This window comes from Mixophyes fleayi, chromosome 2, assembly GCF_038048845.1.
Source record: "Mixophyes fleayi isolate aMixFle1 chromosome 2, aMixFle1.hap1, whole genome shotgun sequence".
Taxonomy (NCBI): domain Eukaryota; kingdom Metazoa; phylum Chordata; class Amphibia; order Anura; family Limnodynastidae; genus Mixophyes; species Mixophyes fleayi.
Genome location: NC_134403.1, coordinates 256,049,918 through 256,194,096, shown reverse-complemented (window position 1 = coordinate 256,194,096; position 144,179 = coordinate 256,049,918). Strand labels below are relative to the sequence as shown.

At 41.1% G+C, this 144,179-nt stretch overlaps 1 protein-coding gene across 2 annotated transcripts; it reads left to right on the top strand.

Annotated features, from left to right (window-relative positions):
* Positions 1-34,187: 34,187 nt before the first annotated feature.
* Positions 34,188-102,337, top strand: KCNC4 (potassium voltage-gated channel subfamily C member 4). 2 transcript variants are annotated; one of them, XM_075195921.1, is made up of 3 exons: positions 34,188-35,824; positions 36,538-37,468; positions 101,865-102,337. In XM_075195921.1, exons 1-3 carry the CDS (start codon positions 35,216-35,218, stop codon positions 102,113-102,115), a joined length of 1,791 nt encoding a protein of 596 aa, XP_075052022.1. In that variant the 5' UTR covers positions 34,188-35,215; the 3' UTR covers positions 102,116-102,337. The 2 variants fall into 2 exon arrangements, with proteins under 2 accessions (XP_075052022.1, XP_075052021.1); XM_075195920.1 differs by having other exon boundaries at positions 101,847-102,337.
* The last annotated feature ends 41,842 nt before the right edge of the window (positions 102,338-144,179 follow it).

Genomic DNA, 144,179 nt, shown 5'->3' with positions numbered 1-144,179 from the left:
CTACCAAATGCCATTGTACCCACTGTACACTTAACCACAGATATGTGGACAACGGAACTGGGCAAACAAAAGATTATATGATTGTGACAGTCCTCTGGGTTGGTGATTCGCCTTCACCAGCAGGGACAGCAGCAGCATGTACCCAAGAACGTCACATTTTTCAGAGGCAGCTACTCTGTGTATCATCTGCTTCACTAAGAGGCATATTATTATTATTATTGCTACTGTAGATTTGTAAGGCACCACAGTGCTACACAGTGCCGTACAGTAGGGAAGGCAAGGACATACATAAAACAAGACATACGTAAAACAAAAGCAGACAAGTCAGACAAACTGAATGGAGATATGAAAGCAAAGGGTATGGAGGATCCTGCTCATTACAGAGCTTACATTTTAATGGGAAGAGGGCACAGCTGAAACAAGAGGAGCAAGTGTGGCTCAGAGTGAAGATTGGGATAGTTTTGAGGGTCCATTAGTGTGCAAAGTGTTAATCGATGTTAAGGTCACCACTAAAAAAGAGATGGGTTTTCAAAGAGCATCTAAAGATTTGAAGGCTGTGGGAAAGTCTGATTGAGCGTTGTAGGGAATTCCATGAGTGGGGAGCAGCATGAAGGCTTGTGCGAGAGGTGGTTATCAGAGTCAAGACAAGGCACAGGTCAGAGGTAATACCGCTGACAATCTGTTTGAAAACTAAGTGATGTCATTGTAACATGGTTTATCCTGCTTGGACTCCTGAGGATATGTGATTTCTGATAATACCACCAATATTGTTAGAGCATTACAGCGAGGGGAATTCCATCACATTCCCTGTTTTGCAAACACAATCAACTTGGTGGTACAGAACTTTTTATAAAATGACAATGACATGCAGGAGATGCTGTCTGTGTCCCAAAATATTTAGGGTCATTTTGAGGATTCTACAACAGCATGTTGGAGAATGCAGCAGCTGCAAGAAGAATAGAATTTAGATGGAATGTACTTTAGTTCAGCGCAGTGGAGAATACTTTCCGTGTTGTACAAGGTGCTGAAACCACTCAAAGTAGTCACTTGTGAAGAGAGTGCAGACACAGTTAGCTTGAGTCAAGTGATTCCCCTAATTAGACTTTTTGAAAAGCAACCAGAGAAATTGAAGGAGGAATGAAACAAAGCAATTTCGCTAATTTTGTTGGACTTGTAGGTAAAGTACTTTATTCGCTTCGCCAGGATCCAAGAGTTATCAACAGTTTGAAATCGGATCATTACATTTTGGCAACTGTGCTTGATCCTACTTTTAAGAGCTATATCTTTTCTTTCTTTCCAACTGACCCAGATCACAAGAGATGCAATGAGCTCCTGGTCAGCAGGCTGACAGCTCCAATGGTACATGACACAATGACATCTACTCCTTCAGTTTCTCTGGAAATGGCTGCAAGGAAAAAACTTAGCTTTCCCAAGCCAGCCAGTGGTGATGCAGATGAATCTGCACAACATTTTGACATTTGGTCTGGTCTAAAAGAATTGCCCAAAAATCGTGACAGCTCTTCCGTAAAATGAACTACAATTTCCATGAGAAAGGCCATTACCGGCAATTACATCATTGTACACAGACTTCTGTAATGGTGAATTCCAGCAGGGATTAAAAATTAGTATTATTTAAGGATGATGTAAACACTGATGAGGGTGAATATGATGACAGTGTAGATTGCAGGTGCTGAGATCTAGCTGAGAGAAGGGAGCTATCTAAAGCTGGTAAGCTTGGTAATATTTTGGGTAGATTGGCATGTTGGCAAGGTTATGTTTTTCTACAGTAAACTTTCCCCTTTATTAGAGAGATTTTTCTTGACAAAGGTACAAATTTTGTGTTTACATTTTTGTTTCCCTGACTTAAAACCACTATGCACTTGAACATAGACTTTAGCACATGAGGTAGAGGGATTAGTATCATCATGGGGTAAATGTATTAATCTCCGGATTCTTGAAGTCCCGCGAGTTCGGCGTCTTCAGCGCTTTAATTTAAAGCAGCGCTGCCTTGTAAAGGGCGAGTTCAAGAATCCGGAGATTAATACATTTACCCCCATGACTGAGGCTGGAAACAATGAACAATGCCAAGAACAATGCCACCCCTCCTGTTTCTGTATGAGCTATGGCACAATACAATGTCACTGGAGACTTTTAAGAACACTGACAGTCCTATTATTACAATTTCTGTTTCAACACTGAACTCTGCCACTTCTCCTGTTTCTGAGTGAGCTATGGTACAGTAAAATGTAACTGCAGAGTTAGACCAAGACTGCCAGCCCTATTATTTCTATTTCAGCAATGGAACAATGGAGCTCTCCTGAATGTCACTGGAGACTTTGAAGAACACTGCTACCCCTGCTCTTTCTTTTCTACCCATGACGCTGCCCAACTGCACTAGAGACTACCACTGTGCTACCCCTTCTGTGTCCCTCTGTGAAATGGAGCTGGATCACCATGGAGGGCATTACTTATAGAATTCAAACCTTGCAAGATCTGAGATCCGACGTAACAATGAAGTTTTGCTTCGTTTTCAATTCAGAGGGCGCGCGAAACTACCGAGCCAAGCTGGGTACTCGGATCTGCAAAGTTCGGGTGTGTTCAGTTCTCAGGGAACCAAGTCTGAGCATCTCTAGTTATAACGAAACCTTATTATGACCAGGAGTAAACTGAACCTAGTAAAAACCTGAGAAAAATCATAATTTTTGCTAGAAAACATAATCACCTCATGACTGGAGTTTCCCCTCTTCATGACCTAGCCAATTTTCAGGCTTCAGGTACAACTATTTTGTCAAGAAAAACATTTTTTTTTTTTTTTTTTACCAAAATGACTTTAATATTGTTTTCTCAATATACATATCTTCCAGCATTTTCCGTCCCTAAAATGGGACACAGTCATACCTCTTCCAAAAAAAGATAGTATGGCTGCATCACATTAAGGGCGTGGCAACATCACAATGATATTACAGTAGGTTACAGCTTGAGATGGTAAGCAGGGACATACTTCCCAACTGTATGTGAGTCTGGACAAATAGAGAGAGGATATTGAGGGAAGATTTTTTGGTGGACATAACATTTGCTCCGTAATGTTATGTGCATAGACAGAAAACTAGGAGAATGGTGGATCCAAAGTTGCTTTTGAAATTTGCAGCGAACAATTTGCATTTTGCAAATTGTCGTGAACAGAGAGAACTTACAGTTATTTTAAAGGGATAACCCATCAAATAATTGTGGGGGATAAGGCCTAAAAACATAACTGCAGTGTAAATATGTTATATCAAATGAATCCATTGATAAATTGATCTATTAAAGTGGAAAATGTGAAGTCAGAAAGTCTGATTTGATGGCTTTGCACACTCCAGTGTGAGAAGATAGGAGTGTCACCTGTGGCAGTTTCAAAGATCCCCTGCTGAGAGATGTAGCCTGGCCTAGGATGGAGTTTGACATCTGAATAGACTTTTAGGGACCGTTCAGCATTGTGTCTTGATCACAGAGCCCATCTGCTAACTTGGCTATACTTTATATAGATAAATATAATTCAGTTTTAAAATATGCCACTTAAAATCAATAAAAGTAGTGATCCACCACATATTTCTTCATAGCAAGATAAAGGGCAGCTCATATGTCAAATTCAGAATTTTGTCCCACAGAGAAGTTAAGGAAATTAGTGTAAGTTCTACAATTACACTGTATCTGGGTGTGTTTGATTTCAAAAGATGGACCAGTTCATAGGGGATTTATTAATGATAAAATTGGATCTGTGTAACCCTCCACAGAAAAATTAGGTCACATAGTAGAATTTGTTAGTAAATCAGGCAACATGCAAATGGTGATTGAAAAAAGTGTCACAGGCCACAATCCCCTGGGAGTAGGAATAGGTGTGGAAGTGTCTTTAAAAGGCTAAGACCAGGGGGTAAATATATCAAGGTCCGATTTTGCAAATCCAGCAATTTTCTCGGGAGAGTTGATACTCGCAGATGTATGAAGCTGAGATTTCATGTACAATGAGTTGTGCTTCTGTCAAAATCGCTGTTTCCAAATCGATAGAGATCAAACTCCCGACTGTTTGCCACTTCAGCTATAGAAGTCTCAAATGTATGAAGCTGCCATTAAGCAAACTCAGGAGAGTTTGCTTTAAAACACGCCAGATAGAACACGCTGCTAGCAAGCAGCGTGTTGTAGAAACACATCAGTTTTACACTGCCTGTCATACTGCCAGAGCTTCGGCAGCTGTAAAAAGTGTTAAAAGTAGATCAAAGTTTTTTTTTAAAAAAAGCGTGGGGTCCCCCCTCTATTCAGTCTTAACCCTAGTGCTGCCAGCCTACTGCTGGTTACGTGAAAATCGGGGGAAAATTTGCGTGGGGTCCCCCCTATTTTCACGAAACCAGCACTAGGCAAACCAGCCGGGGTTGGTGGCACTATAGCAGGAGGACATGCGGCAGGGGTCCCCCTGCCATAATGACAACCAAACCCAGGCTATTCAGCGCTGGGCTGGATTCCCTAGGGAGTTGGGTCCGCCGAACAAAACGAGCAGGACCCCATCTAGGGACACCCAGCCCAGTGCTGATAGCACTAGGGCTCTTCCTACACCCTTGGGCAGTGGATGTAGGGTAATAACGGCGATTATAGGTGAAAAAAAAGAAACAGACGCCATTTTGTCTTGTGGAACTACAAGTCCCAGCCAGCCAGGGTGCCATAGATAGTGTGGGCATGCTGATAATTGTATAACTACAAGCACCAGCATACCCATGGCAGCCAGGGTATGTTGGCACTTGGAGAACCACAAGTGCCAACATGCCCTGACACCCACGGCTGGCTTGGACCTGTAATTCCACAAAAGAAAATGTTTACAAAGCCACAACACCCTCATTAAAACCACTAACATTTAATAAAAATAAAAAATCCACAATAAAGACAGTAAACACCCTCATTTACACCATATATTTTTATTAAAAATAATACATTCCCTATGCTCACCACTGAAGTTTTCTTCCGTCGTCAACAGCTTTTAATTCTAAAATGGCGGTCAACCAAGTCCAAAATAAATTTGTATCCAAAGTCCAGCTTGAAATGTCCAAAATAAATTTGTAGATCCAAAAGTCCTGCTTTAAATGTCACCAAAGTAGTTGTAGATCCAAAAGTCCCTGCTTGAAATCTCTTCTGATCTTCTTGGGCACAAAGCCCTGCTTGTTGATTGCACTCTTCAGCCAGGAGGGCCCCCTTGTTGATTGAAGTCTTCTTTGCTTCAGCCAGGAGAGCCCCATATTTGTAACATCTACGATTCTTCTTGCTTGCTTGCAGAAAAAAACCCCAGCTATGACAGATAGTTTATTTAGAATCCAAGCTATTTGAAAAACTAATTTTTTCACAAGGCACAAAATTTAAATTGTCAGTGTTGTTTTGGAGCTTTTTAAAATGGGGTGGAGTAGTCATTGCAGTAAATTTGCTGGAAATACCTAAAAAAAGGAAGGCATCTGAAATCTAGAATGATGTTTAGGTTTGTCTTTACAAAAGCAAATGAAATAAAAAATGAAGCAGGTTTCACGATTGTTAATGTCAATGATAGATTTAGTCAGGTATTATCTCTCTTTTGTAAATGTTTTTCTTCATAATTTAGCATGCCATCTTGTATTTGCTATTATTTCTCTGGACGTAAACCAAAGCTCAGGCAAAAAATCTTGCTTTGTTTTACTGCACCCCTTCTTATTCATTTGCATTGCAGCTCCGCTATGAGCAGTCATGAGTCGCCCACCAAAGTGTTTTATTTTTAATCCCTTAGATTATTTCAGGAAAGGAATGATCCCTAAACAGGGGCAGGGGGGCATCTGCTCCGCGGGCCAGTACCAAAGTGTGCTTCCTCGGTATAGGTCACTGGGCCACCTGCACTTTTTTCCTTTAAAATGTTCTTAATAGGTTGCTGAGTCGAGTTTTGCCCCCTGGCGAAAAATTTGCAAACCAGCCCCTGTCCGTAAAGATTAAAGTGTGCAGTAAAGGTGAGAACAAGAGGTTTTTAATTGGTTTTTTTTTTTTAATAAAGTATTTTTCTATGGTGTAATGTTACTGTTTATTTACTGTGTGGAACTACAGCTTTCAGCAGGCACTGGCCTTCAAGGCATGCTGGTAGTTGTAGTTCTACAACAAGCAAGCTGGCAGCCACTGGTAGCCAGGGACAAGCTGGCATACCTCCCAACCTTGATCTCTTCAGCAGCGGAATGGGATGCCACAAAACGATGATGATGTGGCTCCACCCATGCCTTATGCTTTTAAAGCTCTTCGATGCCCCATACTGTCCTCTCTTCCCCTCCAAAACCCTTCATTGCTGTGCGCATGAACCATTCACTCCATCTCTGCCATGCACAAGAGCAGTGGACAGAATCTCCTCCAACTTTCCCACCGACTGAGATGGCGTTGTGATACATTTGCAAATCACAGGTATATTACTGTATGCACTCATTCAGAAAACTATAGTTCCCAGAGTGCCTCTGGGAAGTTAAATGCAAATTGTTTCGACCATTTTTGGGTGGACAGATGGCAAACTACAGCCGGGGCTGCTCTCTAAAGCCCAAGAGTTTACTAAAAGGCTTCAGGGAGATTCATGGGAACAAGGGGAGGAGCCAAAAACAAACTGGCTAGAAAAGTGATGCGAGTGGCTGCTGGCTGAACTAATGAAGGATCTTCCCATAAAGAGCCACTGAATCTATAACTGAATTGTTGTCCTGAGGGATGTTTGCAGTCAGCCCAGAAAAAAGCACCTTTGCAGTATTGGAAAAGACCTAACTTGCCACTGCCCATGAGATGTCAGCAGGACTCATATGAAGACAGATAAGTTTCTTTTGCTTTGCTATGTTCAAGTTATTTAAGTGAAACATCAAACTGTGTTATTAAAACCTCTGACCAGGGCTGTAATATTGCTATTGAGAGATGTTATAGCACTGGCTAATAGAAGAATTTGTTCCAGACAAATCTGCTGTATTTAAAGTTATCTACAAGCTGACTGAAACTGCCTAAAATGGATGCTGATGAGAGAATTGCAAGTTGTTTAGCCCTACAGTTGCTGGGAGAGAGTTGCTTATTCCATTAGACGGATTGCTAAGTGGACTACTGATTTCAACTTGTAGAAGTAAATAAGCTTCATGTGTCAGCTGAAACTTTGCTTAAACCTGTGGATTATAATGTACCCCATTGGGTTCTGTATATCATAGAGTGAACTAGAAAGTATCTAACCTGAACAAGCTGGATTAATCCTTGTTGCATCTGCTGATTTTTGTCTGACAAGTATAATCAGTATAATTGCACTAAAAGTATTGTGTTGATTTATGTATACATATTGTTGAACCAAAATTCCTAAAATGTGATTTTTTTTTGTAACATGTTGAATAACATTACATGTTAATGGTATTGTGCTATTACTTCTCTACACTACCGCTACTGATCTGCTGCTGTGGTAAAGCCTTATGCCACAAGCAAAGAGAATAAACCCACAAGTTTATGCAGTTTTAGCCCTATGTTCCCTGTTTTATTTCAACACTACTGGGGGGACCTTTGTCTCTCTACCATACCACCGGGCCTGTAGAATCCTTCCTTACACTACTTTTGGGGTGCCAACCATCTGCACCATTACAGCGTGACACAACCCTCAAATCGGTGATGTCCCGCCTAAATTGGGACAGTTGGAAGCTTGCACTTGTGGTTCTACCAGCATGTCCAAGCATTTAATGGCAGCCAGAGTCCCACACACTAAACTATTGCTTTACTAACTTTAACTTATTTACCAACCCCCACCAGTTATGGCTATTCAACACAGGGATTGGTGGGAGTGTTTTAATTTTTTTTGCATCTGTATTGTGAGCAGCGCAAATTTTGAGATACATGCAGCTCAAAATACTTGTTAAGCTGCAATTTTGCAGATGTGAAACCCTACTGGTGCTGCAGGAACACTTACTTGGAGTGCTACGATGTACTGTGTTGAACCACTCGCTGTTGCCCTCCTCTTCAGCTGCGGCTATGATGTGCATGCGGCATCTGGGACCTTAGGGTCCCCTGAATCCTCAAGTGTTTAACAAAAGTAGAGTGGAGTGCACACTATGGACACTAGTGGTGGTGCATTGCAATATCACAAAAGAAATGTTAGGCACTAGACCATCTCATGATAAGCAACAAAACTTTTATTCTAAGTGCCTTTTCATCCAGCACATAAGCAGTTGCAATAAAATTTTGTTCTAGAGGGGTTTGGTCTGAAACTGAAGCCGAGGAAGTATCAGCTCCTAAAGCACAGCTAAGAGTACTCGGGCCACCTCGTGTCTGGGGAAGGAGTGCACTCTACACAGACAAGGTAACAGCGGTCCAAGACTGGAAAACACCCACTACCATCACAGAGTTGCAGTCCTTCTTTGGACTAGTGGGCTACTATCGGTGGCTTATGATGACTTTGAGAAACCATTTGTTCTCTACACCGATGGAAGCCTCCGCGAACTAGGGGCTGTCCTCACCCAAGTGCAAGACGGGAGGGAGTGGGTGATCGTCTATGCCAGCAGAAGCTTGTGGGAGTCCGAGCGGAATCCAGAGAACTACAGTTCCTTTAAGTTGGAGCTGTTGGCGGTGGTCTGGGCTGTGACAGAGAAATTTGCAGAATACTTTACAGGGGCCACATTTGAGATTCGCTACCATCACGGTGAGCAGAATGGAAATGCTGATGCCCTTTCCCGTTTCCCAGTGGAGGCCCCAGCGGGGAGCGGGAACGAAGAACGGGAGGAGGTTGAAATCCCAAATCTCACCTGAGTAAAGCCCATGTCTCATACCCTTTCGGAGGAGTCTGCCAACACAGTACATGCCATCACAGCGAGGAAGACTGTCCCGGAGTGGGCTCAAGAGCAGGGGAAAGATGACAATATCCAGATCATCAGACAGTGGAAGCTGGATGGACATTGGCTTTCTACGACTGAGCGGAGTCGCCTGATTACAATGGGCTGGAGACTGTTGTACAACTGTGATCAGTTCCAAGTGCAGGAAGGAGTATTATACTGGTGTGCATATCTAGAACAGGAGTGCCGCCCGTGTGGGAAATTGTGGTCCCAGGAGAGCGCAGCGAAACAGCTGGTTGTGGAGGCCCACACGCAAGGAGCACATCTGGGCGTAAGCAAGACATACCACTGGCTCCAGAGCCAATTATTTATGCCTGGATTGCAGGATGTGCTAGACGAAGTCTACAGGCACAGCGGAAAAGCGCCCGGAACAACGAGCACCCATGCAGACCATTACCAACCCCTGGATATTCTGATGATAGATTATGTATTAATAGTGGAGTCCATCAGCAGTCACCAATATGCCCTGGTAAAGACAGACCACTTCACAAGGTACACGGTGGTAGTGCACACTTGCTATCAGACTGTGGAGTCCGCTGCCAAAGACATCACGGAGCAGTTCCTCAGGCGGTAGGTGTGCCCAGAGCGGATCTACTCCGATCAAGGCATCTGCTTCCAAGGGCGGATGATAAAGGAGCTATGCCGGATTTATGGCATCAAACAGTCTCGGACTACCCCGTATCATCCCCAAGGGAATGGAGCATGCGAGAGGCTTAACCGGACCCTGCTGCAGATGTTGTGGACCTTGGAAGTGGATCAGCGACACCGGTGGCCAGACTTCGTACAAGAGATGGTGTGGATTTACAACAACCGCGTGCACCATACCACCAGGTTCACTCCCTTCTTCTTACTATTCGGTCTCCCAGGCAGGGAGATGCAGGACCTGTCACTCACTTCCCCGGAATATGAAGAAGGATGGAACCCGGCCAGCTGGGTGGAAGAGCAGTACAGCAATTGGGGGTAGCCCACAATGTGGTTAAGAAGCAGATGCAGTCACTTTTCCCCCAAGTTCAGGCTGCCACCACGACAGGACCACTCCACATGGGCCAGAGAGTGCTGGTCCGGATGAAGAGGCCAGGCAACAAGATGAGTAAGCGCTGGGAGGTGATGCCGCATGTAGTCCAGAGGCGCGTGTATACTGTTGGACCAGTGTACAAGGTGGGGCCCGAACATGGAGATGGACGGGTGAGGGAAAATGCTGCGACCCTGTTTATTCAAGGAACCGTACTTGGTGGTACCAGCAGCGGAGGGCCGGCCCGACCCACCCCTTGTGATGGCGGAATTCTGGTTCATTCCCCCACCCGTCGATGACCTACCGATTCCTCTCCCTGCCGAGAATGCGGTCACCCGGGCCTCTCAGTGACCAGGAAGAAAGAGGTAAGTGCTCATTGTCTATGTGTGTGTGCCCCAGTGTAGTTTCAGGCCTCCACCCCCCGCTCCAATCCCTGGCCTCTTAACCCTTAGACCGGCCATCCCTAGACCTTAACCTTTAGATCTCTCCTCTCCCTTAAGCTTAATCCTAGGCCACAGCCACTGCTCTCAGGCCTGATTCACAGCCACTGTTCACAGGCCTGATTCACAGCCATAGGCCACAACCACTGCTCACAGGCCTGATTTACAGCCACAGGCCCCCACCACTACCCCTAGGCCTCAACCTCAGCCCCTTGGCCTCCCTAGGTCCCTCGGTCTGTACCCCCAACCCAAGAACACCTTAGTAGGCCACCTCTAGCCTAACGCCCATAGTGAGTGTGTTTTATTGCATCGCCTAGTGTTTATACGCTGTATTGTAACTGCATACTGTAACCTCTCCCTCTATCCCTATTGTCCTCTTGGTTGTATCATTGCTGTGTTGTGTATCTTGTTGAGGATTGTGCATGCCAGATAGTTGTCAGTATTTGGTGCGTGAGCGAGTTTAGAAACATAGCAGCAGTTAGAATAGGGACAGCCTAGGTAGGGAATCTGTGTTCTGTTTACAGGCATCGGTCAGCAGACAAGGACACTGTAAGACCCCAGCCAGTGAGATCCCCCTGGAGTAGCAGGGACAGAAGGAGTCACCCTAGTGGACCAGCTTCCATGAGTATAGTCTGGCAAGGGCTGATCCCCGTGGTGCACTCACCTTGCAAAACTGGCCTCCCCGCATTTCACCCAACCCCTTTACAGCAAAACGAATGTCCGAGTACCTCCTGTTTCGTTTTAATACTCGGACATCCCCCCCTCTTCCGCGCAGACGCCGTCGAGGAGAAGGGAGGCTTTCCCGAGGATGACCAGAGATTGGCGCGGTGTGTAGTGTAATTGTGAGTTCCTTTCCCATCCCATCCATAACCCCACCTTACAGTTCCATTAATGCCAACTCCTCCAGCACACACTTAGCAGATGTAAATCTTATTTAACAATTCACAAACCTGGTGTTTCTGAAAGTACTTCTTGAAACTGCAGAACACAAAAGAATAAATAAACAGAAATAAGAAAACAATGGGGGGTCTGTGCAAGTGGTGGTTTCTACAATGGGATCTGTATAACGTAGCTGGGAATGTGAAATTGCACTTAGAGATTCTCTACATGATAAATGCAAGACCAGTGTCTACCATCTATTCTGCCCAATTTTGTCTGTAAGTGGCCTTAACCAGAACTCCTGGGGTTCAGTTCCGGGATCTAATTGATTACTGACTTGTAGCTAATTAGAAGCAGACAGCGTGCTGGGGCATATAACTAACTATTATTGCAGGCATGTTACTGAGCATGGCATATAAATACCACTGCTGTAAAAGTACAAGGCCTTATTGCTGCCATTTGGCTATCTTTTACCGGCATATAACTACTACCGATGACCTATTCCAGCATCCCTGCTGAAGTATTGCTATGCAACTACTATTGACATACAACCACTGCTGGCATATCATACCACACAACATTACTACTAGTGGTGGCATATTACTGGGTATTTTTACTACTGTGCCTTTTTCTTACTAAATTGTGAGCCCTCTCATGAGCAGGGCCCTCCTTACTCCTTGTGTTTACGTGTGCATTTATTTTGCTTTATATATAAAACTACCACTGTCTGCATATCAATTCCTTACTACTACTACTGGTAGCATATTACTAATTAGTGTTGTTGTGTGAGAGCCGTGGCGTCTGGACATGTTGCCAGGTAGGGGAGCCAATCAGCGATCCCCGACCGGCCATTTAAACTTTGGCGCCACCGCAAGCAAATCGGGGTTGCGGCTGCATCGTGCGGCATGTCACAGCGACGCACTGACGTTATCGGGCATTGCCAGCGTCTATATAAGATGCCCGCACCAGTGCCCCAGAAGTCAGTCGGCTGTGGTGAACGAGGAGAGAGGACAGCGTGGGACCGCAGCAGAAGAGAGAAGACTGACCGTCAGTGCTAAGAGCTACTCTGTCTAGTGAAAGCCCGGCGGCGACCAGGAGAACAGAAGAGTCCCGGCGGAAGTTCCTGGAGGACAGCAGCGGCCAGAAGAAGACCTACGTAGAGGTAACGAGAGGTCTCCCTGGAGCTGAGCACCCACCTCTCCTGCGCCCGCACTCTTTAACACTATCTTTGCTGGGCACTGATCTTTCACCGGGCACAAGGCCCGAGCAGCACCCCAGGCACCAGGGCTGCGCACCAGTTAGGGGGGGCCACTGTAAGCTATTGTTGGGCGTTAGGCCCATAGCCAGGTAGGGGTCTCAACCCCACACGCAGGGCACAAGGCCCTTTGCTAGTTAGGCCCATAGCCAGGTTGGGGGCTCAGCCCCACAAGCAGGGCACAAGGCCCTTAGGTAGTTAGGACTGTGCACTAGGCCCATAACCAGGTAGGAGGCTCAAACCTGGAGAGCAAGGCACAAGGCCTTAGTTAGCTAGGCTTTTGTCATCTGGGGCACTAGGCCTGGAAGTTCTTCCAATTCAAACAGCAGACTCTGTGCAGGGTAGGATGAGTTACTGTGCATTGTTGTACTGTATTACTGTGTACTGTGTGGGTTGTGGGGGTTGTGTTTCCTTTCCAAGAGCAAGACGTCAGCGTCCCATTTGAAGGTAGGCTCTGGTGCCCGGTCCATTCTCTGGCTACACTCGAGGCCCAGAAGGGGCAAAGGAGAACGGGTAAAGCGCCACGCCCAAGGAAAAGCCAAACGGTATCCTTCCTGCCTGGTAAGTCCCTGGGGTACCCGTAAGGTTCCAGAGGTAGTGGTTAGGCTCCTCGTTGGCATTGCAGCACAGCCCTTTTGAGTTCTGGGGGTGTTACCCGCAGTTCCATGTGGATGTCTGTTTCTGAGTTCTGGCAGGTTAGCCTAACGGTTCAGTTAGTGTACCGTTGGCTAGGGCATGGTTCACCTGAGTTCTGGCAGGGCTGTTGATGGTTCCAGGTGGGAACCGCCAGACTCGGCGGCGCTTTGCTGGCAAGTGAAGCCCTGTCACCTAAACTAATGGGTGGCCCTCACTACTGGTGAGAAGAGCATTTGGGGCGAGAACGTTCTCTGTCCCAAATACTCGCAGCCCCTGTGTCCAGGCCAGAGTAAGGCGGGGTGACGGCAAGCAGAATCGAGCGAGTGCCTCTGTTCCTGGTCGTAGCCCTGGACAGCCACTTCCCCCTCCCCGGCAGTGAGGCTAAGTGCTCCCTGCCTTAAATACTTTGATGTGCCAATCAGAAAAGAGGAGGACAGGGCTGACAATCAGCTTCAGGAGGCTGCTAATTAATTACTAGCTTAGAACTGGCATAGATAATAACATAAACCAGGAACATGTATACATATATAAATGAACCAGTTTAAATCATACGAGAGCTCCCCCTGGAGTTGGAAGGAGGGGGAACACCCTCCTACTCTAAGCCACAAAGATGAGCCCAAGGAAGAATAACAGTGCATTGAAACTAATGCATGCGCCCGGCTGTTAGAGCATGCCAGGATGAGGCATACCGCCGCGGCTCGTGACACTTCAGTGTAGACCAGGGAAACCGCCCTGGCAGATATGCGGGGTAGCGACCCCGACAGCTGCATGAGATTTGAGGGTTGAAACTTTACACAGCTAGCAAAAAAGCTATAATTGCCCTTATGTGGAGGTTGCAAGCAGAAGTAGGGGGCAAACCACTGCTTCACTCTCTTCACTTGGCCTTGCTCTCCAATCTGACAGCAGTAAATGTAAGGAGACAGGGGGTCAGGTACAAGCAATATGGTGTGACTTTGGAAGTTTTGGCGGCTATGCCTGGTACCTCTGATGTCATAAGTAAGCATTTGGGTTTGCAGGCCAAGTTCTCAATTCTGATCACTGAAACTATTTCTGCAATGTCACTGGTTCTGTGTTAGGAATCAGGGATGGTCAGTCACCAACCCATTAAATGCACCTCCACCTTCACCCCATGCAGTTTAACTACAAATATTTCTCTCTTAGCAGGAAGAGATGGTCTGGAGCTCCTAACTACTTTCGCTTCGGGGTAGCAGCATGCCTCTGAGAACTAGAAAAAGTGTTAGCTTCACTATTTGCTATCAAGCAGAAGCAGTCATAGCCAGGCACCATGGCGTGACACCAGCTGTCATTGTATTTCTGGCAACAGAGATGTTCCAATCTGTGTGATAGAGCATCTTAAGGAGGCAGATTCACTATACATGGTCCCATTATTAAACTTCTCCCTCACTAACTGCTGAGAGCATTTTTAATTAATTATTTTTTTAAATATACACAGAACAAAGCTGTAACGATCTGCTTACAGCTTGCTGCTTGTATTGGCAGCTCCTGTCTCCTGGAGTTTTGGACTGTATTATTGTGTTTCATTTATGTGTTAGCAACATTACCTCTGATAACCAGAGGTGCTGCAATTGTGCCTGCTTTTGTGTTTTAGGAGTTAACCTTTCTGTTCACTCATTATCCCATGCACCTGGGTGTGTTCCATTTAAACCTGTCTCTCCCAGCAGTCATTGCTGGTTATTCTTGTCATATCCTGATACTCTGTGGTCACTTCCTCCTGGATTCATGCTGCCTGGAATCTTTCCTCACCTCCCATTTACCTGCAACTGCTTTACATCTGGTAATTTCTGCAATTTCATTATTTGATCACCTGTTTATTCTCTCCAGCAATAAACATTGTTGTTTTTTCACCTTATCCATGGCTCCTTAGCTGTATTTCTACATTGATCCGTGACAAAAGCCTTATGGAGGGTAGTTATTAGCGTTCTGGTCTACATGCACACCACATTTAGTTCCCAGTTCTTTAGGATAATTATAGTCTACTGACTGTTTTTTTTTCTTTTAAAAGCTCCTGAACTAAAAGTATGTTGGGTAGTTTTGATTATTAATAGTTATAGTATTCTTTGTTAAACCCTGCACCTGCTATGAGAAGGATTTGTGGCATATATTCCTTGAGATTCAGGGGGTGAATGTGGTCTCCATGTAAACAAGGGGGTTTATTTACTAAACTGCGGGTTTGAAAAAGTGTAGATGTTGCCTATAGCAACCAATCAGATTCTGTCATTTTGTAGAATGTACTAAATAAATGACAGGTAGAATGTGATTGGTTGCTATAGGCAACATCTACACTTTTTCAAACCCGCAGTTTATTATATATACCCCAAAGACTTGAATATCCTTCACAATTTACTAGTCACAACCAGGTAATGTCCGTATTAGTTATTTACCAATGAAGGGGGGGGTTTAATTTTATAGTAAAATTAAATGTAAGTTTTAATTAAATTCCCTCTGACATTTGTAATGTTCCCACTATTAAATTTTTTTTAAAAAAGTTACAATTTTTTGAACCTATAAAATCCTAAAACATGAATTGAAAAAATTGGGGATTAGTGATAATGATGGCCACATTTTTGCAACAGACGTATCTATTCTATAAAGTAGATTTGAAGTTATGTTTATATTTAGATACAGTTTGACAGGGCATATTTATATATGTGTCAGAATATTCCCTTGGTGCACATCTCTCTCTCTCTCTCCCCCTCTCTCTCCCACTCGCTTTCTCTCTCTCTCTCTCTCTCTCTCTCTCTCTCTCTCTCTCTCTCTCTCTCTCTCTCTCTCTCTCCCCCTCTCTCTCTCTCTTCCTCTCTTCCTTCCCCTCCATTTTTGGTGTGGACTTCTGCAGAAAAGAAGATTTATAAAAGTAAACGACCGATGTGTGAGTGTCATACTTTTTAATAACAAGACATTCTTCTCTTTTATGTATATCTCACTTCATTTAAGTATATGGTGTAGAAATAGGTTAATTTAAAGCAATGTTGGACGTAAGTATACACAGTTATGCGCATAATGTAGAAGTACTGCCGTCAGGGGCTGGCTGTCCCGGGGGGCAGGGGGGGCATATGCCCCCCGGGCCGGAAAGCAGAATAGTATTTTGTGCCGCCTGGTGGTCCAGTGGTAATGCGATGGAGACAGCCTTTGCGGTCTGTGTAGGGGCTATCACATCGCAGAGTACTCACTGCGGGGGAATCATTCATTCACAGAATATTGTACTACAGCTTGTAGTACAATATTCTGTGAAGGAATGATGCCACCGCAGTGAGTACTATGTGATGTGACAGCCCCTGCACAGACAGCAAAGGCTGTCTCCATCGCATCTCGGTAGCAGCTTCTCATCTCCGGGTCATGTGACCGCAGTGGTCACATGGTACACAGTATAGGTCGCTGATGGAATTCTGTGCAGGAGCTGCAGAATTTCTTTGTGTTCCTGGAGTCACTTGTGTAGAAAAAGGTAAGAGGAAGGGGTACTGTGATGGGGTAGCTAGTGTGTGTGAAGGGGGGGGGGGAATGTGAGGCTATAGGTGCTGGGGGCAGAGGGGGGGCATATGTGGTTAAAGGTGCTGGGGCAGAGGGGGGGCATGTGTGGCTAATGGTGCTGAAGGCAGAGGGGGGACATGTGTGGCTAAAGTTGCTGGTGGCAGATGGGGGCATGTGTGGCTAATGGTGCTGGAGGCAGAGGGGGGACATGTGTGGCTAAAGGTGTTATGGAAGAGGGGGACATGTGTGGCTAAAGGTGCTGGGGGCAGAGGGGGGAGGGCATGTGTGGCCAAAGCATGTGGGCATAAAGGGGGGGCCTAATTATAAAACGTGGGTGATATATTGATTTAATGCCGGGATTGTTGAAGTTTTCTAGATTTCATGTACCCATTTTTTGTTTACCAAATAGGGCCTCCAAGGACCCAGACAACCAGCAACTGAGCTAAAGACACCAGCAGCCACAAGTGGTGACAGTGACAAGAACAGGTAGGAGAGAGCAGGACAGTCTTCCAACTGTCCTGAATCTGGTGGGACAGTCCCAAATTTGGGTGACTGTTTCGCTTGGGACGGACAGTTGAGAGGTATGTCCGCTTCACCGTGTACTGCTCGTGGAGGCAGAACTGTGTGCACCTAACAGTAGTGCACACAGTATTGCCTGTGTATTTGTCTAAAATGATAACCATGCTACATCATAGGGGGTTACCCTATCTAAAGTGCCCAGGCCCCCCAGAGCCTTAATCCAGCTCTGGGCCTGGGCATAAAAATATAAATATGGATTAAGCAAAACTAAAATAGTCTATTTTTATATAGATAAATATATATTTACCAAAAACCACCCTTTAAGTATGGGCCAGTGATGTGTGCTTGCCCCCCGGGCTAAAATCTGCCAGCCCTCTCCTGACTGCCGTGTTTTGAGTTGACACACATGCAACACAAAATACGCATGCAACACTGCAACTGTTTAGACCAAATTTTTATGTTTTTATCTATGTATATGGAGGCATCTCCAGAAAGTGAAATGTAAGTGTGAACCCAGATGTACGCTAAGCAGTGTGCATCAAGTGAGCTTAGTAAATGACCTTTTCTGGTTATGGCTCCGCATACAGAGATAATAACTGTCTCATTACCACTTCCTCAGGATACCAATTGAAGCCCTAGACAATTGACTCAATGCAATGTAGCAGTAAGGCAATATATCAAATAAGTAATTAGTGCAGTTCAAATGTAATTATTGCTGGGTCCTATGTTTCCTACAAATCTTAATTGAAAGCAAAGTTAAGGTTTTGTCCAAACATAAAAAAATCACATGACAAATTACATAATTTATGATTTCATTGATATCATCACATAGAGCATTTCAAAGATTATTACATCACAGATCAATGACATAAAAAAAACACAATAACTGGAACACTGCAGCCCCCAAAACTCAGGGTACTCAGCCAGTGTTATTCCCAATATCACTCTTACTTTCACTGCTCATTTTTTACTGAGAGAGAGCAAAGCGTGTTCCCTCATATAGGGGACTATGTGTAGTTTTATTTTATTTTTCACTGTGTGGAGAGCATAGAATGGTCTAGCACTGCAACTTTCCTCACATTGACATTATATACAGGGCGCTGCTCCCATAGATTTTAATGTTAACTGTTTACACTAATCTCAAAAGTGAGTAAAACAATTAAAATAATTTTTTTAAAAGAAGCCCACACTGCCAGGTTTTATAGATAACTTTTCAAGCAGTTCCTTCTTGTTTAAATAAATTATCAAAAATGGACGCTCCAATGACAGATTGTATAAATAGTTATGTGATTCAATTCTAACTAGTCAGCTTCTAGTATATAATTTTTAACACAAAAGGGGGAAAATGAAAAAAGCGCTTGGCATTAGTCTATAAAATAATATTTCACTTACTGATGTCCAAGAATGTTGGGGCCTGTTTGGAAAATTTATAGGTACATGAAATATGGAAAGCCAAGTCAGAAGTGAACGCAGTACATAACACCAATGACACAATATATAATACATTATAATATAAAGTTCAAAAAGAACTGCATAACATCTCCATAATAATAATAATGGGTGCCAGGTTAAATAAATTCTACATGTCCTTCATCCAAGTAAAGCCTGGAGACAAGCAGTCCACATAGAAAAAGGTTTTTTTATTGCATGTAAAATCCAAATCAGAAATATTCTATTGTAACATCCATAAGAGCAAGTCAATTAAGACAAATTAGCAGCATTTCTATAGTATACTCATCTTGAGATCCTGTGACACCTTTCTCAAGGGCTGCCAGGCAGATAAGGGGGTGACAAAGAGAGACAGATTGGGAGATAGAGGTAGGCATATAAAATTAGAGACAGAAGCACAAAGAGGGGGACAGAGGCACGCATGAAGACAGAGAGACTGGCACATACAGAGGAAGGATAGAGACACTGGCACAGGCAGGGGAAGGGCAGAGAAGCTAAGCTGGCACTGATGACAATGGCAGAGAGACTGGTGCAGGTGGGAAGGACAAAGAGGCTGACGCAGACAGGAAGGGCCGAGATGCTGGCGCAGACAGGAGAAGGGCAGAGAGACTAGCACAGACAGGGGAAGGGAAGAGAGGTTGGTGCAGACAAGCAAAGGGCAGAGAGGCTGACGCAAACAGGAAGGGCAGAGAGGCTGATGCAAACAGGAAGGGCAGAGAAGCTGGTTTAGACAGGAGAAGGACAGAGAGACTGGCACAGACAGTGGCAGGGCAGAAAGGTTGGTACAGACAGTGGAAGGGCAGAGACGCTGGCACAGACAGGGGAAGAGAAGAGAGGTTGGTGTAGGTGGGAAGGGCAGATAGGCTGGCACAGACAGGAGAAGGGCAGAGTGGCTGGCGCCGACAGTGGAAGGGCAGAGAGTCTGGTACAGACAGGTCAAGGGCAGAGAGGCTGGCACATGCAGGGGAAGGGCAGAGAGGCTGGCACAGGCAGGGGAAGAAGAGAGACTGGCCCAGACAGTGGACAGAGATAAACTGGCAATCACAGAGGGAAGGGCAGAGAGAATGGCACAAACAGGAAAGAATGATACCAGATAAAAGAGTGACAGGAATCTACACATGCTTACCTTATTTACCTTCAGTCCAGGGGACTCACAGGAAATGGTAAATTTGACCCCCGTGCCCTCCAGATGAAGAGTGCCAGAAATATGGCGCAGGTGCGGAAATAGGTAAAGCCACAACAGTGCCTAAGCAACTAAAAAAGCAAACTTGATCCCGGGCCTAATAATTTGTACCTGCCCCCCTCCCGCTTGGTGCACCTGATGCCATCTTAATCTCTATCAAAATGGGAGCGGCTGTGCTGTCTATATGGAAGATGATGACATTTGTATGATACTCTACCAGAAATGCTCTATTTTGATTATTTTTCTAAAGTGTGATATGCAAACAGATAATGGAGCAAATAAATATGGGGTGAACATTTAAAGACATATGGCAGTTAGTAAGCAACATCTATATAGTAAACAGGGTTGTGCTGATGTTCAATAAAGGGTCATATAGTCTATTTCTCCCTCCTTCACATATGAGGGAATTTTTTTCACCAATTTACGGGCTCATTTATAAAAGTATGAACTCAATTTTCAGAATTTGATGTATTATGTGTCATAAATCTTTATTGTTCTTTATTTTAGTGACATTTTCTATTTCTACATGTTGGAGCAACCCAATTAAAAGTGTATGTTTCACCAGTTTATCGAAGATCAAGAAACATAAAAGTTATGCTATGATGTTGATTTTGAAAGATTTGCTGAATAAAAATTTTGCCAACTCTGGCTAGGCAAAAATTACATAGGAATCGTCTTCCCTAGCACTGGTCCTGCTTTAGTAAACATGATCAACGCTGTTAAAAAATAATAAATGGGGAAAAAAATAAAGGTGGTGTGGGTCCAGTCAGAGTGCTTACCAGCCAGGGGGTATTTCTCATCATAGCAGAGAAACCATTAGTGTGGGTTCTCCTGATTGTAAAGGAAACAGCTCTTTGGCCGGTGAACTTAGGATTGATGTCTCTATAATAGGTGGAAAAGATAAAAAAAAAGATCATACTCCTCCTTGCCCTTGAAAAACAGCCAGATTCTCTGAGTAGTCAGGATCTGTGTAATGAATGATGTTGAACTAGGGGCAAGCTGGGCTGGGGGGCAGGGCGGCATCTGCCCCCTGGGTCTGTCCCTTAGTGGGCTATCTTGAGCTGTGTCACGGGGCCACCTGTTTTCCCTTTAAAATAGGCTGCTAAGTCAAGCCCTCCCCTGTGTAGAACCCAGTTTTGGCAACCTTGGCCCCCTTGGCCATTATACCTAAAAAGCATAAAATAAAGGACACATGCAGTTTACAAAAAATCCCACTGAATGAAGTAATACTTCTTAGACCAACATAGTCCAAGGAAGGTAGCTGTAAAAACAGCAAGAAAACAAAACCCCAAAAACCTTTAAAAATAACTCTTCTTAGCTCCTATGTTACAAGTTATACAAAAGTGGTCTTTGTTAAGGGGTATTCGGATTGGAATAGAATGTGTTAAGATCACTGCCTTTGCTGACGATATCTTGTTACATATATCTAACCTAGAATCCTCTTTGATCCCATTGATAAGGAAAATTGTAATATTTTAATATTTGGTTCATTGTCGGGTTTTGTGGTGAACTTCGAAAAATCAACAGCTCTATATTTAGGGAAAGACCATATGAAACCCACATGGGCCCATGCAATATCATTACAATGTGTTAATAAACCTATATCCTATCTGGGAGTCTTTTCTAATAGAATTGGCGGGTTGGGAACTCCTTAATCTCTCTTATTTGGGCAGTATGAACCTTCTGAAGATGATATCCTTCCCTAGATTATTTTACGCCTTTCAAACATTGTCCTTACTACTGACAAAAAAGGATGTACAATCTATAAATTACCTTTTACACACATTTATATGGAGGAAAAAAACTACCCCGTATTACTACTTAAGCTCCAACAACCTAAAGATAATGGGGGCATTAACTTTCCTGATGTCGTCCAATACAGTCATGCGGCACAGCTGTGCTGCTTGAGAGACTGGTATTCACACCAATTTGGCAGCAGAAAATCATTTTCTTACAAACTTAAATATTAAAGCCTTTCTCCATCTTCATGACCAGGAAGTACCTACTCCACTATTGGATAACCCATTTTTAATTTCTGTTAGGAAAATTTGGTATATATTAAGACATAAATTCCATCGCAATCCTTACAAATCCATTCACTTTTCTTTTGTTGAAAATCCTGACTTCCAGAATGGCATGGCGGCTCGTCCCTTCACTCTGTGGAAAATGGGGTGCTTGCACTCGGTTGGCCAGCTCTTAGATAAAACACGTATATAACCACTCCGATATTCTCAGGGAACTGAATTATTACCTTTTCTGTGGCCTTGCCTTCATCCAGTCCCAACACTATATTAGTAGTATTATTTCATTCTTTGCCGAAATTGACCCGGATAGCCCCCTTTACACTATTTTGTTATCTGCTCCCCCTCAAAGGAAAGCGATATTCTCACACTACACGTTTTTGAGGACTCTATTAGAACATACCACTGCTAAATCTGATCTGAGTCAATGGTTAAGATATTTTTCCAACTGAATGTAGTCATCCTACTCAAAAGTTTAGACACCTCAATTAAACTTCTCCCTGCCTCCACTTATGTGGATATGTTTTTCAACAACTTCCACAGTGGTTACCTTTCGCCCCACTGCAGAAATATTATAGGCCATTCTAATGACTCCAATTGCCCCAAATGTAGTGAACCTCAGGCTGATTTGTTCCACTGCTTTTGGGCTTGCCCCATTATTAGAGGCCTCTGAGTCCATGTGTAGAGGTTCCCATTGGTGGAATTGTTCGTTTACACATGAATAGGCAATTTTGGGTCTTTTGCCTTAAACCATGAAAGGGGCAAAAAGCTTCTAATGGCAATTCAGGCAGCAGCTAGGAAGTGTGGCCTTCACATGTGGATCCAGGGCTCTCATCTTACAAGTGACCTTTTCAAAGAAAAAATGTTTTTTATCATACGCATGGACTGGTTGGAGGCGTCCCTCCAGAAAGAAAAACTTACTACAAATTCTTTGAGACGTGGAAAAGCTATGTAAATACGTTGTTCACATCCTTGAAAGAACAGCTTCGGGACTGCTTTCGCCAAACGATTTGGTATGAAATATTTCTACCATTTCACCCGATTTGTCTCTAATGTTGGTGAATTTCCTTCCCTTCTTGTCTCCCTGAGTCTCAGGCATTTAATTGCAATTTATTGGATGTCTTTATTCTTTATTGATTTTGTTATATTGCTGATGATTCTATTCATATGTATGTGTATTGTCTTTGTTTTTCAATAATCTGAACCTCTTCCATAAAAACATTTGTTTCAGAAATGACTCTTGCTTACACTGTTTGTCTCATAATTTCCTGTCTGAATTTCCTCTCTGAACCGCTCTCTTCCGCTAGCAGAACCGTGTGCATCCATTCCTAACCTGTAATTCTTGAAAAGCTCACTCTCTCCAGCATTGGTAATGTTGCAATGGATTGTCCTGCACTGATTTAGACTTTTCCGTGGTATCACAAGAATTGAGCATTACTGGCACAGGCAAAACAGCAGTGCTACAAGAAATGGACATAAGTACATTTTTTTTATTTAATATGCAAGTATTGTGAAAGGGAAAATTTACCACATTTTCAAAGCCATAGACATGATGACATTTGAAATATTTTACATTTTTAATTCTATAAGAACAAGTTAAGTACTAGTGATACTATATTCCATAGACCATTATATGATACAGTTTACACTACACAGATTCTGTAAATGTCAGAACGTTAGAAAAAACACTTTAATTTCACTTAGTGCTACTTACATAGTATAATGTGGTTGCTAATAACCACTCCAAAGCTTGTAAAGGGAGTATATTGCTTTGATTACTTCAGAAAGAACAACATAAAGTAGATTTGATCATGCTTTTTCTTGTTTATTACACAATTCAAATTGGAGACTTTCTTTTACATACCCAACATGCTCAAGATGACCGCAGTCTGGATCCTGTCATGGATCTCACCTTACACTAGTACTAAGAATACTACTTTTTGTGTATTCTGCCCAGGAGAGACTGGGAACTAATAGTGCACATGCACCCTGCAATTAGAATGGCCTGTTAAGAAATTTTAGACCTAACTGTCCACAAATAACCACATTGGTGGACACAAAATTACTGCAGATCCCAATTAACATCTGATCAGGAATGTTAGTATGTTGATTGACAGGGTTGAAAATAGGGATCAGTCAACGATCGATATCTCATCATATGTTTATCATCCACATATATATGTGGAAGCTAAAGTCAAGTCCATAAATATTGGGACATAGACACAATTCTCATATTTTGGGCTCTAAACTAACAAGATGTGCTTTAACTGCAGACTTTCAGCTTTAATTTGAGGGTATTTACATCCAAATCAGGTGAACAGTGTAGGAATTACAACGGTTTCTATATGTGCCTCCCATTTTTTAAGAGACCAAAAGTAATGAGACAAACTAAATAATCCTACATCAAACTTTCACTTTTTAATACTTTGTTGCAAATCCTTTGCAGTCAATTACAGTCTGAAGTCTGGAACGCATAGACATCACCAGACTCTGGGTTTCATCCCTGGTGATGCTCCCAGGCCTCTACTGCAAATGTCTTCAGTTCCTGCTTGTTCTTGGGGCAGTTTTGTCTTCATCTAGTGAAATGCATGCTCAGTCGGATTCAGGTCAGGTGATTGACTTGGCCATTGCATAACATTCCACTTTTTAGCCTTAAAAAACTGTTTGGTTGCTTTTGCAGTATGCTTCGGGTCATGGTCCATGTGCACTGTGAAGCGCTGTCCAATGGGTTCTGAAGCATTTGACTGAATATGAGCAGATAATATTGCCCGAAACACTTCAGAATTCATCCTGCTGCTTGTGTCAGCAGTCACATCATCAATAAATACAAGGGAACCAGTTCCATTGGCAGCCATACATGCCCACGTCATGACACTACCACCACCATGCTTCACTAATGAGGTGGTATGTTTTGGATCATGAGCAGTTCCTTTCCTTCTCCATACTCTTCTCTTTCCATCACTCTGGTACAAGTTGATCTTTTTTTAATCTGTCCATAGGATGTTGTTCCAGAACTGTAATGGCTTTTTTAGATGTTGTTTGCCAAACTCTAATTTGGTCTTCCTGTTTTTGTGGCTCACAAATGGTTTACATCTTGTGGTGAACCCTCTATATTCACTCTTGTGAAGTCTTCTCTTGATTGTTGACTTTGACACATATACACCTACCTCCTGGAGAGTGTTCTTGATTTGGCCAACTGTTGTGAAGAGGTTTTTCTTCACCAGGAAAAAAATTCTTCTGTCATCCGACACAGTGGTTTTCCATGTTCTTCCATGTCTTTTGGTGTTGCTGAGCTCTCCGGTATGTTCTTTCTTTTTAAGAATGTTCCAAACAGTTGATTTGGCCACACCTAATGTTTTTGCTATCTCTCTGATGGGTTTGTTTTGATTTTTCAGCCTAATGATGGCTTGCTTCACTGGTGACAGCTCTTTGGATCTCATATTGAGAGTCGACAGCAACAGATTCCAAATGCAAATGTCACACCTAGAATCCACTCCAGACCTTTTATTTGCTTAATTGATGATGAAATAACGAGGGAATAGCCCACACATGTCCATGAAATAGCTTTTGAGTCGATTGTCCCATTACTTTTGGTCCCTTAAAAAATGGGAGGCATATATAGAAACCGTTGTAATTCCTACACCATTCACCTGATTTGGATGTAAATGCCCTCAAATTAAAGCTGAAAGTCTGCAGTTAAAGCACATCTTGTTAGTTTCATTTAAAATCCATTGTGGTGGTGTATAGAGCCCAAAATATGAGAATTGTGTTGATGTCCCAATATTTATGGACTTGACTGTATGTGTGGCATTTTAGCCTTTGGGAACCTTGAGACTGTTTCCTTAGTTCAGGATTTTCATGGTTCCAAAAAAGTATTTTTCTCTTTCCATTACTGCTGGACTCCACCTGTGGCTATTAAACTGTGAGAACTAATTTTAGCCCCATTGCCTCACCTCCATATTTTTCATGAAAGTCACCTGTCATTTGCCATAGCCTCCAGTACTTTCAGGATGAATAAGTACGTCGTTTCGTTGGATACAGGAGCCAAACAGAAGTTTATGCAGATCTGAGAGCTATAATTTCTTTTCCAACTTATATGCTCCCCCAGGTTCTCTTGTAGCCCTCTCCTTTACAATAATATAAGTCTCATTTAGAGTTGATTGTAAAAATGTGCTTTGAGCTACTGTACATGCACCAAAACTTGCAGAGAGGTGGTCAGGAGCTGTTTGTGTGCAAGTAGAGTACATTAAGGGCATGCACATGCAGGTTAAGCATGGCTCTTAGAGATGCAAACAAAACTACATATCTATTTGGGTTTAACAAACAGCTTAGCCTGAGGGAGAAGTTGATAATGATGACTGACTGTCAGAATCACTCTGTGGAATTGATGATACCTGCCAGCAGTTGGTGCTACTGAGTATTGAGGCGCGGAGTCTAACACGCCCCTGGTTTTTACCAGGAACCCCCGCAAGGAGGTATGGACTTCGCTGCAAGGGACGCGCAGGTCGCGGCCCTCAGTATCAGTCAGCTGGCGAGGTAACAATTGAGGCAGCGGTGACAGCCCACCAGGATGCAGGATGGAAGAGTAGTCAACGAGCCGGGTCACAACCAGAGGAACGGATATAGCCAAATCAGAAGCAGGAGAATGGTCAGGAAGCCGGGTCAATACCAAATATCAGCCTAAGCCAGAATCAGGAACCGAAGGAGAAGTCAGGAACAAGCCGGGGTCAGAATCCAAGTAACAGCAACACAGGAACAAATGCTGGAGCAAGGCTGAAGACCAAATACTCTGGCACTAGACATGTGTCAGAGGCTGCTTTATATACCCTAAGGTGCCTCCTGATAAGGTTAGGGAGATTTTGGCGGTAACACATGCTGGCTGCAGACAGGTGAGCAGAGATAGCGTCCTGCTGCTAGGCAACAGGACGTGGTTGCTTGGAAGGTGCAGGCGTCCGTCTCCTGCACAAAGTGTCAGTGCGGAGACAGCGCCTGACACTGACTTATCTTCATCAATGCACTCATTGTACATTTCTTAAGATACATATGACAGTAAAAGCTAAGTTAATTGGATAATTAATAGTCATTTTACATGAAATACACTATTTCTTTATAACTTCATTCTTCCACCTCTTGTGATGTCGTTTAACTTTAAGGTTGAAATCTAAACATATTACATATAACTTAATGTTATGAAAAAGCCATAAAAGGTTGCAGTGCACCAAAGAACCTGTAGTAGTGAACAGGCACTGCTATAAGGGCATATCCACAAGTGAGCACAAGGAACCACGAGTGCTCACACATGCAGATTCAATACTGAAACATATGCATGTGCATAGGCTATTTAAGGCCACAAACTGCTCTTATTCGGTGCTTGGATGTCTTCAGCATTTCAGATGCACAGGGTGTGTTTATTCCCTGGATTCCTGTTTATGAACTGATTTTTCTCCGACCTCTCTACTTACCTACTGGCCTCTGGTACTTTGTTGGCTGCCTTTCACTGTTCCTACTCCAGGTCCTGACCCTTGGCTTGCCTCTGAGTCTATTTATCTGTTGTGTTCTCTGACTTATATCCTGCTTATCTATAGAAATATAAGATTACTTATAAATGACAGGTCAAAGTCCGATTTACTATCTTGATAGGACGATCCCCTTCATTAATGTCAACTTATACATTTTCTCCTAAAATTAATGTTTTAAATTAATCAGAGGGTGAGGAAGGATACATTTATGACATGTGCTACTTTTGTGTGTTTGAATGTTTTTATTGCATTGTTTGAAATGCGCAACCAACTGCAAGAGACTAGGGGAAAATGTGTCTTATTAACGTATAAATTGAGACCTAGTTTATATTGCCTCTGAGCAAGAATACAATTCAGGTCCTTTGTGGGGAGAAAAATGCTTTGCACCCACCTGTGAACTGGGAATGTCCCCTCCATACCCTAAATGTACGTTCCCTATAATCCTAATCTGCAAAACAAAATTCCACATGGGTAGAAATTTAGGAGCATTTGTACATATTATCCGCATTTAACAAGCTACGCTCCAATATACTCCTCCTACAGGCAAGTTCGCACCCTCGCAGGTACTGCCATATTAACCCATATATCCATGCAGATTTTACCCTTATTGTCTTATATTGTTATAGAGTAAAGTAACTTCTACTGTTGTTCTTAATTTGTAATAGGGTGCATTTTATCCAATATATGTATATTGCACCACCATAAACAGTTATGTTTTGTAAGGAGCAGCTGTGACTATAAGCCCCAGCACCTAAAAGAACACTTTTGTATCCTTATAGAGAATGGTGTTGGGAGCACTTATGAGTTGAATTTCTAATGAATTTAAAATGGTCTTACTCAATGATAATCTTTTTCACTAAAATTTATTGTCATATTGGACTGCACACAAAATGTAATGCAATGCACTCAACCAAGCATTAATATTTTATGAAATTTTAATATTTCCCTATTAACAAAAGCTGCAATTCCACCAGCAACCATTTTAAGGCTGAATATATAGATGGAGACTGTGGCAAATGGCACAGAGGATGAAAAACCATATCTACTTGTGTAACTGCTATTGAGAACTGCATACAAATTGCATTTTGTATATGTGCACACAAACCAACACATACAAACATTGCAATGCATAAGTAAAATATGTACATACAATACACATGCAAAATCCAGATGCATATACAAAAACAGGACCTACTGACATACAGTCCTGATTTATTAGTTGCCCCAGGATGCTGGTGCATAAAACTCTAGTGAACACATACACATTAAGAGGCTCCCCCTGTCAGCACAGTCTGTTTATGAACAGCATTGGAAGTTATTGTGATGGTCACTCCATTAGGGCTATTCTGTTAGACTGAAGAATCCTCCCACCTTAACGTATCCACCTCCATGTTTGGAAACATAGTAAACTGATTCCACCTTCTGATTGATTCTTTTGATTTCTCTAAGCATTTAAAAAGATAAGCTACTGGACCCTTATTTATTGTGCGTGACAATCACAGTGTCTCTCTGCTGTGTACAGTTGACCAGATACCCACTGCAGCAGTGACCTCTGCCTTACAGTTTTCTGCAGGGACATGCCTGAAGTGCAAATACTCTGCAGGTGAAGGACTAAGGGGCACATTTATCATCACTCGCAAAATATGAAAAATAGTTTTCAATCCTTATCGCATTGATAAGGATTGAACTATTTCTCATATTTATTAAAAAAAGCAACACAGGAACAGCAGTTCCGAAAAACTGCTGTTCCTGTGAAGTAGAAATCATACTTACCACAGCTGCTTCGTTCCCGAAGCAGTATGTGGTCAACGGGGGTCCTGTTCTTATTCAAGTGCGCATGCGCCGAGTGAAACCCTTGGGCATGCACACAAACATCTCTGTTCTCTATCGGCAATTATAGTTTGCAGAGAGTGTGAGTGACAGGGAGGGATCATGTGATCCCTCCACACATGCGCTGTCCAGCTCTGCTCATCGGAGCAGAGCTGACAGCACTGTAACTTTTCATTAATGATAATGTACGTCAGCTTCCATTATCAAGACAAGTTCCCGAAAAAAATCTATTTTTCGGAACTTGTTAGATTGCAAGAGGGAGCAGTCACCATACTATTGAATGGTGACTACTCCCCAAAATGAAGCAGAATGCAAAGCAGCAGATATCCACGATATCTGCTGCAATGCATCTTTAATAAATATGCGGGTGACACATCGGGGCATGGATTCTATGTTAAGTGCACGTTAGTGCACCATCACAATTTGTTAAATATACCCCTAAGTGATGTGCAGGAATCCATGGATGGATGTGGGGATACATCTATTGTAAAAGTATTCTGGATATCTCTTTTGCATCATAACCTAACATTAATATAAGATCAGTGTAGGGATTTTAGAGTAGGAATAATGTATGCTAATAAATAAATATTTGTTTTATTTTGGCTTGTAAAACACAGATCATAAAATGTTTATAGTTTACAATACAAAGTAAAAACAACTATTGTTTTCCAGAACATTCAATACAAACTTAAAGAAGCATTACACTCTAAATTAAGATAGGCATCATCATACAAAACAGAATCATAGCATTCGAATGGCAAATCAGGAACAATTAGCCCATCTAGTCTAATTAACAGGGATGTCCACAAGTAAGAGATTATTAAACTACTCAATGAAACTGAAAGCAACATAACATCTAAGAATGCACAGAATCCAGATTATGATTTGGCTAAATACCAATATTTTCACAAACGATTTTGCCAAATACTGAATCAAAACTGAACCTTAATTAAAGTAAATTTCAGTTACATCTACTGAATATGTGTTCCAAGGTTCTAGTAAAAAGTAATTTTATCCATTTTAGGCTGTTGTAATAATGTACAATGCTGAATATTCTAATATTTAGGGATACTTTCAAGAAAAGATTTTTTTTTTCTTGGGGTCTCAGGTCGTTTACAGCAGGACAACATCATGTAAAGTTTATGCAGTCCCACCTTAGGTACTCCTGTAGAAATTCTGGGCAGTGGGATCAATTTGTTATGAGAAGACCCACCTGGGCATGTGTGACATGTGGGTGTTAGACACTTGGTCTGTCTAATGAATAAAATTCCCCTGAAATATATCTCACACACACTATTAAACACATCACTGCAACCACTAAGATTTAGTTCAAGATGGGATGCTATTAGGAAGTTTTCAGTTATTCCCAAAATGATCCAAACAATGAATCACAACCTAATATAATCAGAGTTACTGATAATCAAAGCATTCTCTGCACAAATATAGGTCTATAGAAACAAATCCTATGTGACAAAGGAATTCCTTAGGAATACAAAGACTGAACTTTATTAAAAGGAATTTTATTGAGAAAATTCACAATGTGTATTGAATAAAAGTAGCGATAACAAATTGACATTCAAAAATATCAATGCAAAATTCTTTCTTTAAAATAAAAAATAAGTAATACACAGAAACAGAAGAATTACACTCACATACTTTTCAGGTAATGTACCAACAGGGAGAAGGCTAGAAGTTAGGCAGTAGCAGTCTGAACCCCCAAAAATCTTACAATTTCTAAAATCACATTACTTTTAAACATTCTTCCTTGCTCAAACTCCCTCCTCTGTGACATCATGGCAAGAGGTGTGCAAATCTGTTTTATAACCATTTTATCGCAATTTGACCAGGAACAAATCCATTAATGGGGTCTACAAATGTATTATAGCTTTCTTCTGGAACATAGCAGTGACAATTCAACGAAACAAGGTTTGATTTTTCACACTTATATGTATGAATCATGATTACATTTATATACCCATAAGTCCCTTCTGGAGCATAGCAGAGATATGAAATGAATTATACTAAACAATGTATGATTTTTTTTTTGCCCATATATATATATGAAAAATGATTATATTATATTGATTCCTTGTGAGATACAGTATACCCATAGGTTCCTTATGGGTCCTTTATATGTTAACAATACATTAAGTGCAATGTGTTAACATACATATAATAAATCAAATACTTGTATTTGTGATGAAGATCTGTCTTCTTCTCTTGTATTATTGTTCATTCAAGATGTTTCTTTCATAGTGATATAACATCTGTAAAAAGAAAAAAATATAAACATAGCATCATACACTACAATGTTACACTCTAAACTGTGTAATTATTGTGATGAATATTCCAATGTTTCTTTGTCTTCTTCCCTTTATAGGGAATGCACTTACAAAAACAATATATTTTTGTGCTTTATCATACACCTTGTTTTTCAATAAATGGGGTTTCTACCTTCACCTCCAAACTCCCATTGTGTGTAAACTTAAATTTTACAATATCACACTAGATATACATCCTTTTTTATGCTTGATCACCTATTGGTGAGATACTCACCATCAAACAACTGATTTGCTGAACACTTTAGATACAACACTCTCAATGGTGCTTCTTTCTGTAAGTTTACACACAATGGGCGTTTGGATGTGAAGGATAATAAAAAGTGAATTCTGGGTGATCATACTTTCTACCAGCTTTTGAAACTTAAAAGTTAAGCTAGAACAGACATAATAAACTTTTGCAGAGAGGATTACATCCGTCAACCTATTTTGCTCTTTATTTTTACTTTGCCACATGATAGAAAATTTGTGTGCATACACGTAAGTTGAACTGAAAAGAGCATGCTGGTGCACAACAGAGCCTAACTACACATTTCTTACCTGTTGTATCTGCTTTATGACCTGCTGAGCTTCTCCTGCTGCCTCTGCTTTTATTAAATAAGAGCCGTGGGCCCTTGAAAATTACTTTACCAGCATTCCTCCAGCTCATACACCTATAGCTAGCTGTTGGGATGCTCGTAATCTAGTTATCAGGAGAATTCTGATATCCAATGCTTTCAAACTAAAAACAGAGACATAGATCAATCTTCACAGACTATTCACACACCTCTATGGACTCGATATTTATCTAATACAAACTTTCCTCCTTAACTGCCATTTATCAGCCATAAGTGCCCAAGGCTATCTCTGTCACCCTTACTCTTCCACCTTTCCCTAGAACCATTTGGAAAGTTCACCAGACAGCAACCCACATAGAAGCTACAACCACCACTCAGGTGTCGCCTCCATCACAAGCTGGCTTTTTTCTCTGACAATGTCACCTTGGTGATGAGCTTGTTCCAGAACTCTCTCAAACCTAAGGCATGCTCTTGAGCATCCATATGATCGCAAGTTAAAACACCAATTTAGCTCAAAATTCCAATCCTTGAACCTAACTTAAGCTCTTCAAATTCTGATGGCAAACCAAAGCTCCCACCTACAAATTGCACATTCCTTCATATATTTCAAAAACTATGTCCACAGCCTGGACAACTCAAGAACTGACCTTTGAAAACATTCAACCTACCTTAGTTTTGTAGAATTGCAGCAGTCAGAGTGACCCTATTACCTTGTATCTTATTACTCTTTTGTACACTACTGATTCTGTTTCCTAGTAGAATGATGAGAGATTTTAAAAGAGATGTTATGTTTTTCCAGGTATACAAGAATCATGCAGGATCTATTATTAATATAAGAATACTGGGAGGCATGAGGGCTGACATGTACTATGTAGTGAGTCAGCTGATTGCTGTGGTTTCTTATCACAAATATAAGGAATGAATTACAGTGCCTATTTATTAAAATCTTCACTAGGAACAACAGTCACGAAAAACTGCTGTTCCTGCAAAGACCTGTCTGCTATGTCCTCTATGATCACTATTGCAAAGTGGCCACCTTTGTGATAGTGACCAGATGGGAGAGCAGGTAAGCTGCGGTCAGGGATCCAAAGATCCTTCTACTGCAATGATCTTCCTATAGCCTTCAATGACTAACGCCAGCTTCAGCTTGTGTTAGCCATCGGCCACTTGTTACGTAAATCTTTGATTTTTGGAACTTGTTAAATTGTGCAAAACAGCAGTCCCCATAGACATGGAAGAAAAAGGCAAAGCAACATATTTCTACGATATTTGCTGCAATGCCCTATTAATAAATTTTAACTTTACTTAAAGATGGCAGTTTTCTGGGGATTTTCATGTAAAAACAGATTGATAACTATTCCCCAAAATGTGTATAGATTTAACACATTAAATTGATAAGAAATCATATGCTTTGTTTATATAATGTGAAAGAAAACATGATAAGTTTTTGGAGAAATAATATAAGCAGACCTGATACACTTGCACATTTCAACACTCTTTGTTAAGGTTATTGGTTTGCTTAGTATTTGTTTACTAATAGAAGTAAAATAATAAATTATATTAAGTGTTTCTATCATATCATGTCATACAGTAGAATATTTGAAATAAAAAAACCTATGGGAAGGATTATTTATTTTGCCATTGTGTTTCATAACCATTGCTAAAATCAATTTTATTTTATTGTGTAATTAGGGTATGAAATATATACTATACGTATATATCTAATCAGCAGACAATCCATGCCATTACATTTTATCATCAAGTCCAATAGATGGATTCATGCAGAATGACTAATAGTTTAGCCATAAGTCAAAGAGCTTTCACTCTGGTATTGTAATTTAGTACTGAAGAACCATTTGATTTTGTTAATACATGGGTCGTTACATAAATAGTTCCTTTCACTGCTGATGTTACTATATAATTTCATGGGCACTTTGTCTTAACATCCTGCACATGATTACTCTAAAAAGTTAAGGAGCTCGAATTTTCTATTTTAAATATTCACTTATGAAGACATGAAACTTTTCTATAACAGTAATGCATCGATTTCCCCATATTGATTGTCTTTGCAGAAATCTTTTGGTCCTCCCATCGCCAAGGGAACAGGTTGTGTTTATATAAATGACAGCCAGCAATTCTGGAAGCATGAGAGAGATGTAGGATATGAGACAAGAAAGCATCACACGTTTATAGAGGGTGAAAGGGTTACAGAGAGAAGAGACTGCCTCCACCTGCTGGATTGTGAGCTGAGCTAGCAAGGACAAGCAGTATCGCTCCCCTAATTCAGGGAGTGACGCCTATTCATTAGCTCCCAGCTCAAATTACCCAGGAAGGGTGACATTGACAGGACGACTTAAGAACCATTGCTACTGGGGAAAGACCGACATGCACAACAGCAGTTGTTGCTGGGTTATGCGATGAAACACACATTTGCAGCTGAAGAGTGATTCCATAACTTCAGCAAAAAACAGCTAAATCCGTCGCTTATCACGGCTATCATGCGCCAGAAATAGCAGACTTCAGCTGTTTGGTGTAGGGATAAACCTCAAATCAGATTGTATACATCATTTAGCGTTCTGAGACATATTTCTCATTGCACGTACTAGAAGACCAATTGTTGATCCAGCAGTGACAAGGAAATGTGTGTTTCCAACCTATGCAACTTCGACCCTGTGCAATACCTGTGAAGAGAGGGCCTACGCACTGCTTGGAAGGAGACAGGTCCTAATATTTGTGTGGGAAGATTTCTTAAACTGCCTAGAAGAGAAAGGGTTTGCTTCCATATCTTTCTATTGCTTAGTACATAAAGGATAAAGGCATTGCTCACTAGAAATCTGAAGATTCTTGCCAGTTGCTTTAGTATTGGTACGTGTGGAGTAGACTGCTCAGCATCAGTACCTGTGAATGTATTCTGTACTACAGTATTAGCATTGGAAAGGTGCCTTACTCGGCAATAGTACCTGGACAGGGAAAAGTGTTTCTACAGCTGTCTTGTTTGTTTTCGTTGGCACTGGTGGCCCTGATTGCTAAGCGAATTCTCCAATTGCTGAAGACAGTTCGTCCTCATCGTCACAGTCACTCCCCTCCACAGCGCTGTGCTGTCTCTGCCTCTCTCTCCTCCGTTGTCACCTGTTGGAAGGTCGCTTTGGGGTCCTTGCTATCTCGTACCCCGGACAGTCTCTCTGGAAAATCCTGAGACTGTCTAAAGGGGTCTAACCCGGAGAAATCTATGATTAGTTCGGTGTGTGTATCATCTTACCGTGGACGAAAGTCTGGGAACAAACCACCCTCAAAAACATGTCTGAAGGAAGAGATGGCAAAAGGGGAAGACTCTGGCAAGATCACTATCAATGTGGGGGGTACCCGGCATGAAACCTATAAGAGTACCCTAAGAACGCTGCCTGGCACCCGCCTGGCATGGTTGGCGGACCCTGACACCTCCAGTCACTTGGATTTGGACACGCAGCAAAACGAATATTTCTTTGACAGACATCCAGGTATCTTTTCCTATGTGCTCAATTACTACCGCACAGGTAAGCTCCACTGTCCAGCGGACATCTGCGGACCTCTGTTTGAGGAGGAGTTGGCATTTTGGGGCATCGATGAGACAGATGTGGAGCCATGCTGCTGGATGACATACCGCCAACATCGGGACGCAGAAGAGGCTCTGGATATTTTTGAAAACGTAGAGCCAGAAGATGGGGATGAGGAAAAAGACTCCACTCCAGAGTTACTTTGCATAGATGAGAGGCCAGACAGGTCCAGAGGTCGCTGGAAACGATGGCAATCTCGGATTTGGGCGCTCTTTGAGGACCCATATTCATCTAGAGCTGCTCGGGTAAGTATCCTTCATTAACCCTTTAATAATGGACTTGCTTTTTGAACTTCCCCCCAGTATTGCAATCATAGGTATGCATAAACAATACTCCATAGGTTTATTTTACTTTCAGTACAAATGAGGGCAAAAGTACAGGTAGATTGTTCCAGGTCCACTTCTTTTAAGGGGCCCAGTTTACAGTTTGTACAAAAAAATAATTGAGTTTCAGTTTGTAACCTATTGTCAGACTATTACCCTATTCCAATTACTGTACCCATTTATAGATACATAATTACATCTTTGCAAAGCAGCTCATAATTACTAGCATGGACTAGCTCTCAAGCTCATTTAACTTTGATTCCTTAGATCTTGCATATCTGCAATACTTAATTGAGACCCATTCCCATACATATTTTGTTTTACAGAAATAGTCCCTCCCATTGTCACATACCTGAGAGCGTAGTGTGGGTTAATTGATGTAAAGTAACTAGTGCTGAAATAGTTTCTATATAGACAAAAGTAAGTAATAGTCTAGGTATTTCACTTTGCCTTGACTGGATGCCCAGTAACCTGAATGAGCTAAAAAGTGTTCAAGAATATGGAGGACCATAATGGAAATGGAAAAAGATTATTTTAGCAGTAAATAGCGTACAAGTTATTCACATACATCTCATGCAAATAAATTGTTTTGTCACATAAATATATATCTCACAAAAAAAAATCTTATTTTGCAGTTAGTGGCTTTTGCATCTCTCTTCTTCATCCTGATGTCCATTACAACTTTCTGTTTGGAAACCCATGAGGCTTTTATTGTGGACGTAAATGTAACAGAGATGGTCATCGTGGGAAATGTGACAGAGATCCTAGTGGTCAAGGAAGTGGAGACAGTGCTAGTTCTGACATATATAGAGGGGGTCTGTGTTTTTTGGTTCACACTGGAGTTCTTGGTCCGAATTACCTGCTGCCCTGACAAATTAGTCTTTGTGAAGAACATGCTGAACATCATAGATTTTGTGGCTATCCTACCATTTTATGTGGAAGTTGGTCTAAGTGGGCTGTCATCCAAGGCTGCAAGAGATGTCCTGGGATTTCTGCGTGTAGTACGCTTTGTCAGAATTTTACGTATCTTCAAGCTAACAAGACATTTTGTTGGGTTGAGGGTTTTGGGGCACACACTTCGGGCCAGCACTAATGAATTTCTGCTTTTAATCATCTTTTTGGCTTTAGGGGTTCTCATTTTTGCCACCATGATCTATTATGCTGAGCGGATAGGTGCTAGCTCATCAGACCCAACTGGAAGCAACCACACACATTTCAAGAACATCCCCATAGGGTTCTGGTGGGCAGTGGTAACCATGACCACACTTGGGTATGGAGACATGTATCCACAGACCTGGTCTGGCATGCTGGTGGGTGCCTTGTGTGCCCTAGCTGGAGTGCTTACCATTGCCATGCCTGTTCCTGTCATTGTGAATAATTTTGGAATGTATTATTCTCTTGCTATGGCCAAACAAAAGCTTCCAAAGAAGAAAAAGAAACATGTCCCTAAACCCACTCAGTTGGACTCCCCAACTACTGTTAAATCTGGGGATACCTCACATCGCAACAGCACTCAAAGTGAATCCTGCCCATTGGCTGTAGAGGATGTAACAGAGAAGAGGACAGGTAAGATGCACAACAGGCATGGGCAATGAAATAGGTGAAGTTTTCCCTCGTCACATCATGCCTTTTGCTTATATAGATATGTATATATAAAGAAGATATATTCTGTACATGGGTTTTGGTTAAGTGAAATGGTAAAGGGGAAAGCACAGTTGTCATAGTTTAGAAATACTGTATAGTTCAACTTTAAAATGTAGCTAATTGGTCCAACTCTTATTATATGTAATCCAAAGTATTAATATTACTTGTTCATTTCTGCTTCATTCAGAAATCCCATTGCAATAATTTAATTTTTAATACATCCAAAAACTATAAGATTTTTTTTTCTTACTTTGAAATGTTATTAATCACTATAAACTAATGTAAATTCTATAAATCACTGTTGCCTATAGCCTGCACCTCTTGCTTGTATTATTTTTATTCTGACTAATTAATCTGCTTGCAAGTTATGCAACATTGTGTGGCCTAGACCATACTTGGTCAGTTTACAAAGCCAATATTAACACTCCAACTATGACCTATTTTTCCCCTTAGTGTAATATTGCTTTTGGGCTACAAGATGATGCTTTCTGCATGAGAAACAACACATAGAGCCTGCGAAATATGTATGCAACCCCCACCCCTCCTCACAAGTATTAGAACTGTAAAGGTCCCTGACAATTCAGGAGATACTCACACCTCCAGTGCCTTAGCTCTCTAAGTTTTCCAGGTATATTATACAGGTATATTCCAGCTTATACAGCTTTGAAAAAAAAGTGGTGCTTAATGTGGGGGAAAACCCCAGTTGAAGTTTATTGGACATTTGCTGCAGCCATCCAATTAGCTTTATTTGGCACCATGGGACTGACGCAAAGTTGGTTACACAATGGGAGTAAATTACATATGCAGAGTTGTGCAGACCTCAAGATGCAACCTCTGCATGTGAAGGCGTCATCATCACTATATGCACAACCCCATAGCAGGTGCAAAAGATGCCTTTATTATTACAAGCCTTTATTGTACTTACCCAGTGTTAGGAGACTCCTTTGCTCCCCTTTCCCATCTCTCCAGATGCAGGTGGGCATAAGTGCCGGAACGCTGTGAGTCTAAAAACGGCGCATATGCATGTGTCCACTTTCTGGTTCTGCTCAAAATGATTTTCTGCAAGATACGGTAGGAGTATGTCCCACCATGTATCAGACCCCATGGGGTATATTTACTAAACTGCACGATTGAAAAAGTGGAGATGTTGCCTATAGCAACCAATCAGATTCTAGTTATCATTTATTTAGTAGATTCTACAAAATGACAGCTAGAATCTCCACTTTTTCAAACCCACAATTTAGTAAATATACCCCCATGTCTATAGACTGCAGACCTGAACTTGTCTCTTGGATCTTTAACTAAGATAAGATTAAGCTTTAGCAATGTATTTCAAAACTAAATTTTCAAATTAAAAATAACCTCTAGATTTTTAATTACTATCCCATCATTATAAAATAATATGATGTTTTGCCAACGATTGTAGTTATCTTTCTGCTGGTTTCTTGTAAAAATAGCATGTGCAAATGTTGTTTGTGGCCAGCCATTAGGTAACCTGAGATGTTTCAAGTGAAATCGAAAAGATACTGTTACTCTCATTTGTTTATACTTGGAAGGCAGTCACTGTTTTGTTCTTACTTTCTTGCAATAATTTTTCTATACAATGTACAACAGACAACTCTTAGTGCTACAGAGACACTGGTAAATTAATATTTTGTTTTTAAACTGTAAGACAGCAGAAAAAAATCAATAACAGTATTTGCAAATCAACTTATTATTGGTTGAGCAATACAAGTTGAGAAGGAAAACACATCTGCTTTAAAGCCATGTTTTTGCTCACTTGTTTAATGGCTGCAGAATAGGGGTGTGAGTGGGAGGACCACTGAGAAGCCACAATTGGGGGGGGGGTATTCAATTGTCAGAGAGTTTTTTTTTTCCCTGCAGCGTAAAAAAAATAATCTGGGTTTTTGACGGTAATAGCGACCGTTTTTAGTTAGCGCAGCGGAAAAACTCGTGCAATTTAATTGAAAAAGAGGGAACGCTGGCCCCGCGCTTTAAACATTATGCTTGCGAGTTTTTAGGGGAGTGAAGGGGAGTTTTAAAGCGGTCATGTATAACACATAAAAAAGGTTTTGCATACATTTGCATATAATAGATATCATTACACATCGATAAACATAAGTTTAACTTTTTTCCCACATTATTATATGATTTCAAATACTTTTCAGAGGTTTTGTATTTTTAACACACCCCAAAGAGGTGCGAGATAAAACAGCATATTTTCCTGTTTTTAACGCGCCGCGTTAAAAAATGAATAGCTTTTAACTTGGATGCCTCTCGCACACCCTATACTTTCAATAGACCTTCTACTGGAGCATGAGAGGACTGTTTTATGAAAAAAAACTGAGCGTTAAAAATGAAATTGAAACGCAGGTAAAGTTAACCAGCTCAAAATGATAAAAAAACAGCTTTAAAATGACTTAACACGGTCAAAAAAAAAACTCACTGACAATTGAATACCCCTCAATGTCTGCGATTGTGACTTTTCATTGTCTCCAAGGAATGAGAGATCAATAATGATGTGCTTCATCCTTAGGTGCTAGTGCAACTTTAAGGTCTTCCACAAAGAATACCTTGATTTTGGAGAATACATCCACTACCAGAATATCTATACTATACACATCATAGTTCTTTATTCCTTATGTATAATCACAGTGTCGGACTGGGGCATGAAGGGCCCACCGGGGAACTGCAATGCTAGGGGCCCACCAGAGGGGGTGTGGCCAGTCATCATAGAGGCGAGACTAGACGCTAGAGGGGGAGTGGTCAGCCCACGAAGGACAGCTAGCACCATAGTGTAGTATATAAAGAATGCAGTGTGTGTATAAAGAGTACACAGTCTGACCTGCCCCTTAGATTGGGCAGAACAGTCACCATAAATCGGTATTGTCCCACTAGACCAGGCTTGGCTAACCTGTGGCACTCCAGGTGTTGTGAAACTACAAGCCCCAGCATGCTTTGCCAATATATAGCAGCTTATTGCTGGAAGGGTGTGCTGAGACTTGTAGTTTCACAACACCTGGAGTGCCACAGGTTAGCCAAGCCTGCACTAGACTCAGAATTTTTGACAGACTGTCCTACCTGTTGTTGTCACTTTTACCACCTGCAGCTGCTGGTTTCTTTAGTTGCTGCTTGTCTGGATCTTGGAATGTTGAGGGCCCTATTTGGAAAAAATAATGGGTACATTTAGAAGATTCCAACCAGCCCTGGCATTAAATCAATAGGACCAACAATTAATACTTAGGCCTTCCTCCAGCCACAACATTAAAGTTATAGTATTCCCATTTAATAAACCTATTTCCCTCCCCCCAGACAGCCCCTGCAATAAATCGCATTTATGTATAATACGTATAATAAATATACCTATTTCCCGCAACCGTCACTGCCATTAAATAATACATATTCACATTTAATTAAAAGCCCCCAAACCACCCCATCTTAAATTAAATTGTCCCACCTTCACCCTACAAAGAAAATAGCACCCATTATTTAGCTACCACCTACCACACACACATTACATTGCCACAAGCCCGCTGTGCCATCACACACACATTACTGTGCCCCTTAATCACCATGCTGGGCCTCCTTATGATCAGACTGCGCCCTCCATGCTGTTTTTGCCCCCCCTTCATCACCCTGTGTCATGCTGCTTTTGTTTCCCCCTTCTCCTGGCCCCCCTTAACTCTGCCATCATGCTCCCCCTTCACTCTGCCTTCATGCTCCCCCTCCACTCTGCCTTCATGCTCCCCCTCCACTCTGCCTTCATGCTCCCCCTCCACTCTGCCTTCATGCTCCCCCTCCACTCTGCCTTCATGCTCCCCCTCCACTCTGCCATCATGCTCCCCCTCCACTCTGCCATCATGCTCCCCCTTCATGCTCCCCCTTCACGCTCCCCCTCCACTCTGCCATCATGCTCCCCCTTCACTCTGCCTTCATGCTCTCCCATCATGCTCCCCCTTCATGCTCTGCCATCATGCTCCCCCTCCACTCTGCCATCATGCTCCCCCTTCACTCTGCCATCATGCTCTCCCATCATGCTCCCCCTTCATGCTCTGCCATCATGCTCCCCCTCCACTCTGCCTTCATGCTCTGCCTTCATGCTCCCCCTCCACTCTGCTATCATACTCTGCCTTCATGCTCCCCCTTCATGCTCCCCCTTCATGCTCCCCCTTCATGCTACCCCTCCACTCTGTCTTCATGCTCTGCCTTCATGCTCCCCCTTCATTCTGCCTTCATACTCTGCCATCATGCTCCCCCTCCACTCTGCCTTCATGCTCCCCCTTCATGCTCTGCCATCATGCTCCCCCTTCATGCTCTGCCATCATGCTCCCCCTTCATGCTCTGCCATCATGCTCCCCCTTCATGCTCTGCCATCATGCTCCCCCTTCATGCTCTGCCATCATGCTCCCCCTTCATGCTCCCCCTTCATGCTCCCCCTTCATGCTCTGCCATCATGCTCCCCCTTCATGCTCTGCCATCATGCTCCCCCTTCATGCTCCCCCTTCATGCTCCCCCTTCACGCTCTGCCTTCATGCTCTGCCTTCATGCTCTCTTCTTTCTTCCATTCCCTCACTTACCTTTTCTATCTGATTCTTTATTCTCTTCTGTCTTCTGTCTTCTGTCTGCGGCGCTCCTCACTGAATGTCGGGCGTGATGACGTCACGCCCGGCATTCAGTGCGCACGGAGCCAGCGCCGCAGACACGCAAGGTTTTTTTTGTTTTTTTTTGTCTTCAGTTACTCGCTCCCCCACCAACGAAGAGGGGAGCGATCAGGGTCGGGGCCTACCGGGGGATAGACCGGTCCCCCGGCGGGCCAGTCCGACCCTGTATAATCATATTTTAACCATAATCTGAAACCTTATAGCAATGCAAAAACCTACACATAAGATTGTGGTCTTTAAAACAGACAATTTTCAATATCATGTCCTTTAAAAGAGTGATCAATAAAACTGCTTGTTAATGACTCTTAAGGAATGTCACTTTGTAATATCCAGTTGCTATATGTTTTTATAATAGTATTTGGATTTTATAAAAAAACAAAACATAATGATCGGTCTCAATTTATGTTTTTTCAGTTTACACGTCTCTAATACTAAACTGTGGATGTATTGCGACAATACACCATTTTTACCGACAATAATGTAAGCTATATATATGTGTCTAAGTAAACCCCTGTCATATAAGTTAGTGAACACATGAATGAATTTTCAGCATGGCTCCTGCATTAAGTTATATACTGGAATTTACTTTAAATTAAAGTTTTATATTTCTATGTTCTATGTTATGTATAGTAGGGGGCATTATTGGAAATACCAACATCTACTACTGACACTTATTTGAAAATAAAAACACACACACACACACACACACACACACACACACAAATCATGCAAACATGTGCACATTAAATAAAATATATTATGGTAGACAAATTGTATTACATACAGCATTGTATGCTCCTTACACACTGGTGTTGTGTTAATTGCCATTGACATTGTATGTTAAAGGCCTTTGACTGTGGTTAACAAGCACTTGCGGTTGTGGTGAATGCAAGTAAATTGAGTAGGCAGTGTTGGAAAAACTGCACCGTAACACAAATGCTCCCAAAAGCAAGTGCAAATACTAGTGGATATGAGGGACCAATAGGTTATATCCCTGTACTTTTCTGCATGCTTTTATTAGTGTTAACAAATAAAAATAAAAAAAGTTGTCAGCATAAAGAGCTGCACAGATTATAAAAAGTCATATTACCAAACAATTATGATCTTTGTATTTGACATTCAAATGTACGGATAATCCTGTTTGTTTCCCACATTACAGTATAATAATAATAATATAATATATTATATGCTATAGAATTTCCATATACAGTAGACACACTGTAGTATAATATTATGGCGTTACATATGACAAAGAGCACCCGCTGCTAAGCATACAATCGACCTTCATTTCAATTCTATACAGTTTTTTCCATCTTTGGTTTCTCCTAGTTTTACCTTTACATGGCAACGGAGTACTGTAGCACTGCATTCTTTTCTTGTGAGTATGTTATTATGACAGGCATCTAACTAATGTTTAGTAATTAGGTGGCATGAGGAGAAGGTGTGTCCTGGCAAGAGGTTCTGATCTTCTTTAAAATGTCTTGCTACGGACAATATGTTATGTACTTCAAAAACTAAAAAGGGAATTAAATAATACTTGCTATATGAAGACGCATCAAGGAAAGGGGGGTGGCGATGATAGATGGTGCTCCATACTGCGTGCTTATGGTCCCATCAGATCTGGATTGTTAAATGGAGAAAGCAAATGTGCAGCAAGTGTGAAACAAACAGGTTTATTTACAATTTATAAAGAAAAAGACAGTAAAATAATAAAAACGTGAATGTTTCATTGTGTGTTCATCAAGTGTCTTTGTTATTGTGTGAGTGTACATGCATATGTGCAATTGTGTGCATGCTTTTAGGTATATCTTTGCTTAAATATATGCACGGTCACATTCCATAGTCTGCTTGCTCAGACCTAACTGCCACTGCAAAGATTCCATAGTCATTGTACTGACCTCATAGTCAGACTGATTGCAGTGGAACCTGTTGCTGACCTCATTGCGAAAACCCCATTGTCGTTGCTCAGACCCTGGGATACCTAACAATAAGTAATATATCCATGTTAACTGCTAAGGCCAGAGTTCTACATATTTACTTTTTTTTTATTATTAAATCCCTAAAGGAAAGGGCCACATTTCTCCCCATCCCCCAGGAGCCAGAAGGCCTAAAGAGAAGCAAGGGTCTTCATGTCTTCCTTCGCCGAAGTTAGGGAGGGTCCCTTGACATCCCCGACCTTCGGAATCAAAAGGCCTTTTAGCAGGCAAGGGTCTTCAGGCCCAACTCCTCCACAGCCCTTTTGCTCTCCTAGGTAAGTTTTTCCTAGTGGAACTGAGTTTTCAGCTCCACCCAGAAGGAGGGAGCCTCCAAAAACTTGGGGAGAGGGTCACATATAATGGTCTATACCCAAACCCCTCAAAAACGTGCTGGACAAAACAAACATAAAATGTAAATAAAGTACTAAGTGCTAGTGTTAATAAATAAGTGTCACATAGGCCCCAACCTTTCGGCCAGAAATGTAAAAATTATCCTTGCACCCGGCCAAAAGGCTAGTGCAAAGGAAAGTGGTGTTGCTCAAAAATGCAAAAATCAAGGTGCTGTAGTGCAATTGTCTTACTCTGTGCAAAAGGTGTGCTTAGTCTTCTAGTGCATTTTTGGCACCCCCGGCTCAGGCTGCACAGGGGATCACATAGCACCACAGGTTTCAAGCAGCTGGAGGTGATGGCTCGTCTCCTACAGGGGGGTGCCTAGAAGCACCACTGCGTACATTGGCATCTATGCCTGATCTTAGCCAAAAGGCTGACCAGACAACAACATCTGTGTCCCCATTTAGTAGACATTGTTGCAAAACCTGTATGTACCCTATGATCAATTATTCCAACACCAATCACTTATTCCCACACCCAAGAGCTAGCCAGGGCAGAGGAATGGGCAGGTGATAAGGTGGATTACCCACATATGCACCCCCAGTACCACACACACAGTGAAAGGGGGTTACATAAATTTAGCACCCCCTCCGAACACTTAGCAGGAAGGTGGTGGTGATAATATGTGGAACTTTTGTTATGTGTGGACTCATCTGCTTATTTCTGGTGCAGTGCCTCCACCCAAATCTTCACTGTTGCTTGAAGGATGCAGAAGGGATCTCCTGCCAGGGTTGACTAGGGAGACCACTTGTACTTGTCACCAAGCTTACTTATAGAACCAAACACACAGGCAACACTTTATAAAAAAAACCACCACAGCACATTCATTAAACAGATATAAGGGGAATGGTGGAATGGTGGTAAAAGGCAATTGACAAAAGACAATCACAATATCTCAAATGGGATTATTAGTTTTACAAGTCTCTATCTCAAATGGAGCCTCTTTGTGCACTTAATTGTTGGTAACCTGGTTCACATATGCAGGGATGGTATATTAAATGTGACTTTCAAATATCCGCTCTGATATTCTTCACAAGGAGTCAATAAGTTGCAATAAACTCAGTCTCTGATCAAACAGTCCCTAATATATATATATATATATATATATATATATATATATATATATATATATATATAAAATATAAATGTCTAGTGGTGTGTGTTAGTCTGTCTGTGTGTGTGTGGAAAAAATAAAATCAAGCTGCAGCGCCACTTGCTGGGCGGAGTTATACACTGACTTACTAAATTCTTAGTGTGTGTGGAAAAAAATAATTCAGAAAGGGCTGAAATTTGGTATACTAAGATGTTTTTAATTTGTTCATTTAATTTGTTAATTGTTAAAAGTGTTTATAAAGATTTTAAAAAATATATATATATTTCTTGAAGGAGAAGTGACAGTTGGGAGTGGTTGGTGGTTGCCGGGGGTGACAGTGGGGAGTGGTTGGTGGTTAAGGCCTGGGCTATGGTCTAAATGCATGACAAGAACCTTTTTAACACCTTAAGTAGCTTGATTTGACTAGAATGCATGAGTATCATGCACGGGTTAACTTGTATATATATATATATATATATATATATATATATATATATCTAATATATAAAAGCCTAGCGGCGTGTGTTATTGTGTGTGTGGAAAAAACTACTGGGTGACAGAGTTCTCAAGCTGCAGTGCCACCTGCTGGGCGGAGTTATATACTACACAGACCTACTAAATTCTTAGCATTATCTAATATATAAAAGTCTAGAGGCGTGTTTTAGTGTGTGTGTGGAAAAAACTATTTTCTCAGAAAGGGCTCATCCAATTGACCTGAAATTTGGTATACTGACATTATTTGACCAAAAAATTATAATAGTGAAGTCAGTTAACTTCCATCATCCCCCCTTCCCCCGTGGGAGGGGTAGTAGAGGCTAAATTTACGAGTTGAGGGCTCAAACTCATTTTCGTGAGGTAATTTTACCTCATGAACACACATGCTGTGTTAGTGTGTGTGTGTGTGTGTGGAAAAAACTACCGGGTGACAGAGTGCTCAAGCTGCAGCGCCACCTGCTGGGTGGAGTTATATACTACACTGACCTACTAAATTCTTAGCATTATCTAATATATAAAAGCCTAGCGGCGTGTGTGTGTGGCGATGAAGATGACAAGAACCTTTTTAACACCTTAAGTAGCTTGATTTGACTAGAATGCATGAGAATCATGCAAGGGTTAACTTGTATATATATATATATATATATATATATATATATATATACACACAAATATATATATATATATATATATATATATATATATATATATATATATACAAAAAAAAAATATATATATACAAATATATATATATATATACACACACACACACAGTATATATATAATATATATATATATATATATATATATATATAGCGGCAGGCAAGTGTTACTGCTCCTGTGAGTTGCCTGTGTGGCGGTCACAAAGGTAATAGGCAGTGGTGAGCTGGAAAGTGTATGAGATCACTGTAAATACAACAAGTAGGGATGCTGACAATGGTCTTCTTTGTCACCTTGTTTGTGTCAGGAAATGCACCAGAACTTTGAAGATTCAGAAATATCTGCACAATAGAGGAATGTTGGAACAGATACCAGAAATGTTGGAACAGATACCGAGAGCATATGCTGGAACAGATACCAAGAGCAAATGCTGGAACAGATACCAATGCCAGGAATACTTTGAAGTTGAAGATATCAGAAATTTACGGGATTCCTGATTGTGGCCAGATCTCCTGAGTACCGGCCATCTTGAAATGGACTCCGGTGCTGGGACGGTTAATACCCGGCGCCAGAGAGGGTTAAATCACTGGCATTAGGCGCCACGTGAATAAAGTGTATAAGGGAATGTTTTATTGTAAATGAAAATGTCCTTTGAGCTGTGCGCTGCAGCTCTGGGTGGGTAGTACCCAGTACTACAGAATATAAGGGGTTAAACTTCGGCAGAGTGTAAGTGAGATTAAATGAATTTAATGAAAAATGGATATGTGTAGGCACTGCAGTGCCGGTGAAGAACTAACGCGCAGCGCTGAAGGGGTTAACTCCCGGTTAAGTTACGTGCTGGAACCCAAAGTGCTTCAGCTAGCGACAGGGCAGAGACTGCTGCCTCGGGATCAGGCTGCTCTCCCCTGGTACTATTTTCAGACAGAGGACAGAGCCAGACACCGGAGCAAAGACCCTGGAAGAAAGTTTATGTGGGAGATTTAAAGGATAAATCTGTCGCCTCAGACAGACAGGCACCAGAGGGGAGAGTGGGCTGATCCTCCTTCTCCCTGACCGCTCGTGTTCCATCTGACCTTCTGATCACTGGTACCTTAAACCAGTGTGAAATATCCTTACCAGGACACTTGAGCTAATAAACATCACTTGCTTCATGATCCTGCTTTGACACCTTCTTCTCTGCTGTATTTCCTGTGACCTACAGATTAGACCCAAACCTAATCAGTTTCCGGCTGTTCTGAGGTTTGGAACCAGCTTTCCAGTACCAATGCTACCGGCAGCTCTGGCCAATGTGAAAGGCCAGGGGTCATCCAGAGCAACCCTTATATGAAGGCAAGAGGTCAGGGGTATCAGCCCAGGTATCACAGATTTCTGGTAGCAAGCGGTGGGATTATCCCAGGCGGCTTTACGTGCACTAGTCAGGAGAGCCGAGTTATTCAGGAGAGGAATAACTGCAGCCAGGAGAACGCACAGGATGTCTAAATACAGTGCAATGTCCAAGGCGGACCTTGAGATACTGTGCCAAGCAAAGAAGATAGAAATTCCTTACACAGCAACAAGGAGCGAAATGAAAAGGGCGCAGACGGCCTGAAATGAGCAGCGCGGGTCAGCAGATGAGGAAGCTTACTGCGACAGTGACCAGGAGGAGATGGTAACGTCAAACCTAGAGACACCTGCAGTAACATCCCAGATAACAGCACCTATTCCCAGCGGCAGTCCCCTCCCACAGAGTGAACCAGTGGCGCATGTTCAACATCGTGACGAGGGTAACTTTTCTGTGCTATAGCAGCTGTGTTCCCTGGGAAACAAACCAACTGAGGCTGAGCGATTGCTTATTATCAATATTATTGGACATTTGCAGGTGTTCGAAATGTCCTGTAGCCTCCATGACTTGCCCAAACAGGAGTGGATGAAGTATTTGGTTCCCACGCTAAAAATTCGGTCAGTGGGAGCCTATCGCAGAGTGGCCTCAGAGGACTGTGCAGATTACAATGTGGTAAAAAGGGCCCTCCTTAAGTACTTTATTACCCCGGAGACCTACCAGCAGAAGTTTCAGGACTTGGCTGAAAGCACCCACATGAGCCATGACGAATTTGCCAACCAGTTGCAGAGCTGGCAGTAAGATGGATTAATGGATGTGATGCCAAGTCCCGGGAAGAATTAGTGGACTCAATTTGTAGAGAGCAGTTTCACCGCCAGTGCGCACCGGAGGTGAAGGAGTGGGTATTGGACTGTAGCCTAGCAACTGTAGAAAAAGCGGCCCAGTTGGCAGATCAGTATGTGGCAGTGAGGACTGTACAATCTGCTGCCAACCCCCCATCCCTGTCCCTGGGAGTTATCAGAGACCACTGGATCCCAGGCTGGAGAAGAAGTGCTACAGCTGCGGGAAAACAGATCACCTGATGATGGACTGTCTCACAGCCCCAGCAGCCAAGACTCGTGCCCCTAATATGAGTCCTGGGGCCCAACTGACCTGCTTAACTGGTGAAGGTGAGCTACTAGAAACTGTGTTCCACCCCTGCCATCCCAACGGAGTTTGGAGTGTCTGAAGGTGACTTGGAGGGAAGAGTCACCTATGTGTCCAAACAAAAGACCTCCCAAATACATATGGAGCAACCTACAGCTGGTCCAAGTGGGACCCCTGCAGGGAGAAGGACTGAGAGACTCTGGTGCATCCATAACTGTAGTGAGGCCCCATCTTATTGATCCTGCTGTAGTATTGCAGGGTCGCACTGCCAAAGTTACTGTGGCAGTTTGACTGGATAAGGAAGTGCCTCTCGCAAAGGTATATCTGGACTGGGGAGATGGCCAGGAGTTGTAAGATGTTGGCGTTATGGATAGCCTCCCAACCGATGTGATCTTGGGCAACGATGTTGGGGGTGGAATTGTGACCGCATTTCTCAACTCCATTACCTGGAGCCAAGTTGCCAGACTGCACTCTTTAGGATCTACACCTGCACAACCCAGCCCAGAGGAAAAGACCACAGCTGCTAGACAACAGCCATCACCAGCAACCACAGCTTTAGCCAGCCCAGAGGAGAATACTCCATCTGATATTTCTTAAGGAAACTGCCAGCTCTCTGCCTCCGGAAAGACTACGTCCCCGAGCAACACAGAAGATGTTGTCTCCTGCCAAGCTGATATTGTTGGGGTGCCTTGTGATGCTCCTGTCTTTATCAGTATGCCAGCTCTGGTGGTTAGTATAGCTGACCACAGTGACCTCCCTTTGACTGACTCCACATTGACTGATCCGAGTAACCCAAACATAGACCCCCCTGCAGAGTGTGCTGACTTAGACAATAGTGAGGTATGCAGGGAAGAATTCAGGGCAGCTTAGCTCTCTGATCTCTCACTGGAAGGCATGAGGTGCCAGGCTGGTGGCAGCTTTGCAGCAATTGAGGTGGGGAGTGTGACCTGGCGTAAAGTGTTGTCCTACCGTGTAGCTAGGAGGGTAGATGGGGATAGATCAGTCCAGGAACAAATTCAACTGGTGGTACCACAGAGCTTTTTTTACATACAATTGATGACAGTTTTCCACGAAATCCCTATGGCGGGACACCAGTGATGAGACCGAACACTGAAGCGCCTGGCACAGAACTTTTTCTGTTCGGAAATGTCGGATGACGGTCAGGCCTACTGTAAGTCCTGTGATGTGTGTCAGCATCTTGGGCGCCCTAGTGCTCGTGCTCCCCTCAGGTCCTTGCCAATAGTCGAGGAACCTTTTCAGCAAGTGACTGTGGACAAAGTAGGTACCCTGCCTGTACCCAGTAGATTGGGGAAAGGATACATTCTTACCGTGGTGGACTACCCCTCCCGGTATCCAGAGGCTGTGGCTCTGTCTTCCTTAACTGTGGATAAGTTAGCGGATGTGCTGCTAGGTGTATTTAGCAGAGTAGTGTTCCCTAGTGAGATCCTAACCGACCAAGGGACACAGTTCATGAATGAACTGTTCTAGTGTCTCTGGGCAAAGTGCAGAGTGCAGCAACTCCATACTGCCCCTACCATCCCCAGACTAACGGATTGTGTGATCCGTTCAATGGCACTCTGAAGCACAGGCATTTGTAACTTCATAACGGGGTACTGGGTATGCTACCTGCCACACCTTCAATTTGCTTATCGGGAGGTGCTGCAGGAGTCTACCGGTTTCTCCTCATTTGAACTACTTTATGGTCGCAGAGTCCGTGGACCTCTTGACCTGTTCCAGGAGTCTTGGTAAGGTGATCGACCCACCCAGGATGTCTCTGTGGTGGAGTATGCATTGAAGCTCAGAGATCGGTTACAGAATCTGATGGGGCTACCACGGGCTAACCTAGCGGAATCGCAGGTAAAACAGAGGATTGGGTATGATCAGGGGGCTTGTGCCAGAGTATTTGAGGTAGAGAAGAAGGTCCTTTTTGGATACCCATGTGCCAGAACAAGCACCAGGCTGCCTGGCTGGACCATACACGATCTCAAAATGCCTGAGTGTCATCACTTACCTGGCGTCGTTTGATAGCGATGGTAGATGGCAGCGGACTTACCACATGAATATGTTGAAGGCATACCCTGAGCGCGTTGAGTCGGTAGCAGCAGTTTGCTGATTACCGTCTGAGGAACCAGGAAGTGACTCACTACCTGACCTCTTCGCAGATTCCCAAAGTGAAGTTGGTGTAGAGGAAGTGGGCTGGGATGAGCAGTTGAGTGCCTGTCTGAGGGAGAAGCTTGAGGCAGTGCTGTGGCGCTTTGCGACTCAGTTCAGTAGGAAGACCGGTCAGACTTCCTTGGTGATGCACCATATGGACACTGGTGAGCATAGGCCAGTTAGGCAACCCGCTTATCGGGTCTCACCAGAGGCCAAGGAAAGTATATACAAGGAGGTACAGGAAATGCTTGAACAAAGTGACCGTGTCTGATGCCTATCCCCTGCCCCGACTTAACGTTCTGTTAGACGAGTTTGCTGGAGCAAAGTATGTTTCCACTTTTGACTTGAGCAAGGGGTATTGGCAGATACCACTGACTCCAGAAGCTCAAGAATGGTCGGCATTCATCACCCCATTCTGCCTGTTCGATTTTAAGTCCATGCCATTTGGGATGAAGAACGCACCATCCACCTTCCATCTTGTGGTTGATTACCTGCTGGAAGGGTGTAAAGGCTTTGCTCAGGCTTACTTGGATGACATTGCCATTTTCAATAAATTGTGGGAAGACCATCTGAAACATGTAGGACAATTGTTGGAGAAAACATTAGGCAGGTCTGCCCATCAGAGCAGACAAGTGTCAAAGGGGGATGTCAGAAGTGCAGTACCTGGGTCATCAAGTGGGGGGAGGTAGGGTTAAGCCAGAACCAGCTAAGATAGAGGCAATCCGAGACTGACCCCGGCCCACAGCCCAAAGACAAATACTGTCCTTCTTAGGGACCGCAGTGTACTACAGATGTTTTGTCCCAGACTTCAGTACTGTAGCGAAGCCCCTGACAGATCTTACTAAGAAGAAACCCCCCAAAGTAGTTTACTGGACCCCGTTTGTCAGCTTGCATTTCAGTCGTTAAAGGAAGCTCTAATTCGTGCTCCAATACTGTTGGCGCCCAATTATGACAATAACTTTATTGTGCAAACTGATGCGCCACAGTAAAGACTGGAAGCAGTACTTATCCAGGTAGGGCCAGATGGGCAGGACCACCCTGTGGCCTATTTGAGCAGAAAACTGCTGAATCAGGAGGTGGGGTAAGCAACAGTTGAGAAGGAATGTTTAGCCATTGGGCAGTGAAAAAACATCAGATTTATTTATATGGATGACAGTTCACTGTGGTGACTGATCATAATCCTTTAAAGTGGCTACAACACACCTCAGGGGAAAATGTCAGACTGTTGCGCTCAGTGTCGGACTGGGGCATGAAGGGCCCACCGGAGGGGGTGTGGTCAGCCATCATAGAGGCGGGACCAGACACTAGAGGGGGAGTGGTCAGTCCACTAAGGACAGCTAGCACCTTACTGTAGTATATAAAGAATGCAGTATGTGTATAAAGAATATACATTCTTGACCTGCCCCTTAGATTGGGCAGAACAGTCACCAAAAATCAGGCTTGGCTAACCTGTGGCACTCCAGGTGTTGTGAAACTAGAAGCCCCAGCATGCTTTGCCAATATATAGCAGCTTATTGCTGGAAGGGTATGCTGGGACTTGTAGTTTCACAACACCTGGAGTACCACAGGTTAGAAAAGCCTGCGCTAGATTCAGAACATTTGACAAACTGTCCTACCTGATGTTGTCACTTTTATCACCTGTGGCTGCTGGTTTCTTTAGTTGCTGGTTGTCTGGATCCTGGAATATTGAGGGCCCTATTTGAAAAAAATAATGGGTACATTTAGAAACGACAACCTTCCCTGCCATTAAATCAATAGCACCCACATTTAATAATTAGGCCTCTCTCCAGCCTCAACATTAAAGTAATAGTGCTCACATTTGATAAATAGATCTATTTCCCTCCAACCGACCCCAACATCAAACTAATAGTATTTCCATTTAATAAATAAACCTATTACTCTCCCTCCAAACAGCCCCAACATTAAATTAAAGGTCCCATCACCCCCTCCTTATAGTGTTCTCTGTACAGCCCCCCTCCCTATAGTTTAACATAGGCAGTCCCCAATAATTATAGTTTAGCATAGGCAGCCCCTCCTCACTATAGTTTAGTATAGATAGGCAGCCCCCCTATGCCACATAGTAGTGCCCCCAGAACAATATTATGTCACACAGTAGTGCCCCCAAACAATGTTACTCCACACAATAGTGCCCCCAATGTTATGCCACACAGTAGTGCCCCCAAACAATGTTACACCACACAGTAGTGCCCCAAACAATGTTACTCCACACAGTAGTGCCCCCAATGTTATGCCACAGTAGTACCCGAAATTCACATATACCATGCAATAGTGTCCCCAATTCATATTATGCCCACAATAGTGTCCCCAATTCACATTATACCCACAATAGTGCCCTCCAATTCACATATGCAATGGAATAGAGCTCTCAATTCACACACACACTAATATATATATATATATATATATATATATATATATATATTATATATAAATATATTTATATTTATATATATATATATATATATATATATATATACTCTCTGCAGTCAGCCTCTGCTCTCCCAGTAACTAGAGCACAGATGAAAGATATATATGTATATATATATATATATATATATATATATATATATATGTATATATATGTGTATGTGTGTATGCATCTACATACATATATATATATATATATATATATATATATGTGTGTGTATATATATATATATATATATATACACATATATATATGTATGTATATATATATATATATATATATATATATATATATGTATATAATATATATATATATATGAATATGTGTGTGTGTATATATATGTATGTGTATATATATATATATATATATATATATATATATATGAGAATTCTGTCTCATGCTGCAAGTCCTGTAAAAAAAAATCTACTTACCCATTGCTGCAGCCTCTCTGGTCCTTAGTCCTTGAGGGAGCAGACAGGGTTAATACACGTCACCGGTGAGGTTAAATCACCTGCGCTAGGCGCTGTGTGAATAAAGTGTATAGGGGAATGTTCTATTGTAAATAAAAATATGTTTTGAAATTTACGCTGCAGTGCTGAGTGGGTATTACCCAGCGCTGCAGCATATAAGGGGTTAAACCACAGCGTTAGGAGTCAGGGAGTGTAAGTGAGGGGTTAAATGTATTTAATGAAAAATGGATATGTGTTGGTACTGCAGCGCTGGTAAAGAACCAGCGCGCATTGCTGAGTGGGTTAACTCCCGATGCTAGAGTGTAAGTATGTGTATATTAAATGTAAAATGTGCCTGCAAATGTATAGAAAGGGAATATATATGTATGTATGCATAATAAAGTAAAAATGCACTTACGTTGGTCCAGCGGGAGCTGCCGGAGCAGCCCTGGATCCTTCACCCCCCAGCAGCCAGCTTCAGTGGCTGCCGGAGGAACTTCCACAGTAGCCACCTGGATGCGAGTAGATCCAGAAGGTGCAGCGCCTCCTGGGGGACCCAGGAGGCTAAGTCGCTTGATGGAGCTCAAAGAGCTTCAACTAGCGATAGGGTAGGGACTACTGCCCCGGGATTTGGCTGCTCTTCCCTGGTACTTTTTCGGCCAGAGGGCAGAGCAAGACACCGGAGCAAAGTCCCTGTAAGATAGTTTAGGTGGGAAATTTAAAAGATAAATCTCTCGCCCCAGGCAGACAGGCACCACAGAGTAGATGGGCTGAGCCCCCCTCTCCCTGGCAGCTCGTGGACAAGGGGGAAGTACACTCCTCCTGGCCACTAGCCTCTATGTAAAAAGGTGTTAACCTCTCTGGGCTGATAACCGTGCAGGCTGCATGAATCAGCCCAAATTGGTTAAAGGGACAGGAGGATGGATTTACCTCCTGACAAGCTAGTCTCCAAAATCTATAAAAAAAACACTAGTTTGCATTGAAATGTATTATTTTTCCAACTGACCTTCTGATCACTGGTACCTTAAACCAGTGTGAAATGTCCTTATCAGGACACTTGAGCTAATAAACATAACTTGCTTCAAGATCCTGCTTTGACACCTTCTTCCGTGCTGCATTTTTTGTGACCTACAGATTAGACCCAAATCTAATCCGTTTACAACTGTTCTGTGGTTTGGACACAGCTTTCCAGTACCAACGTTTTGCCCTCTACCGGCAGCTCTGGCCAGTGTGAAAGGCCAGGGTTACCATCGACAGCAACCCTGATCTGAAGGCAAGAAGTCAGCGGTATCAGCACAGGTGTACCAGCAAGGGGTACACTAGCAGCTAGTTACCCAGAAGGACGCGGTTCTGGATGGTGCTAAGGAGTCCAGTGGTGGTAGCAGCTTAAGCCCCTTCTACTGCGGTTAGAGGGTGCATTTGAGATAAAGAAAGGGAAAGGTGGCAAAGTAAGCTCAGCCGCTTCCCAGCAACAATAGATAGGTGGCATAGGCAGTCCATTCTGTCACAATGATGATACCAGGAATATGCAAAATAGATGATAATACCAGGATCACACTGGAGTGGAAGATACCAGGAACACATTGCATAGACAATGAAACTCGCAATATGCTGGGAAGATGAAGATACCAGAAACCCACTGGATTAAGTGAGCCAAAATGTCAGAGCAGCATGGGGCTAATTAGACATGAACTGACGCAATTTTGCTAGATCAGTGAATTTAAATAGTCTTGATGTATAGGGGACAGGAAGCCAGTGGCCAATGCTGCATTAGATTAATTAGTATATAGTGTGACCACTCCTCTCCATAGTTGTCTTTGATTAACTTCCCAAACTGTCCCTTAAAAATAAATTCAGACAACAGTAGAGGGAATATCAGGGTTGTCATAAACTCTTCAAAAAAACTAAATTAACAGGTTAACATAATTTGCCTATTTCATTTTCAGACTCCATGGCAGCGCTTACAATAGAAAATACCCATGCAGTATCCACATACTGTGGGATTATAAGTAAACCAATACCAAATTTGTAATAAAAAAAACATTTTGCTGATCAACTGGCTGAAGGATCCTCTTTCTGGGCATCAGCCAAGGAAACTACACCCAGATAATAAGGTCTAGTAAAGGTATGAAGAGACAACCACCCTGCTGCTCTGCAGAGATCATCCACTGAGGCCTGCGCCTTGCTTACCGATGAGGTTACTATTGCAATTGTGGAGTGAGTATACAGGCACTTGTCATTTCCCCTTATAGGCCTGTGCAATAACTTCTCTGATCCATTTAGTGAGAGTATCCTTAGATAGTACATGTCCTTGTCTTTTGTAGGAAGGACAAAGAGCTGGTTCATTTTTCTAAATTCCTTTGTTCTGGTAAGATATATTGAAAATGCCACCAAAGGGTACATAATTGCTTTTCACTTTGGTTGATTAATATGGAAAGTTGATATTACCTAAGAAGGCAGGATTAGTTTGTATTACTACTTTATTATAATGCATGTTCAGAAATGATTTTTCACACCACACAGGGTGTAGTTCTCCTACTCTTCTGACAGGTGCAAGGCCTTGCTATGAACCTTCCAATCAAGAACTTGAGGCTGGATTAATCCATTTAGCCTTGCACCATAGAATAAATCTCTTCTAGATCCTGTAATAAACAGAAGAATTCCGTTTCCTGGTCTGTATCATTATACCCATCAGCTTTTTGGGGATTCTCTTGCATTTGTGCAATCTGCACCCCATCAATGATAGGGTGTCAGGGTTTGGGTGATAAATCAGTCCCTGACTCAGAAGATCTAGCAGAAGTGGTAGAGGCCAAGGCTTTTCTGGGAGATTTTCCCATGCTACTGTAAATCATGGTCTGTGAATCCAAAACGGAAAGACTGCTTTTACCTATACTCAGTGATCAAAGTGGAAATTTAGCAGTGACGGTATGAAAAATGTAATGGGAATGTAAGTGAATGGAATTTGATAGTTTTACAATGAAGGCAGTAAGAGCAGTGGCGGTATGGCATGCCACCATATACACCCACACTTCGATCACTGCCTATACTCCTCTTCTGATCTTCCACATAGTGTTTGCAGTGAGTGGAAAAGAAGGGAACACATACTGCAGATGAAAGTTCCAAAGTCTAATGAGGGCATCCATTCCTTCTGCTCTGGTATCCTGGGGACGAGTGTATAATTGATCTAACTTGGTGTTCTATCTTGTCACCATCAGATCTATCTAGGGAAGTCCAAACTTGTCAACAAATATTTGAAACACTTCTTAAAGCAATGCCTATTCTCCCAGATGCATTCGATAGCAACTCAGATAATCCACCACACTGTTGACCTTGCCTGCTACAAGTGTTGAAATGAATATCAGATTGTTTTTTGCCCAGGACATGATTTGTGATCATTTTTGCAACATGGACCTGTTCTTTGTGCCTCCTTGGCAGTTTATGAATTCCACTGCCGTGCGGTTGTTGCATAAGGAGTGACGATGCTGGGCTGCCGCTGAAATATACAGATAGGAAGTCTTGGATGTGAGAAATTCTCCTTTCTTAGGTGAAGGACTGTTCAAAAATCTCTTGTTTCCTTACTAAGAAAAGCTTGAAGTAAAAAACAATGTGCCTTTGCTTAGCAGGAATTAAAGTTATAACTCACTGGTCCATCAAGATCTGTAAATTGGTGCGCAACACTTCCAGTGGGGTAGCTGGGCTCCAGGATTTTACAATACTATGTCTTCTGGGTATTTCTCAAAATTCTATCTTGATTCCTGTGTATATAATGTCCCAAACCCAGTGATCTGAAGTAGTGCGTTTCCAAACCAATTTATAATTTGATGTTCTGCCACTACCAGTTTCAACAGCCTACCCCCAGTCATTGGGAATTATGATATGTCTTCTTTACCGCTGAAGGGACAAAAGGACTGTTTAGAAGTATTACACTCATACTACTGAGGGTATTGTCTGCTGGGAAAATACCTTCAGTCTTCCTTAAAGTGCTGCTTGGAGGAAGATAAATAAAGAAAAAGAACTTATAAGATCCTGCGGTATATGATGGTATTTACCTTGAGTTTCATCACAATTTAAATTGCCCTCAAAGGGGGTCTGCCAGCCAAGGCCGCAGCCAAAAGGCTCATCTAGCTACCACTGTAGGAGCCATACTACTAGCAGAAATTGTAATTAAATCTGAAGGTGATTCCTCAAGGAATTCAACTACTTTCTTAAGAACATTTATATATCTGAGTAAATAAGCCTTATTCCCTCTATCTTAGACTTCCTTAAGCAGAGAATCAGACCTAATGCTAAGTGCTCTAGAAACCGAGGCTAATGCCACCTGTTAATTGCCATTGCTGAGGAAAGATGATGTTTTTTAAAACATTTATCAATTTTCCTATCAATTGGATCTTTCAATGACCTTCCATCCTCCAGTGGAATAGTAGTCCTAGCTGAAATAATAGCTACAGCGACATCAACCACAGGCACTGCATTTGACTTGGCCTCTTCCTTATCCTGAAAAGGGCACATGCATCAAGTCTCCTCGGTTTGGGTTGATATATATCCAACTGTTCCTTTTCTCTATTCACCTGGTGTACCACAAAGAATCTACATTTCTGCTGATAATCCTTAAACAAAATCATCTTGTAATGAACACTGGGTTGCCCTAATCAATGTAAAGTGCCTAAAATATGGGTCATCATCTCATCCACGGCCCTATACATCTGTGACCTGCTATCCTTTAACCTTTGGAGTGCATAATAATCTTCAAAAGATTTCATCACCTAGTCTACCAATTATTTAAATCAAAATTAAATTAATTAAAAAAATTACATTTCTTAGGAGGATGCACTGGATTTACTTGAGATTGAGGAATACAGTCCCCACATAGAGCTTCTTTATCGTATATGGTTAGTTCCTTAGCTCATGCTCCACAAACACAACTGTAAGCTTTACTCCTCTTCTTTCCGTCTATAGGCTCAGATAGGGTACTATGGAGAGAAGAAACAATACCAAACAACAAACCACACTGAGATAGCAAAGCTCTTTGGATTTTTTGGGGCACTACATTGTCTCCAGCTGTGTTGCACTGACAACTGCTATACACAAACAGGCATGCTGTTTGCAGTCCACTTTCCTGTCAATACATGCAATACAGTACAAGAAATGTCCTTTTACCTAAAGAATGACAATAAAGACTGGATGTGACATCAGTGCGGAGCTGCTGCTGGTGCAGCACTGTCATCGCTGTGAGCACCATGTACTGTCTGAAACATTGAATATTTTGATAATTGTTGCCTATGGAGCCACCACTAATGGCATAGGGAGCCACCCTTGTCTGTTAGCATTCCCCAAAGGCAAGACTCTGAGACCCTTCAGATTCGTCTGGGAACATTTCCAGGTAAACCCACATACATAGGATCGGACTGGCCTGCCGAGGGAAGCCAGGGTATTCCCCGGTTGGCCCGACGCTGATGGCTCCGTCCTCTTTGTTGGTGGGACGGGGCACTAAAACAAAACTTACCTGATCACAGCGCCGGCGCCCCTCCTCTATCCTTCCTGCTCTGTTTGCACTGAATGTTGGGCATGACGTCATCACACCCAATATTCAGTAAGGAGCGGTGCAGAGAGGATCTACAAGCATGAAGACAGAAGAGAAGAGAAGAAAGAAGCTAATAAAAGTAAGTAAAAGAACAGAGGCAAGGGGGGAAATCAGGATGGCACAGAGTGATGAAGGGGGAGAGCAGAAATGCACAGAGTGAGGAAAGAGGGGGCAGAATGGCACAGAGTGATGAAGAGGGGGAACAGGATGGCACAGAGTGATGAAGAGGGGGAATAGAATGGCACAGAGTAATGAAGGGGGGAGCAGGATGGCACAGAGTGAGGAAGGGGGGAGCAGGATGGCACAGAGTGATGAAGAGGGGGCCAGGAGAAGGGGGGAGCAAAAGCAGCATGGCACAGTGTGAGGAAGGGAAGCCATGTTTAGGGGGGGTGGGCAAAAGCAGCATGGAGGGTGCAGTGTGATCATAATGGGGCACAGTGTGGTGATGAAGGAGCACAGTAATGTGTGTGCGATGGCACAGGGGGTTGTGGCAATGTAATGTGTGTGATGGCACAGGGGGCTTGTGACAATGTAATGTGTCTGTGTGTGATAGCACAGGGGGCCTGTGACAATGTAATTTGTGTGTGTGTGTGTGTGTGTGTGTGATGGCACAGAGGGCTTGTGGCAATGTAGTGTGTGTGTGTGATGGCACAGAGGGCTTGTGGTAATGTAGTGTGTGTGTGTGATGGCACAGGGGGCTTGTGGCAATGTAGTGTGTGTCAGGTAGGTGCTGGCTAATTAGAATGCAAAAATGGTCCAACTGCGCTCAATACTGCATGGACAATAGGAAGCAAAGAAAAATGGTGTACAAGCAACAATTGCAAATGCACAAGCTAGAATCTAGGTGTCGGTGAATGGATCAATGAAAAATCAGTAACAAACAGAAAAAAGCAAAAACAACAGTAAAACAAAATCAAAGTAAGAAACCAGACTACAAACAAAACAAACCAAATTGATGGCAAATGCAATCTAATTCGAATGGGCAACTGCAGACGACTCAGGTTGCAGTATTATGGGTGTATAGCGGTCCCGGAATGCACGGGTACTGTACAGGAGTTAATACAAAGTCAGTGGTTGTCAAGAGTGGACCAAAACATGAGGTGTATTATAACACTATGCAGAGTTCACTGTAGAGTTGTTGACAGCTCAGGTATCCAGTGTTACACACTTATGTAATTACCTTATGGTGGGTGTAAACTCACTCAGAGGTGGGTAGTACTCTGCGGCGTATCGTGACTGGAAGCTCCCGCAACCCTCCGCTATGTAATCGATCACTCAGCAAACTTGAAGGCTGTAATGGCCCGTGATGTCACGAGAGTGGTGTTTCTCGACTAGCCTTGGGTGTCAGTGTACATGGACGGCGAGGCGCTGTGCGCTCGGTGGGTAGTCGGAAGCAGGGTCAGTAAGCCGGTATTTAGTAGCGTTGTGTGCCGCGCTGGCTAATTAATGGGTGCTATTTTGTTTGTGGGGTGATGGTGAGGCAATTTAATTTAATAGTGGGGACTATTAAATTAAAATGGGGTAGTTTGGGGGGTATTAATTGAATGTGGGGGTGAGTTTGGGGAGAATGAGGTCTATTTATTAAATGTGAATATGAATTATTTAAGGGCAGTGACGGTTGCAGTAAATAGGTATATTTATTAAATGGAAATACTATTAATTTATTGCTGGGGTTGTTTGGAGGGAGGGAAATAGTTTTATTTTTTAAATGGAAATACTATTAATTTAATGTTGGGGCTGGAGGAAGGTCTAATTATTAATCGTGCGTGCTATGGACTTTTTTCTAAATATATTCCATTTTTTTTTCTAAATAAGGCCCCCGCCATTCCAGGGTCCAGATAAGTTGCAACTGAAGAAACCAGCAGCCACAGGCGGTGAAAGTGACAAGAAAACGTAGGAGAAAGCAGGACAGTCTGTCAAGTGTTCTGATTCTAGTGGGACAATCACGATTTTTGGTGAATGTTCTGCCCAGTCTAAGGGGCATGTCAATACTGTGTACTCTTTATATACATACTGTATTCTTTATATACTACACTATGGTGCTAGCTGTCCTTTGTGGGATTACCACATCCCCTCTAGTGGTTTGGTTACGCCTCTTTATTGGCTGGCCACACCCCCTCTGGTGGGTCTATACCAGTGATGGCTAACCTTTTCAACTTGGTGTGTCGAAAATCGGAAAAAAGTGTAGCCTTCCTCGGGTCGCGTGTCATTTCAAGAAAAATATATATATATAATCCTCTACTTTTTTAATCCTATAATACAATATTTATATATAATTACACAGCTCTGCATACCCTGCAGGCTCACCAGAAATTAAGTCTTTGGTCTATTAATAAAAACACTACATAAGATTGCTTGTTGCCAGTATCTGAGGCTATTTTACAATTAAATATTACAAATATCCATTAAAAGCCCTACCATGCTAAAAATATCATAGAAAAATTCCAAGTTGCCATTGTTCGCAAACAAAGCAAAAGTGCTCATGATATTTAGTAATTCTTCATAGCTCCTAGCAATATTGTTATTGAATTGTGCTAACTGCACATATTTACACTTTGCTTTTACAAACCTGTCGAAATCGAACTCAATGTATGACACAGTCAGCACACAAATATACAGTACGCACTCATTAAAGGAACACACAAGATTTCAGGTTTCTACAACCCTGAGATACCCAATGCTGGAAAAAAGGATGTTCAACAAATACATTTTACTTATGTATGCATTTCTGTATTTATTGTGTCAATTGAACAAATTAGGTTTGCCTGTTTTAAAAAATTATATGGATTCTCATTCCTGAAGAAAGTGTATACATTGAGTATTCCTTTTATTAACACATTGGCTACACATTTGCTTTAGGAAAGAAATTCCTTGTTAGTTTGTAGAACAGGCAAACCTCATTTGTCTATTTGGCATAATATACATTAGTACATGTGAAGATACCGGGTATATCTGGCCCAGTGCTACCCAGTACCTTCTAGGATTCGTATGGTCACTCAGGCAAAATGCAGTTATAAAAATACAACAGTATATTTATTGTCATACAAACAACACTAGAATATTATATACACACAGTAAATAAATGCCAGGCAGATTTACCACATCATCTGTCCCTTACCCCAATAGCTTCAGGAATTATAGTCACCTGCTGTCCAGACTTCACGACCCATGGATTTTTCTCAGCTGCATATATAGACTCTACTTAGAGAACGACAACTCAAAAGCTAGATCTTGCACCTTCATAAATGAAATCCCAGAATGAACACCCTTCCCCTTTGGAGTTGTTCCTTATATCCCAGGTCTAATTTCCACAGTCTTTCCCCTCCCTGGGCAAACCCCTGGGTCTATTCTTCTTAACCATTGATCAGTGCAGGACTAGGGGGTTTGGACAGGGCAGTGAAGATGAGATGTCCTTTCACAGAAGCCCCCTGCTGGGATGCAGACAGCACATCTGGACTAGTCCTAAGGAGAACAATTGATGCTAATTGGCTTCCCCTACTTCCAAGGATAAGGTAGAAGTGAGCCCCTCCTAAAATTAATCCCTTACACTACTTTGTGATGTCACAGGGTCCCCAGCTGTTCCATGCTTCCTGTAGAGAAAGGAGGGGGGAGAATGAATGCAGCTCCAGCCCTCTCACCTGTATCCTGGTCACCACCTGATCATTACCCATAACCCTCCTGGCTTCCGTTTAAGGACGATGAATAACATTACTGCAAGTCATCAATATATAATATACAATATACATATGTACACTGAACTACAATGTCCCCTTAGCCACATGTTATTGGACAATGCAGTTGTAGTCTGGTGAGCTAGGGAACAAAGCATGGGCTATAAAAAGTATTTGCTATAATCCACATATCATACTCGTTTTTTTCACAGTACACATAGACCATTATCCCCAGCAGTGCCCAACACATTATATCAAGTAGTGCTCATCATATACCCAGAAGTTGCAAAAAACATGCCTAATAGTGCACAGCATACTATACTAGCGGTACTCAGCATATTATATCCACCTGTGGCCAAGCCACAACTCAGGCGGCAGAGATAATCAAGCAGCATATGCAAATTTAATCATCTATATTTTATTTATCAAGGTATTGTATAAGTTTTGTGTTCTTCAAATCAACCATTTATCCTCATAATCCCAAGCCAGTTCATAGACAAGAATAGCAAAATCATAGTTTGTCCAAAGCGGAACATATATATTCAACTCAACCACCCACCACTAGGGATCATGAATGGCACTTCCCTCGATGTATCTTTAACTGCTATGTCTCCTTCACCAAAGGTAAAAAAAATATTAAATGAGTTTTAAACATAAGAAAATTGTAAAATGAGGTGAGAAAAAACTATGGAAATAATCTTTTATGGAATGCTAGAAAAAATAAGACGATTATTTACATGCAGTCACTTCATAGGAGCTTTAAAAGTCTTACTGCTATTACTCTCAGTGGAGGTGTCTTTAATGCTTCCCATACTGGGTGGAAGTCTCCTACCTTCGATTGTTAAGCTTCAAACCTGTGGGGAAAATGCTGCCCGTAGCTAGAATTCTGTCTCAGTAATGGATTTTGTCAATGATGTTATAACAGGTAAAACATACTAATTTGCATACAGTCACTGGGGAGACGATTTACAGTTATCTTTAACCTTATTCACTTTGGATATAATAATAAAATCAATAATCCCCATTTCCTGTCTATATGAAGTTTGTATTGTCAATGAAAATAACACAGCTATAATGTTTTGTAGCAAAGCAGATGGAGTGCTCCCCGCAGGATTGTCAACCCTTTAAACTATTATTTACTGTCAATTATATAAAAATGATATGACAATGGAATATAATCTGTGAGTCATGTTCAGGTTTGTAGTGATGGCCAACAGTGTAGAAATTAATCAGCAGACATGTATAACATGTACATAATATATATGTGTATTTATACACACTCACATATACTAACGTACCTAGAGCCCCAGTGCTCCAGTTTTGGAATGCCACCTAAATGGATTACTCTAGCACTGACTCTTCCTAAATTAATCAGCACTTAATTAATTAATTGAGCCCAGATTAACTAAAGTAAAAAAACAATCAGTGCTAAACTCATGAGTGAGAAATATCACCCAGATGAAATGAGTCAAGTTGACGCCTCCGGGCCTGATATCTTTTATATTAGTAATTCACCCATGTATACAGCCCCTGTCATATTACACCCCAGTGACAGGCTGGACTGGGAGGCAGGGGGGCATCTGCTCCCCGGGCCGGTCCCATAGTGGACTACCTTGGGCTGGGTCACCTGCATTTTGTTTCCTTTAAAATAGGCTGCTGAGTCGAGTCTTAACCCTAAAGTTTGCCAGCCCTCACCTGTTACACCCTTTCCCTTTATACACCCACTGCATGTTGTTATACCTCATCTCAGTCTGACAATTGCAGTAAAGTATTTTTCTATATTAAATCTACATTTTGGACATAGAGAACAATAGTGCAAAACATTTATATAAGGCTACTATAAAATGAACATAGCCCCCTTCACCAGGTATAGTGTAGGGGAGCATGTGTTGGTAATGCACCGCCTCTTTTGTACTCTCTCTTGCCTTTGGCTAGCTCTTGGGATTTTGCATAGGTGGCATAGAGGGTCCAGCATATATTGATGTGACAACAGTTTACTATAACTGAACACAGGTTTTGTAGCATGGTGGTGCAGTGCAAACAGATTGGACACCAGATTATTTATTGTATGCAGAAGTTTATTCTGCTATATTTATATTCCTCTTCCTCCAGCACTTAAGACTTAGATTGCAGTTACAAAGCAGATAATTACTGCACTTCTCCTCACTTCTCCTGCACAGTTCCTAAGTGGCAATTAGTACAATCACATATTGTTCCTTATGCACATTACTTAAGACACGTCCAATTGCAAATAGAATAATCACATTAAGGGGGAGATTTACTGAAATGCATTTTTGCAAAACCACACTTTTTCGGGTGATTTTATGCGCTGTTTGGAAAACCTGAAATTTGCTAAAATCGAAACCAATCAAATGACAAGTATACAAATCATGTGATTTGTTAAGCTGCAGTTTGCTAAAAAGACAGATTTTTTAGAATATGGATCTGATAAGAGTGACTGCTCAAATCACATACTGTTACTGTCACATACTGTTTGATCTGTCCTGCCTGTCAGCATAGAGAAAAAGTAAAGAAATAAAGCAAAAAAAATTACCCCTTCAATTCTCTTCAAACACAGCCTAATCATCAAATTCCCCTTCCCCACTACAGATGTTTTGTATCTGGTTTTACCAGGATGTTTGGCCTGAAGCACATGTGGTTTAGGGTTTGCGAGCCACCACACATTGGATGCAGTTTGAGCTTTCAGCCTCCAAATTGCAGTATTCTGTCTGGACTGAAAACCACATCTGATGTGTTGCGGTTTGCAGACCACAACAATATCCTCCTCTTAGTAAATCTACCCCACAATATCTACTCTTCCACCTTATGCATACTTGCCAACTCTCCCTGTTGGGAGACTCCCTGAAATAGGGGCGGTCTCCCTCACTCCCTGAAGAGTCAGGCATTCTCCCTGATGCTGAGCCAGTACAAAACGTGGTTGGCTTCGCCATCTGCGGCATGATGACACATTTCAGAAATTGTGTCTTATGTCCATGTATTGATGCCTATGGAGGTGGCTATTTTCTTGGAGACCAAGATTTAATCATTGACTGACAAGTAAGACAACATGACTTGAGTAATGGAGACAGAAATGTAAAAGACACTTCAGTCTCTAGAGATTCATTAGCTGCTTTTTTTTAACGCATAGTTGGCTACTCTCCCGGAATGTTCGGGATACTCCCGCATTTCTGCGAGACCTCCCGGTAGAGCAGGGCAACCTTAATGATGCAAATATTGCATCATCTTAGCCTCGCCCCTGCTGTAATTGGCCAAAATGATGACAATCGTTTAGGGGGTGGGGCCAAAATGATGTGATTTGTCAAGCCATGCCCTCACACGCCCACCTCCCCCGGGATCTCCCTGAAGCCAATGATGAAAAGTTGGCAAGCCTTCTGCACAGCACTTAGGAACAGTCCATTTACAGGGGTAATACACAGAGTTCATTAGGAAAGAACTACTTAGATTGCATTCCAAGCTCTCTACATCTCTGGGTGTGGTAGTTCCACAAACAGTTACAGAGATTACATAACTAACACTCTGCTGTTATCTCACAGTCTTTTTTTCTTGGTGGGTGCTTTCTATGTAGCAGCACAGTCAGTAGGTGGCCACGTGATCACTTGTAACGGCCTCTTCATCTTGGTAGCATGAACAGAGGTTTGCTTTGGTCCAAGAATTTACATTTTCCTTTTATGGAATGGGGGTATCCATGTGCTGGCCATACAGTTGAATCAGGAGTTTTCATGCTTCCAAACACTGACGCAACTGCCCATACCTCCATATGAGGCCCGATTCTTTTCCCTAACTCACACTCATGGTGACCTCCCACTGCTGTCACAAATTAACATGTCCAGGCGCCATAACACTCTATGGGGTAGCTAAAGAAATGTAGTGTGCGTGACAGGAATAGGGAATTATTATTATTATCCGTTATTTATAATGCACCAACATATTAGGTAAAACTGTACATTAAGGGAATAATGATACAAAGGGAATCTGCCTGGATATTAATGGGCAATAAAGTTCAGAGATTAAATACTATCTTTCTTTTGAATTTCATTTATGAACAACATACTTGCCAGCTTCCGGGAGACTCCCGAAGTCCTGAAGGCATTTCAGCTATTCAGTTGGGGACTACTGACATCTTGCCAATACAACCCAATCCCGCAACCTCATTGTCTAGACCAGTGGTTCCCAAACTTTTGCAGTTCGCGGCACCCTTAGAGTCTCCATAATTTTTTCAAGGCACCCCTCCAAAATAATTACTGAGCAGTCCTGTTTTAGAAGTAGTTGTGTCAAAAATTTTTAATAAATATTTAGGTCAGGACAGAAATACTTATTTAGTTGTATGCCAAAATGCCCCCTCTGCATCCAGACACGCTGCCCCCTCTGCTCTCTCTCATGCTGTCTCCTCTGCCATGCTGCCCCCTCTGCCCTGTCTCACGCTGTCCCCTCTGCCATGCTGCCCCCTCTGCCCTCTCTCACACTGCCCCCTCTGCCACGCTGCCCCCTCAAGCTGTCCCTCTCTCTCTGCCCCCTGTCACACAATGTCCCCCTCCTCTGTTCTCTCACGCTGTCCCCTCTCCTCTGTCATGATGTCCCCCTCCTCTGCCCTCTCACGCTGTCCCCCCTCCTCTGTCATGATGTCCCCCTCCTCTGCCCTCTCACGCTGTCCCCCCTCCTCTGTCATGATGTCCCCCTCCTCTGCCCTCTCACGCTGTCCCCCCTCCTCTGTCATGATGTCCCCCTCCTCTGCCCTCTTACTCTGTCCCCCCTCCTCTGTCACAATGTCCCCCTCCTCTGCCCTCTCACGCTGTCCCCCCTCCTCTGTCACGATGTCCCCATCCTCTGCCCTCTCACACTGTCCCCCCTCCTCTATCACAATGTCCCCATCCTCTGCCCTCTCACGCTGTCCCCCCTCCTCTGTCACGATGTCCCCATCCTCTGCCCTCTCACGCTGTCACTCCTCCTATGTCACAATGTCCCCCTCCTCTGCCCTCTCATGCTGTCCCCCCTCCTTAGTCATGATGTCCCCCTCTTCTGCCCTCTCACGCTGCCCCCCCCTGTCACAATGTCCCCCTCCTCTGCCCTCTCACGCTGTCCCCCCTCCTCTGTCACGATGCCCCCATCCTCTGTCACGATGCCCCCCTCCTTTGTCACAATGTCCCCCTCCTCTGCCCTCTCACGCTGCCCCCCCCTCCTCTGTCATGATGTCCCCCTCCTTTGCTCTCTCACGCTGTCCACCTCCTCTGTCATGCTGTCCCCCTCCTCTGTCACAATGTCCCCCTCCTCTGCCCTCTCTCACGCTGTCCCCCTCCTCAGTGACAAGCTGCTGCGTGAGAGAGGAGGATGCTGGGTCCCGGCGCCGTACGGATTGGTAAGTTTATGTGTTGTTTGTTTTTTCTATGGCTCACCCGCGGCACCCCTGTGACAGCTCCCAGGGGTGCCACGGCGCACACTTTGGGAACCGCGGGTCTAGACTATAAGTATAAGAGTGCAGTAAATTAAGTACTATGATGCTGATTAATCTTAATCTCCATCTCTTTTATCTAATAAGTAGTTTGCCTGCTATATTAGTTTATAATATCCTAAAAAAGAGTGTATATAATAGTCAACAATACAACAAGTCCAACTGTAGTAGTAAAATAAATAAAATGATAGGTAATAAAGATTTATAAATAAACTTATAGATGTGTGAGGAACATATACAAATATAGTTTCCATTGATTATAAAAAGGTATAAGTGATCAAAAAGTCAATACCAGATAGTCAGTCAGTGATACTATTTTACTTACATTATGTTTATTGGTATGACACTGCTATTGGTATGACACTGCTGTTGGTATGATTGGTATGACACTGCTGTTGGTATGATTGGTAGGACACTGCTATTGGTCTGATTGGTATGATACTGCTATTGGGATGATTGGTATGACAATACTATTGGTATGACTGGTATGACACTTCTATTGGTATGATTGGTATGACACTACTATTGGTATGACTGGTATGATACTACTATTGGTATGATTGGTAGGACACTGCTATTGGTATGATTGGTATGACACTGCTACTGAATATCAATCTGTGGAGGTAGAAGAAAATGTAACAAATCACAGTGCAGTCCTATAGAGTATTACTGTCATAGCCAAAGGGTGGTAAAGAAGTATGTCATACTTATAAATGCTGCATTACAGTGTACTAATACACTATTCAGATCCTTTGATGGTAGTGCCCAGCAAATTGTGACGATGATCACAGGCTTTGCAACAGCATGGGGATACTATATATTAGCCTCATTGTCTGACTATTTTTCAAACATGCAGGAGCACATTGGACCAGTTTCAAGCACCATTTTTTACTTCCTCCAACACTGTGCGCTTGCCTGAAAAAAGCCATCAGTTTGAATGCAGCCTTAGAGTGTTATGACCAGCACTTGTGATCCTGTTTAACTTGTTAAATTCGATTTATGTAAGTGAATAAGTTTCCCCAGGAGCATGCCGAACCAAACAGTTGGTAAATGCCATTGTTTAAAGTGAATAAAATGATACATATTCAACAAGGCATAACTGAATTTATGTTTGCATAATTAATAGACAAAATTTATTTATGAGAAATGTACCACAAAGAGACACACTAAATAATCTGCAGTGAAAAACTTGATACACTGGGGCTTATTTATCAAACATAAATTCTCAGATTAACCGCAAAATTCTTATTTATTATCACTGCATTGCAGCAGATATCGTGAATATCTGCTGCTTTGCATTTGTCTTCGTATTACTGAGCAGTCTCCATAACACTGTATGGGCACTGCTCAGTAACGCTATTTACCAATGCACGAAAATAAATGTTTTTCGTTTTTTTCCCTTGTTAATGTACACCAGAGCTGGCGTATATTAACATAATTGAAAACTTTCACTAAAGACAGCTCTGCTCCGAAGAGCAGAGCTGCACACATGTGTGAAAGGATCATCTGATCCCTCCCCTGTTACATGAGTCACGGTCACAATACAATGGCCCTCAGTGCGCATGCCCAATACTTTCGGCAGCGCATGCGCACTAGGAATTTAAGGAAGATGCCGTGAAGACCCTTCTCTTCACACTGAAGAGGCTGAGAAAAGGTAAGTGAAAAACTTGACAGGGACAGCAGTTTTAAGTGACTGCTGTCCCTGCTGAAGTTTAATAATAAATATGAAAGATAGTTCAATCCTTGATGAGGATTGAAAACTACCTTTCATATTAAGCGGAGCTTTTTAAATATGCCTCATTGCACTATAGAGAATTTTGTAAAGGTATATTATTGATTGCAGATATTTAGATGTATGACAATACCTGTGTCTATGTAATAATGAAATACATTATATGCTTGGTCTTGTGGACTTATATATTATAATACTAAATACATTACCTCCAAACACAGTCTATCACGACATATACACACACCTTCCATGTACCAATGCTGAAAATGGCAACCAACTAAAGCATTGAGAATATACAGTAATTGTTATGTTATGTGTTATATACAGAGTTACAAACGTTTGATAAATTACAAAAAAACTTTGATACAATTGATCACTAGGCTGACCACCATAAATTATTATGCTAGTTATTGTGCTCACAAAGCATGATGCCACTTTGCCCTCAGATGCCATCCCTGTGCCCCATGCATGTCATCATTTGCATCCCACTGTGCCAGGTGCCCCTATTCTGCTATTTACACTTCAGATGCTATCCACTCTGCCAGATGAGCCCCACATGCCATTCATTGTACCAGCCAACAGTTACCTTATGCCATTACTGAAATGGACCCAGCCAATCATCAAGGAGACCCCACCCCCACATTCCAATAGTGAGATGGCCCAAGACATTCATTGGTGCTGACTGTCCTGCAATCCACAGTGGTGCTTCTGGGGAACTGGTGTTCCATTTGCTGTTCTGTTCTGGATTAGTCCTCATCTATACAGTCCACACAACTTTCCTGTCCTACTCTGGTGTGGGTTCTACAGTGGGTTTCTCAGCATGCGATGGTACATGACATTGGCACAATTGAGCAAAGCAGTACTCTATGGTCTTATCCAGGAGCTGAATTTGAATTCAATAGCTCTCTGTTATTGCTGGGTAAATGCTGAACTGATAGCACCCAAGGTGCTAGCACCCAAGTATATCTGGGCCTTAGCTGTGAAAGTGAATCATTGAATACTGTGTATCAGCTCCTAACTAGAGTAATCAGCTTCTAATTGGAAGAGGAAATAATCACTTATACATAATTTTTAATTGTCACTACAGGGCGAATGTAGGGTGGACGCCCAAGATCCTGTACTAATAGACTCAGGGCACAAAAAAGTCACTGTGCCTTACACCCAAATGTCCAGACCTAGTTTTTGTTCAAACTTGTAGGAACCAAGAAAAGTGACACCCACTCTTCTGTTCATCTAAGTACAAAGCATATGGCATCTGATTTTCTACAATATGGCATATTTTTCACAGTAAATGTCTTCTTTAGATCTTTTTACAGGTTGTAATATTCGTTAATGTATATGGTGTGCAAAAACCCTTTTAGGGTTACAACACAAGTAAAGGAATAATTATGGCTGATTTAATATTTTGCTTTACAATCAGACCTGATTTATGGCAATGCTGCCCAGTATAATTGTGACTGACTTTGTCCCTTGATATCTACACTTGACACACATTTTAAAGATACATTGTGACATGATCAAAAGAAATTTCTTGGAAACTCCAGAAAAAAGTTGTCGATGTCTGTAGGTCTGCAAAGGATTAAAAAGTAATTTGAATGACTATTGGGATCCATTGAACCACAATCAGATAGGATGCTGTGCACAAATGAAATTCATGCTAAGGTGGATACCATTGCTCACTAATTGCAATATTAATAAGAATGTGCCTGGGTGATCCTTACAGCTTCTGGAACAATATTCTACGGACAGATGAGTCAAAAGTAGAAGTATTCGGTTTGGAGAAGAGCTAAAACTGTTTCCATAGGGAGAGCCTTAAACTAACAATCAAATATGGTGATGGCAGTATCATGCTTTTGCTAGCATCATTTAAGGAAGCATACATTCTGCTCTTTATCATATATTTTTATAGAAGACTGTCAGGCTATCTGTCTGTAAGCTGAAGATAAAACATAGCTGTGTCATACAGCAAGAAAAGTTTCCTACAACACACAAACACGTTTACATAAGAAATTAAGTCAAACAGAAAAGTTAGAGGTTTGGGGGCCTATTTATCAACTTGTATAATTTAACTAAAAGGACACTTACCGTGATTCAGATGCAATTTGGAGGATTCTTCAAATTTAAGATTGTTGCATCGCAGCAGATATCGTGGATATCTGCTGCTTTGCATTCTATTTCATTTTTCTGAGCAGTCACCATAAAATAGTATGGTGACTGCTCCGTATCGCAATCTAACAAGTTCCAAAAATTATTAAATTTCAGAAACTTGTATCTTTGTAATTGGTCTTTTTTCACTTCATTTCTGTCCAGCTCTGCTTCAAAGAGCAGAGCTGAAAAGCGCATGTGCAGAGGATCAGGTGATCCCTCCCTGTCACATCACAACTGTTCTCTCTTCACACTGCACAGTAGGTAAGGTAAGTGTTACACTACACAGGAACAGCATTTTTCAGAACAGCTGTTCCTGTGGAGATTGTTTAATAAATATGAGAAATAGTTCAATCCTTATCAATGCAATAAGAAAACTATTTTTCATTTTCTAGTTAAATATGCCCCTTGGAATGGTATAGTGAATATTCAAATCTAAACCCCATTGAGATGTTATTGCTGGACCTGAAATGTTCAATTCATGCTGGAAAACTTCCATATGTCACTGAGTTTAAGCAATTCTGCAAGGAGGTATAGGCCATCTTTCAGAGACAGATCAATAACTACTGCAAATTTCGGATTTCTGTTATGGCTGCTAAAGGTGGCATAGCCATTTTTTTAGACCTAGGGGACAATCATTGAGTGCTGTAAAACATTCATTAATAAATAAATTAACAAATAAGCAAATAAAATCCATTAAGCTTTTGTTGAATATCTGAAGGTATTCTCTGTATAAAATATGCAGTAATGTAGGAAATCAAACAGGGAGCAAATAATATTTTAGAGTGCTGTAATATATAGTCTGTTTATAACTGGGACTCACATCTTCTACCTCAGAGGGTCCTCTATCTAGATTCATGTCAAGATGACAGAGCTGTACCCTCCTTGGACCCAAGTACACCATTCTTTCACTGGAGGCAAATCTCCCATATCAGAGGAACTCTCTAAAGATAATGTTAATTGAAAATAAGTTGTGTTTTTTCGTAATATTGAAGAACTACTTCAAGGATAGCTCCTTATCCTGTTATTTTAGATTAGTTTTTTTTAGATTTTAGTGCATACTTGCCAACTCTCCCGGAATGTCCGGGAGACTCCCGCATTTTGCGAGAGTCTCCCGGACTCCCGGGCGAGTGTGGCAATCTCCCGAATTCTGCCCACTTCACTAGGAAGTGCCCACTTCCTAGTGAAGTGGGCAGAATTAGATCCCAAACGCCGCGATTCCCGATGAATCGCGGCGTTTAGCCCCGCCCCCCGCTGTCAAATGACGCAATTTGCGTCATGACGTCACAGGGGGCGGGGCCGAAATGACGCGATTTTGGCCGCCCCGCCCCCTCACGCCCCCCTCCACTGGCTGGCTCCCGGAAGAGAGCTGAAGAAAGTAGGTAAGTATGTTTTAGTGTTCATCAGTGGTAATTTTCTCTGATGTGTATATGAATCACATGATTGTAATTTGTCAATAATATTTAGAGATATATTTCCTGCATTTGCCGGTTATGACTCTGCTAATAGCATATATGCAGTTTTAATTAGGATTCCAATGTCTATATAATCAATTTTTCACAATATGAACGTATTTACTTTGCCTTTCAAAAGGAAACTAGCTTCTCACTACTAATGGAAATGTCAAGCACATATCATTTGTTTCCAAGACATGCAATTCCCCTAGGCCAACTGCTGGAATCCCTGATCAGTACTGTACAATGAAAGAACAGGAATTCCATATGGACCCCTCTTGAGGTGGACACTGAGCTTTTCCTTCAGGTGAAGTACAGTCAGACTACACAGCACAGACATTTTTTTCTGCTGTGAAGGTATGGAACACTTGCTAACTCTACATTTGTACCTCCTAATGGCAGGTACATTATTTTAAAGTGAATGTGTTTCCTGTCTCACATATTAAATTAAAGTGTTTTGACAGATTTTTTACATAAAGACAGCAGGTACATTATTGTTAATAGTAATTATACAATGTGTTAGCAATTGTGAACACACATGTTCCATCAATAAACCAACTGTTATTCTTTTCTCTCTTCACTTTATTTTCTACTCTTGTGATGTAGGCAGTAGACAAATTATTTATGGTTACTTTATCTGAGAATGAAACTGTGGGTGTCAAATAATCCCCTACTACATCGTAGTAGCTACAGTGCACCTTAGGAGTGATTAATGGATACTCAAACTTATTTATACTGGTTTTTGAACCACTGCGTTAAATTGGATCTAAAGTTCAATAATTTGACAAAACTTTTGGAACATTAGAGCGATTAAAAATACAAACATAACTCGAGCAACACGAACAGGTTTGACTATGTTTGAACTGACTTGAACATGGGTGAACCGATTCACACAGGGTCAAGATGGTCACTCTCAATTGAGCCAGTTCACACATAGGCAAGTGGTTCGCATATGGGTGAAATTTCAAGTATCTCCAATAGTAATTCTCTGCTTGGCTTGTCAGAGTGAAAGGTAAGCAATGCCTCATGCAATCCCTCCCCTAGTGTTAGATAGTTATGCCCACCACTTACATGCATAAACATCAGCCACCTTTTTACTCTAATGTAACACTAAACATTACCTTATCAAGACCACATCCCATGGTATCTACCCCTTCTAAATTTGGTCATACCTCATCATACAGGCCATCCTCCAGTTATAACACCTTATTGCATTAATATTTTATATTTGCTTAACATTACACAATATGTTTGTAAACAGTATTGATGTGGTCGTACCTCAACGTGTATACCATCCTTCACAAATAACACAATATTACATTATTATTTTATATTTGATTGTCATTATAGGATATGAATTTCACAAATGTATTTGCATATTGATTGAGTTTAAAAAAAATATTGTGGGCATGCACAAAAACTTAGGTCGAATTTGGGCATGTTTCTGAAATCTCGACATGTGCAGAGTAGACTGGAAAACAGAACTTGTGTGCATATTTAGACATTTTTAAAGAAAAAAAACACTTATGTAGTACATTAGTCTTGCATACTTTTTAGTATATTTTTTTATCAATTATACAATAAATATAAAATAGGGTATAACCAGTGATCGAAGTGGGCTGATATATGGTTGTATGCCATACCCCCACTTCTCCTACAGCCGACATTGTGAACCTATCAAATTCAATTCACTTATAATTTGTATACCACCACTTCTAAATTTTTGTGCCGCAACTTCTAAATTTCCGCTTCGACCACTGGGTATAACTATACAGTACATATAGTATGTAACTGATGTATCATACCCAACTGTAAAATAAACAATTGCATAGTCTAAATATATGTATAAAACTTTTGAATAAGAACTATTGAATACAGAGTAAAAAATAATGGAGATATATTAAAGATCCAACTCCTAATTCTAAAATATGTATTGTAGTGTTATGATTCCTAGTACATTCACGAAGCAGCAACAGAAGTATGAAACCAAATGTCTTTATTCAGGCAAAATATAGGACAAGGATTCTGATCTGAGAATATGCAGATTTCGGAAAGCAGGATTAACAGGTATACTCCAAACACAGTTATGAACAGGTGTGATTAATGGCAGGAAATGTCCACAGAAATATCAGGTTCAAGTGAATGCAAATACAGTTTTAATGTAGGGATAAGAATGGTGAGTTAGCCAATGCCAGAATGCAAGAGTCTGTCCAGGGAAGCAAACAGAGGAGTAGAGTTCAATGATCAGGCAGAGGTCTGGCAACACAAGTACAAGCAAAACCAGGCAGAGTGCAGGGTCACAAGCAAACTAGCATAGTCCGGTAATCAGGCCAAGATCTTGGGCAACGAGAGTTCAAGCAGTATCCAGTATTCAGGCAGAGTTCGGGGTCACAAGCAAACAAGCATCAACGGTAGACAGGCCAGGGTCACAACGGGAGATTAAGCAGCAGCAGAACCAAACTGGAACAGGGAGACAAAAGCAGCAGCCAGGTATACACGATGAACTGCACAGAGCACAGCTTGAGGCAGGTATTTCAAGCTGTGGGACAAGTGCAGTTCTAATCAGGCATCAGGGAAGGAGATTTAACTCCTATAGGCATGGTGAATATTTAAGGAATAGAACAGCAGGACCTCTGGTGGATTTGAGGTATTGCTGCTACATACATAGAATAGGCAGAGTCGTAACATGTAGGTGACCTTTAAGAATTAAATTCTTCAATATATGTGCCTAACAAACGTGTAATGCAGAAGACCTAATGACATTTACAGGTTAAAAAATACGTTTGATTCTGAGTCTGAAAAAAACAAGTTACTTGTGGAGAGGGTATTAACAATTGTATACTACTTTAGAGGATTTGAGCACTCCTTATCCATTAGTGTTAAATTGGTCTCCTTAAAGAGACTACTAATAGCTATGTTGATGAACAGCTGACATTATTAATTAAAATCCTAATTCCTTCTGAAGCTGTGGAAACAAAAGGCATTTGTGAATTGAAAATAAACATATGTACCATAGAATACAGATTGACAAAATCTTAATCGCCGCAGACAGAGTATTGGTAACAAAAAATATTGCAAATATATCTCTACTATGGAACATACTATGGAAAATAAAGCGGATGATTTAAAATAATATATTACACTCTTATATATCTGGCTAGCTTCAGCTGTATTGAAAAACAGATCAAGATGTAAAAAGAAAAAAAAGAAAATATCCAGAGAATGCCAGAACAAGATATATGTATACCCTTCACAAACCACTATATTTCAAAAACATGACTTAAACATTACAATCAAATGTTTGTGTGAAAACATCAACTAATAAACAATGTAACAGGACATAAAGATAACAAATGGGGAAAATATTTAAAATATATAAAATAATATATAAAATATTTTCTAACACCACATAAAGATAAGTAGAAAAATGGTATGATCTATTGTATAGCTATAACAACTCAATATACAGATGTGACTCAAGAAAATTCTGTAGTAATATGGATAAACATTTATAGTAATTATGCCAAGAGTACAAAAAATAAATAAAAGCTATTGATAATTGGTGATCAGGTCAGAATAGCAAATATTCCATATATTGTTATAATATTTACCAAATATCATTATAAATTGGCTAAGAAGCAACAGTTAACTAGCAACAGTTTTGATATCTTTTCTTAAAATAAAATTGTTAAAAGCGACAACACTCTACCTCCTGATGGTGCCCATTTGAACCTGATAAATGACCCCATAGCTACATTATTTAATCAGCTAGTTATATCTGGTGACAGGTTCATATCCCAATCCAATTATCTGTATGCTTACCGTGTTTACCTTGAAACTATTCTAAATTACATTGCTGATGATTCATTCACACAATTCACAGTGTGTCTGTTTTAAATGGATTCGGCAAACCAGCATCAGAACTATAGTCTAGGTGGGGAAAATGTCAGAATCATGAAATAAACATCCATAATGGAAAAGACAGTGGAGATGCTGGGCATACTTCATAATTAATTGTCTGATCTGGATGATGTTTATATAAATTGTGTATATATGAAGACCAACCTCAAGAGAAATAAAGTTGCATTCTAGATAGTACAATTTGTATAAGGTATGCACAATGAATTTTAAATGGTGATATAAAATATGATGACATCTGAATGAAGGTTTTTGTGCAAGTATTGACCTAGTGCAGGATTTTGACCTACTGTGGACCTCAGTTTTGCGATATATGCCTAGCTTTTCGTTCCCACTAAAGTATGGAAGAGAAACTTCGATGTGCCTCGTTTTATGTAGTAGTGCACAAACAATATTTAATTTTACAGACTGAGATTATTATAATTAGGTAGCGATTGGGCTTTGTCCTGTATTTTTAATAATCAAAAAAATTTACCAAAAATAGTACATACTATATTAAAAATAAATAGTGAAAAAACAGGCAGCAGGGTCACCCCAAATCCTCAAATGTCACCAGCACTAGACAGCCTGTTTTTCACCGCGAATGTGGGGTCCCCCTACTATAGTGAAAACAAGTCCCAGACTGATTCCTCCCCATCGAGGTCCATTGGTGTAAAGTGTTTTGCGGTGTGCATCGGGTTTCAGTAGAATAAATTTTGCTGTTCTTCATTTCAATGATGAACAGATACCTGCCACAGTTTGAACTTGGAAATGTTATTAGAGAATGCAAATTAGTTTAGTGCAAATTCTTTAGTGCAAATTGCAGTGGAAAAAAATCTGAATCAGGTTTCCATTTTAATTTTGAATAATATGTCATTGGATATACATTATTTGGTTTTGAACAATAGTGCTGTAGCCATTTGTCAGTGATATGCACTGGAAACCTGAACACTGAAATTCGCTTTGCAAATGCTTTACAGAAAACTGCAAACTTTAGAAGTTGTATAATTTTGGCTGAATGTTATCACGAATAGTCTGAAAATAATGTGTATTACGAAAAGTGTTCCATGGTCCTGCTGTAATTTTGTGGGTATGTTTCAGCACTGGCACGTCTAACAGCAGCATTTATATAAAAGTTTGAATAAAGGATTCATCTTTGATTCTTTTGGATTATGAAATAAAAGGGGAGTAAAGGGATTAGTGGCCTAACAGCCTTGCTGGGCAGAGGTGTCTATCTGTGGTTCCCACAGCTGAATTACCAAACCTTCAAAAATCAGGGATAACCCTGTCGCCAAGAGGCCTATTTATTAAGTAGTGTAATCTAACTAAATTATACTTACCATCATTCCGACACAATTTGGAGTATTTCTCAAATTTATGAATGTTGCATCTTGGCAGATATCGTGGATATCTGCTGCTTTGCATTCTATTTGGTTTTTTTTATGAGCAGTCCCATAAAATAGTATGGTGACTGCTCCCTAGCGCAATCTAACAAGTTCCGAAAAAGAGATTTTTTCGGAAACTGGCTGGCGTACATCATCAGAATTGAAGTCTTCTCTTCACTTTCATTTATGTCCAGCTCTGCTTTGAGGAGCAGAGCTGGACAGCACATGTGCAGAGAGATCATGTGATCCCTCCCTGTCACATGATTTTTGTTCACCTCACTGTCATCCTTATCAATGCGATAAGGATTGAAAACTACTTTTCATTTTTTGCGTTCTTTGTTAAATAGGCCCCCAAGTAAAAGATTCAAGGGCACTTTTGTGCTGCCTCCTCCTGAAAATCCCCACCTGTATTCATCTTTCAAAACTTGAAACCAACTTGCTGGAACCATAAGCTTACAGATCCACTATCTGACATTTAAGTAGAGCCCCTCAAGTATCCTGCTAAAGTATATATTGGGCTGTAATCCATGGAGATGACTCATGCCCCAACTCCGCCGAGCTCTTCATTTGTTACACAAGCGCCGGCTTACCTACTTATCTGGAAGTCCCGCTAGAGATGCATACGCCTTCTGTAAAACCCTCTGTTTACCCTACGAGAGAGTGCAGTCTGCGCAGGGCCATCTCTTCCATTGGGCACAATGGGCAGGTGCCCGGGGGCCCTGCGGAGCAAGGGGGCCCGTCCGAGGCAGCGCTGAAAAAAAAAATCCTGCAGAAAAAAAAAGAAAATACTTACCTTGCGGTCACGTCAGCTGGCGATCCGGCTCCCTCCCTGGTCCCCTCTTCCGTGCTGTGCTTGCAGTGAATGTTGGGCATGATGTCACACCCAACATTCACTGCAAGCACAGCACGGAGGAGCGCAGAAGAGACGGAAAAAAGAAGAGAAGGGGATCGTATATATTGCCCGGGGGCTCATAATTGTTATGTGCGTATTGTCGCTAACCAATAACGATTGTCGAACCTCGATTTGTGTTTCCAACGCACAAAGATTTATTCGCAATAAGTAGAATAATATGCTCAAGCGAAGTAATAATAAATACAGCCGTTACTTATCGCAGGCGCTCTGGATCCAGTGCAGTCATTCAATCCTGAAGTCTGGGGACAAGATGTCTGAACACTGGATGTGAAGCTGCTGCTTATATACACAATGAAATACAGTAATACAATGAAGATGGTATAGCTTGCATCTATTGGTCCAGGTCTCAGGAAGGTCCAAGGGGTTGTCAATCATTGGCTAGTTCAACCTAAGGAATCCAAAGGAGGGGGTCACCTCTCCAGGGGGTATGCTCGGCTCTTCCCGCCAAGATTCCTTAGTCTTAAGTAGTTCATAATTCCCTATTATTCATAACTTGTGTATGCACTCTGCGATTCCCTCGCAGAGTGAACCAAACAGTAGGATATGTAAAAAGGTTTATTATGATACCACTCATGATATAATTCCTTCAACCTGTTCAGTGTATTTCACTAATATGCATGTAACTCTAATAATAACATATAAATACTACTATATTTCGACATAACTGACTATGTGTTGCAACTACCATTAATGTGTACTATTTTATTAGTATGCGTGTTAGTGCGAATGTTTGGTAAAAGACCAATTACTGTTGCTGCCACGTGTAGTGGATGCGTACGCCCTTTCACGCCGTAGCGTGCCCTTGTACGTCGTAGCGTACCGTACGCATCTTTTCAGACAAAGACAAACAAGTTTGCTCGACTTTAATTGAAATGACTTTATCCAATTTGCTGACTTCGACATAATGTAGTTAAGGTGGCCCTGAGTCTGCGTGCCGCAACTTCACCTGGTACGTTGAGGTAAAGGAGCTGCATCAGAGATGAGTCGTCCCTCCCATCAACTGTCTGGGAATTAACGTGGGGGCCATGGTCAACCCTGACTCAAAAAGTGGTAGTTGGGACTGCTTCTTCAAGAATCAATAAGTTACTGGGTGATCACCCCCTTAACACTGCCCCAGGCACCTACTCATGGAGAAACGCAATGGGAGACACCATATTACCACACTATACGGAGCCCTAATAGGTAGTTGTTGCCTAGAGGAAATCCCCTAACACTATTTTCTGCAGAACTTCTATTACTGTTGAGACACATTTTACCACCACCTATTAATTATTTTCTATTGCTGATAAGTGTTCAGCTCTACTATTCCTGCATCAGATCCCTGTACAACAGGTCTGTTTGCTTACCCACATTAGGGGATATATATACTGTGTTACAGCTATCCCCATATCTGCTGAATGCCATAGAACTTTTAAATCTCCAACAAAAGCGATATGACCAGAGGCGCTAATCCACCCTATGGTCTAGCTATTATTATTTACCTTCACAGGTAATGAATATCTAAAGGGGTCACTCCCTGCATTCGGCCATTCTCTGTTCTTACTAGCAGGTACCTATCGGCTTTTATTTTCATCTTCTTATTTCCACCCTTGTCAGGGGTTCATCAATGCAACGTTTAACACTTAAAGCCAAAAAGGAGATCACTCACCATTTCAGGCAAGGTGTTTTCACAAAAAGACCCACATTCGCCACCAAGGAGTAAGAAGTAATCCCTTACCAACACCTACTAAAGAGGGTATTCTTACCCTGAAAAATTCCATTGCCGATTTTAAATAATCTCTCAAATCACAGTTGGAGAAGGAACTCTCTTCCATTAAGGCGGTTACTTTATCTGTAGCCGCCCGCACTACAAAGCTGAAGTCTCATTAGAGAACGTTCGTAGAACAAGAAACAATGACCTTGACCACTTTATCAACAAACTAGTGGAACATAAGGATTGAAATGAAGACTTGGAGCACCGAGAGCCACACAACAATATATGCATTTGGAATCACTCAGTTTCCAAATTTTCACCTCTTGCATTGCATTGTCCACAAAACTTAAGTAAGAAAACTTAATCAAATTCTAAGTTCCTTAATGAATCAGGCCCCCTGTCATTATCTCCCTCTTTCCCCAGGACAAAATGCTTGCATGGCTTCTAAGTGGATGGCTGCAGGGATCACAACACTTCCATCACATTGTGGGTGAATTTGTTCCACAACTTTTCACAGAAATACAAGAAAAAGTAACATATCCAACAAAAAAATCTATCAGTTTCTTCAAATATGAAATTATACCCAATCCACATTTAAAGTTGCTTTCTCAAGGTGGCTTTTTCAGTTTGAAAGCACATATATATATATATATATATATATATATATACAATCCCACATACAAAGGTACTATCTCTCTCCTCTACTACACAGTGCTTACACCACAACCATGAACACCAGATACCATGTATTGGACTGGGAAGCTGACTTTGGAACATCCCTCTAGGTGGAGACCTGGGACTGAATCTATGCTAGAATCTCCAAGTGCTCAATCAGTGTGCCATAAAAGAGAATAAAATTATCGCCAGATGGTATATGGTACCTGAATGCCTACATAAATTCTACCAAGCTCTTCTGAACTGGAGAGAATGTGGCTAGATAGGCAGATCAAGCACATCTGGTGGTCCTATCCTAGAATCGATCTCTTCTGGTATAAGATAAAACCCCTTAATGAGAATACTACTGGTCTTACCCTTAGTCCAGTTCAGAGGGGGGTTCCCTATTGTCTAGACAGAGTTGCACACATTCAAAGGGCAGGACACAGGCACACGTGGGCAAGGGGACACATAGACACACATGGGCAGGGGGACACAAGGACACACATGGGTGTCATGGTGTTGTTTATCTACATTGCAATCTTTTTATATTTTATAATGGATGTATTTAGGCACAGTGACACATAGGAGTACAAGCAGTGTTTACTGGGTTGTGTAACAGGCTTTGTACCCTTCCACTAGGTTTTGCGTTGGCGTACTGAATTCCTGGACAGACTGGGGAAGTCCTTATCCATAGGCCATCTAGTCACAATTGTTTACCAGATACAGAGCAATAGTGCCTCTGTACCAGAGATATTCAAATGAGCTGTAATAGATGAGGGTGCTTGAAGACGCTACCTTTTGACCTATTGTAAAAGCTTTGTGCTGTGTTTTTAACACACAGTTCTGATGTGTCATTATTCAATGAAGTGCCATTTCCACAAAATGTTATGTAAATAGTCCATTGCACTAAATTCACAAACTCCAAAAAAATCACTTGAAATAAAGCCAATGCCCATGACCTCTTTAGTTAAATAATAGTCAAAAAAGCAGTTTATTACAAGAAATCAGGAAATGTTTAATTACCTTACACTCCAAGTTTCCTAGTTCAACTGAACAGTGCTGCTACTGTTGCACAGCCATTCTAAGCAGTGCTTCCACCACAGCACCTCCCCTGCCTGACTCTTAGCTCTCTTGGCTGCCTCCAGGCTGCAGCTGAATGTAGCAAGGCTGGAAATTCACTGGGTGCTTTGGCTGGACACACAATCGAGCTTCCCCCATAGACTTCTTCTAAAGCTCCTTCCGCTGCCACTGACACCCGGAGAACAATCATATCACCCAGACTGTAAATTGCTATCCGGGATCCCACCCATACTCAGGCTTTGGGAGCCATTATTACTTCATGAACTTCTCCGTGGGCGGAGAATAGGTGTGCGGAAGTGAGACAGAAGGGTGCCTTGCTTCACTGCTGTGCAATGATTCGCTGAACTCCTGGTTAATTCAAATGATGTGCGGCGGTGAGCTTAATTATGCCAGTGGCATAAGACATTATTACCTTCAGTCAGTGGCGCCCCCCAGAGCACGGCGCCCTAGGCAGCTGCCTAAGCTTGCCTAATGCAAGAGAAGCGCTGGCCCTGACTGTATTCTAAATAGAGGGAAGTGAAGGAGTGTTCCCAGATTGTGTTTTGCAGTTACAATTATCTACACATGCTATTAGTGGTAGTGGAAAGATGAATTTCAATATGTCTGACTCTGAAGAAGAGCTGATCCAACTGCATTACTAGTTAGAGGAGTATGGAGATGTGGGTGGGAGTAGGTCAAGACAGACTGGGTCCTCCTACAGATGCTCAGCAGTCAAACTGCCAGAGTATCTTTGTACTTCACACACGTAAGTGGCCGCAGGCCCTGCACTGCCTTCAGAGCCGCCTTGTGGGGACCCATAAGGGAGACCTTATTAGAAGAGCATGGCTTCAACTGAAATCCTGTCATCATCCGTTCCCATGCAGTGGGAGGAACAAACTGTCTTATGGATCGGAGAAGTAAGGAGCCAGTGGAGACCTGGGTAAGGGTTGGAGTGTGAAGTATCGGAATAGAGAAGCAGTCCAATCCACATGAGCATGGATGAGCAGCTGTGGTGGTGCAGTGTCCAGGGGCGGAGGTGTTACTGTAGCTCTTGATCATGATCAGAGTGGATGGTGGAAATGAAGCAAAGTAGTCCTATAGACAGGAGAGAACCCAGCAGTGACATGGATTGATCATGAGTCAGGAACAGCTGGTGAGGTTGGCAAATTCGTGCAGCTCCATTGTAAAACATTTTATCCATTACACATTGGTGGGTATGAGTATGGCTATATGAGTATGGATATGAGTAGAATCTGCTCTCATTAAGGTGGTAAGGAGAACATGCTCCTGCATTTAGAGAGTGTGTGGCATGCTCTACAGGCCGCCAGGTAGGAATATCATAGCCCTACCCAGCTGCAATGAGTACACCATTTGCAGTGAGGGTATGAGCACAAATGATGGCCTCTTTAGAGGTAGGCAATCAAGGATATGGTAGTAGACAGTGAGGTCATGGCAGTAGATGGCTAGGGGCACAGCATCTGAGGTGGTATGCAAGCTGCCACTTTGTAGTAAGCTTGCAGCGGCTGACCGTGCACCTGTCGAACTAGTAATCCATGTGGAAAGCAATGACATGGAAGTGGTAACAATTGGTCTTATATTCAAAATAAAATTAAAAATGTAAGGATGACTAGTTGTTGGAGTACAAGATTTAAGGACATGTTGAAGCAAACATAAGTGACAAAATGGAAGGTACTAAGTGGTCAAGGAAGAAAAGAAAGTGAAATGACAGGGTAGTTATTCGCTATTTGCTGTTTTTTTACTTTATTTCAGATCCATTCCAGTGCCTGCTGTAGAATGTGGGGCATTCCTATGTATTCTGGTCAGCATGTTGGGAAGCTGTCAAACCATATGGGAGGCAGTTTTCATTGGCAAGAGGTGAGGTGGTAGGTAGATGGTCAGGGACACAGGGTATGAAGTGGGATGTGTGCTGCCACTTTGTAGTAGGTATGCAGAGGCTGACCCAAATGTGATCGTAATCTGTGGCAATTAATTTTTGAAGTGGTATCTATGAGGGAATTGATAAGTAAGATGAAAGAGGACCTCATAAAATTATGGGTTTCGTTTCCAAACACTATAGTGGTGTGGTCAGAAATGGTGGCATTGAGAAGCTAGCAGTAGGCCAGATCTCATAAAAGTTTGGATCAGGCCAGAATAAAAATTAACAGGCTAATGGGAAAATTTGGGGCCTATAATGGTGGGAAGGGATGGGGGTTCCAGTGTGGCTTAGATTAGAAAAAGGATCCCACCCAGGATCATCACTATCTGAATCACTTTCTTTACATGGGCCCAAGGGATTTGTCAGTATCTGCACTAGCTGAGTTTAATGGAGTTACTGGTGGGGCAATGTGAGGTGCTATTAGCCCAGTATAAGCCAGTATGCCCCAAGTTTGTCCATGAAGCTCTACGGTGTAGAAATGTATTACATTTTAATGGAAAGTAGGTTGCTGCAGGACAAGTTAGTGGCTTTAAGGTCAATGGCCATCCTTATGATCTTTAACCTGAGAATGGCTAAGAGGACAGTAGTAGTGCAGACTCCACATCATTTTATGAGACTAAATAAGTAGACATGGGAGGATAAAAGGATGGGGGATGCATCACCTATATAATACAGTAAAATTAATAACAAATAAAAATATTTGGCACTGTTCTACAAAATTAACTCAATTGGTGCTGTTATATATATATATATATTTATATATATATATATATATATATATATATATATATTATATATATAAAAAAACATAACCTAAATCACCAAAACTCTCTTTCTGTGTCTTGTTTTATGGTGTGTTTCAATATAGGTTTATGCTTATATTAAGTGCAGTGTTTGTATAAATCTTCTTTGCCCTATACCGGCAGTTCCCAAAGTGTGCGCCGAGGAGCTGTCACAGGGATGCTGCGGGCCAGCCATAGGAAATTAAAACAACACAAAAACTTACCAATCCGCGCGGCGCCGGGACCCAGCATCCACCTCTCTCATGCAGCATGTCACTGAATGACACAGAAGCTGCATGAGAGAGGTGGATGCTGGGTCCCGGCGCCACACGGATTGGTAAGTTTTTGTGTTGTTTTGTTTTTCCTATGGCTGGCACGCAGCAGAGAGGACAGAGGAGGGGGGACCAGCGTGAGAGAGGGGACAGAGGAGGGGGGAGCAGTGTGTCAAAAGGGGACAGAGGAGGGGGGACCAGCGTGTCAGAGGGGGCAGAGGAGGGGGGACCAGCATGTCAGAGGGGGCAGAGGAGGGGAGACCAGCATGTCAGAGGGGACAGAGGAGGGGGGACCAGCATGTCAGAGGGGATAGATGAGGGGGGACCAGCGTGTCAGAGGGGACAGATGAGGGGGGACCAGCGTGTCAGAGGTGACAGAGGAGGAGGGACCAGCGTGTCAGAGGGGACAGAGGAGGGGGCACCAGCATGTCAGAGGGCAGAGGAAGGGTGACCAGCGTGTCAGAGGGCAGAGAAGAGGGGACCAGCTTCTCAGAGGGGACAGAGGAGGTGGGACCAGCATATCAGTGGGCAGAGAAGGGGGGACCAGCATGTCAGAGGGGACAGAGGAGGGGGGACCAGCGTGCCAGAGGGGACAGAGGAGGGGGACCAGCGTGTCAGAGGGGACAGAGGAGGGGGACCAGCATGTCAGAGGGCAGAGGAGGGGGGACCAGTGTGTCAGAGGGGACAGAGGAGGGGGGACCAGCGTGTCAGAGGGGACAGAGGAGGGGGGAACAGCATGTCAGAGGGCAGAGAAGGGGGGGCCAGCGTGAGAAAGGGCAGAGGAGGGGGACCAGCGTGAGAGAGGGCAGAGGAGGGGGACAGCGTGAGAGAGGGCAGAGGAGGGGGACAGCGTGAGAGAGGGCAGAGGAGGGGGGACAGCGTGAGATAGGGCAGAGGAGTGGGGCAGCGTGAGAGAGGGCAGAGTGTCTGGATGCAGAGGGGGCAGAGTGTGAGGGGGCAGAGTGTGAAGGGGCAGAGTGTCTGGGGGCAAAGGGGGCAGAGTGTCTGGATGCAGAGGGGGCAGAGTGTCTGGATGCAGAGGAGACAGAGTGTCTGGATGCAGAGGGGGCATTTTTGCATACAACTAAATAAGTATTTTTGTCCTGACCTAAATACTTATTACAATTTTTTGACACAACTACTTCTAAAACAGGACTGCTCAGTAATTATTTTGGAGGGATGCCTTGAAAAATTTTTGGAGACTCTTAGGGTGCCGCGAACTGCAAAAGTTTGGGAACCACTGCCCTATACTGCAGTTAAATTGGGAAAGAATGCCATAACATATAAATGCAAATTAGATTTGTGATGCTAGCTTTCCATAAAGGCTGATCATGGTATTATATCATTACTGAATCATTATCTCCCCTCACAGAAGATCCTATCAGAGGAAACTGTAATGTAAAGGGGGTACATATAAGAGCAATATAACCTTCCTTCCTTTATATGCTATCACATATTGTATGATTGATATATAATTAAAGTCAGCTGTAACTAACTTGATTGAGGCATGTTATACAGCACTTGTGGCACCTTACAGTAAATAAATCACTTACAAGGGATAAATAATACTAGAGATAACACTAAAACGCATTATGTGTGAAATTTTACAATGATTAAAGGGGCATGTGTTCCTTCGTTTTGGTGATAGCATCCAGAAGGCTAATTTGTAACGTTGAGAGATAAAAGTTAAAGTAGGACTAGTAGTAATAGTGTTGTCTGGTTCTTACCAATCATATTAGACTGCAGCAGTAAGTATTTATTATCAAGAATATAGTATAGTGAATGATGTGTGGACAACATAGTGACAAATGTAACTGTTTATGTAGAGAATACACTTGTAAGGAATAATGAGCGTTATATAGATTACTCAGAGTCACATACCAGTTCTTTGCAGCAAGCAGTTCCCCAACACAATATGTAATACTATATGTAATATAGAATTTTTGATCTCCTGTTCACAAAAGACTCTTGTTTTATTTCACACAATGATCATTTTTAATTATGAGTTGGCTTCCAGAACACTATGGGACATCCTGATCATGACTTTACTATACAAACATTCCAAGCCTGTATTAAATATTTTCTCTTGACACAACATCCATTCAGATTATTTTTTATGTCAGATGTTCTCAGGTCACAGAGAGTGCTATAGGACCATTGTATTTGAGGAACATTAGCACAGATGAACTGTACAGTGAGAGCATTATAGCCCTTGCTTGGCCTATGATAATGTTGGACAGAAGATTTAGTAAGAATATTTTTATGTAGGGATGAGGAACAGATGTATGGACAAGGGAGACATGGGGGGATTGTTGGATGGACACAGGGGACAGGTGAAGGTGACATGCAACAGGTAGGGGACATAGAGTGCATAATTTAGTAGGTCTTTTATGTTCAGGTCAGTAGAATTATCCATATCCCGACTTCTAAATTTCTACTTCCATTACTGGGAATACCAAAATAATGTATAGTGAGCCAGGCTATGAAGGGTTATGGAAAAGGTAGAGTAAGAAATGATGAAAGAAGACCATCATCTTTTGAAATTCTAAAATCAATTGGGATAGTATTGGGACAGATATGTTATTCAAAGTTTAAAATTATGCTTTTCCAGTTGGCTTCCACTTAGGACTTCATCATTGCTTTGAGAATAGGGGAGCTGCTATGCAAGTAAAGAACAGGTAATACTGTGTTGCAATGGAGTGATGTGCAACAGCCAGGGAAAGATTTGCATTTTTCCAAGGCAGATCAGTTACATAAAGGCTTGTAGGTTTCCTTCTTTGCAATGCCAAACTGTCGGATGTTCCTTTTAGCATAATGGAGAAAGTAAAAGCGTATATATTATGTGAGAAAGAGACCACTGCTGCAACATAAGGTTGGAAGGTTTCTGTTTCTTTTCAGTTCATATTTATTTTCAGAAAAAGTATGGTTAAGCTGGGGGATGGAGCACGGGAAGAATAAGCATCACACTCCTTCCGGGTTAGGACAGTAGCGAGTGGGGTTTAACTGACAAGGTGATCATGCATATTGAGACATGGAAATTAAGTGACTTTAGGCCATGTATAAGGCACAAATTGGTGTTATAAGCAAATAAAAAGTGGAAGGAGAGCAAGTTGTTGGAGTAGAAGACTCAGGGTTAATATGGAGCATACATAGGTGACCTGAAGAAGTTTATTTAAAGCTAAGAAAAGTGAAATGAGAATGGAGAAGGAAGTGGTCAAGATATGATGGTGATGATGCTGTTATGTTTTTTATTTCAAATCCAATTCAATGCTTGGTGTGGATTATGGGGCAGTACTATATATTCTGGGTAGTACAATGAGAAGAAGTCAGACCAGATTGGAGGGATTTTCTGCTGGCAAGAGGTGAGGCAGTAGGTAAATAGCTAAGGAAACAGGATGGGATGTATGGGTTAAGGGTAATATGGCATGGGATCCTCAACTACTAGAACCACTTCGCAAGATGTTCACCTTTTGCAGCCCCCTTTCTGGTGAGCCATATATGTTCCACAGTACTCAGTTGCCCCCAGGACCTAAGCTTAAGTAGTAGTAGTTGTTGATCTCACTATTCCCAAGTGGAGTGGATAGTACACGGAAGGAAGTAGTGAGCAACCTAGAAGGTAACAGCAGAGTATACTGAGACTCACACTGGCAAGGGTTAATGCAGATTAACAAACAAGCTAAGGTCAAGAGCTGGGGAAGACAGCAGTTCCTTTAACAAGCCAGGGGTCAGGGCAGGTAGTGATATATATGCAGATCCGTTTAACAAGCCAAGGTCAGTAAAATGTGAAGATAGCAGTTCCTTTAAACAAGCCATAGCAACCAGCTGAATCAAGGAGGCACCAGCTGCGGGGAGGAAAGGATGCTACTATTATTGTTAGGCAGCTAGTCCAGAATGTAGCAAGGTCCCGAGGGAAAAATAACTATGGAATAGGTTCCTCCAAGGGCAAGGTCCTAAAGGGAGGATAACTATTGAAGAGGTTCCTCCAAGCACAAGGTCCCAAGGGAAGGATAACTATGGAATAGGTTTCTCCAAGGGCAAAATCCTGAGGAGATGGTGGTGCTGGTGTGGCTGTTCTCTCAATTTGATGCTAAATGCTTTCTCAACTTTTGTAATCAATAAATACTGTGGCCAAGTTGCATCCATACATGTGTTGGTGTCAGTTCATTATGAGTTACATGTATGTCATCATGTAAGTGGAAGAGAGCTTAACTGATGCTGCACAGTCGCATAACTTTAAAAGAAAATGCTAACTGTATAATTTTTCAAAATTACCAGTTACAGAGTACATTGTCTGCAGTATATGATCAGCATTTTTTTCACTCATTAAATGCTTAAAAGAAATTTATTTTGATTTAAAAATATACTACTCTAGTGATTGAAAGCAAAAATGATTTGCTTATATCACGTTTTGTGTGGAAATCCATGCCTTTCAAATGTTTCACCTACTCATGCACAGAATTGTGTTATAAATGTGACAAATATTTCCAAGTATTTTTTAATATATATCTTCACTATTGTGGTGTATCATACTGGTAAAGTGTGCTCTTCAAATTTACTTCAAAATTAGTGTGCCATCTTCTTTTTGTATTACTACATTATGTTCTTTTAGAAGAAAAATTATTATTCATGTTGGTATTTCTGCAAAACATGCCAGGGACAGAAATGTGAGGTGAGGTACACTCTGAAATTCATAGATGCCAAACATTTTGCTGCTGATAAGTACTTACAACACCACAGTGTACAACATACAAATATTAAATGCAGGACTAAAGAATACTGTGATTCCTGCTCTCCCAAAACAGTTCAGAACGAAAATTACATGGGTTCAATGTTAATGTAGAATATTATAGTTTTGATCATATGTTGCCTGATGGGAAAACAAAATTCATAGTGTTGAAGAGAACCACAACTGTAAATTTAGTTTTCAAAAGGAAAAAAATAATATTCAGGATGTTAAATACCTCAAGCTGGCTTGTGCATGCTATAGAAACAGTGTGACAGAAATGACTAAAAGTCAGATCAAAATGATTACATATTGATGGTCAGCCTGTCAAAGATCCATTTGAAATTGATCCATGCTCATAAAAATCAGAAGCAATTTTCCACAGCAGCAGTATAGTGTCCACTGAGCGCAAGAAAGACATTATACAGCATACTTTTCATGGTGGCAAAAAATCTGACGGTAAATGTTCTCTGGTTGGGTATGCAATAATTTTTGGGAAGTAAGTTGTCTGTGAATTCCTGGACTGGTATTTTTTATCATTGAGATAATTGCCACAATTAAAAAATGTCAACAGAGTAATTCAATGCACCTTTGACCAATTACTGCATAAAAAGTATAACTCATTATACGAAGTCTGTGAAACGTGGGAGCATGACTGGAATAGCTTGTTGGAATAGCTTGTTAGAGACAGACAAAGACATACAGGATTATCTACTTGAGAAAGGATTTCAACACCCACTAGATCCATGTGATGCTTTTTATAGGGTCCACACAAAGGCAATTAAAATGTCGCACAAAGTAACCCTAAGAGAGAAAATACACTACTATTGTTTCATCTGTTTTTCCCATTTGTCAAGAGAGCCTATCTGTGTGTATGTTTTCCCCATATCTGCGTGGGTTTCCTATGGGTACTCCTGTTTCCCCCCACACTCCAAAATTATTATTGTATGTTAATTGGCTGCTAAATAAAAATAGACCTGTGTGTGTGTGTTAGGGAATTTAGATTGTAAACTCCAATGGGGAAGGGACTGATGTGAATGACAAATATTCTCTGTACAGTGCTGTGTAATTGTTAGGAACCCCCTCCAGCCGGCACAACACAACCCGGAATCTACTCTGCCAGTCAGGTGTTCACTGAAGCCCCTGATGGTGGGGACAGACTGGGCTGCAGACTGACAGAGGGTCGTGAAGTGTGTACCGGCTGGGGAGAACCCAGGCAAGCGGAGTAAGGTCCACGCAGAGGTCAAGGGTCGGCAGCAGACAGCGGTATCAGTAAACAAGCTGAAGTCAGGGGTCACAGGCGGATAGCAGAAACGGTAAACAGGCCAGGGATCAGGGTCACAGGATACACAAGCGGAGTCAGTTCAAAGCCAAAAGGTCATACACGGTAAATCAGAAGTGGTCTCAGAAAACTAGAGCAGGAACAAGCAGGTCAGCAGACTGGAGCACAGAAGCTATAACCGGCAATGAGGTAGCAGACCTCATTGCCTTAAATAGTAACCCCAACCAATCAGAGCCTAGCTCTGCCAGAATACTGCCCATATTTAATTAGCCCACAGGCTATCTATGTGCGCACACGCCCAGCAGTTCCCCTTGCTGGGACGCGGCGCGCTAACACACAGCTTCCCGAGCGTCGCCTAGGCAACGGCCGGGCCGAGCCCCCAGCTGTGAAGTCCCGGTCGTCATGGCGTCGGCCCGGGACAGAGGTAGGGGAGTCGCGGCGGCTGGGCACCGCTGCGGCTTGTAACAGTAATACAGTGCCTTTATATAAATAAACAATAATAATAAATCTAAGAAGCATTCTACCCCAGTGATGATACACAAAGATCATTTGTTGTCATTGCTAAAGTAAAAGTCTATCCACGAGAATATCGTTCCAGTCCTATCTGTTAGTATAAACAAACAAGAAGCTCATGTTTCCAACCCAGTTGGCTAACACATTGATAACATATATTTATGAAGAGAAAGTTTGGACAGGAATGTAATGCCTTGTAGAAATACATCAGATATTGAAGAAGGCTATGGTAGATTGGAAGTGTGCTAAACACTGACCCACTTTAGCTGATCACTTAAATATCTTTATTGTCTGTTTCACAACCAAATATGCAAGTCTACAACTACGTAGTTTTATATAGACATAGTTTTTATTTAAAATGATAAAGGACTGGTAATTTTTGTCAGTAAGGATGGTTACTGGAATCTGGAAATTAGACTATCATCTAGGGAAGGCCTGGCCAATCTGTGGTTCTCCAGGGGTTGTGAAACTACAAGACTCTGCATACCTTGCCAGCTATGGGCTGGCTATCTACTGCTAAAGCATGCTGGGGCATGTAGTTTCAAAACACCTGTAAAGGCACAGGTTGGCCATGTCTGATCTAGGGAAACTACGTAGCGTGCTTTCCCATGATACTTATATTACAGTTTGTTACTGCAGTGTCCAAGTCATATGACTATAACATCTTTAAAGAAAAAAGAAATAGTGCTGAATGCCAGCAACATTCAGTTAATTCATTTTGACAGCTTAAAAGACCTAGTCCTTGATGACACCATACACTTTGACACTGTGATGATGAAAACATTATTAACAGTATTGTAAGGAACACATTACTATGGAAAATAAAGAGAAAACAAGCAACAAAATCCACTAAGAGTTTTGATGAGTGACACCGCTTTGCCGTTTTTTTATGAACATTAAACATTTTTTATATTGGCTGGACCTTCAAGCTGGATGAAATTTATTTTATTATAAGATCCTCTGATGGTTTGGGATCTTTGTGCTTACTCTTACTTGCAACCTTTGTATGACAGCTTGTTACATAAATTAAATAATCGCTTTATTGTGGGATTGTCTTTGAGTTTAAATGATGATGATTTATTTCCATCCAATAAAATTATTTTGACCGTTACCTGATGGAAGCTGCACGGAAAAGTTCTGAAATTGAGAAAGCATTTACAAAGTCTGTACAGTATAGAAATCAAGAATGTTGCATATCTGATGAAAAATATTTTTTTTCAGGACAAAAAAGTAGAGCAATTAAACAAAACACTAAATATAGTGTTCTTTTTAAGAACCCAATGGGTAGGTTGTAAATCCCCCATTAGCACATCAAATGTTCCTTTCTAGTTTTCACTGCTTTTAGAGGCATTTTAAGAGCTAAGCTTTATAAATATTAATTAGTAGATTTTAAGAGCTACAACTCCTGATGAGTAATGCTTAAGAACATACCTCTTTCCATCTGATATGCCTATTGAGTACATTTTTTAAAAATAACAGGAATAAAAGTAGTTGATTTCACAATAAAAATCTTTTCATAGTTTACACGCATGCTTGAAAATATTAATTTACAGTATTTTATGGTCACAGCCATTTGCAGCATCTCCCATAAACCATTAGAGGTAAATACCTTTAACAGAATGACAATTAGGTGTACCTAAAAAGTGGTGAAAATGATAAAAACATTGAGCAATAACAAGTTTTCATTTCCAAAAAGAAATGCCTTGTGAAACAGTCAAGGGGATTCAGTGGTTCCCAGTTGTCTTTTGCTATACACTCCTAACAGGTCTTTCAACTAATTGCTAATGGAATATGCTGAATAAATGAGCCAAAACAGGATATGGATTATTTACAATGTATTTCTCATCAGACAGCCACTGAGAGACCTGATGCTGAACTTACAGGCATACTTCTGTTACTGATAAGATAAGATAAAACAGCTTTACAGAAATATGTCCAGAATGATGAGTAGTTTGAGAAAGAAAAGATGAGAGTAACTACTCTAATGCCTGTTAATGAAACTTTATCCTCACTAGAGGAACAATTACAACCTCCAGACTCTAATCGTTCTGCTGCTCTAGACAATGTAGCACATCAAATTGTTCTTAATGTATCATTACAGGAAAGGTGCTGAACTGCTACTCAGAAAAATGGCAACTCACAAGACATACCACAGTCTGCAACAATAAAGGAAAATCTGTTTATTAAAATGTGTCACACCAGGTTATAATATGCTTGACTGGGTTTGTAGTATTACAGAACAATAATAGCAAACATTGTGCTAATCCACTACATTGGGAGTAAATATTGCATGCCATGGTTGAGTTAAATTCCCCATCAACTATTGTATAAAACAAAAAACAGACACTTTCAGCCATTTCAAATAAATTAACAATGAGTCTCTATCAACACCCTTGTATCCTACCGATATACCACTTCAAAAAAGATACTCGGCACAACATTCATATTTATATCTTTCTTTACATGACTTGCATGTAACCGAATGCTATAGATATTTAGTACCCAATACAGGGCCTACTCAGTCCTGGCCTGGCTTATATTTGAAAAAATGATTATGTAACTATTATAAAAAGATGGCATTACCTAGGGAGGGCCTTTTAAACTACACCTTACAGGTGCATCTGTTGGGAGTGATCTGATCAGATGCTGACATTACAATGTCTCTACTAACTTGCAAGTTTTCCAAAGATCATGGCTAATTTTTTTGTTTGATTTGTATGTATTTTTGTTAGTATAAATGGTTAACACAATGAGCAATATAATATCTAATATTTTTATTATTGGTAATGAAGGTGAATTTCCTTACTAATATAACTAATAAATATGTGACTGATTAAGTGTGTGCATTTTCTTATACCATTATATATATTAGGTAGCCTAATCTATTGCATAAATGGCAAAAAATATTAATGTGCACAAGTCCCATTTTCCAGTCAAGTCCAGTCACGGAGTTTTCATAAACATGCTTGTATTTATCCTAAATTTCTGTGTATGTGTATAAATGATATTTGTTGCTGAAAAATAAGACAATACATATGTATAAGCCAATACATATCTAAGCTCCTGAAGAAAGTTAGTATCTATAATTTTCTTCAGGGGCTTAGAGGCAAAGTTAGAGATACTGAAACAATTGTTGGGCATGACTGTGTAACGGTATCTTTTCATTAAATGTTTATGTATAGTAACAAAACGCACCCTTCTCATGGCACTTTTGTCACCTTCTGTTGCAAGAACACCCAGCAGGTATCAGCAACATGAAAACTTCTTGTTTTAAATCAAATATATTTATTGTTTGCATCACAATAAATAACACTTCTTCTGTCAGGATGACACCAGCAAGCAACCCCTTTTGCTTGCACCTCCTGGTGACCCTAAACACTAACTAGACACAGACCAGCTCACTACTGACTGGCCAACTAGTTCAGTGTCAGTCACATCTGACAAGAGCACAACTCCAGGTTAAATACACAGGTCTCCTCCCACAGGCTTGGGTGACTGACAGGCAACACTCCCACCTTGTCTTTAAAGGTGTTCATGTAGCAGTCTCTATCTTAATGGAGGATTAGCGCTGATCATTCCATGCTATAAATGGTTTTACATACTTTATAGCGTGGAATGATCATCTCTAATCCTCCATTAAGATAGAGACTGCTACATGAACTTATTTTATATAATAATTGTTTTTATTATTGTGAAGTTTTCAATATATAGCGATCATCTGAGTTGTTGTTTTGGGAGAACTAGCTAGCGCTGAATGTCTTGATATTACAAATGTCCATATAGATCCTTTTAGGTTGTATACCCTTTTTTCAAGATTTTGGCTGCTTCTAGGATCATCGAGCGCTGTATTAGTGGTTATAAATATTTACTCATATATATGTGTTTTTTGTGTTTAGTAAAAGATTTTAGTCTTATCTATGTTCAGAGGGTAAATGTATCAAACTCCGATTTTGAATATCCCGCGATTTTCTCGTGGGTGTTTCATATCATAGATGTATTAAAGTGAGATTTTATGTAAAATCGCCAGAGATATGTTTCTCTCAAAATCGGCATTTCCAAAATCGATAGAGATCCCGACTGTTTGCCACTGTAGCTATACAAGTCTCAAATATATGAAGCTGCGATTAAGTAAACTCTTCCAAATTAGCTTTAAAAATCGCTAGATAGAACACGCTGTTTTCTAACTGTGTGATTAGTAAACACATCACTGTTACTCTGCCCTGTCAATAGAACCGCAGGTCTCCACAGCTGTCAAAAGTTTTAAAATAAATAAATGTTCAAAAAAAAAGAAGTGTGGGGTCCCCCCGTCCGAGCACTATTAACCCTAGTGTTGCCAGCCTACTGCTGGTTACGTGAAAATCGGGGAAAAATTTGCGTGGGGTCCCCCCAATTTTCATGCAACCAGCACTAGGATGAGTGGCACTATAGCAGAGGGATATGCGGCAGGGGTCCCCCTGCCATTACAACATACCAACCCCAGGCTGTTCATCGCAGGGCTGGATTTCCTAGGGAGTGGGGTCCGCTGAAAAAAATTGAGCGGGTTCCCCCCCCCTAGGAATAACCAGCACTAGGGCTCTTCCTACCTTCGTGGGCTGTGGGTTGTAGGGTAATAACGGCAAATTAGTAGTTAAAGAAACAAACAGATGCCATTTTGTTTTGTGGAACTACAAGTCCCAGGCAGTGCGGGCTGCCTTAAACAATCTGGGTATGCTGATGCTTGTAGAAATACAAGCATCAGCATACCCATGGCAGCCTGGGCATGCTGGCCTTTGGAAAACCACAAGTGCCAATATTCCTTCACACCCATGCCTAACTAAGCCCTGTAGTAGTACAAAACAAAATGTTAAATAAGCCACAACTCCCTGTTTAAAACCACAACATTTTAATAAAAATAATAAAACCCCAATAAAAACACAAAACACCCTCTTTAATACCACATATATTTATTAAAAATAATGAAATCCCATATACTCACCAATTTGATTTCTTCATCTGTTGTCAGCAGCTTTCAGTCCAAAAATGCTTGGCCACCATGTTCCAAAATAATTTGTATTTCAAAATGTCCATACTTTTAATAATCTTCTATTCTTCTGGCCAGAAGGGCCCCCTTGTTGTTTCCAGTCTTCTTTTCTTCAGACCAGAAGGGCCCCCATAATTGTATTCCAAATCCAGAACATGGTTGGTTAAAAAAAGAAACCCTGATTACAGACGCCGCAAACTTAGCTTGTATCTAATACAAGCTCCGATCTGCAATGAGTTTAGCACAGGCACAAGCTCTATTTATAGTATAAGGTGTTTCCCCATGACAGCATGGGAAAATCCCTTAGACTATAAATAATAATAAGAAATAATAAACCATACAATCAAATAAAAGCATGCAATCATTTAATATCTAAGACTGTGTAGTCTTCGATCCCATGACTCCAAACAAGGAAAATAAACCCCAGTTGTTAGAATCTCACACCTCAATTTCTCGACTTTATATAATCCTTCTTAATATTTTGATACATTTCAGCATAATTTTAGGCAAAATGTATGACCTATTAAGGCATACACACCTCTTTTACTAGCGAACAGGACATCTAGGGCCATCCAATTCTTAGGAGCTATAGTTCTAGTAGCCCCGACCTCTTCTGTCATCTCATTTAGGACTGAGGTGACTTCATTCACTATTTTATCTAAAATCCTAACATGATAATTTCACTCATTCTGATCTGAACCATTATTATAAATACACTGAACATTACTGTGTAGAAATTGTACAAAACATTTAAATGTTCTTGTTTCTTATACTTTTTCAACTTTTTTAATGTGTCTTTTTATTCAAAAGAGAACTATCATTAGTATAGTTTCTAAGTGCTCTGCATGATTGATAAGGCAGTTCCTTTTAGAAGACTAAAACACTGGTCATTATTTCCTTGCCTTAAAGCAACAGTAGTTGTATTAACTTCAGGAACAGATACTATGGGTAATCGTTTTTTAGAGTGGAAAGCCACATGAGCACAGATCCAATCGATTGTATCTGAGTATTTGCAAATACGCAATAGGTGCAAAAAACAAGACAATATATCTAAAACTAATCATTACAATTCAGGATTCCCAGCACCAGAGCAACTTAGGTGGATGTAAAAGAAGGGGCATTAGTGTGTCCCCAATGTGAAGAACTCATATGACCTATTGTGTAAAAAAACGGGCACTTCGTGAAACAATGTATTTTGAAAGATGCAATTTTTAGAATCTGCCAAATGCAGAGATGCAGAGCAGTAGTCTTCTTGATGTGTGATGCATGGACCTTAACACTTAATGGCTTTGTGTGTAGTCAGTAGTACTTGATATGGCCTGGTCCAGCTTTGTACAAATGAGCATATAATCTAGTACACTTTTATATATCATTCTTCAGGTTCAATAGTGCATGACTGGTCTGTTTTCTTACCCTGTTTTTCTCATACCTGTGCATGGAAAAACTTACCACATTTGTTCAAAGCCTTTCAATAGTTCAAAATAAGTTGATCAGTTAATTGCAAACTGTGAACAAACAAATGTACTGGAGGTGATGATGATAGTTTTATAGGTCCCATGAGGATCTTGTGTGGACTTTCTTACTTGATTTTGATCTGACTCTCATGAAAACAATCTTTGCCCATTTAGTTCTGTTTTAGCACATATTTTGACTACTTTGTTTTTTTAGAATGCGATTTTGTCCTTTTACATCATCTGTAGCTTGTGGTAGTGCAGGTAATAATTGATCCCTAGAACCTAAGATCATAATGCATGGGAAGTGAAGGGAAGTTAATACATGTTTCATGTCTTTTTGATGGGATTGTTTCATCAGGTGGCACTAGAGTAAGCACAGAACTTGATATGTAGATATAAAGGGACAAAGTAACCCACACGCATATACTCCCTGAGCAGAGTCAATGTATGATGAGCCAGAAGAGCAAACCCACTGAGAAACAGTAGGTGGTACATGACATATCTTGTTGGATATCTAATTGCACTTGAGCTTGTAAGTGACTTTCAATTTTTTGTTGGACAGCTAAACCTTCTGGCTTGTTCCCTAAGGGAAAATTAAAGTATACCTCTCTGGTGAGCAATAGTAAGTGATAGATTGCATAATAAATGTTTTCCTAAGAGGTTGACTGGAATGGTAGAACTAAGGTGGAAGATATGTTTTCCAGCTGTAGGAACTATAACAACAGATATAAGCTGTGTAATTGGATGTTCTGTGGGTTGGTTAAAGATGCCCACATCTGTTCCAGTGTGAGGAAGACAAAGAAATTACAAGGTTTCAAAACAAACCTAGAAGTTAGACATTGAACAGATTTCCATGAAACTGTGCAAGTGGCCAGTAGAACTGACTGATCTATTGGTGCTAAAGTGGTGGTTATGAAGCCCCTACTCATACAAATTTAGGCAATATCGGAGCTGTTTTTTGGGGTTTTAGAAGGTGTTAGGACAAATGACATGTTGCTTGGTCTGGCAAAAAGAACATTGTGATTTTCTGTAAACTAAGTCACTGTAATATTATCATCATTATCAACATTTATGAATATAGCGTCAGCATATTCAGTAGCACTTTACAATTGGGAACAAACACAGTAATAAAACAATACTGGCTACTACAGACAGACAGAGCGGTAAGAGGGTCCTGCTCGCAAGCTTAAAATATAGAGGCAAGCTTACAATCCTCAACTTTCTGTTCCTATACATTTGTCTGCCTTGGTGAATTAATCTCTCCCTTCTTCCCTCATCACCATGCTATTAAGGGTAGGTCCAGCCATTCTGCTACCTGAGAAAACTTCTGATATAGCACAAATCACATTATGTAACTATACTCAAAATTATATTACTGTATTGTATACTATAAAACATAAATAGTGTAAATTTCATCATGTATAGATCCAGCAACATAACAGAATACACTAATATAAACATGAGCACCATCAAAATTAGCACCTTTCATTAATTATATTTTGATACTAATAAAATCCGCTTTCTGAAGTTCCTCAGTCATCCTCTTTATAGGACCCTGCAGGTAACATCAGTTTTGCTCAGTACCTAACACCCACTCCACGCTTTCAATCTCATGAGTGTTTTCACACAGACTAAAATGGTAAATAAATACAGTATACTAAGCTTATGAAGGAAGAAAGTGTAGGGTAAGAATTATCAGAGGAAACTATGTGTATGTACATTGCCAGATATTCATACAGGTTTCAGTTACCTGTTCTTTTAGTTTGGAACTTTCCCTAATAGAATGTGATTGGATCCATATTGTGCCATGGAAGGATGTGTCATTGTATGTGAATGTAATGGCGAATGTAATTTGTGTTTTCTTTCTTTAAAGGTCTTTTGTTTTTGGCAGATTCTAAGCAGAATGGAGATGCCAATGCAGTAATGTCAGATGAGGATCATGAAGGCCCTCCACACTTCCAACCACTGGAAGAGAAGAGAATTATGCGACGAGCCAGTGCCAAAGACAAAAACAAGTCAGGAGCCTCATGCTTTCTACTGAGCTCTGGAGATTTTACATGTACTTCTGATGGAGGAATTAAGAAAAGTATAAGAGATATGGATATTGAGATGGACTCACAGATACTCCTAGGTCCTTCATAAAATAAATATTCCATAGTGATTTTGACCTGGATGTATATAATCTCAAATAATTTCATAGTCTTCCCATAGAAAAAAAAATGAAAACTACATAGGTGAAGTGTTACAGTTTGTCTCTGTTCACCTGTGTGGTAAAATGTTTATTACTAGTATCTTTTACCTTTGTCAAATGGCGAATCTAAGTAATCTTCATTCTGTGTAAGGAAATAAAGGATTGTTGATAAATCTTGTGTTACTTCATCTTGATCATTTGTACAGAGGTATTATTATTATCATCGTAGATTAGTAAGGCGCTATAGTGCTCCACAGTGCTATACAGTAAGGAGAACAGTACATAGATAAAACGGACATACAAGGTAGACAAAATAAATGCAAACACGAAATCAAAGGCCATGAAAGATCCTGCTCATTAGAGAGCTTACATTCTAAGTGGAAGAGGGCACAGCTGAAACAAGAGAAGCAAATGTTGTTCAAAGTGTAGATTGGGACAGTGCATTAGTGTGAATAGTGTTATCGGGTATAAGGTCACCTCAAGAAAATAGATGGGTTTTCAAAGATCATCTAAACATTTGAAGGCTGTGGGAAAGTCTGATTAAGCGTGGTTGGGAATTCCATAAGTGGGGAACAACACCGGAGAAATCTTAAAGGCGGGAGTGAGAGGTGGTTACCAGAGACGAGACATGTCAGTGGTAGATCTAAGAGGGCAGGAGGAAAAGTATTTTTATATGTGATTTCTGCAGGAGTAGTGTTGTTGAGGGCTTTGTAGGTAAAGGTGAATAATTTGACACAGAGCCAGTGTAGGGATTTGCAAAGTGGTGCAGCAGATGTGGAGCGGTGAGAGAGGAAGATCAGTCTTGCAGCAGCATTTAGGATGGATTGAAGTGTGGCTATATGGATCTCAGGAATGCCAGATAGCAGGAGGTTGCAATAGTCAAGATGAGAGATGATGAGAGAATGGATAAGAGTTTTTGAAGTTGAAAAATTTCCCTGTGATATTGAAAACATGGGCATTTACAGTAAATTTAACTCACCTGTCTTTGGGCGTTGCCTAAATATTTAATGGAATCTGCTGAATGCATATGTTTTAACACATCTACCAGTTATATTCAAATATGTTCTGAAAGTCTATGGAAGGGATTGGTAACAAATCAGGCACAGTCCAAAAGTTATGTTTTCCTGCTTTGAGATCCTGTTTTTAAAGACATGCAAATAGATTAGTCAATGAATCAGCGCAGACAAGTGTCAAAAAAGGGGTGTCTTGATACTGGGCTTAAGGTATTGTTCTGTGCCACACCAATGACCTACCCGGTACCTATCCAAGGTTCAAAATCACCCAATCGAAAATCTAAAATAACAATAGTTAGGTTTATTTAACAAAAAGATAGCACCAAAAAGCAGCAAATTATACTACAGTCTGGCACAACTATAACGAAAACACTGGTATAACGAAAACACTGCACCAGTATCCTAGTCACTCTCAGGGTGTGCTGTCCGTCCAAGCTATTCTTGGGATGCAAACACACTCTCCTTTGAGGCAATCAGCAAGGCAATGGTCACTGTCATTTCCCATTTGGTGGACATAAAGCTCCCCAGGACCTGGAGAGAGATCAGGACAAAAACAGTTTCCTGTCAGCTGACAGAGACCATAATCTCAACATCAGCCTGACTTCAGTTATCACTGGCTAGTGAATGCCAATTTGTTGTTTTTATCTGTCTTGTAAAGGCAGAAATGGCTTCCTGTGGAGTTTCGGTATCTGCTTGGTCATTTTCACAGGTATACTTTGCAGACAAAGGGATAGCGGATACAATTAAGGGCAGTTATTGTTCTGTGGTTATACAACAAAGTGTCTTCTACTGAGCTTGTTTAAATTGCCAATGTCACAACCCAAAGACAATACATTTAAATACATGATGAAATCATTTGTAATAAAACAAACAGTTGTATCTGTGGGACATCTCCACTATCTTAACACAAACAAACACATGAGAATCCTCTGGTGTGATGTACATTCATGCAGGAATTTGGTGGAAAATGTAATACAATCCTTCTGACTAGGTTTAAAAAATTGCATGTGTACACAAGTTAATAAAAACCACGCTCTTTCAGACATATTACAACTTACACATACAATATATACCAGTTTACACATAACCGTAATTAAATATATGGTCTAAAAACCTGATTACTGTAGGATATCTGGGTAACCAAAGAGCTGGAAAAGTACATATTTTTATAGACCACACTTTGTGAGAAGTGAGATGCAGGCTGGTTGAGGTGAGATTAATACCTCATTTCGCCACACTCCTCACCCACTTTTTAGCCTTGGTTTCTAGGCGCTGTGGTTCACCCCAAATTCCAAATCTCTGGCTTAAGCCACTAAGCTGACCTGCTGGGGTCTAACAGTTCCTGAGCTCCCCACCAGTGTCCCAGGAATTGGGCTGTACAAATACCATGTTCTAGGCGGCTGCTTTATTAGACAAGCTGCAAGGGAAACAGTGCATGTCCCGGGGTTCTTCCTGTGCAGTCCCTAGACAGCAATGGGGCAAATTCTAATAACCCATTTTTTTCTCCCTTTGTCTGAGTCCAGTGAACGCTGAGCCGCCAGTAAATCCATATGAGGAAACAGGATTGCGGAACAAAATCCTCCATTGGCCCTTCCCACCCCCAAACAAAACACAGAAAACTGCTAATAGGCAGGCAAAATTGTAATTTCTGGGGAAAGTAATGGATCTGCTGAAGGCCCTTGGTTGATAATCCAGTCAATACTGGGATTCTTTGTCATGCTCCTGTTTCTTGAAGCTGAATGCCCCCCTCTCCAAACATCCATCATAGTTCTAGTCATCTGCAGTAATATCACAATGAGGGGACATTGTGTTCTGCTGGAAATCTCTTTGACCAATCCTCTATTCTGAAGGATACACTCTCCCAGTGAAGGATCTCCTGCAGCTCTACCCAGCTTGCCTAACCGGGACTGGTAATCCTACTATCTTCCACCAAATATGAAGATATCGGGTTTATCTGGCCCAAATTTACCAACTTCCCACTGACTAACCACCCAGAGGTGCCTTACTATACCAGGGAAGTACACCCAATACCTTACAGGGGTTCACTAGTCAATCAAACAAAGCAGTTATAAAATACAATAGTACTTTTATTATTATACAATACACCAGAAACAAAATACATTTTAAACAAATGTCAGGCAGGTTTACCACACAACCATGTCCCTGACTGCAATCACCTTTTCTCTTTGTTTAATGAGTCCCAACAGCTTGGCCTAATGTTGTTTGCCTCCAGTGTGGTAGGGATCTGATTCAGGCCCCATGCTCCAGAATGACACCAGGCTATCAAACTCACAGGGTGATGCGCTGAGGAAGCATGAGCAAGCAGAAGCCAAAAATTCCTATACAAGGATCGTCTAGCACAGAAACCTGTGCACACTGTTCCTCTCTCTCCTCTTTGAACCCACTGCCCCAAGGCTCGATCCCTGCTTTTAAACACAATTAGATTTTACACACTCCTGGGACTAGCCCATGGGGTGGGCTTTCATATATCACCCCTCAGGGATTTGGCCTCTATCATATGGGCCTGTTACAGGGCTGTGCCTTCTCATACAGTTACACATCCTGGCCCACTGCTGCTATGACACCAAGGTGTTTAGCTGGCCACAGCCTGAGACAATGAGAACATTTTAAAGTTAGTTAAGGGGCTAGGACAGTATAATTAAGTGACCCACCCAGTATTAACCACCTACAAGCTGTTTCTGCCAGAACTAGCTTCCAGCTGATCAGGGCTTCCTGTAGTAGAGAGAGGAGGGGAGTGGAGGGGGGGGGGAGCATGCAGCTGCAGCCCTCTCACATGAGTATTGTAGCACTTCTATAGCATTACCATACATAATCACAAAGTACATTTCATATAGGAACCCATCATAAACATAGGGTAAAGTTACTTCCAAGTAAAGGAAAAGTCACTTGTGCTCTGGGGATTTGGGTTAAAAGGGCTATAAAAGTATATTTTGTTATAGTCCACATGTAACGACACTGGTGGTATTATCTGAAGCCCAATAGCCGAGTAGATATCCAGAGAGTAGTCAGATGTTTCCCGGGTCGGTACACAAGAGGGTAGTCAGACGTTTGCCGGGTCGGTACACAAGAGGGTAGTCACATGTTTGCCGGGTCGGTACACAAGCAGGTAGTCGCAGATGCAAGGTAGAGTAGCAGGTAGCAGGAGCTGAGCAAGCAGAATACTCAAGCACATGTCTGAACCAGGAAGTGCCATTTATAGGCCCAAACAGGAAACAGGATCCAAGATGGTTTCTCTTCCATGCCAAACTGGCCATCTTGGATAAGGGCAAATCTAAGGGTAAGTTTGCAAATACAGAGACCTCTAGTGGTCGGAGGTGCAAATGTCAAAGCAATTCCTTACACCACATTTCGTGAGAACCATGGTGTAGGCTGGTTAAGGTGACATCAACCCTTTGTTTCATCACATGGGGATTAGTGGGTGCTCTGTTTATACACCCATTGACTAAATAGGTGTGCTTGAGCGTAAAACAGCACTGTGCATCTGTTATTTCTTTAGTTGGTAAATTACATTCCTGTGTATATGTACCCTAAATTGCATTGAAGAGAAGATCACTTTACCTGATTTTTTTAAAACGTGGTTACAGACATTAGGGTGTGTAAGGACATTCTGTTTCATGCTTTCCTCAGCTCATAATAGGGGCCATTTAGCTGCTCAGTTCAAACTTCATCAGAAGTGTGTCTGCCAGCCATGTGTATCCTGGTACATCAAAGTATTCTAAAGTGTCCTGTTGGGGATACTGCCATTATGCAGCAGGATAGATTTATAATTATTTTGTAAGCTTACTATTTGAAACATCTGTCCTTGCACATCTTAGGACATATGAGGATTCTTGGGTGCATTTCAACTTGCTATTTATTGTGTTTTGCGATTCTGCTGGTTCTCCTCCTGTCATGACCTTTGGATTGGACCCTTGACTGCTTTTTCTGGCTTGTACTTGTGTGTTGTGTGTGCTAATTTTGTTTTGACCCTGGATTGGATTTTAATACGCCTGTGAACTCCTACTACATCTTATGTATCCTATCTATGTGTAAACTATTTTGACTTGAGCTCAAGACCTGGGGGAACCCAAGTACCAGTAAGCACTGGTAGACCCTGAGGTCTGAACATCATGGCTAAATAGGCTCTATTAAAACCACAGGGGTAATAGACTACCAGTAAGGAAACCCGGGACTGCAATGCTTCACCAGCACCCAAGAATTTTAATAGGACAATGACATGTTGCAAATAGAGAACTTATATAGGTCCTATACACCTATCATGATGCACTATTTAAGTGCATCCTACATGACGATCCCCTAGTAGATGTGCTCCGGACAACTTGGATATGCCATAATGTAAGTTTTCGTGCAGGCACAGTAGACACTGAGGTTGGAACAGAGAGGCTAAAATGGGACAAGTACAATGCATAGATGGGGAGCCCTGACTGTCATTCTTAATAAATATATATACAATACATATCCAACATATTTACATAAACAAAGAGATGCAAATTTCAAGCAAAAAATAACTACAATGAAATTTACAGTAAAGCTGAGTATACACTACGGAAAATTTCTCATGATGCGATATCTTTATTTTTTTTTAAACAAAATTTTTTATTGTTTATTTGAACAAGTTTACATGCATGTAAAAACAGCAAGTTGATGTATACATGAAGTAGGACATAATTACATGAGGATATAATATTAACAACATTTATAAACGCATAATAAATGTAATGAAGTAATATCCACATGTGATATTGGTGTATACAATTCAATGGGAAAAAACTTGTAGGTGAGGGGGGCATTACAGGGGGTTGAGGGGGAAGGATGCGATATCTTTAATGATTTTACCAACAACTGAAAGTCACGATCAGAATGCCGATTCATGCATACACACTTACACAATTTACCTTCAGATCTGTGCTCTTCATCAGTCATAACTAGAGATGGGCGGGTCCGGTTCTCCGAGAACCGAACCCACCCGAACTTTGGGTATCCGAGTACCGAGCTGAGCAGCTCGGTACTCTCCCGCCCATTCCGAATCCAAATCGAGGCCGAACGTCATTGTGACGTCGTCGGATCTCGGGGCTCGGTTCTCGCGATACTTCAACTTTATAAATACACGCCTCCACAGCAATCCATCGCCATTTGACAGAGGGAGAGAGCATGGTGTAGTCATAGGCTAATTAGAGCAGGGACAGAGAATACAATATTGTTCTTGCAATTGCTCTAACCAAAATCGCTAGTGCAGAGAGGAGGATAGAGGTTTATTATTTTTTCTTCATATTTGGCACTCCCCAGCGCTTTTGGGGTGTCCCCCATAATTGTGCATAAATATTTCTGGCTGTCAAAAGTCATATCTGTCAGCAGTATCTACTAAATAATTTTTAGCACTCCTCAGTGCTTTTGGGGTGTCCTCCCTAATTGTGCATTAATATTTCTGGCTGTCAAAAGTCATATCTGTCAGCAGTATCTACTAAATAATTTTTAGCACTCCTCAGTGCTTTTGGGGTGTCCTCCCTAATTGTGCATTAATATTTCTGGCTGTCAAAAGTCATATCTGTCAGCAGTATCTACTAAATAATTTTTAGCACTCCTCAGTGCTTTTGGGGTGTCCTCCCTAATTGTGCATTAATATTTCTGGCTGTCAAAAGTCATATCTGTCAGCAGTATCTACTAAATAATTTTAAGCACTCCTCAGTGCTTTTGGGGTGTCCTCCCTAATTGTGCATTAATATTTCTGGCTGTCAAAAGTCATATCTGTCAGCAGTATCTACTAAATAATTTTTAGCACTCCTCAGTGCTTTTGGGGTGTCCTCCCTAATTGTGCATTAATATTTCTGGCTGTCAAAAGTCATAACTGTCAGCAGTATCTACTAAATAATTTTTAGCACTCCTCAGTGCTTTTGGGGTGTCCTCCCTAATTGTGCATTAATATTTCTGGCTGTCAAAAGTCATATCTGTCAGCAGTATCTACTAAATAATTTTTAGCACTCCTCAGTGCTTTTGGGGTGTCCTCCCTAATTGTGCATTAATATTTCTGGCTGTCAAAAGTCATATCTGTCAGCAGTATCTACTAAATAATTTTTAGCACTCCCCAGTGGTTTGCGCTCAGAATGGATTCAAAGCAGTCCACATATGATCTGAATGAGCAACCAGGTTCTGTCACCAGTCCTGATGTTAGTGTTCCCAGTACGTCATCTGGCCAAGGCGATGTCAAACAACAGAGTGTTTTCAAATTAGTGCAAAAAACAAAAACCAAAAAAAAATTTACTGTATTGAAGCGAAAAAGAAGTGTAACTGAGCAAAAGTTAAGTGACGATAAAAAAAAAATTGCAAGCATGCCATTCTACACACGCAGTGGCAAAGAGAGAATGAGGCCTTCACCTTTGGCTATTAGTGGCAGATCCCAAAAAGTTACCCAGCCTACAATTGGTGCACAACTACTGTTACGCGTCAAAGCCGAGCTGCAAGATAACAGTGAGGCATTACAGGAGAATATTTGCTCTGATTCACAAATGACAACAATCCCTGTGGAGAGTCCATCCAACAGTGGGATGTCTAATCGTGAGCATTCTGCTGATGTGTGCCTTAATAGCCCGAGTGTAGCCGGTGATACCCAAATTGAGGATGCCACTTTGGAATTAGAAGAGGATGAGGGGGAGATTTGTGTAGGCGACGAGGGCGCTAATGATGATGTTGATGATTATGATGCAGACAGATACCAAATTGCCTTTCTCAATTTCTATTTATATTCTAGATTATATAACGGCTGAATAGTTTTCTATTTTACTCCTAGTGGAGAGAGGATCTGATGCAGACAGATACCAAACTGCCTTTGTCCATTTCAATTTATATTGTACAGTATATAACGGCTGAATTTATTAGTATTTTATACAAGTGGAGGGGGGCCTAGAGAGACAGAAACCAAACTGGCTTTCTCCATGTCAATTAATATTGTACAGTCTATAACGGCTGGATTTTTTTGTATTTTATACAAGTGGAGGGGGGCCTAGAGAGACAGAAACCAAACTGTCTTTCTCCATGTCAATTAATATTGTACAGTCTATAATGGCTGAATTTTTTAGTATTTTATACAAGTGGAGGGGGGCCTAGAGAGACAGAAACCAAACTGGCTTTCTCCATGTCAATTAATATTGTACAGTCTATAATGGCTGAATTTTTTGGTATTTTATACAAGTGGAGGGGGGCCTTGAGAGACAGAAACCAAACTGGCTTTTTCCATTTCTTTACATATTTAACTATAAGTGTAGGGTGTAATATACATTCAAAGACGATGGCTGCATTGCCAATATGCATAGATGGAGAGGAAGACAATCTGTTTTGTGTGTAGAATAGGCCTACCAACGAAGAATTAAACTGTTTTTTTGGATGATTTATTACCTCAACAATTAGATTACTTGTCTCTAAAACAGTTGGAGCACTAAATTGGGTTAATTTAGGCCCAAAAACATGGATTTTCCAAAAAAATAGCAAAACAAAACCAAACAAAACCAAAACCAAAACACGCAATGGCAGTTTTGCAAAACCAAAACCAAAACACGACGGTAATCCAGATCCAAAACCGAATCCAAAACCAAAACACGGGGGTCAGTGACCATCTCTAGTCATAACCATCTGCTGAAAATATCGTTTCTCTGTAAACTCTATGGAGATCTGCCTACACTGCTGGTCGCGAGTGCATACAGAATTCAGAATTTGCCCAACATTTTTTGTTAGTTTATCAAATCAAATGATACAATGTGCTTTAGTACAATAAAACATGATCGTGGGAGCGTACACACCAGTGCGGAATCTGACCTAACAGTCGTTTATCACGTGATGGGCATGATAATTGGGTGTAAAATCTGTAGTGTGCACCCAGTTAACGGTAGCAATTATTTCACCAGATAATAGCCATTGCAACCACAGAATTCAGAAAATATTTCCTTAATAATTCTGTCTAATGCTGTTTGATTCATAGTGAACAAAAAAAATCACTGGAACTTAGTTATTTTTTTAATATGACATTATTTTATATAAAAAATGCCCAAACTTTTTGGGAGCTAAGTGTGTACCAATTTTACACATTGTTCTGCAACGACTGTGGGCCACTTCCCATTCATATTTGCTCCAGGTTGTTTAGGCTAGTCAAATAAAACCCATGCACCCAAATTTCAAATAGTGCCTCTAACTAAATTGTGATCAGTGCTTGGACTTGGCCATTGTAGGACATTGACATTTTTTCCTGATATACTATAATATTTGTTTGAGATCATTATGTTGCTTAAAGATGAACTTTTGCTCAAGCTTCATCCATTCTTCTTACTATTTTAACCAGTGGTCAAAGTGGAAAATTAAAAGTGGCCGTATGAAAAATGTAAGTGAATGGAATTTGATAGTTTTACAGTGAAGTCAGTAGGAGAAGTGGCAGTATTGCATAACTTCATATACCAGCCCACTTCGACCACTATTTTTAACAATATGCCCAATCACTGCTAATGGATAGCAGCAACAAAGTACAGTACAATGCTGGCCCCTCTACACTTCACTGTATATTTGGTGTTTTTTTTAGATGTAATCAATGTCAGATTAGTACCAAACATATCGCTTTCATCTTTTCCCAAAAATATAAAATTTGGTCTCATCTGACCACAAAACTTTTTCTATTTTGGATCTTTGCTTTTTGGATAACTTCAGACATGCTCTTTCAGGATTCATTTTGATTAATGACTTAATTTGTGTCAACCTCTCATACAGACCAGTATTACACAGAATTCTTGATATGGATGACTACACCTTTATTCCAGGCTCAGCTACTGAACAGGTTTAGTATGATCTTGCTATGCTAAATGTGTCAACAGCCAGACTGTAGACACCAACATGGTGATAGTCTAACTGTTGACAGAATCAGTGTGCTATTATGGAACAAAAAGGAAGAAAATCAGAGTGTTGACATGGTAGAAATGGTGACATTGAGACTGTTGAAAGGCAGTAAAGTCCACAGATTCAGTGTGTTGACATTCAAACAGCAACGCCAGTGAATAATACACAAATACATAAATAAATAAAAAAACAGCATTGACAGACTTGTCATTTTAGTGTCAACAGTCTGACTGTCGAATGATTCAGTGTCACCAAAATGACTACATCCCCTACTGAACTGCTCCTTCAACGTAATTATGAGACTTACTGTGTCTCCTTTCACAAATATCCTGATTGCTTTGAGGAATTACGTTTTCAAGGCAGCATCTATGTGGTATTATGTAGCTTCTACTTCCTGTTAATTGAAGAAACAGTGCCCACTAGATAATTCAAACACTCGACTGTGGTTTGTGCCCTGTTCCTATTTTATGCATGCATATTACTTTACATCTAACTTCTTTGGAATGCTTTTTAGTCTTTATTTTCACGACTACACTCGAGATTCACAGTGGCAGATATTTTAGTATTTTCTGTTTTTCACCAGTATGTTTTTGTTTTTCACCAGTGTCAACTTCCACAACACAAAATCAATGCTTGTTTAAAAGCAATATATTATATGAATTATCTGAACTGGTTAAAATTCATATTGTAAGTGCTATGCTCAGGAGCAAATAAGTATACCACAGGTTAAATGGGGCAGGTTGCAGTCTCTGTAAATAGCATAAAGAGCTATGTTTCTCCCATATTTCAGCTGCCAAAATTCATAGAGTTGTTGAGTAGGATTGGGCCCTTAGGTAAATGTGAAAATGTAATGCAATCACTTGTGGCACCGCAAGTGTCAGCATGCACACGCAGTCCATGACTACTTTTGCATGCTGGCATTTGTAGAACTACAGGTGCCAGCATGCACATGGGCACAAGTGAATACTAGCACTTGTAGTGCCACAAGTGTGCACTACAAGTCTTGGTCCCCTAGTAAATCACAAACTAGTGCCCCCATCCTTACATAAATTATTTCTAGAGCGCGGTTTATTAAATAGATTAACTCATTTGCCCTCATTATTAAATAAATTAACTTTAATGCAGCCATTATTAAATAAATGAATTACAGTTCCCCCTTTATTAAATAAATGAATTATAGTGAACCCCATATTAAATAAATTAATTACAGTGCCCCCTTTATAAAATAAATAAATTATAGTGAACCCTGTATTAAATGAGTTACAGTTCCCCTTTATTAAATAAATGAATTATAGTGAACCCCATATTAAATAAATTAATTACAGTGCCCCCTTTATAAAATAAATAAATTATAGTGAACCCTGTATTAAATAAATTAATTACAGTGCCTTGTTTATAAAAAAATAATTAATTAGGATTTCGTGTTTCCCTGTCTTCTCTATTAGTTATATTGGTCTCTGGCATAAATCCGTTTCCCTATGTCATATCAGAATAGAGTCTCAGGGCTAGATTTACCAAACTGTGGGTTTGAAAGAGTGGAGTTGTTGCCTATAGCAACCTATCAGATTCTAGGTATCATTTATTTAGTAAATTCAGCAAAATTACAGCTGGAATCTGATTGGTTGCTATATGCAATATCTCTACTTTTTCAAACCCGCAGTTTAGTAAATATACCCCTCAATCTCTGCGACATATCTGGATTCAGTGAAATCTAGTCATTGGGCACAAATACTGAAAATGTTTTTCCCCAATCATTACTCAAAGCACAACAGGAATTTCATTACTCAATTCCACTTTACTTACATCTTTACTTGCACCCCAATTAAGATATATGTTTTACACTGGACTCCTGGAAAGCCTTCTGTCCCTCACTTTACATCTAAAGTCTTTCCAAAAACAAAGGCCATTTTTTAGTATTTCTAGCCACATGACTATTACAGTCTTTGTTACTCCCTCCCCCATTTGTTGCTATAGATATAATTGAGACAAATGTAATTATTATGTTTACATGTGTAACAGCTCTTCCTTTCTGTTGAAAGGTAGATCTGACATAGCCCATCTGGATGCACTCAAAATATTTGTAGATAGGTATGCACCCACCTATTTAGGGTGCCTTCTAGTCCTTCCAAAAGAGAGTTCTTGCCAGAAATATTGTGAGGTTTTTCATGCATGTTTCTCTTTCCAATTGTGTGACATCTGTAGTGTTGCTTTAAATGCATGCAATAATGTCTCCATCGATTTAGCTTAAGCCTTATTGCCCTTAATATAGCAATATATTTGTTGGTTGTTTTAAATATGGTCATTTAGTGTTATTTAATAAATTGTATATGTTTATTATATTCAGGTGTCATCTGTGCATTCTTCCTTTGTGTTTGCTTGTTTGTATAGTGGAGGTCCAACACTACCTCCATTGAATTGCTGCAATCGATATCTGTTTAGCAAATATTTATTAATCAAGTAATTCTAGTGCCAGAGATCAATTCGTGTTTTTTGGTGATTTTTATTAGTGTTAGTGTTAGTCTATAGGCTGCTAAAATTTATTTAGCTTTGATATGGCTGAACTACAGTGTTGTAAAGAACACTATTTGAGACAAGAAAATTTAATGTCATCTTTTGATACCACTAATATAGTTGAAGATACACGTAGTGATACAGGAATGAATAAGAATTTCTTGAAATTAGACACTCTTTTAAAGAATGAGGTTAGGCATTGGTGGGATAATGTGTTTTTACAGAAATATGTGGACACTAATAAAATACCCAGAGGCCTTAGGATTGTTGAACACTTGTCTATACAGGATGATCTAGATCTTAAGAATGAGTGGAAAAATATTCTAGATGCATGTTTCCTTTGTCTGATGAGAACCCTAATGAAATATAGGGAGAGAAAGATTAAAAATACAGTGGAAAAAATTGAGGAAGTGAAGGCCAATTTAGTCCAATTTAAAGATTCACCTGACTTCTCAAAGAAGGATAGCAAGGTCAACAAGAGAATCGAATCTTATGAGAGGGAAGTACTGACTAGAAAAAGACATAAATATTCCAGGGATATGGAAGATTACCACAGGGGAGTAATAAAGTCATATAATAAAATAGAATTTAGGGAGGCTCCTCCCAGATATGGGAATTATTCTATAACTAGATTAGACTCTGGTAGAAGGAATAGATCAATAGACATGTCAGTAGAAGATCTTGAATATAGACGAGGCCCAGTATAAAAGAACCCCTGTCAATAAAGAATTTAGAATGGATAGGAGAGACAATATGAGAGGTTTAGGAGCAAGACCAAAGACTTATTATTGTGAGAACAAGTCTCATTTTTAGAGAAAACAGATGTCTGGGAGCAATTCAATCATCGGAATCGATTCGATACTCTAGCCCCCAAAACGACAAAGAGTACGAGGGAAGAGAGGGAGACATCAGAGGGTGTTAGGGGTATATTTAATCTGTCAAAGAAAACATTGGATAAAGGTCAATTACAATTCCTCTCTAAAGGTTTGACTTTGCTCCCAGTGCTAATCCAAATGTATTTAATTTATATACAGAACCCAATAGATATGTTAGAGCTTGTGTAGACAATGTTATTTTGCTTAAAAAAAATCTAAGAAGGAAGGAGGAGAATGGTTCCCCTATTTTATTAGATGTAGAAGACACTGGAGGTCTTAAAGCTTTAGAGGAATTATGGAAAAAGAATAATGACCCAGGAGATAATATGTATGACCCTGAAATTATTTATGATGTTAATAATAAGAATACTTGCCTAGAAATGAATAAGTTCAGAACTAAGTCAGAGTTCTATCCTGTTAATCATAGGAGTCCAGCAATCCAATTGTTTTATAAAAACACATTGGAAGAATTTAAAACTTTATATAGTAGAACCTCCCAGAGAGATCTAGGTAAGAGAAATTTGTCTTAAATAGAGAGGAAAGCTCTTATTACTTTACAAAATGATTCATCACTTATAATTAAGCCGGCTGATAAAGGAGAAGGGGTGGTGGTCCTGGATAGGGAAGATTATGTTATAGAAGCACTTAGAAAGTTTGAAGACATTAGATTTTACAAAGTTCTAACAAAGGATCCCACTGTCAACTTTCAAACAGAATTTTGTACTCTGTTGGATTGGGGATTGGCTGAGGGGGTGATAACCAGAGACATTCACAATTTTCTTTTTATACAGCACCCTATTACAGCTATTTTTCATTATTTACTGAAAATTCATAAGTCACTCACTGCACCAGGGCGTCCTATAATTTCTGGAATAGGGTCTCTAACCTCTAATTTATCACATTATGTTGATTATTTTCTTCAAAGGTCTGTTGTCTCCCAGAGATCATATATAAGAGATACAATGCATGTTCTAAATCTTACTCAAAATATAACCTGACGTCCGGGCTTAAGTTTACTTACCCTGGACGTCCAGGCACTTTATACTCATATTCCACATCAGATTGGTACCCAAGTTGTAAAGGAAGCATTATTGAAAAAAGGGGATATCTCTGGGAGACATTTACATTTTATCACTGAAGCAATTATGTTTATACTCACACACAATTATTTTCTGTTTGAATCCACTTTTTATTTACAGCAAGTGGGGACAGCCATGGGCACCAGCTTTGCCCCGAGCTTTGCCAACATTTACATGGGGGCATTGGAGGATCACCCCATTTGGGGTGGTCATTCGGGGTGAACCTGGTGCTTTATGGCCATTATATAGATAATTTATTTATTATTTGGGATGGAGGTTCTCAATTAGCATCTGATTTTGTTTCTTTTCCAAATGCTTATACTTACAATTTATCATTTACTCACCAATTTAGTTTTTCTTCTGTGAATTTCCTGGATCTCACTCTTTCAGTGGATGAGGTGAATAATAGAATTGTGTCTACTAACTATAATAAACCCGTAGACTTTAATACATATCTACATTATAATAGTGGACACTTTAAGCCTTGGATTCATAATATCCCAAAAAGCCGGATATGTAGGATTAGACGCAATTACACTCTAGAACGAGATTTTATTTTGCAAGTTGAGAATATGCAGACAAATATCCTCGAGAGTGGTTATCCTCAACAGTTGGTGGAGGAAGCAACAAACTATGCATTCCAATAAGAGCGTAGTGATAAGTTGGTTCCTAAGAAGAGAACCCAGCAGGATAAAAGTTCAGACAACTCTCTTATGTTTATTTCGAAGTTTAATAATAAATCCCATGTGATTAAGAAAAGTGTAACTAATAACTATAACATTTTACATCAGGATATTATTTTGAGTAATGTCCTGGAGAAAGAGCCTAGAATGGTGTATAATAAGAATAGTAACCTTAAAAATGTATTGGCTCCTAGTGTATTAAAAACACAGAAGAAACAAAACAGAGTCCAATCTTGGTTACGTTCCAGACCACTGGGCTGTTTTGGATGTAATAAAAATGTGTTTGACATGTGAATTGATTGGAAAAGGCATTTCTAGGAATAAATCTAAAGCCAACGGGTCGGAATATCCTATTTTACAGTTCATTAACTATGAAACAACTTTTCTAATCTATGTACTGGAATGCCCTGGTGGACTACAGTACGTGGGCAGAACTACCCGATCTCTAAAAGTCATTTTTGAGAACACAGGTTGAACATCTTAAAGGACCTACAGAGTCATAGTGTTTCCAGGCACTTGTCAGAGAGTCATAATTGCAATCCCAGGGGTCTGGTGGTGATTGGGTTAGAAAAGTTTGATCAAACTGTAAGAGGAGGAGATAGGTATAAAAGATTGTGTAAGGGAGATGTATCTTGGATGTTTAAACTTCAAACTGTATGCCCAAAGGGCCTCAATGTGACAATGGAATTTAATGAATGGTATATATAAGGGATCCACTATATGAAGGGCTCTGTTAGGGATCTATATGTATGTATTTGACTACATGTAGGTTTGTTGTGGTCATCAATTTAAATAATATATTGGTTCTATATGTGTCTTTTAAGCTATTCAAGGAAAGATTGGGATGGTTTAGCGTCACTTCACTATTAGTGAGTGACGCTGATTTGTTTTGGCTGTGTGTGCTTACACTCTTGTGCACTGTATGCACATATTTGTTGTTGTGTGTATGTATATGCACGTGGATTCATGCGGTATACAGGATATCCGGTTTTACGTTCCACTGTGGAACGCACGCCAGGACTCTATCTCCGTGCTTCACCGCTGTGAGTTGATAAGTGTACATCTAGCTCCACCGCTAGCCACCTTTTTTTATTCCCTCTACAGCCACTCCTGAGTCACCTCGTTCCTACCAGGTTTTTAAGCTTTACATCTACATCCAGGCTGTCATCACTGAGAGGTATTGTGTCTTCATTTCACTTTCCCTCAATTACTACTGCTGTTCGGGACTGAGAACCACTATATGGATTGTGACATTAAGAACCTTTTATGGACTTTTATACTCCATTTTTAGGATAGCTGTGTCAGCTCCTCTTATTGTGGTTACACATTAGTATGTTGTGATGTTTTAAGTTATACTGCATTGCAGTCTCCAGCTGAGTTGTATTGCTTTTTAGTTTCCCTGTATATTGGTTATATTAAATCCATTTTTAATCATATTGTTTTGCACTATTTATGTCATATTATACCTTTATATCCATTTTAAATATTTTAACAATTAATTAATAATATCCATTTTCGATATTTTTATTCAACAAATCATTGAACCCTAGATAATTGTGCACAATACAGTGGTCATATAATTTTTGTTTTTTAGTTATACAGTGTGGCAAGAGCCCGCTACTGCTGAAGCACACGTGAACAACTTCTTCCTTTTTATGTAGTTTTATTGTCAGGATGGTAAATGTTTTGACACCGTACAGATTTCACGCAATACTTGGAGACCCTAAACGCTAGCTAGACATAGCTCAGCTCTCTCAAGACCAGCCAGCTTACCCGGCGTTGATCTCCGTGCCTTAGCTTGATGGACAGGTGACACACCCACCTTCTCTTTAAAAGGAAACGCCCATCACTGGCTCTGTAATTCAAACAGACACACCATGTCTGTTTGCTGAGAGGAAGGATTTCAAGTCATGCAAGTTAAACTAAATTTAAACTATTGCTTTCATACATAGGTCTTTACATTCAATCTAGGTGCATTACTGCACAAATGTTTTACTCTACTTCCCTGCTTTCTCTGCATATTGCCAGCTAAATGCCTCCTTTTGTTACATATCCCTCCCCCTAGCGTCTCCAAGTAGGGGGACGCGGACTTCGTGAGGAGCGCATATTTTCGTGACAACGCATCTGCATTTTTGTGTAGAATCCTGGGTCTATGTTCTACTGAGAACATGAAAGGTTGCAGTGCCAAGAACCAGCGGGTTACATTGGCATTTACCTCCCGGTTGTTCTGCATCCATCTCAATGGTGCATGGTCTGTTATTAAGGTGAACTCTCTGCCTAGGAGATAATAGCGCAGAGCTTCTGTAGCCCATTTTATGGCGAGACATTCTTTCTCCACAGTGGCATATTTTTGTTCCCTTGGAAGCAACTTACGGCTTAGGACAGGATTTTCTACTCCATTCTTCTCCTGTTACAGGACTGCACCTAAGCCAACAACAGAAGCATCAGTTTGGAGGAAGAACCTCTGGGTAAAATCCGGTGCTTGTAGAACTGGGGAGGAACAAAGAGCTAACCGAAGATCAGACCAGGCGGTTTCTGCAGAGTCAGACCAGGTTAATCTATCTGGACAACTTTTTTTTAACATGTCCGTTAGTGGAGCAGCTCTAGTGGCGAAGTGGCTTACAAACCGCCTGTAGTAACCTACTAAGCCTAAAAAGGTTCTTAACTGTGACTTTTTCACTGGTCTTGCCCAATTTTTGACTGCCTCCACTTTGTCTAGCTGTGGTTTGACATGCCCTCGACCAACAACGTACCCCAAATATTTGGCTTATCTCATGGCTATGGCACATTTCTCTGGGTTAGATGTTAACCCTGCTGACCTTAAAGAAGCTAAGACCGCCTCAACTTTGGCTAAATGTGATTCCCAGTCTGGGGTATAAATCACTATATCGTCCAGGTAAGCGGCTGCATAAGCTGTGGGAGGTCGTAGCAATTTATTCATGGCCCTTTGGAAGCTGGCAGGTTCCCCATGCAATCCAAAGGGTAGAACTTTATATTGATAGAGACCATCAGGGGTGGAAAATGCAGTCTTTGGCTTGGCCGTGGAAGTCAGGGGAACTTGCCAATAACCCTTTGTTAGATCAAGGGTTGTCAAAAAATTGCTACCAGCAAGATTTTCCACTAGTTCATCCACACGTGGCATTGGATAGGCATCAAACTGCGACATACTGTTTAGGCGCCTAAAGTCATTGCAGAACCTAATTGTCCCATTGGGTTTCGGGACAAGCACAATGGGACCATTCCAATCACTAGTGGACTCTTCAATCACATCTAACTGGAGCATCTTCTCGACCTCCTTTCTCACGTCCACCCGTCTGGCTTCTGGAATACGATACGGCTTCTGCTTTACAATGACTCCAGGTGCAGTGACAATGTCGTGTTCGATTAAGGTAGTGCGCCCAGGAATGGAAGAGAAGACATCCCTGTTCCGGCGAATTATTTCTTCAGTCTGTTGTCTCTGCTGAACGGACAAAGCTGGCTCTATGGGCACTTCAGACTTTTCAATGGCAGTACTCACGACCTGAGGAGAGGTTTCCTCATCATGCCAAGGTTTAAGGAGGTTAACATGATATATTTGCTCCTCCCTTCTCCTACTTAACTGGCGGACTCTGTAATTGGCTTTGGCACAAATGCAGGTTCTTTAGTCATTTGCTGTAGCGCACAAAACCTTTCTACCACAGTGGCAAGGACCGACAGCCTCTAGAATTTCATATGAACCCTGCCAATGGGCGAAAAGTTTGCTTTCCTGGGTGGGAACCAGGACTAGGACCTTGTCCCCAGGCTTGAAAGATCAACCAACCGCACTTTTATCATAACTTTACCTCTGTCGTTCCTGAGCCTCTTTTACATGTTGCTGCACAATGGGCCCTATCTTTCTTAGCCTCTCATACCATTTGGGACACAAATTGTACCAGATTTGGCTCCCTGGGACCTTGCTGTTCCCACCCTTCTTTTAACAAGTGGATGCGTTTGTGGAACTCCTGCTGTGACTCCCAGGATGGCATTCCGGTTTGGCGGTTTCCAAAGATCGATGTCCAGATGTTGTGGATCATTAGGCGGTTCCTTTAAGACCGGGCTTCTGACCGTTGCATCAGTTGCCGGCATGTCCGGCCGGATCCGCTCACCGAGGACATCATTAAACAGTGGGAAGTCTTGCCCCAAAATGAGTGGATATGGGAGTTTAGGTGCTATGGCAGCTACCACCATACCAGTTTTGTCTTTGAGTGTGACTGGTAGTATTGTTCTTTCATACTCCTCTGCCGTGCCATGTACGCAAAGAACCTTCACCTTGGGCAACTGAGAAGTTATGGTTTCGGGTAAGGCAGAGCTGGAAACCAATGAGAGTTCACTCCCCGAGTCAACCAAGGCCAGAACAAGGTTGTGGTTGATTAGCACAGTCACCGGGAACAAACAAGGACTTCCTGATGTGGGACTTATGGTAAAACAGCTTGGAAAAGCAGGCCCAATATGTGCCACGGAACAGTCCATGGGTTCCGGTAGTTTAGGACACTTTGCCTTAAAGTGGCCTGGCTCACCACATTCAAAACACTTCAGATTAGACGACTTTGCACCTGGCCCTCTGTCCGTAGCAAGGATTGTCAAACCTGGCTTTTGGCGTGGCAGCGGCTTTGGCACAAATGCAGGTTCTTTAGTCATTTTCTGTAGCGCACAAAACCTTTCTACCACAGTGGCAAGGACCGACAGCCTCTAGAATTTCATATGAACCCTGCCAATGGGCGAAAAGTTTGCTTTCCTGGGTGGGAACCAGGACTAGGACCTTGTCCCCAGGCTTGAAAGATCAACCAACCGCACTTTTATCATTACTTTACCTCTGTCGTTCCTGAGCCTCTTTTACATGTTGCTGCACAATGGGCCCTATCTTTCCTAGCCTCTCATACCATTTGGGACACAAATTGTACCAGATTTGGCTCCCTGGGACCTTGCTGTTCCCACCCTTCTTTTAACAAGTGGATGCGTTTGTGGAACTCCTGCTGTGACTCCCAGGATGGCATTCCGGTTTGGCGGTTTCCAAAGATCGATGTCCAGATGTTGTGGATCGTTAGGCGGTTCCTTTAAGACCGGGCTTCTGACCGTTGCATCAGTTGCCGGCATGTCCGGCCGGATCCGCTCACCGAGGACATCATTAAACAGTGGGAAGTCTCGCCCCAAAATGAGTGGATATGGGAGTTTAGGTGCTATGGCAGCTACCACCATACCAGTTTTGTCTTTGAGTGTGACTGGTAGTATTGTTCTTTCATACTCCTCTGCCGTGCCATGTACGCAAAGAACCTTCACCTTGGGCAACTGAGAAGTTATGGTTTCGGGTAAGGCAGAGCTGGAAACCAATGAGAGTTCACTCCCCGAGTCAACCAAGGCCAGAACAAGGTTCTGGTTGATTAGCACATTCACCCGGAACAAACAAGGACTTCCTGATGTGGGACTTATGGTAAAACAGCTTGGAAAAGCAGGCCCAATATGTGCCACGGAACAGTCCATGGGTTCCGGTAGTTTAGGACACTTTGCCTTAAAGTGGCCTGGCTCACCACATTCAAAACACTTCAGATTAGACGACTTTGCACCTGGCCCTCTGTCCGTAGCAAGGATTGTCAAACCTGGCTTTTGGCGTGGCAGCGGCTTTGGCACAAATGCAGGTTCTTTAGTCATTTGCTGTAGCGCACAAAACCTTTCTACCACAGTGGCAAGCTCTTCATAAGTTTGTTGGTCTGATTGCAGAACCCACCTTTGCAAATCGCGGTTCAGACCCCGGATGCAGTGATCTATCTCCAGAACTTCAATAATCCGAGAAGGCGAATTCTCCTCAGGCTGCAGCCATTCCTTTAAAATTTTAGAAAGCTCAGCCACTTGCGCTCTGACTGGTTTTTCTTTAACATAGCGCCATTGGTGATAGCGCTGGGCTCGGCCTGGCCCGGAAACTCCAATGCGAGCCAATATCTCAGACTTTAGGCACAGATAGTCAGAGGCCCATTCCTCATCTAGATCCATATAAGCTCGCTGAGCTTCACCAGTCAGATATGGCGCCAGCCTCTCAGCCCAATCTTTAGGAGGCCATTTTGCCCTTTTTGCAAGTCATCACCTGGCGACATTTTCTGGAGAACAGGACCAAGTGGTTCATTTCTGTCATGTCTCACCTGGCTTAACTCTTCTCTTAAGAGCCTTGTGTTTTCCACATGTGCCTTCGGCAACTCATAGTATCTGAGCTTGCTGCTGTTGCTGCGCAGCGGCCACATTCACGAGGGTTCTCAGTACTTCCTTCATGTTGACGTCTGCGCGGGTTGGGTAGCGAAAACTTGCTTCCCGGAGCATCCCACTTCTGACACCACTTGTGGCAAGAGCCGCTACTGCTAAAGCACACGCAAACAACTTCTTCCTTTTTATGTAGTTTTATTGTCAAGATTGTAAATGTTTTGACACCGTACAGATTTCACACCAATACTTGGAGACCCTAAACGCTAGCTAGACATAGCTCAGCTCTCTCAAGACCAGCCAGCTTACCCAGCGTTGATCTCCGTGCACAAATGATATAAACAAGCTTTTATACCTGATACTCCTCCCCTAGCCTTAGCTTGATGGACAGGTGACACACCCACCTTCTCTTTAAAAGGAAACACCCATCACTGGCTCTGTAATTCAAACAGACACACCCTGTCTGTTTGCTGAGAGGAAGGATTTCAAGTCATGCAAGTTAAACTAAATTTAAACTATTGCTTTTCATACATAGGTCTTTACATTCAATCTAGGTGCATTACTGCACAAATGTTTTACTCTACTTCCCTGCTTTCTCTGCATATTGCCAGCTAAATGCCTCCTTTTGTTACAACAGGAAGATACCTGATTTATGTCTTTGCACCATTTATGTCATACAGTACATTTATATCCATTATCGTTATTTCACTATCATTTACCAATTAGTGAATACTAGGTAATTGAGCACATATAGTGGTTATATAAGTTTTGTTTGGTAGTGATACAATGTATTTCCCCTTATAAAATGGGGTTAACTTGTTATATTATTTTGGGTCTTTAATAAACAAACTATTATTAATTTGTTTATTATATAAAATATTTTTTTATCATATTTTTATTTTTAATATTAATTTCTGATCACTATTACGAAATTAGTGTATGATTAGCTATATAAAACTACAATTCTAGATTGATTATTGTCAACTATATTGTTGTGGTGTGTCTAATGGTAACTGTTATATTTTGTTAGCGGATTTTATTATATGTGTGTATGTCTATATATATATATATATATATATATATATATTTTTTTTATTTTTTTTTTATGGCTATGCAGATTGATATTTTATTGCTATATTTGTTTCTTATTAATATTTTTTATTATTATTTTTATGTATTTATTTTTATTGAGATATCTGTATGTAGCTATTAATAATTTGTTATGTTATATTTATGCAAGTTATTTTAGGATTTTGGTCTCATTTGAGTGTTATTCGATATGCAATAGACATCGGGGGTTTGATAATCTCTGGACATATATAATTTACTTGATTAGAGTATTTTTCTCTATTTAAGAACAGCCATTTGGAAATCAAGTCATACTGCTTGAGAAAGTCTGCATGAGGCAGACAAAACGCATTGCAATTTGAGTGTTGCTTGTTGTTTCTACCAACTGATACTTACTGGATATGAGGATTCCAAAAGCGGTGATATTTTGATGTGGAGTCACCATTCATGTATTATTTCCAAGAGGAACTTATTGTGCTATTACTTCTTACCTGCCCGGATAGAGAAGCTGGTGCGCACCACGGAAGAATTTCAGCCTACATTCCATCAAGAGCCGCTGATATGGTAAAGAGGCTTGTACATTTATGCTTACTTCCGAGGCAGGTGAGTGTCTTTGGACGGATTTTATTCTGTCAGCTGTATCTGCGGTTGAGTTTCTGGGGGTGTGTGGACTTCCTAACTCCGTCCACGCCCGCTTCCCCTGCTGATGTCAGAAGATTGGGAATCCATCACTGATTATTCATATATTCTCATTATATAATGACCGGATGTATTGGACGGTAAAAATACCACTAATCCATAGACTATTTTTTGATGTAAATATCCAGGGTACGATTTTTTGGTTGGTGATTCATGCAACACTGTCTCCATCGATTTAGCTTAGGGCTTGTTGCGCTTAATATAGCAATATATTAGTTGGTTGTTTTAAATATGGTCATTAAGGTGTGTTATTTAATAAATTGTATATGTTTATTATATTCAGGTATCATCTGCACATTCTTCCTTTGTGTTTCCTTGTTTGCTTCAAACGCAAGCTGTTGTATGACCACTAAAATTTGCAAAAACTGGTCCTTTATTGTAAAGATGTTTTGCACTATACCTCTGGAATGCAATTGAACCTGCATTACTAATTACATCATGCGCTGGTGGTCTGCCAGAGGGCACTTGCTCTGGCACTGATTTGATAACCTTGATCACTGCTTGTTTTTTTTTAAACCCATAGAAATGTGTCCTTATTGTGTAAATCTATAACAAATTATAAAGTGTACATACACTGTCCTTGAATACAATATTCTATAAAGAATAATATAAATTTTACATCCATGTACCACCATTTTTTGACTATAAACTAGAAGTAAACATGGTGGTATGTTGTATAGAATAAGGAATGAATACACCAGGATTTGAAATACAATTTGCCTCCACTATCTGCTTCCATGATCAGCCCCCCTCCCCCTACACCCACACACACACCCACAGGCCTTATGAATACTTTTTAATCTATTTTCATAGTAGGAAGATGTACCAATTAAGTTGTGGAAAGAACTGCATCCCTGGGCTCTCTGTTCTTGGGTGAAAACTACATGTGTCATCTGCATATTGAATTGTCTCCACCTCTCTCCTCATTTTTGCAGGTGTTCAGCTGATATTGTAAAGAGAAGTCAATTCCAGACTGATAACTCCAGCTTCTAAAAACCTTATGCTGAGTTGAAACAATTTGTCCCTTGTTTGGCCAGTCTGAGCAACACTGGTTTCTGATTAAATGACATAACATGTTTGGAATCACTCTCCAGAAACCCATGTATCAGGAGCATGTTTAGGGTTTGTTCAAACAGTGTGTGATTTGCTTCTTAAATAAGGTTGCCTCTCTACAGACAATTGCAAGATAAAATTATATAAAATAAAATGGGGTGCCAAGGAGAGTATGTCTTAAAATAACAAGTACAAAGTCTGTTCTTGTAGATTAGGGCAGTGTTACATACTGAGCACATGTCTGTTAATCTGGATAGGGTAAAATTATAATTCTATGCCTGGTATAATAATTTAAATGAGCCTTTTACTAAAGAAATAATATGCTTATGGGCAGCACGGTGGCATAGTGGTTAGCATTTCTGCCTTACAGCACTGGGGTCATGAGTTCGATTCCCAGCCATTACCTTATCTGTGAGGAGTTTGTATGTTCTCCCCGTGTTTGCCTGGGTTTTCTCCAGGTGCTCCGGTTTCTTCCCACACTCCAAAAACATACTGGTAGGTTAATTGGCTGCTAACAAATTGACCCTAGTTTCTCTCTCTCTGTCTCTTTTCGTGTGTGTGTGTGTGTTAGGGAATTTAGACTGTAAGCCCCAATGGGTCAGGGACTGATGTGAGTGAATTCTCTGCACAGAGCTGCGGAATTAGTGGTGCTATATAAATAAATGGTGATGATGATGATACGCTTGATATGCACTCTTTGAAGTATTTCTGTCCTGCCAAAAACATTATTTCATGAATAGCCTAGTGTTGCAAATTTTATGGTAAGGTATCAAATATACGTTTATCCCTTATAAAACAAATAAAGTTTTTGTTCCTCAAGTATATCCATTTGTGCTCATTTACAAAGAACCTAAACTTGCTGATCAGTATTCTAAAAGGTTACAGGTCCAATTCACAGTATAATTGTAATCTGATTCTGTAAATCTTTGCAGAGACAAAATGAAGCTGACCATCTGGTAAAATGTGTGCCAGTCTGGATTTTAAATCTGGTGTAGCAGAGTAGTTTGAAAGTACAAAATGAAAATACTTCAATGTAAAGGTGACATATGGGAAGTAACATAGTTGATGAGGTTGAAAAAAGACACCAGTCCATCATGTTCAACCTATTTTGGATCTCTTGCGATCCCTCACTTATATTTGAAATTGATCCAGAGTAAGCAACCGCCAATCTGTTTTAATTGTGAAAATCCCCCCAGACCCAATATTGCAGTCCTACTTTTACCCTATATTCACTACTATCCTTCATTTTAATTAACGGTCGTATCCCTGGATACAATTTTCCGCAAAAAATTTGTCTAACCCTTTCTTCAACATATCTATTGAATCTGCCATCACAACATTCCCTGGCAGTGAATTCCATATCTTGACTGCCCTTACTGTAAAGAACTCCTTTCTTTGCTGGTTGTGAAATTTCCTCTCCTCTAACCTTAGGGGGTGACTGTGTGTCCTGTGTATAGTCCTTGGGGTAAAAAGTTCCCATGAAAGGTCTCTGTATTGACCCTTAATGTATTTGTACATAGTAATCATATCTCCTCTTAGATTCCTCTTTTCTAAAGTAAACATGCCTAAACTGGCTAACCTTTCGTCATAACTTAATGACTGCATACACTTTATCAATTTTGTCGCCCTTCTCGGAACCCTTTCTAGTTCCAAATTATCTTTTTTATAGAGTGGTGCCCAGAACTGTACTGCATATTCAAGATGAGGTCTTAACAATGATTTATACAGTGGCAAAATTACACTGTCTTCCCTTGCATCTATACCCCTTTTTATGCATGCCAATACTTTATTTGCCCTTGCAGCATCTGCTTGACATTGAGCACTATTGCTAAGTCTACTGACTACGAGCACTCTCAAATCCTTTTCCATTATAGATTCTCCTAAATTAATTCCATTTAATTTATAGATTGCATTCTTGTTTTTGATTCCTACATGCATAACCTTACATTTATCTATGTTAAACCTCATATTCCATTTGGCCGCCCAATCCTCCAGTTTATCTAATTCCCTCTGTAGAGAAGCTACATCTTGCTCTGATTTTATTACCTTACAGAATTTAGTGTCATCTGCAAAAATAGAAACTTCACTCTCTAAACCATCACCGAGGTCATTAATAAATATATTAAAAAGGAGTAGCCCTAGCATGGAACCTTGATGTTTCATTTATCACAACTCTCTGTTCCTTATTCTCTAACCAGTTTTTGATCTAAGTAAAAATGTTGTTTCCTAGACCCAGTTCCCTAAATTTGCAAAACCAACCTCTTGTGTGGCACTGCATCAAAGGCCTTTGCAAAATCTAAGTAGGCCACATCTATTGTGCTGCTCTGGTCTAAGTTCCCACTAACTTCCTCGTAGAAACTAATTAGATTAGTTTGATATGACCTATCCCTCACAAATCCATTCTGATTCCCACTAATAATCTTATTGCGCACCAAGTAATCCTGAATACTATCCCTTAATATACCTTCCAGTAGTTTGCCCACTATTGATGTCATGCTTACAGGTCTATAATTCCCTGGTTGTGAGCTCGTCCCCTTTTTAAACAATGGCACCACATCTGCTATTCACCAATCCCTTGGTACTTAGCCTGAGATTGAATCTATGAAAATTAAGAATAGCGGTCTAGCCATTTCTGAGCTTACCTCCATAAGAACCCTTGGGTGTATGCCATCTGGACCTGGAGCTTTATTTATCTTAATATTCTTCTGTTGCCTTTGGACTTCTTCCTCTGTCAACCAAGTATTAATTAATGGTACGGTTTAATTTCCATTTTTATGTATTATTCCTACCATTTGTTCCTCTCTAGTAAATACAGAAGAAAAGAAATGGTTTAATACCTCTGCTTTTTCCTTAGTTTCATTTATCAATTCACCCATCTCACTTCTTAGGGGTCCTATATTATCTTTTTTAATCCTTTTGCCATTTATATATTTAAAAAACTTTCTGGGCTTTGTCCTACTTTCTTTTGCAACTTGTTTTTCATTTTCTAATTTAGCCAATCTAATTTCCTTTTTGCATGTTTTATTATATTCCTTGTACCTACGGAAGGACTCATCAGACTCTTCAGACTTAAACAATTTTAATGCACGCTTCCTACTTTACATTACCTTTTTATTTAGCAACATTGGTTTAGACTTAATTCTTTTCCATGTATTTCCCATAGAATTGAACTTATACGTGTATGTTTCCAACAACATTTTAAAGACAGCCCACTATTCTTCTGTATTTTTTCCTTCAAAAACTTTGTCCCAGTCTATGCACTTTATAGACTCCTTCAGCATATTGAAATTTGGTTTCTACAGTTTAAAGTCCTAGTTGATCCCTTATACCGTTGCTTCTGGAAACTAGTTTCAAATGAGACCATATTATGATCACTGTTTCCCAAGTGCTCCCCTACTTGAATATTTGATATCACGTCTACATTATTTGTTATTACTAGGTCCAGTATAGTCTGGTTCCAAGTTGGTTCCTCTACTAATTGGGACATGTAATGGTCTTTTAGCATGCTCAGAAACCTATTTCCCCTAGCTGTACTACAAATAAATGTCCTGATAATTAAAATCCCCCATAATGAAAACTTGACCTAGTTGTGTAGCCTTTTCAATTTGCTGTAGAAGTTGGTCTTCCACACTCATACTAATATCTGGCCGTTTATAGCAAATCCCTATCAGCAACTTCCCTGAACTTTTTCCTCCACTGGATATTTTCACCCACAATGCCTCTATATTATCACCAATATTCTCGTAAATAACTTCCTGAATACTTGGTTTTAACTCTGGCTTAATATAAAGACATACTCCTCCTCCCCTTTTTTTACCCTATCCCTCCTGAAGAGAGTACAGCCTTCCACGTTGACTGCCCAGTCATGTGCATCATCCTACCATGTCTCCGTAATACCTAAAATATCATACTGCTCATTCATTGCTACTAGTTCTAACTCCCCCATTTTACCTGTCAGGCTTCTTGCATTTGCAAGCATACACTTAAGTCTATTGCCTCCCTTAGGCATTTCTTTTTGCTTTAAAAAGGGTCTCTCCTTATCGGCTATGCTTCCATTTCCCCCTCTCCACCCCCTTGACTCTTGTTAAAATCCTCCTTACTACTTTTAAAGTCTATCTCATAAATACTTGCTTGCCCCTACACCCCGAAGCCTAGTTTAAAGTCTCCTCCAACCTTCTAACCATCTTCTCCCCTAGCACAGCAGCCCCCTCCTCATTCTGGTGCAATCCATCTCGGCAATAAAGATGGCAACTGACTGAGAAATCAGCCCAGTGCTCTAAGAATCCAAAACCCTCCATCCTACAGCAAACTTTTAGCCACGCATTAATCTCCCTAATCTCCCGCTGCCTCCCTGGACTATTGCGTGGCACAGGTATTATTTCCGAAAATACTACCTTGGATGTCCTTGCCTTAAGTTTGCGACCTATGTCCCTGAAATCATTCTTTAGGACACCCCTTTGTTCTCTAACTCGGTCATTGGTGCCAACATGCACCAAAACCCCTGTGTCATTCCCAGCCTCTCACAAGAATCTGTCCACCCGATCCACAATATGCCGAGCCTGAGCACCCAGGCTCGGGCTCGGCATATTGCGGGAGACAATGCACTTTTCGACATGCACGATCCTGGTAACAGATTGCCCTATCTTCCTAATAATTGAATCCCCTACCACCACAATCTGCCTGGATCCCCGAGTAACCTTGGTCCCCTCTATGCTGGAGAGACCGTTTCCCTAGTTGCTAGAAGAAGCAGTCTCACCCAACTCTACCAATTCTGAGCTGCCTTCCACAGTATCTTCCTCCCTCTGCTACCTCTAGTAACTGTTACCCAGCTGCCAACCTGTGCATCCTCCTCTGTCTCTGTTCCACCCTGCTCAGCTAATGCATCAATGGTGAGCTGTAAACTCTGCTCCAGGTTGGCAATCTCTCTCAATGTTGCAATGGTCTGCTTTAGATCAGTCACCTGGGCTTCAAAAGAGACCAATTGCTCACATTTCTCATAGAGGTATGAACCTTGGAACAATTGCTCCAAGTGTGCATACATATGACAAGATATGCATTGAGTGAGATCATCAAGCCTGCTACCACTCATCTTATTATGGCTAACCTAACTTCTTATAGCCTACAGTGAACTCGAGAGTACTAACCTTTGCTAGCCAAGAAATACTTAGTAAGTTGTTTGCAAAAATAATATACATACATCCAAGGGAAAAGAATATGTTTTTGTATATATTTTTTCAATTATTTTTCTGTCAAAGAATAATTTACCACTAATATTAAAAGGAATAATATCAAACAAAATAAAACAACAGCATGTATAAAAATCATCACACTGTGCCCCTTCACCTATACAGTGTGTCCCGTCATCCACACAATATGTGCCCCTCTTCATCCATACACACACTGTCTGCCCCTTCATCCTCACTGTCTGCCCCTCTTCATCATCACACTGTCTGCCCCTCTTCATCCACACACTGTCTGCCCCTCTTCACCCACACATTGTCTGCCCCTCTTCACCCACACACTGTCTGCCCCTCTTCACCCACACACTGTCTACCCCTCTTCACCCACACACTGCCCCCTCCTTCATTCTTTTGCCCCTCCATTGCTGTTTCCTTTCACCTTCCCCTCCGTTTCTTTACTTACTATACTTGTCCTTCTTTTTTCTATTTCTTCTGTCTTCTATCTTCTTACCAATGCGGCGGCGGCTGGGACCCAGCATCCTCCTCTCTCCTGACGCTTCTCACTGAATATGTCGGGCGTGATGAAGCGAGGAGGGAGGAGGATGCTGGGTCCCGGGCGCCACCGGATTGGTAAATTGTTTATCATTATTTTTGTTCCCTGGCCGTGGCACCCCTGTGACACCGCCGCGGCAACCCTGGGAACCGCGGCGCACACATTGGGAATCGCTGGATTAAACACCTTGCTGAATTCAACTCCTTACTGGATCTAACTCCATACTTTAAACAAACAGCACTTGAAATCAAACAGTAGTGGAAATCACAAGCTCAATGAAATTGCTTACCACCACCTGTTAAATAGAGCTTGCACTAACCAGCTGTATCAACTAATGCAATTAAACCACATCCACTAGCTCTAACAGAAAAAAAAAGGGAAGAACACACTGCTGGTACAGAGTCTACATCGGCCTTCACCGCTGTGGTTACTGAATAAGGGCTAATTGATGGTCAGCACTTGTGGCATCCTGACACTATTCAGTTATCCTTTTTTTCCACATACTATAATGCATTTTTGAGAATAGACCTGGTCCTTCTATCCCGGTCCTTCGTACCAGCAGTGCGCAATGTAGGGTATAAGGCTAGGGGAATTTCCGATCATTGTCCTCTCCTGTTGTTTTTGATTTTTCCATTATTAAGGTTCAATCCTTCTGGAAATTGAATCCCCTTTAGTTATCTTTGATGGGTACGGGTTCGGATCTGGTTAATTTGTGGGAAGGGTTTTTCATGGATAATGCACAAATTGCCCAGTCACCTGTGTTGTGGGTGTGGCCAACATGGGGCAATGATACATACATTAAAATAAAATGTTACATTTATCACACCATCCCCCGAGGCACATTATGACACCCCCAGCTCACTGTACTTGTCTATACTTCTGATGCTGCTGACATCCATCAGAGTGGGAAATTCCTGTAGAGTGCACAGGGAAGCTCTTAGTCTCACAAGATTACTAAATCTTGTGAGACTTAGAGCTCCTCGGCTTGCTCTGCAGGCTGTGTCCTATCCAGAGACTTGGAGCAGCTATCTGCTCCCTCCTGCTAACCAGAGCTGGATTAACGCTTGGGGGGCCTGGGGTATTTAAGACCAGGAGCCCCTATTATGTAACATGGTTATCATTTTAGACAAATCTTAGACAAATACACAGGCAATACTGTGTGCACTACTGTTAGTTGCACACAGCTCTGCCTTCACAAGCAGTACAGTGTGAAGTGGGACATACCTCCCAACTGTCCTTGTAGTCAGACCACATCTCACAAAACGAGACAGTCACCAAAACTCGGGACTTCCCCACAGATTCAGGACAGTTGGCAGACTGTCCTGCTCTCTCCTACCTGTCTTGTTATTTTCACCACCTGTGGCTCCTGGTGTCTTTAGTTCAGTTGCTGCTTGTCTGGATACTGGAATGTTGGAGCCCCTATTTGGAAAAAAAATGGGTACATGTAATTTAGAAAACTCCAACCAGCCCTGGTGTTTAATCATAACAACCAATGCTTTATAATTAGGCCTCCCTCCAGCCCCAACATTAAAATACTAGTATTCACATTTAATATAAATAACTGCTGCTGCTGCTGCAGCTGATAAATAAACCTATTTCCCTCCCTCCAAACAACCCCAGCAATAAATGAAATAGCATTTACGTTTAATAAATATACCTATTTCCCGCAACCATCACTGCCATTAAATAATTCATATTCACATTTTTTTCCCAAACAGTCCCACTTTTAATTAATAGCTCCCAAACCACCCCAGCATTAAATTAAATTAAAGGTCCAATCACCCTATCTTAAATTGCTAGGCCCTAATATACAATTAACCCACATCACCCCACAAATAAAATAACACAAATTAAATAATTGGCCCCCACCTAAACTCTACCATTAAATTAATAGCCTACATTCCACATTATATTAACATTCTCCTCCTTTCCTCATGCCTGAGTACATGCCCCCAATTGATATTATACCACACAGTAGTGCCCCAAAATCATATTTTACCACACAGTAGTGCCCCAAAATTTTATTTTACCACACAGTAGTGTGCCTAAATTATATTATGCCACAATAGTGCCCCCAGTTATTATGCCACACAGTAGTGGGCCAAATCATATTATCCCAATTTTTGTATGGCAACTTTTCTCTTCTCCCCCCCCTTGTTTTTTATGTGGCACCTATTCTCTTCCTGTCCCTGCCCCCCGTTTTTTGTGTGGTACCTTTTCTCTTCTACAACCTCCCCTCAGCTTCTGCCTCCTGCCCGCTCTTCGCCAGCTGCCTTCCAGGACCTGTACTGATCACCAGGTTTGCCAACTCTGAAATGAAAAACAAGCAACTGCTAGGTGAAAAACAAGCCCAAACCAATCCTAAAAAGCTCCCCAAAGGCCCAGAGTTTATACTGAAGTGCGCACGTGTGACTGATAATAGGAGCTTACACTGCCTGCAGGAAAACTGAATAAGCAAACATATGCACAGGTACACATTCAATTCGGCCACGTTAGAGTAGGAATAACGTGACGCTAATTGTATTTTAATACGGTCATTTCAACCTGCATTTTAGCTCGAGGCCCTGAGCAGAAATCAGCATTAAAATTACCGTACTAACGGTAATCCTGCACACTTTCTTTTACCGTAGCAACGGCAATAGTACGCAGGCCGCCACGTTATTTCTAGAATAACACGGCCAAATTGAATTGGCCCCGGGGACAGATTAAACTTTGTATCACACTATTTCCTGTATTTCCCATCTCAAACATGGACAGGGATCCTGGGCTCCATTCTGCCAAACAAACAATATTCAATAATGTGGTGTGATATTACAGCAGGTGGTGCAAGCTTGCCGTCCTATATGCTCCAAAAGAGTCTTTACGCAGAACCCTATATTTACCCTATTCTAATCCTGCAGTGTTTTCTAGGTGTTGATTGTCTCTCTATTTTTATCTATCTATATATATATATATATATATATATATATATATTGGTACCACAAACTGTCAATTAAAAAAGATGGTTTTCAGTACATTTTATAAAATGGTCAGACATAAATACATTATATTATAGTATCTTCAAGGTCAAAAAATGGCTTACCTGAAACACTCATTCTGCAAGAATCCAGCTACAGCCAGGTTTCCAGCCTACCATTATGCTGTGGAACTATAAGTTCTACAATACCCAGCAAGCCTCACAATTACTGTAAACAGTCTGTTATGATTCCACTACTGTACTGGTGCACAATCTGTGAGTTCTCAGCTAATGTGAAACTACAAATCCCTGAATATTCAGCAAACCCAATGCCCACTACATTCTGCAGGAATCCCACTACAGCAGAGGCACTTTAGTTATTTTTTTCTCTGGCTGTTAGAGAACTACAAGTCCTCACATACCCTTTGGTCACAGGCCCGATGATGCTTTCAGCTGCTAGCGGCTCCGGTATCCCTGTCACTGCCGAACACCACTATGTGGGAAAGTCACCTCACACACAGAGTAAGCCACGCGGATGAAGAGTTACCGGAGAGAAGCGGAGTCTACACCATCTCCTGCACCAAATCTTCCCAGCCAGGCATACCTGTCACTTTGTCTCTGGCAGCTACTGAAGTTAGAGGTGACAGATCACACAATCCGCTGAGAGAGACTGCCCAAAAACCACTGCAAATTGAAAGAAAAGAAGCCCAATTCCGCGGAATTGCCTACTATGCTGATCACATGTGCAGGCGCTGCGCGTGGCACATGTGACCAGGAGGTGTCGGTGTACGGTCAGTGCACTGACTGCTCGAACCGGCCCATCATATGCCAGAAGTGCCAGATGGCCAGTCCGGCCCTGCCTACAGGGAACCCTTATCACTAGGGTGGCGGATATCAAAAAATCCTCCAGAAATAGGGAACAGGAGCTGGAATGTAATTGTAAACCTCTTGAATTAGACTATATCAAAACCCGTTCAGATAATAGACAACATGCTTGGTTGTTGTCTAAAAAGGAGTGGGCTGATAATGTCTTGGACAAGTCTAAGAGAAAACTGCTTTTTTCGAAACATGCCCAATATGCGCAGAATGATAATAATGGCAGTTTGTTAGCTTACATGGCGAGATTGCAAAGGCCAGCGCGGCTGTCCCGGTTATCCTGGATGATAAAGGGATCAGGCAGTTCTTGATGCCTGACATTGTTGTATTTTTTTATGCCTATTTTGCTGATATTTATGCATCCCAGATACATTTAGATTAAGTGTTTACCCTTGAGGAGGTGGGCGCTGCTATTATGTCTTTCTGCAAGAGAAGCTCCCAGTATAAATGTTTATTGGCAGAACTCTATAAACAGTATAAGCTTGTTATATCTCTAGACTTTTTGGCATCTTCAATGAACTGTATGAATCTGACTCCCTCTCTCAGTCTATGTCAGAGGCGATTGTAGTTGTTATACCAAAACCAGGTAATTTGCATAACAAATTGTATGGGCCTATATCTCTGTTATCAACAGATGTAAAGATCCTAGATCCTCATCAAACTCCTGGCCATTAGACTCAACGGAGTTGTGTTGAAACTTATTTACCTTCACCAGATGGGAGATATGCCTGGAAAGTCTTCTTCCCTTAATCTCAGATGCCTCTTTAGTTTACTACAGGTTAGGCCACCTCACAGCACAGTTGAGGTTGTAGTATCCTTAGACCCTGCTATGGTGTTCATGTCACGCCTGAGGATCTGTCTGTACCTGAATTGGGTTGTGTCTCTGAAGCAAGTGACTACGTGAACAAAGCTGGGTGTTCCTCTGCATTTAGTAAAAGGACTGGTGCTGATGGTGATTACACTAGCAGAGGAGAGCAAACAGGAACTGGATTGCTGGACTGGACTGAAACTGGAATGCTGTACCGGACTGCAAACGGAATGCTGTAATCGGAATGCTGTACCCAGAATGCTAAAAGAGGATTGCTTGAAACGGTCTGGAACCAAAATGCTGTAACTGGAATGCTGGAAGATAATTGCTGTAACTGGACTGGAACCAGAATGTTGTAACCGGAATGCTAAAAGAGGATTGCTATAACCGGACTGGTACCGGAATGCTGGAAGTGGAGCGCTGTAACCGGAATGCTGTAACCAGACTGGAACCGAAATGCGGTAACTGGAATGGAACCAGAGTGCTGGAATTGGACTGGAGCCAGAATGCAGACTGCACTGTCAGAACTAGATTAATAGCAAGACTGTAGCAAGATAGATAGCAGCTCTGATTCTATGATAGGTCACAAAAGGTTTATTTATACTAGTAGGAAGGCCCTATCAAAGTGTAAAAATATTTGGGGCTGGTAGTTTGATATCCCCTTATGATTTGGCCTCTATGAGGAGGTTGAGTGTGGATGACTGAGCCCACGAACGCCCATGCTAAATCAACGTGATTATAGTTTTGTTACATTACATTACGCTAATTATGATTCTATGTACCATCACCAGCAAGTAAAATCATAAAATGCATCTTCTGCATATAAGCAAAAGCTACAAGTGTGCTGCTCCTTAAATGCAGTCATAGCAGAGCAAGTGATACATTACAGTTGATCCATAGTTATGCATGCAGGCCAATGAGGCCACTAAGCTCAGTTGGAAGCAACTAATTTGTTACTATCATAAACTACTGTAGATACATAAAACTATATCTAATAAAGCACAAGAGTGATACACTTGGTAATTTCAGGGAGTGCGTAGCAGCATTATTTAACAAATTCCATTGCAAGCCTGCAATAATTTGAACTGAATAAAGGAAAGCATATGAGCAGAGGAGGTCAAGTTTATTTCCTCTCCTCCCGTGTGATCATCACTTCTTACTCCCACCTCCAAGACTTCTCCCAATCTATGGAAGGCTCTTCTAACAAGCTCTCTTGCAGTCTCCAAAGCTTCAAATGCTCCCTCAAAACTCACTTGTTCACTAAACCCTACCAAACTGGTGATTGACCCCTCCCCACTGCCCCTGATACTTCTTCTTGAATTCACTGACATTTGAATACGATCTAGGACATGCCCTACCCCAACTATAAATCTGCAATCACATTTTAAATGCATCTCCCTCTCCAATGCAACATGATTTTACCCAAGTGAAAATCTACTAATTTTTTTGCTTTACTTTCCTTAATGAATCAGGTCCATTATGTCTACCCTGTTTTACTACTACTCTGTATGGCGCTGAAGACCTTTGTTGCACCATATAAATAAATGCTTATAATACATTTATGCAATGCAGGAGTGCAAGTATAGCATGTAGACTTAAAAGCTCAATGTTTATATGATGAGACAGATGAAGATTTATACTTTGGCTAAATGTCATGATTTATAAATATAGAAAATAAAGACCTAGGGGCTCATTTAACGGGCTCATTTGCATTTTTAACTTCCGTAGGAACGGATGCTTGCTTATGTGCATTTGTTAACTCAGGTGTATATCAAGATGCCTCTATCTCAAAACAATAGTACTTACACTCAATCATGGAGCAGAATTGCAGCTTGACAGTTTAAGTAGCAAATGCTAAAGATGCATTATCTCTTTTTTTTTATACAATATAACAATGAATATATAGACAAGAGAGAATAATTTTGTGACATTGTTATTAATATAGTGAAGATAACATTTCTTCAATATAAAAGGTAATTAAATACAAACACCTTATCATCTGTTGTTCACCCCTTTAACATCAAAATGGAATCTTCTTTCCTGCAGTAGTACAAATGGGAGTGTCAACTAATGCATATAGTCAGTCAGAGCTGAAATAATAATGGGGCTGATGGAGCTACAGCTCCAGGCCTACCTCTTAAATAGGCCCATGAACAGTCGACCTTTTTGCTGTTTAACAGATTTGATGATGATGATAATGATGAATGGACCCGACCAGGAATGGGAGGACTTCTCCATCATGGGTTTTGCTGGATATATTATGGCAGCACACAATCACAGCTCACAATGCCTTCATCAGCCATCCCCGGCGGGAAATGGACAGCTGCTCCTGCATCTGATGTCTTACCTTTCTGCCGTGGCCAACATCAAGAAGGATCATTAATATTAATGTTAGCTGGAGCTGGGAGATGGGTTTATTAATGTTATCTGGGATTGAGGGATTGGTGTATGAATGTTATCTGGGGATGGGTTATGGGTATATTAATACTAGATACATAAAACAAATGCTCCTGCCACCACATCTCATAAATTTCAACAATTAAATATATAAAATGAATAATCTGCTGTTATTATTGTATGGTTCTTAACCATCAGAAAACCTATAGTAACATGGAAACAAAAAGAACAAGAGAGCACAACTAGCACAGAATATTAGTCTCCACATAGCGGGTTATCTAATCTACTACACTACGAGTCGGCACTTTTGCGCTTTTTCAGAATTGAAAATGAGGCAAACCGTTATCCTTACGTCATCGGATCTCGGATCTCGCGAGTATTGAAATCTATAAATACAGCTCTCCACGGCGATCGAACGCCATTTGAGAGAGGGACACAGAGGGGGTAGTACAAAGTGTAGAGCAGTTGGGCAGGCAAAGTTATAGAATTAAAAGAGGAGGGTGGTAGCAGCGTTCAACAAAGTAATCAGACATTCAGTAGAGCTTCATTGCTCCATTGCTAATTCTCATTGCCGAAAAATACAAATAATAGTGCTTACAGGGTTGATGTAATTCTGCAGTCCAATTCTACTTTGTTATATAGGTAACACACAGAAAGGAGAGCTGCGTTGGTAATTCTCTTTGCATAAAATTACAAATACTAGTGCTGTTAGGGTTGGTGTAATTTTGCATTCAAATTCTACTGTGTTATATAGGTAACACACAAAAAGGAGAGCTGTGTTGCTAATTGTCATTGCTGAAATACAAATAGGAAGGCTAGCAGGCTTGTCTTCTGAATTTGCAGGCAAATTCTACTGTGTTATATAGGTAACAGTAAAAGAGGAGTGCTCCATTGCTATGAGTCATTGCTGAAATACAAATAGGAAGGCTAGCATACAGAACAAGGGTGGTGACATTGTTGTTGTCACTCTCCAGTCTCAGTCATGATGATGCTATTCACTCTACCTCATGTGCTAAAGCCTATGTTCAAGTGAATAGTGGTTTTAAGTCAGGGAAACAAAAATTTCAATAAAAAGCTTGTACCTTTTTAAGGAAAAGAAACCTCTCTAAAAAAGTTGAACGTTTACTGTACAAAAGCATAAAATTGCCAAGATGCCATTCTACCCAAAATATTACCAAGCATAACGGCATCAGGTAGCTCCTTCTCTTAGCTAGATCTCAGCACCTGCAATCTACACTGTCATCATATTAACCCTCATCAGTGTGTACATCATCCACAAACAATACTAATTCATCCTCGCTGGAATCACATCACAGAAGTCTGTGGACTTTGATGTAATTTCTGATAATTGCCTTTCTCATGGAATTTGTAGTTCATTTTATGGCAGAGCTGCCACAATTTTTGGGCAATTCTTTTAGAGCAGAGCAAATGTCAAAATGTTGTGCTGACTCATGCTGCATCACCACTTGGTGTTTTGAGAAAGCTAAGTTTTTTCCTAGAAGCAGTTGCCAGAGAAACTGAAGTGGGAGACGTCATTATAAGATGTTGATAGCTCTTTGATCCTAGTGAAGCGAATTAAGTACTTAATCTACAATTACAATATAGTTAGCGGATTTGTTTAGTTTAATTTCCTTCTTCAATTTCTCTAGCTGCTTCTCAAAAAGTATAATTAAGGCAATCACTTGACTCAAGCTAACCGTGTCTGTACTCTATTCACAGGTGACTACTTCGCTGGACTAAAGTACATTCCCCCTCAAATTCTAGTCTTCTTGCAGCTGCTGCATTCTCCTACATGCTGTTGCACAATCCCAAAATTGAGCCTAAAATTTTCAAGACACAAACAGCATCTCCTGCATGTCATTGCAATTTTTTTAAGAGTTCTGTACCACCAAGTTGATAGTTTATTGTGTGAGCAAAACAGGAAATGTGATGGAATTTCCCCGGCTTTAATGCTCTAAAAATATTGGTGGCGTTATCAAAAATCACATATCCTCAGGAGAGTCGAAACAGGATAAGCCATGTTGAAATGACAACCCTTAATTTTTAAAACAGGTTTTCAGCGCCTTGTCTCGTGTCTGGTAACCACCTCTCACTCCCGCCTTCAAGACTTCTCCCATGCTGCTCCCCACTTATGGAATTCCCTACCACACTCAATCCGACTTTCCCACAGCCTTTAAATCTTTAGATGCTCTTTGCAAACCCATCTCTTTTTTAGGTGTGACCTTATCCTCGATAACACTATTGACACTAATAATAATATATGTATAATAACAATAATATGTCTCTTAGTAAAGCAGATGATACACAGAGTAGCCTGCCTCAGAAAAATGTGACGTACTTGGGTACGTGCTGCTGCTGTCCCTGCTGGTGAAGGCAAATCACCGACCCAGTGGGCTGTCACAGTCATATAATCTTTAGTTTGCCCAGTTCCGCTTGTCCCCCATATCTTTGGTTAAGTGTATAGTGGGTAGAATGGCATTTTGTAGCCCAATAATTATATTTTTATGAACCTTCTGTGAGAGGTGAGGAATAGCTTTTCTAGTAAAATGGTGTCATGATGGAATTTGGTAACGGGTACACAAGACCTCAAGTAATTGTCTAACACCAGCTGCATTAATAGTGGATATTGTACGCAGATCTAATACTAGCATAGTTCCCATGTCATCTCTGATCCGCTTTGTGACTGGGTGACAGCTTTCTTACTTCCTTCCTCTCTAGGATTGTTTAACAGTCAATTGTTGTAAACTACTAGTAGTCTTCTTTTGGGTTGAAGATCCACCCCCAGCAGCAGCAACGGGACTAACGCTCAATAATTCTTCAAAGGAATCATGGTTAGTGGAGGAGTCATCTCGCATTAGCAACTTGGATGCAGGACTAACTCCCATCATTTGTGAGGATATTGATGATGAAGGTATTGTGGGTGTAGTTTGCAGGTGCTGGGATCTAGATGAGAGAAGGGAGGCAGCTGATGTTGGACTGCTGTTGTTATTTTTTTAACATAAGTTTCTGATTTTCCCAACAGCTTGAACAGCCATGAACTCGCTTCAAATGCCACAACATGGATGAGGATCCTAGATGGTTAAGGGCCCTACCTCTACTGAGTGCGGCTTTACAAACGCTACAAATGGCTAGACAACTGTGTCAGGATTTGTGTAAAAATAATTGCACACATAAGAGGTGGATTTTCGGTTTTATGCCTAGGCATGACAATGGCCTTTTTCTTATCACTGGCAAGAACTGCTGCAATCTTTGTTTGAAAGTGTATGAAAATAATATCGTGACCTGTGAGGTAGTCAAAATTGACTGCAAATCACTTGAAATTATTGCTATTGAGGTTAATAATAATGTAGGATCAAAAAAAAGATCCAAATTATGTGATTTTAGCATATTTAAGCAATTGCTCTAAAAAAATACAGATCCAAAACCAAAACACACAAGAGTAGTTTTGCCAAAACCAAAACAAGAATCTAATCCAGATCCAAAACCAAAACCAAAACCACTTCACAGGGGTCAGTGAGCATCTCTAGATTATATGTATATACACTATTTTATTTGTTTATTATAAGGGAGCCATTTGACATGGTGGAGGATGATCTGTGCAGGTCCTGGCTAGTGAAGTGCTGGATTCTTTGGTCAGTGGTTGCTGCTGCAGGGACCACCGCCCAACTTGATCACCTGAAACAGTGTTTCAAGTTGTGACCGTGAGGATAGTCCCAATTTTGGGGGACAGTCCTGCTCAGCCAGAAACTTAAGGAACAGTTGGAATGTATTTGCTACTCTTCACTTTTCTTAAATGTTGTGCTAACAATTTAGTTGTGCAAACATCATGTAAGGAAAAAAAAGTGGGAGATGAATGTTGGTTGGAGGGATGTGTTACACCTGCCCTCCCTTATGCTGGCTACACCACCTCTGACGGCACAGTGTTGCTCACAATAGGCTTTTAATAATGTTCAGCTCAGGCCCATGTAGCTTTAATCTGGCCCTGTAGACAGCTACATATAATAGAGCTGCGGTGCTAGCTATTTATGTACTGTCAGCTAGAGAGATCGATATGCATCAATTCAATCAGAAGTGGCTAGGTAATGCTGCCTATGGTCATCATCATCATCATCACGTATTGCTGCATTAGTCCTCCAGTGTCCACAAGAGAAATGCATCCTTAAAGGTGTTTCCAGTGATGCACCCACGTCTAATTATGCCATAATTATGTGAAGATGCCTTTACTGTACTCATCTTAAACTTACCCACCCACATTATGCCTCTCCACCATAAAGGATTCAAGTCCACAATACGCAAAAATCTATATACGTATTTTTGGTGTGCATGCACAGTAGTATAATGTGCTTCTTATGTAAGTAAATTACGTACATACAACCCTAAATTAGTCCCCTAGGGCCTGATACATCAAGGCACATATCTGCCAATTTTCAAGTATCATATGCAATATCGCGCATGCTCAAAACTTGGAGATACGTCTGTGAATGAAACCCTGTCAGCTGCGTCGCCAAATGCAAAGGACACTTACTGCAGTCTATGATTTCTGGGAGTGAACGGAGTGGTCGATGAACGTTTTGCTGAAGTCAATTTACAGTAGGTGCGTGCCAAACTCAAGCGCACGCAGCCACGTCCAAATCCAGCCATCTCACAGTTACTTGTTTTTCTGTCGTATCTCTTATTTCAGCTAAAGGGCTAGTCTAAGTCCTGATCAGTAGTGATGACAGTCTTGTATGTATGCTATAATATGTGTTTGCAATCACGAGCAACTGTAAAAAAAAAGTTTTTATGCTCAGTAGACATTAAAAACATCTTAGTTAATGTATTTTTAAGGGGGAGTGTCATCTGTTTTATCATTAATGCCTATACTACTAACAGGTGACATTAAGTCAATATTTTTTTCCTGTGCGCTCTATTGCGAATTTATAATCCACAAAGGTATTGGACGTATTCTGCAGCATCTTATGTAGTAGAGCACAGCAGACCTGCACCCAATTTCAACAACACAGGTATCTTGAGATGATGAATTCGGAAGTACGCAAAGGCGAAATACCTGAAAATAATACTAAACTCAGGTTTTGCTCAGACTGCGTCCTTAAAATAGAAACATAGAATTTGACGTCAGATAAGAGCCACTGAGCCCATCTAGTCTGCCCAATTTATAACCTATGGTA

Coding starts and splice junctions, on each gene's coding strand:
- KCNC4 (XM_075195920.1), top strand. CDS start 35,216: ATGATTAGTTCGGTGTGTGTATCATCTTACCGTGGACGAAAGTCTGGG. Junction 35,825..36,537: donor ATTCATCTAGAGCTGCTCGG/GTAAGTATCCTT, acceptor CTTATTTTGCAG/TTAGTGGCTTTTGCATCTCT. Junction 37,469..101,846: donor TGTAACAGAGAAGAGGACAG/GTAAGATGCACA, acceptor CTTTCTTTAAAG/GTCTTTTGTTTTTGGCAGAT.